We start from the raw sequence: 144,179 nt of genomic DNA, 5'->3' as shown, positions 1-144,179 counted from the left end.
TTCTCAATTTGAGTTTCATATACATATTTTTTTTTTCATATCTCTTAACTCCAATAGTGGTTTCGCTTTTAAATCTCCATTTAACAAAAATAAGGAGAATATCAAATTATAGATAACTAATTTCAATTTTGAATTTTAAAAGTTAATCATTAACAATAAATCAATTTTTAAAACGATTTTTATCTTTGTTTATTAAAATTGTCCATGTTTAAAAAGTTTCAAAATTTACCAAATTGGTAGTTAAAACTTCCCTTTTTTCATTTGGAAGATTATGAGTAATGGCATATTGTATCACGATTCAGCGTTTTCCTTTTTTTTTTTGGCTGGCTAGCATTTCTTTCTTTTTATTTAATAATTTTTAACTATATTCCTATTTTGATTTTATTACATTTTTTATTTTTATTGATAATATATAAAATATTGTAATTATGTTACACCGATTATTTTCATCATCCATTAATGAATTCTTTTTTTGATTAATGAATTTATTATTTTCTAGCTTTTTAAACAATTGTTATAGTTTTAAAATTTATATGAATCTCACTCTCAAATCCTATTCTTACTGCGTTGAATCTTTCTCTCCATAGAATTATTATTCTCGGTGATTTCAAATTTGTTGCTCTTTCTAACAATAAGGTTCATGTCTATATTTTTTTTTCTTTTTTTATATATTTCAAATTCTTTGTCATTTTCTTAAAATTTAATTTTTTTTTATTTGGTCTAATGTGATTTTTTCATTTGGATATTTTTTTTCTTCTTAATTGTGAAATTTGTGATTCTCCTTTCACCTCTTTTTTTTTTTCAATTTCAGGTTATTTCTCCTTAGTTCATCTTCTCTTTTTCAATATTTCGGTTGATTTCAAGTACAAAACACTTCAACTAATTTTATTGTATTTTTTATTTAATTCTTTTTTGTTTGTCTCTTTATGTTCATTTTTCATTGCTATATAATTTTGTTTGAGGTTATTTGATTTGTTGTTTTGGCAATTTTTAGTAATGGATATATGCTTGACAATTTTAGTATTTATAAGATAAGGTTACTTTTTATTTTATTTTCTCCCTCATTTTTATTATCTTTGTATTGTTCTATGTTGTGTGAATATTTATTCACCTTTTATTTTACATGTATATTGTCACTTATACACGAAGCATTAAATCAAATTAGACAAAAGATATTTAATAAAAATTAGAATAAATTTTAATCTTTAAAATTCATTTATTCATGTTTAATTTAATATTAAAAGGGTTTCTAATTCATTTTTCTTATCATGAATTATTTTTGAATTAATTGTAACTAATAGAAATTAATGAAAATTTTGAATTAGGATCAATTCTAAATTTACAACAATAAATATTTTAAAATTGAATTTATGGTATTAATAGTATTAATGATATTAATAATATGATTTTTAATAGGATTTATTTTGACAAATGTTTGATTCTTATTTGTATCATGTAATTTAAATTGTATCATTTGATATTTAGTGCTTACTAAAGAGGCAAATATCATAAGGGGGTTGAATTATGATTTTAGAGGTTTTTAAAAGCCTTTTGAAATTAAACAAAAGTTTTTGTCTAATAAAAACTTTATGAAGAACAAATCATAGATTTTCTAGATCACTATCGATGGAAAACATTTTTGCATAACACAAGATATCTTTCAAAATCTAAAAACAAATTCACACCCTAGGTCAAATAAAGCAAAAGGAAAGCATGTAAATATCAAACTTAGGAAATTATATTGGTTTATCTCTACCAATGAAATTATGTTTAGTTCTTGGCAAAACACCAAGTTCTACTAACTTCTCACAAGTTACAAATATTGTTCACTATCACTTTGGGCTCTACAAATCAAGCTCTACCCTAAGCTTGATGAACACCCAATATTCTTTATCTTACTAGGCCATTGTTAGCTCTAAACAAATTAGAAGAGATTTATTGGTTGAGTTTGCTCACTAATTAAATCTATAGTCATCTTATATACAAATATACAATAAGCACTTAGTATTTTCTCTCAATATATTCAAAGTATTTTGAGAGCTTTTGAATTTTACAGTAAATATACAGAAAATTTTATACGAAAAGAATGAATGAATATTTGCACGTAAGGTTCATGACTCTCTTCTTCAAAATTTCTGGCATTTATAACCTTCATCTTTAAGTGTTAGTTGTCTCACAACAATTGGATTCTTCTCTTGTTCTTTGTTTGATGATAATGATCGTTGAAACATTTAATGTTTGCGTTAAATGCACACCTCTTCTTCATGCAGAGAGTCCACTCCTATTGACATTCATGTTGTGCACTTAAAAAGAAAGTCACTTGTCATTCGTCAGACTAAGTCTGCATAGCAGAACACATCTTTTGATGGAGATCAACACTTTCAGATCTTGAACATTATTTATTCTTCATAGGATTTTGACAGATTTTAGAAGAATTCTTCTGTAAAGAAAATCTGAGACATAGAATATTGAATGAAAATCTTAAATGCTACTCTTAAATTTTGTATTATATTATAACTTATGCTTGCTATCGTCTGAAACTTCAAAAGCATATTCACAAAACATAATATGATGATGCATCAAACACAAATTTTAATTTATTATTTGTATTTATTTATATCTAATTAAAATAATTAGGAGTCATGATTTGTCTTAAGACATAAATATCTTTTTAACTTAACAATCTCTCATTTTTTATGATGTTAAACAAGTGGAAATGTAAAAGTTGAAGGCATATTAGATATATAAGTTAAACATAAGCATAGCCTTATCAAATGCAATAGATAATTTAACATGTAAAACAATTATCATTATAAGACTTTGAGATAAAGCTTGTTCTTTTAACAGAAAAGCATTTTATTTTATTATTAAAGCTTTTCACATTAAGAAGATGTGTTTGAATACAATTAAAAATTAAAGGTAAAATTATCCATGGAAATGTATACACCAAATAAAATGTTTGATTTATTATGTCACACTAAATAATAAATAATTCAACAAAAAACTAGATTTTTTGGATGATTCTTTCTTATATAAAAATCACCCTATACATATATAAACAAACTGTTAACCCCGCACATAGCACGAGTCAAAAACTAATATAAATAATAGTAAAATGATCTTTGTAGAGTTACACTCACTCTCTCTTGCAAGAGCATCTAGGTTCTTTGCTAGTTTTCACACATTTAATATTACTCCTAATTGTATCAATGTTTTGATTTTTAATGAAATATAAATATTTTTATCTGTAAGTATTAATTTGATAAAATTTTAATTTTGTTAGTAGAAAAAATTAAACTTATTATCTTTTTTCTTTTTATTTCTCTTTAACCATCTAACTCTTTTATATCTTCCAAAATAATATAAACATTTTCCAGCAAAAAAAAATACTTTTTATTTTTCTCTGGGCCATCTCGAGCTACCAGCCTACCACCCTATTATCTTTATTTGCATATTTGATTTTTTTAATTGTCTATTTTTTTATATTTTTATATTTTCTCACTATCTCTAAATTGAATATAAATGTTTTTTTAAATATCAATAATTAACAAAACTTTATATAATAATTTAAATCTAAAATATAGTTATACATTTAAGGAATTTTATTATAAATATAATATAATTTTAATATTTAAAAATAGATAAATAAATATTTATCTTATTACATGTTAAAATATCAGTAATAAAATTTATAATATTGGAGTCTACTTTACTCAAAGAGAAATATTGGGAGTTTGGTGTGATAGAAGAAGAGATAAAATAAAAGGAGAAGGTGAGAAATATAGGAAATATTGACTTTATTGGTATTGGGTTGGATATTTGCTGTCTCAGACACAGACAGAGAGAGGGAAACTCTGGATTCCACCTCTTCCCGTCCTTCGTGACGGTCCTCTTCCTTCGACCACTTCAGGTTTTTTCTTTTTCTCTTCCTTCGTTTCAGATCCGATCCGATCTCAATTGCAATCGTGTATGCTTCGATTCCGTTATTATCATTGCAAACTTTGTTGAGCATTCTTGAAATTGTCAGATTTTTTTTAATATAAATAAAATCCCTATTTATCGATTGTGGAATGGTTGTCATTTCACGATTTGGGTTTTGATTCTCTGTTGTAGGATTTTGCAAAGGAGGCTTAGTTTGGTTTTCTTGATGTATTTGGGAATTAGTTAATAATAATTAGGGTTTCGTTTCGAGATTGGTTTGTTTTTATTGTGTTTCTGACCGAGTCTGAAGGTTATTATTTGCGGTTTTCAGCTTCAATGCCATGAACGAAATTTAATGGGCGCTTTGTTTGTTGAGTGAATTGGCGCGTGATGAACCATCTGGTTTATTGCGTTCTGACTTGATTCGAATGGTACTAATCGTTCTTTCCTTTGCCGAGAATGTGATTGGTTTTTATGATATGTTTTAGGGATTCATAGGATTGGATTTTGATGATTCTTTTTTACTTTATTTTGGGATATTAGTTAAAGATTGGAGATCGGTTAGTCTTTGAGGTGGAATCAAACTTGTTATTCTCTGTCCTATGTGAACAATTGTTCGACTTTGAGGCTCTTTGTGGAATTTCGTCTGTAATATGTTTGCTAGGTGAATTGGCGTGTGGTGATGTCTGGAATCTAGCTTTGTGGATTATTATGAATGTGTTTTTAATTATACATTTTACATTCTGTCTGTGCTGTTAATATCAATTTTAAACATGCAAAGTAGTGCATTATGTTCGATCTGCCCATACTATTTAATTTGCATTATACATTCTAGATTATTATTCTAATCTTAGGTTTGCCATATTCTCTTTTTGTAGGGTGATCAGGGTTTGAATCTTAAGGTTCTTGTTATATTTTTTGAGACATGGAAGGAATTTGTTTCTTGTCAAGTTGCTTCCAGAATTGGTTGCTTTCATTCCAAGAAGTACTTGATCGCCGGTTCTTCATCCTTGGAGATTATCTTCTGGTTTCCTTTGCTAATTGCACCTAGTTTTCTGTTCTACTTTAATGATCAGCACATTGTACTTAATGCTTGTTTCTTCTGAGACTAGTGCTGCATCTTTAGGGAATATATACAAGTAAGAACTTATTTGTCTTTGGCTAAAACCTATGAAAGTGTTGTTTCTTAACAAGTTATCCTCTGACAGTGCATTCCTGACTCAACATCAAGTTGAAACATTTGAAAGATCCGCTTCTGGGGTAAGAGATCCTTCAGGGAACACTTGTATATCGCCTACAACTGTTTTAACTTACTAAAGTTTATCTCAACCTCTTTGTTTTACAGGGATGAAGTATATAAATTGATGTGTGAATTTTGGATGCTGCCTGCTTCTCAAGTATTAGATAAGCGATTGCATTGAAACAGTGCAGACAGTACTTATTGACCATCATTGTGTTGTTGCTTCTAATGGATATTGGTGGTGACAAAATATTATTTACCAGAAAATTCTGAAAAATCTATGTAGCTTAGATGAAGTGGATATTATTGAAGTCCTCAAGTCTTGGGTCATGATGAATTTAGCTGAAGATTAATGTTGCTTTGATCAATCATTTTTTGTTGGACCTGGGAATTGTTAGTATGTTCTCCAGGACTTGTTTGATTCTACCACATGCATCCTGCTACCACTACGAAGCTGTGGATCTATTAAATAATAAGGCTATGCTGCCCTTACATCAGAAAGTTTATGTTTCTTATTTTATTGCCATGACAGAGAATTGACGGCAGAATTTGCTGGACAATTTAATATCTGTTGACATTTTCTACACATTTCTTGGCATCGTCTGCTAGAGATAAATGCCATCTATCTTTTGTTTGTTTGCAATTGCTTTTTGAATAAGAGCTGCATTGGGTTCTGTGGGAAAATGGAGAGGTGAGTATTTGTTTCAGAAGCCTGAAATTGCTATACCCCTCTTTTTACTGTTGAATATCCTTAAGGTTTTTCTCCCTTCCCTGAACACAGGTACAAGTTAATTAAGGAAGTAGGTGATGGAACATTTGGGAGTGTTTGGAGAGCCATTAATAAGCAAAGTGGTGAAGTTGTAAGTATGTTTTGGGTCGAATGATACGTGAAGTTGCATTTTGTATTTTCTCTAATTTGTCCTAATATTACAGGTTGCAATCAAGAAAATGAAAAAGAAATATTACTCTTGGGAGGAGTGTGTAAACCTGAGAGAAGTCAAGGTGTTGCATCCTTTTCAGTATTCCTTAGCCTTATTTTTCACATTCTATATGCTTCTGCATATATTTATTCTCTAATTTCTCCTATGGCAGTCATTACGGAAAATGAATCATGCAAATATTGTGAAGCTGAAGGAAGTTATACGAGAATGTGACACTCTGTGCCTTGTTTTTGAGTACATGGTGAGTGTCTGGATTTTGTGGCATATTGGTGGCTTATGTAAAACCTAATACTAACTGTTTTAAGTCAATTTTGGGTAATGCAGGAATACAACCTGTACCAACTTATGAAAAACAGGGAAAAGCTGTTTTCTGAAAATGAAGTTAGAAATTGGTGTTTTCAAGTTTTCCAAGGTTTAGCTTACATGCACCAGCGTGGATACTTTCATCGTGATCTTAAGCCTGGTACTTGTTTATCATTGTGCAATTGTGTTTAGGGTTTATGATGAAATAATCGGGTTTCACTTATATTATATAGCATGGAATGTATATACTATATAATATAATATAATGTTGCTAGAATTTTATTCTCTTATTGATAAAATCTTCCATTTTGTTATCTATTTCAAAACATATATTTTGAATGCAGTTTGCTGTTTAATTGAATTGAATATCATGAGACAAATTCAGATTAGATACCTGGTCTATTGTACATTTCTCTTACTCTGCTGCAAAATTTTGCTGTTTTGACATGAGGTATGCTTTGTTTTGCAGAAAACTTGCTGGTCACCAAAGATGTCATCAAGATTGCTGATTTTGGCCTAGCCAGAGAGATCAGTTCACTACCACCCTATACTGAGTATGTCTCCACACGGTGGTATGTTTTGTCAACTCAATACTTTATTATTGTAAATGTATAATGCACTATGTTATATGTATTTAATTTTTCATGACCTCTGATTAGGTATCGTGCTCCTGAAGTCCTGCTTCAGTCCCATCTATATAGCTCTAAAGTTGGTAAGCATCTGATATTGAATAATTGCCATTTATGGTGACTTATGTTTTCCAAAAGATTGTGGTCTAGAGTCTAGACAATGCATTTCTTGTAGTGATGAATTAATGACAAGTGTTGAGGACTATAAGTTTAACATTTTTTTTCATCTGCAGATATGTGGGCAATGGGTGCTATAATGGCTGAGTTGTTCACTCTCCGTCCTCTATTCCCCGGTTCCAGGTATTAACTTCTCTCTCTAGTCTCCATTTCTCTCCACTTCTGCAACTTCCCATATGACTGTATTTTTAGTTGGATAAAACCAATAAATATTGATTAAGGAATTCACAAATCTTTGATTCCTGGGTTCACTCTTGTTGGAAAGCCACCTTAATAGTGATCACCCTGTAGCAGTTAATAGCGGAAAGTGGTGCGTGGTGGCCCCCGTCCAAAAACGCTATAGCGGGATAGCAGTAGCAGGATGACCGCTGTTTTGATCCCTAAGTACATTTGTTTGCAAGATGTATATGTGTGTGTGCGCTGAAAAAAAAAAAGAAAAACTCGTTAAAATTAAACAATTCATATTAAGATTAATAACCAAGTTTCCCAAAACAGAAAAAGCTGCATAACAACCTCTCACAGTATCACCAAAACAGAAAAATAATCATTGTTTGCATCTCCAAAACTGAATAGGTTCTGTGGGTGAAGCCATGTTACTACTTGCTGAAGTTCAAAAGAACTAAGGAAGCTGGAAGAAAAAGAAGAAAGAAAGGTTGTTGAAGGGCTGTACTTTGTCGTTGGAATAGTGGCTGGAATTGATGCTTGCGGCACACCGGAAAAGGGTTGTGCAGAGGTAGGGTTGGGAGGGTGGCGTTTAAGGTGTTGAAGGGGTGGGGGGGTTCGTTTGGTCAAAGTGGGGTGGGGGTTATAAAGTTCTGTTTCTAGAGAAAGTAAAATGCAATGTTTTACTTATAATTTTTTTAACCAAAAATTAACTTAAACGAAGCTGTTTCAATTGTCTTCTTCCCCCCAACCTTAAAACTTGCAGTAGCAGCTGTGACAGTCGCGAAACACCACGATTTTGTGTGATTCCGATCACGAAAAGCGGCGTGACCACCGTGACATCGAGGTGCGATGCGATGCACCCTTCAGGAGTGGCGACCCGCTATTAACTACTATGGGTCACCCCTAGCTCACCTTAGTTATGGCGGGTAGCTGTAGGCAAAGAGGGGTGTGCTGAAGTCCAACATTGTGGCAGGTAGCCGTGGGCAAAAGCGGGCGCATTGAAGTCCCACTTGGCTAGAGATAGTGCCAAAATACAAAATATAAGTGAGGGATAATCCTCACCCTGAGTTAGCTTTTGGGGTTGAGTTAGGCTCAAATCCACATCTTAGATGGTATCAGAGCCTATCCTTGATCCATTGCTGGGCCTCCTGTGTTTATCATGCTCTAGGTGGGTAGCCTTGAGCGCTAGGGAGAGTGTTGGAAAGTCAACTTAATTGTGGTCACCTTACATTGATAGTGCCAAGATAGAGTATATAAGTGGGGAGCAATCCTTACCTTATAAGCCGGTTTTGTAGGGTTGAGTTAGGCCCTAAACCTACAATTCTAACAACTCTGAATCAGTGTTGTTAAATAGCAGCCATGGTGGAATGGTATGGTGGATTTTTTGCCAACTGCCATAATAAATTTGTGAAGGGAGACTTGCCATGTAGTTGCAATGTCATGTTTATATGGTGAAATTTCAGCCTTCTGCCATCCGCCATTGATAACACTGCTCTGAATAAGTTACAATGTCCATGTATATGATTGAATACTATTTTGCAAATAATTTTGTTGCAAATTGTAGTCACTTTTATTTTGCAAATAAAAGTGGTCTAAAACATCCTGTTTAGTGACTGGGCTGGAAATTAACATGTTCCATTATGGCTGTGTACATGCAGTGAAGCAGATGAGATTTACAAAATATGCAGTGTGCTAGGTAGTCCAACCACTGAATCTTGGGCAGATGGACTCAAACTTGCCAGGGATATCAACTATCAGTTTCCACAGGTTAGCTTTTCTTAATTTGGGTGTTGTTTTTTATGGTCTGCTTTGGGGAGCTAGCTACTAATTATTATGCAAGAAGGTGTGGCATGTGAAGGAATTTAGAATGTTCTATTTTATTTGTTTAAACTTGTGTGGTTGATAATTTCAGAGTCTTATATTTAGTATTTCTAGCCCCTTTTATTGTTTTCCATTGATATTATGTATATTAAGATATAAGATGGGCACTGTCTTCTGTTAAATACTTTCTTTTATTTAAATTCTGCAGCTTGCTGGTGTACATCTCTCTACACTGATCCCATCCAGAAGCGATGATGCAATCAGCCTTGTGACGGTAAGTAGTTTTACTTTTATTACTTTACAGTTTACTCCTGTTCCCCATTTTTCCACTAATAGATTGTTGTGTGTTCATTTTTCCGTTTGAATTCTATTTTTGCAGTCACTTTGTTCATGGGATCCCTGCAAGAGACCAACAGCAGCAGAGGTTCTTCAACATCCTTTTTTTCAGGTTGTCTTTTAACTAATCCATACTTAGGATCAGGTTTTTAAATTTTTCTCTATCATTTAATCACAACTATATTTTGCTTTATACAAGTAGGTTTTTAATGTTTGTGATTTTTAATTTGTTCAGAGTTGCTTTTACATCCCTCCATCCCTTCGCACCAGAGCTGTAACCAGAACTCCACCATCTGGTTTGTAACTTAATTTATTTATATTGTTTTTTTTATAAGAAATGACCTACGGTTCAATTGGAGGTGATCCTAAACTAGTTGTCTTTCTGGTTGCAGCTGGGACCAGGGGATCACTGGATCGGCTGGGCCTCAAGAGATACTCTGGTGCTTTGCCTAATACAAAAATCACCAACAATTTTACTTCCCCAAAAGTACAAGCTTCTATAGCTTCAGGTGATATAGTTGGGTTTCAGCCATCTGTAGGTTAAATACATGCTGCATATTTTTTATTCTGGGATCTGTAGATCTGAGGCATAGTATTCATTTATGGTTAGAAATATCTGTTGGTGTTTAAGCTGGGAAATCTGTAACAGATATTAATACATTGTTTAAATTGCTACTTTATATCTCACTTGAATATAACGGGATATTTTGGATGAAACTTCCTGAGTGTTTTCCCAACACTCAGCTTCTCTTATAAATCAAACTTAGCTTACAAAGGAAGCTTTTTACAGAAAACTCAGAACAGAGCAGAATAGCTTACAAAAAGACAAAAAGAAGAACAGTAGCCTAGTATAATAGGAATATAATAACTTATTTTCTAACAATCTCAATGATGGAAACACAGTAACAACCATCAATAGCCTACGGACCAAACATTTCATAATGTCATATTGTAAATTCCTATAGATGAACTGTCTAAATCTAAATCTTTAATGGTCTTGCCTATGGCTTTTCTTGGTCTCCCTCTATCTCCAATTATCGGACTATTCTATGTTGGATCTACTCCTTAGTCCTTAATGGAGATTTTACCATCTTTTAGTTACACAATAGGTGCTTATCCCAACTTGCTTTCCAATGCTATTCCTAATTATGTCTTGTCTTGTCTTGTGTGTCCACACTCATCTATTTTTTTTTATTTTTTTTTTGGAAGGCAAAAAATATATATATAATATTAATAGGCAAACCAGTACCAGTGGTACCAGAAATAGAAATTACAAGGCACCTAAGTGCTGCCCTCCAAAGTAACAACCCACCCTACTATAACAATAGTATGAAAGCCCAGTCAAACTATCCAAAGGAATTCGATATATTGGAAGACCAATGGTTGAAGCTGATATTGAAATCTTTTTCTTTAGCCTTCAGCCAGGACCAAACTAAGAAGATAGCATGATCCATGACTTTATAGGGATCAAAAGGTTTGATGTGGAGTTATTTATTTTTATTGGTGGGTTTTTACTACCTAGCATTCAGTCCTCTGTTCAATATTGCAAGTCATACTGTGCGGTAAAGATTTTCCTTAAACTTGAGTGATACTTTTGTTACACGACACCTAGATGCATTTCTCCATTTTATTCATTTTCTTGAAATTCTATTCTCCTGTTTCCCAATCATCTGTGATATACCCAAGATATTTGGACTGTGATGTGTGGTATGGTATGTGAACAGAACATGATACTCATTCCTTTCTAAACATTACAGGTGTGCAAAGGAAGCTGGATATGGCAAATGAGGTGAGTCGTTCCAGATTTCTACTTTTTTCCTTACTCTATTTTGCTTACTAACTCACCCTACCCACCCATGGCTTCTTTTTACTTTTTACTCATTTGAGTATCTGTTGCCCTCCCATGCCTTCTTTTTACTCGTTGAATATCTGGTGCCCACCATGCCTTCTTTTTACTCGTTGAATATCTGGTGCTGGCCGTTAAGAAATATTCGAGATCTCACAATTTAAACTCCCCTTTCACTCAATAGAGTGGCTCCTTTTTTGTGTTACTGTACTGGACTGATATGTAGTTCACCCATAAATTATTTTTTTTCTCTAATTTTATTTTGCTAATATTTCTGTTTCTTCTGAAGGATGGAATTAAGAGCAAGAAATCATTGAAGACTACTCAACAATCAAAATATCGATTACCAGGAAAAGGCAGCCCAAGTAAGCAATTTTGTCCAATATTTTTTGGTACTCAAATTTCATAGGATTAAAAAAAAAAAGAACTTAAATATGGGTCCTATAATAACCACTGTCTTTTAAGTCAATCATTAGGCACCATTGCATAAAGTCCGTTATTCATTCATGATAAATGTTTAACTGGTCCCTGAAGCAGCTATGTTTTTACTGTTGAGATGTGTTAGGGGCTTCAATAATCTAGAAATAAGGTTAAAGGTTATGTTTGTTTGGCAGCTTCTATAAACAAGGGGAGGACTGCACGTGGGGTTTCAGAAACAGCTGAGAAGTTGGTCAATATGTCAATCGGTACTCGAAGACTGTCCTTGGGACAAACCCGTCCGCCTCCCATGAAGGCTGGAGTCAATTGGATTTCTGAATCTGGAAACTTGCTCAGGTCCGGACAACAAATTCCAACTGAAAGAACTTTGACAAGAAAAGTTGCCGGGTGAGATGATGATGAGAAGAAGTATTTGCTGACTTTGGACTTTGGGGAATTCTTATATGATCTATATTTTCAGTGTGCTAATACGAAGCTTCTAATGATGAATGATATATGGGTTTGCACCTGCCCTGATGAGTTTGGTGATGATTTTTGTTTCTATTACGGGTTTGATATATTTTTGTGGAACATACGTCAGTTTTACATTTGGCTACACAGTTGTGCGGATGCGTTTGTCTCGTATATAGTAGTTTCATTAATGTGGAGTGCTCAGCAGGTTGTAATGACATAAAGGGAAAAATGACATGTTTTTAATTCTAACTTTGCCACCCTTGCAGACTAAAATGACTAAAGTACTCCCTACTACTATTGTTTAATGTATTCTAAATATGGAATAGTATTTATTAATGTAAATAGTATTTTTTTCAGTTTTTAAATTAAAAGTTAGAATGTTTCAAGTTACAGTTTCTTACTTCCAAATTTCCATTACTAATGTTTCGTATACTATTTCATCTTTCCTCCCACCAATATTTAGAATTTACTTTTTCAATTTATTTTATAACAACCACTAATATTTAGAACTGACTATTTTAAAGTATTTAGAACTGACTAAAAAGATTTTATATACTTTTTCAAAATGTTTTATAACAACCACTAATATTTAGAATTTTAAATGAATATGTGGTTCCTCATACTTTTACAAAATTTATAATTTGGTTCCTGATTTTTTTTTCAATTGGGATCTCGTCTAATTGACACTAATTGGAGTTGTAAATAGTTGTAGACTGATATTTCTTGAGTGTATTGTAAGAATAAACTTGTGGATAAGATTTGTTTAAGTGGTCTAGTAATATATTTGTTTTGACATAATTATTTATTTTTATATTCACGTGTTTAGCTATATCTTAGTTATGGATTGAAAATGATTATCGTTATTGTTATAAGAATCAATTATTATGTAAACTGATTGAAAACGTCGTTATTTTTTGTACATAAATGATAATCAAAGATACATTTATTACTTTCCAAATTTGAAGAAAAAAACTTTCCATTTTTAAATAAATATTAATTTTATCCACACTTGGGTTTTCCATTTTATTGCTTTGTCTTTCCACTTCAATATAAATGCATGTAGATTAATTAAATATTAAAAGACAAATAAGGGTATAATTATCAAAAGAATAATTAATGTAATCTTGAACATTACAAAAGATAGATATAAACAAAAATTCTCCAAAAATTTGATAATTAAAAAGGAATGGAGGGAGTAATTTGCTAGTGATGTATAATTTTGAAGGACTAATTCAGTTAAATGCATAATATTTAGAGACTAAATTGCCTATAATTATATAAGACTAATTTGTCAATAATTGAATCAGACTGATAGAAGGACTAATGTGTCCAACAGAGAAAAATTTTCAAGGACTATTTTATCTCAAAATCTTTCTAGAACTACTTAGTTAGTCCTTATATTTTTTCAAGGATGGAATTGGAAGGACATAATTTTAGTTTTTTAGATCAGTCCAAAAGGTAAACGTGTGGAGCTAAACTCAAAGTTAAGTGTACTACAAGTTGATTATAATTTATGCAATAAAGTTAATTTTTTTTTAAAAGTATTTATGAAAAAGTTTACCCAAACAAAACTAAAGAACTCAGTGTAATCCATTATAACTGCATTCACCATTAGGTCGTAATTATCTCTTGGTAATGGCAAGCAACCCTCTCAATTTCGTGGGGTGGTAGCATAATATCACTTTCTTCACACTTGCCAAAATGGTTCATTAACTCTCTTCTGTAAAAAGCTTAGCTCAATGAGAGCCTAGAATCATGCACTAATGAATAACAGTGCATTTCTTTTAAATTACTTTAATCTCACGTCAAAAAAAGGCAGCCATTTGGTAAGGAGCTACAACACAATTCCACTTGGGAGATAATGATAAAAAAATAAACAAATGGTAATAAATCAATGTAACAGCAACTATGATGACAAAAAAGTATCCCTCAAAACGAAAAGAAAGCAAGACTAGAAAAATTAGGAGGATAAAAAATATATATGTGATGATATGCAATTATAAAGATTAGACCTCCCAATCCAATGGCGACTGATCCTTGGCAAAAATGGAGTGTCACCACAAAACTACTAAATCCCTGATTTGCACACTATCTTGTATGTGACTGTCAATTTAACACCAGAGACCATAACCGATGGTGGGAAAAGTCAAGTTTTCTTTTCTGTATAGGAACTGACTCCACTCCATAATCTGGAGTCATACCATTACATTCTCTAGGAAACAAAATTTTGGGGATTCCACCAGTTTAGGAGATCCACTTTTTGTTAGGAAAATGTGACTTCAAAGTTCAAAGATATTGAGCTTGTATTCTCTCTCTGTTCTCTTCCCACCAAGTTTTTGCATTCACCTCCCCAAATCTTTCCCGGCTGAAAACATTAATAGAGAAAGTGTCAACTCAAAATCTAACATGCATCTAAAGTCTACACAAAAGTCTTTTGTACACCCTTCAAAATGGGTGATGACCCATCTTGAATTTTCCACTTCTTTTTCAAGGAATATAGAGTTGACTAATAAGTTGAATTTTTTTAATGAAATTTGTATGCATTTGTGTGTGAGAACACCAAGATGAGAGGAATAAATCTTGAATATACAACGAAGCTTGTTCAACTTAAGAGTCCTGCTAAGGGCATTGGTTAAAGAAATAAACAGAGTTTTTATTGAAGGATTCCATTGGAAATCAAGAGTGTGTTGTTACACTTCTCAATAATAAAAAAAAAAAATCCTTTATACCTCTGAATTCTTAACATGTAACTTTAAGACATTAGTTAGCATTTTCCTTTACTTAAAATTGTTAAGATTACTTATTTCCATGCTTTCATTTCTTGTGTATATGTCATCATAATAGGATCATTTCCCTGTGAAGGAAAAACAATAAACAAGGAACATGTTTTTGAAGATGCATTGTATAGTACCTGAATCTGACACGTCTAAGCTCTCTTGTTCCATCAGCTAACTGCCTGATTGTAATGTAAACTCCTGGCTCGTCTTGTTCTACCCATTCTGTCTCCATTTCACTGGCATTGCTGATAGAAGGCTCATCTCTAGAAGCAGTGGTATCCCTTGCTGGTTCCATAGATGGCCCTGCATGGTATTGGCCACCACCTCCACCGTGATCCAACGGTTCAGACGGGTAATATCCTCTGCTCCCTGAGGGCTTATAATGACTCCTCGGCGTCCAATCCTTGTTTGAGGCCATGGGGCTTTCCCTTGCAGATGTCAATCTTGAGTAAGAAGAATCTCTTTGCTGTTCAAACAAATTATACAGATTAATCTTGAATACAATAATAGTTTTGTGAAAAATGAATCAAGACTTGCCGTCTTTCTAAATACAATGTGAGGAGTTAAGCTTAACCATGCAATCATACATGAATAATCAAAATTGATTTACTTACAGATAATCAAGACCATTGTATAGTCAAAATTAGTCATTATGAAAGCATGCTCTTACATGATATGATATAATGGATAGGGGACATAATGCTCTTACATGAATGTAGATTATTACCTCATCCTCAGACCTTGAAGGAGTGTTAAGAGCTTGTTTATTAAATCTCTGGACGTTGTAAAGTTCCATGATTCTGTCGTAATTCTCACCCCACCATCTTTGAGCTTGCCATTTATTAAACATCTCTCGGCTTCAAATTCAAATGCTAAGTATTGTCAGTCTTTGCTCCTACAGGATAATTAAGTTCTCAAAAACTAAAAATCCCATATGCTTTGTTTAATATTTATATGAAGGTCTAAGGCACACATTCTTTTCACACCTTCAATTCCACATTTCAGCTAAATCTTTTAATCTGTCAAGTATATTTATTGCCAAGCAAGCATAGCATTTTTGGTATATTAATTATTACTTTGGGGACCATCATAAAGATGTTTTGCTAGAAAACATTTTAACACTAAACTTGTTGTAACTGAAATCAGTGAATTATTATTAGTTGCTATAACTACTATACCTGAAGCGAATTCTCTTAAGATCATTTCCTCCATTAGGAAGAGACACAAAGGTAATGTGAACCCCTGGCTCCACCTGTGCCATCCACTCCTTAGGCTCATCCTCATCCTCTAAGACTACATCACAAACTGATGTTGAGTCACGTGCTCTCGGCGTGCGGTCACCGCCAAATGCCCCAGCAAATCTAGGGTCAGATCTTCCACCAGGGTAGTGAGAGGTTGTGAAGTCCCATGCAGGTGTTGAACTTGAGCTTGCACCTCCAATATAAGGGTATGGAACCCCTTCTGAGATAGTATCAAAATCTGGATATGGCCTATGTTCTTTCTTATAGCTACTGGACCCTGTGCAGGGTTTGCATTGCTTGTATGCACCTGAAAACTTCAGTGCCATATCCTTTATCTGCATATATAGAAAACACAACCCATATCAACAATGCATTAGAGGCTTCAATCATTTAATTTTTCAAGAATAGAAAATATCAAAATAAATAAATGAGCCTTTTCTACTACAAATTATCGATAAAAAAAAAAGGGTAAATGACACTTATTTCAACACTTTCCTATGCTTTATTTTGTACCACTAACCATTACTAAAATTTGGGTTAACGTGAACCATGAATTAACCCAAACTTTAAGGTTTAGTGATACAATAAAAAAAAAGTATTGGGGACATAAATTAAAAAGTGTGAAATACAATAGATTATAATTTATCCAAATAACAATCTTTTTCACTGATTTATATATATTCAAAAGACAACTTCAGCTAAAAACCTTATTGGTAAGTTATTTACACGTGAGACAAGAGAAATCAGAAAACTGTAACGGAAATAGTACAATAAAAATATTTCACGACAACTAGAAATATAGAATTATATCTCAAATGTTATTTCTAAAAGGCATGCTTAAAGGAGTAACGTATATTGGGTCAACACCTAACACAAGTAGCTATTCTTTTACAGTTCATATAACTTCAAAGTTCAAACTGTTTTATTCTTTTGTAAATTGGGATTGTAGAATAACTAATAATATATTCTGTGTCCAAGTGGATTTCAGTCACTTACTGACACAATTAGTACTCTCTAGTGGGGAGTGGATGTAATTTAAAATTCTGTTTTTATATTTTAACAATGTGTTAAGGCTTTCAAAACACCTGAGTGGCATCTTGCTTTATCCACCTACTCAAATTGCTTTGTTGCTTTCCTTTTAATCTTGAATATGATACGATTGTGTAAAAGATGATGCACTATATGGAAAAGAGAAAAGTATAGATGGAGAACTAGTTGTCTACTTTCTAGAAGAAGCAAATACAAATTACAAATTGTCCATGATTAAAAAAACATTTTTTATTGGAATTGGATCAAAGGAAACAAAAGAGGGAGAAAAAGCCATAATAAAAGTTCTAATATAATTTAGAAATAAGCACATTGAACATTGGCAGAGACTATAACAGAAGGGTGTTCGTCAAATGGCACACAAGGAAGGAGACAGATGGAAACCATATGTGCAAGTTTCTGAAGTATAAGTTAAAAGTAAATTTGGATGAAACTGAATGGATGCTAAGTTTTCAGTCTTGGGTCATTTTCAAATAAAAACCTTTACAGCTGGAGTGGTGGAGAGGGTGTTTGGGTTGAGGATACAAGTGGATGACAAAATCCTTAATGTGAAAGACCATTACAGGAATCTTACATATATGCTACCATGAACTATGTTACCACTAATGGAAAGCATTTCCTAATTGAAGAAGATTCTTTTGATTTCTTACCAGTTGTTTTTTGGTTAAAATTTTCACTTAATTTAGAGATAGTTGGTGTGAAGAGTTGAGTGTCCAGCTTATATTGCATTAATAACATTGACTTACAGGGAAGAATAAAGAGCACAAAAATGAAGGTTACTCATACACATAAGCAGACATTAAGAAAGAGAATCATGTCTAGTACTCTAGTGGTCTAAAAGTAAATATTGAGAAATATTTATATCAATATAGTTTTCTTTTTCTTCCATAAAAACAATCAAGAGCCCGGCCACCACTTATTTAGGTTTTTGCTTCTCTTTTTTTTTTTCTGCATTGGTAATAATAGAAAACTTTTGAAAAACATTGTATCGACAAGAATTCAAGGATGGGCCACACTAGGGATAGGATCATAGGAATTTGGCAGACCCTTCTGTGATAGGAATCTTTTCTCATCATCAACTCAAATGCTCAATATGGAACATGTTCTCACTACTGCCATTCTCATTACGCATTTAGCATAATTGACCAAGACATTTGCTTTTCTTTTGAAATAACAATGCAGGGAAACCAAGTTACTCAGATTTTGGATAAAAACGATTAATTAATTAATTTATGGAAGTAACAAGTTAGTTTTTTATATTTAAAATCTCATGCAAAGCTACCTTAAGGTTTTTGATTGGTTAATTATGAACCCATGTTGCACCTCCTAAGGTTAGCAAAATGGCAACACCTCTTGCCCACAAGCTCTTAAATAAACGAATATAAAATAGACCAATAGTATATGCTAGGGAACATAACGCCATCATCCCCAAAAGCAAAAGGAGTCAAAATCAGAACAGAAAAAAACAAAACTGCGTCGTCCAAAACCAAGCGTGTCTTAATAACTTGTTGCCACTCGGTTCAATTTTAATTAAAAAATATCTTCCTATTAAATTAAAAAATAACAAATTATATTAAATTAGCAATTTAATTTCTATATAGTATTATTATATTGTCAACTAATTAGAAACTATGTAGGTATGGCTTGTAAACTTTAACCATTGTTAAAATTAACAAATATATCATAGATGATATATAACATATGATTGAAAAAATTGCATACACTATTTACTCTTAAATAGAAATAGATATTTATTGTAAAGAAAATAGACATTTATCGAAATCATATTAGTGTGTTGGTTGCACGTCTTCAATTTGTGTGTATAGCAGATTTTTCCATGTCAAAATTTTGGGCAAATTTAGAAGTTATGCTTAGTTGTTTCTAAACCAATACAAATTTAATTTGACATGACAAAAAAATTCAAACACACTTCAGCGTATGTTTGAATAAACGTTGGTAAAATTAATTTTGAACCAAATTATTTTTATTTTATATAATTTTTTTAATTCAACACATAAGTTATTTAAAGTAACATCAATAAAGACTTAAGTTTGTTCCAGCAAATCATGTTAATATAAAAGTGCCAATCATGCTAATCAAAATAATAATCAAAGTTTAGTGATTCCAAACGCAGAACCAAACAAGCTCTTAAACATTCATAAATTATATATGTAGGTGTAACTTTTAAGCTTTTAATGTATGTATCATTAAAATCAACAAATTTATCAAAAGGATAATGTATGATTGAAAAAAATGTGTATACTATTTACTCTAAAATAAGAGTGGACATTTATCAAAATCATATTAAGTATTCATAAAATTATACATGATACTTCAATAGTGGTCCCCCATCATATGAGTGTACCCAAAGGGGGGGTGAAGATTTTGTTTGTTTTTCAGTTTTCACCAAGATGGAAAAAGAAGATAGAAAAGCAAAGATTGTGGGTGAATGAAGAGAGAGAGAGAGAGAGAGAGAGATGAAGAACCTGCGTGGTCAGGCTTTTGACGGCTTCTTTTGTACTCGGCGTGCCACTCTCACGAGCTCCTCCTTCTTCATCCTTATCATCCGTCTTCGTACACGCAATGCACGTAAACATCTTTCTTTTTTACTCCTTAATATGTTAAAACTGCACAACAAATCAACCACATTTAAATTAACATCAAATAATTAAACAAAGTTTTAATAATAATTGTTGTTTTAGATGGATTTGGATGGAGTGCCACGTGGAATAGTAATGAAGGACCTAATTGGTACTAACAAGTTTGAGGCAATCACTTTCACTGAATGTAACAGTGCCTATCTGTCTCAAGAAATGCCAATGAAAGCACCAAAAATTGAAAAATCAAGACCCAATTGCACCAACAAGTGAGAATGCAAAAAAAGAAAAAGAAATTGCAAAATACAAAAAGGAAAAGGGAATTTTGCATTTCTTTCGTGGCGGAAACAGAATGGTCGTATGGAGCAAAAGAGAGAAAAAGGAAAAGCGGTCTCTTAAGAGAACGAGGCTCGGGATCAGAGCAAGATCGAAAGCGATCTCAAAATCTCAAAAGAAGGAAGACAAAAATAAAAATTGGGTCAATAATTAAAAGTAGAGAAAGAAGAAAACAAAATCAGCCAAGGAATGCCCAGAGTACTGCACTTACTACTACTATCTGCTTTGTTTTCTTTTTTTGCTGTATACTATCTGCTTTGCTTTACCGCACAGAAATTTGTAAAAAAAAAAAGTGTATTCAAGCCAAAGTTTTTGACACCCAAAAAAATAAAAATATATAAAAAAAAAATTCACACCTGAAAAGAAAAGACTAACAAATAAGTTTGTATGAATTGGATTCAATTTGTTTAACAAACAGAAACGTCTCGTACTTAAACTTTATTGGTATTAGTAAGATGATTATAAAAAAAATGATAAATATAAAATGCAAAAATAAGTACAATTGAGTTATAAAAGAATTAAAAAAAAAAAAGACTGAAATATTCTTGCGATTCTCTCTTTATCTTTTGTGCAAATCACATCAATCCTCGTTCTACGAGGTACACCCGAAAACCAAAAGCGGCTGACTGACCTGAAGATAGAGAGAAAGAAGAAAAAAAACTGTGCTTTAGTTACGGGGTACGTGTTCTTGGGATTTGAAAAGAAAAAAAAACAGAATGAGTTTGAATGAGGAATCAATGTTTGTCGGAGGTGCGAAGAGAGGTAAATGGACAATGAAAGAGAATGAATGAATGAAGGGTATAACCGTAGAATTGGAGAAAACAAAAGGAAAGAGAAGAGAATTGTGCATTGATTGAGTATATAATTATTCCAGCTTTACTGCAAAATGCAGAATTAATTAAATAGAGTCATTACTATTCGAAAACGACTTAGCAAGCAATCTCTCAACCGCTTCTCATTCTTTTGTCTTCATCACAACATCTCTGGCTGATGCTTCAACCTCAACATCATCATCCACAGCCATGCACACGTTCATGTGTCCATGCTTTTTTTTTTTTTCATGACATTAGTTAGTGTGAGTATTATTATTAATTTTATTGATGATTATTTTTTATTAAAAAATTTGATTGATTATTTTTAATAAAATGCTTTCCCTCACAGGACTAAAATTCGAGAGCGATGGAACTCAATTTTACACATACCAACATGTGTGGAAGCTCTTTTCAAACGCGCGTGTGAGTGAGCGCTGTGGTGTGGGATTAATTAAATTAAAAATCCCTTCGTGTTAATACCTATCAACGAAAATAAATGCGGAACGTTTGGGATCTAAAACGCATTTTTAATGCCCGGGATAGCAATGTGCTAGAGATATAGCTAATAATAGTGATAATAATAACCATTAATTTGCCTTAGCACACTGCAAAATATATTAAAAATGAAAGGGATAAAAACTTACCTTATATATATACAAAGGTGGATATTCACTCTTCAGTCTTCACTCTTTTTTTTTTTTTTGCTTGGTTTCCGCTTTAGCTTTCCATTTTTCAACCACCAAACAGAGAAGAAGAAGCAGTGGCAGTGATGATGAGCGATGAATCGGCGATGTTGTATTTTGGCGAAAAAATCGGGCACGAGGATTCGGATTTAGATTTGGTGTCCGAAAATTAGGAAGATCATAGAAGAAGAGGGAAGGCAAAGGCTGAGGTTGTCGTATTTATATGGAGAGGGAGGGGTTGACGGCGTTAGCAAGAGACGTTAGTTTTGACGGAAAATGTTTGGGGAGAGTATGGAAGCCGTTAGTGAGGAATTTTGTTTTTGTCTTTTTACAGCAGAAAAACGATGGTCGAGGGCGTAGAAGACATGAGGGCCCACATGTTCATGCTGATGCAATGCAACAACACACAGAGGTATCTTTAACGTGCGTAGGTAGCATGACACGTGTCGGATTTTGATTGGCTCTGATGTAATTGGAGAGTTGAATGGGTGGGATTTGGTCATGTTGTTTCAATCGCAAAAATTAAAATTTGCTCGTATTGGATGACAGAGTTGGGAACTATCCCATCGGGGCTTAGTCTTAATGATAAGGTCAAAATTGGAATACTAAAGATCATTATTGAGGACTTTTCTCAAATTAAAATTATGAGAGATAAATTGAAATTTGAAAATACTGTTTAAGGTAAACTATTGTCTCTTCTTGGGTCTTAAGAACCCATTTCAATTAATTGAATAGTGTGTCAACTATTATAACTTTTTTATAAAAGTTAATTTGTATTGATAAGAAAATAGAAAAAAAAATGTATAATTTTATAAAATGTGCTCGTTAAACTATTCAAAAACTGGGCTTCTTAAAAAATCCCGATGGTTTTCTCTCTTGAGTGAGGTTTTTTTTTTTGGCTTATTCGTGAGTGTTTTTGAGAGTGCAAGTTAATTTTCCTGCTGAGGGAATTTCTAACTGGAATTCGTAACAAATGTAGACCAACTGCAATGCATGAAGGATTTGTGCACCATCATTGCCTTATTAATTAATCCTTGTTAGATAACTAAGTATATCTTTAATGATTCACTCACTTGTCATATTATTGATTGAGACCATAAATAACATAGTGGTTCTGAAGCACTTCATAATTTCTCAATGAGTATATACAATTGTGGGTTGTGCAACAGAAGATTTTGCAATGGTAGTTGGAATGATGATATGGGTGGGAACGGCTTGGATAAGGGTTGCAATGAGACTACGAGATGACAATTACTATTCAAATTTTTAGCAAAATAATAATAATTTAATTTTATATTATATTATTAATATAATTATAAATTATTAGTATGACTTTGTTAATATACTGACTGTTTGTGTACTACTCTTTTCATTTCTTTTTACGTCATTTATTATGGTTTTTATGTATTTGTCAAAAAAAGATTTTTTTAATGTAGAAATCAAGAAATATAACAAAAAAAATTAATTCTAATAAAATAGTTGTAGAATTTTTATTTTATCTTATTCTTTTATTTCTACTCCACAATGGTGTTGAATATGTGTAAATTAATTAGAATTAGGTGAACAATAAGAGCATAATTGATAAAAGAGTACTTAATGTTATCTTGAAATAATTGATAAAAGAGTACTTAATGTTATCTTGAACTTTCAAGATGACATAAATAAATTTTTTTTTTCATTCTTTCCAAAATCTGACAATTTAAAACATACTAAGGAAATATAATTTATGATTTGATAATGATATAAAATATTTAAGGAAAAAATAATTGTATTAAGAAGGAGGATTCTAAATTTTATACTTAATTATTTTCTAGGAAAACAAATCTCACAGGTAAATCTAAATGATGCTAAGTACGTAATATTCCTAATCATTTTTTCAAAAAAGATCTCATAGGAATTTTTTTTATAGCATCTCGTAATATTGGAGATGTTAACAATACATAAAATATCGGATTCAAATAACTCAGGTAATTTTTTCAGCTTTTAAAAGAAGGAAGATATTGCAAAATATTAGGGTCCTACTCTAATTTTGAATTGAATTTGATAAAAATACATTTAATCAGAAAATGATTACATATTTTTTATTAGAGAATTTACACACTCATTGAATCACAATCCATCATATATGATTTTTGATTAGATGACATTATACAACTATTTTAAACTAAAATATTAAACTATTTTTATTATTTCATGTCTAATTTATATTTTAAATTGAATTTTTTTAAAAGAGAAAAAATAATTTACTTTTAATTTAATTTAAAAGATACGTAGTAATGTGAACTCATCAAAATTTAAAGATGTGTATACTTTTTTTTTTTCTTTTTTCTGTTAGTGTTAATTGTGATTATTGCTATGTAAATCTCAATCCAAGCTGATGTAACTTTTCTAAGATTATGTTTATCAAGATATAACTTATATAGCTTTTTTTATTAGATAAAAAATTTATTTGTCTGTTTTGTAAACAAACTTTTTTTAATAGCTTGTTAATAGTTTATAGTTTTTAGTATTTTTATATGTTATCTAAAGTAACATTTTTTAAAATATTTTTTTATATTTTCTTTTATTTTTATCTTTAAATATTTATACATTTTTCATATTACTTTTTTAAATGAATTATAATTTTATTATTTTTTGTTATTTTATATTTTTTAATTACCGTAACATACAACTAATTTTATTGAACATTTATAATTTAATAAAATAATTTTTTAGTTTCCAACTATTTTTATAAAATATAAAACCTAAAATGAAAAAAAAAAAGCTTAACAATATTAAGGTGGATTAGTCATATGTTACACTTTCATGATTGAAGAGCAAGCCAAGTTAAAGATTTTGATTTGTTCTAATGTACTTTATTGCTTGAGCAAATAATTATATACCCTATTTGGTTACAAATATAAGTAAAAAAATCTAGTATTATTAATCTTAAATATAAGGAAATTTTAATTAATTTTATCTTATATAATAAAGCTATTTCCAAAATTAACCTTCATCTAACTGAAGTTTTGATTTTAATCACTAATGACAACAACGAGATGGAACGAGCATGAGTATTAGCTATCCATTACCTGCCCGCCGGATGAATATGCACATTGTGTCCACCCATGGGTGGGTACTCGTTGAGTGGATGCCTATGGGTTTTTTTTTTTATTTAAATATTTGCGGTATAAGTGAATAAAAAATATTAAAAATTATTTTAAAATAGAATTTAACTATAATTTTTTATATTCTAATAGTTTCTTCAAAAATAATTTAAACTTTAAAGGTCAAAATTAAAATTATTCAAATATTTTACACAATTATACTAATAAAAATTATTCAAATTCTAAACAAAATTTAATTTAAAAATGCTAATTTTTTCACTTATTTCAATAAGTTTTTGGTAAATACTATTAAAATAAATACCTGTTAGTTTTTTTTTTTTTAATTTTTATAATAAATTAATTAATTTTATGACAAATTCTCATACAATAGTAACTTATTGAAAATTACTTAAAGTTGAGCTATCTATCCAAATATATAATTTATAAGAAAAATATTTAATGGTTAATTTAATAAATTACTTAATGCTGATTAAAAGTTTTTAAGGAATATACATCACATGAGTTGATCCCAACTTTATGAATATATGCAATTCAAATTCTTTTACAACCTTATTTCACTCACTTTGTACTTTTTTTTTCTCCCTTTTTCCATCATGTCATTTGCACATATATAAATTTCTTCACTTTTTTTTTCTCCGGTGTATACATCTCCAAAGGGTGAAAAAAAGAGTCTATAATCAACTGTTAATCTACTCTACGTCATGGGTATACGTAACAGATATTCCCATGCCAATCGTGACTAACTTCTGAAAACAGGTAAATAAAAAGAAAGCATCTTACGAGTGGCAAGCAAAAGTGCCTGTAATGTTTGGAGATAGTCTGATGAAAATAAGACGTTTCATTAAAGACATGCTCTTGTGCCTGCTCATTTGCTGAACTAGAATTCTACCAAACTTTGCTTTCTCTGGTCAGTGAATTCTACATGCGTATTCATTCCTAGAAGAATAGAAAAGGCAAAAAAAAAAAAAAGGAAGAAGAAATATTACAAGGTCGATAAGGTTACGTTATGTATGGTCCAATCAATTTGAACGAGAGAAATACAAGTTAGAGCATCTTCAATGCAAGAAATTCATATGAGTTTCTTAATCATCTTTTTATGATCGTGATTCTCGCAGTACTACGTCATTCATAAAAAATTCATATAAAATTTTACTCCAATGTAATAAATCGTAAGAAATCGCAAAAAATTCAAATATTAGAGTTTCTTATATAAAAAACTATTTTTAATAATGAAAGAACTCACTTTGTCATGTCAGCTTCAATGCAAAAAAACTCACAAGAAAATCATTCCTTAACCTAAAAAATCATGGAAATACCTTCCATTGGAGATGCTCTTTGTATTTAGTTGGGCCAATAAATCTTAAATTTGTCCTTAGAAAGATGTTGCACGCGATAGTATTTTTTTATCACATTAATTCTTATAAATCACTGACTTGTCTACCTTTAGAGGGTGAATCACTAATGTTTGTCATATTGATTCTTAAGTATACATTCTTTAAAAGAGATTACTATTAAATTGTAATTTCAAAAAATTAAGTCAAAGTTTTAATGACAAATTTGAAGATGAACAAATTAGTCTGACCATAATTAGTCTAGAAGCAAAGATTAATCTATTCACATCCAAATTTGTCTTTCTGAATTTGGGGTTTACCCAAAAGCAAAATTGGAATAAGAGATAGTTGAAGTAAAATCTTTAAGCCTCGGAAAGAACAAAAATATCGACTTACAACTAGAAAGTTTTTCACAAAGAAGTAAAAGTGCCTTGGTCTTTGGTCAGTGGGTGAATATATGATATATGATATATGATGTATATATGTATGTTCTTGTGCTATAGTATTCTGTTACTATGTTATGTTCTTTCTTTTCTCTGACTAAATGAGCACACAGTCAGAGAGTGTGTAACCCAAATTCAGTAGTATTAGAGTAATTTGTACGGTGACCGGACAGAAGAGCGCTGACTACCGGCTATGACCAGTGACTAAACATAGAGGAAACCTTTTTGGTCAGGACTCCGGACGGTGTGCAACTGGCTATGGCCCGTTGTCAGAATTGGGTGCAAATTTTGGTGTTTTTTTTTTAAAACAAAAAAGTAATTCCCAAGTATTTTTTTTCTAAAACAATGGTGTTCAAATCAAACAGGAATAGTAAAATTCTTTATTCTAATATTTAATATATTTAGATGATGTTCTGGACTAAAACCATAAATCAATGATTAAACTTGAAAAAAAATCACTTAAATTGATTCATATGGTTAAATTTTGGTCCTTTGCCATTGTGAACAAGTGATGTATTGCATGATGTGCTTTAACTTTAACCTACTACAGTTTTCGGTCATTTGCATTATTCCATGGGCTAACCTCTCTTTAAGCAAAGAATGCTTGGAATGGAGGGACAACAAAACCACACTATAAAAACTATAAACAAATCTCTCTCTCTCTCTCTAGACACAATCTTTGCCTTTGTGGCTTATTAGGGTGCTTCTCTCTCTTCTCTTTTAGTATCTGAAAATGGGAATTCCACGTGGCAAAATCTGGGGGGCATGCTTTAGCTAAAGATATGTTCTTACTAGATCTTGTTATGTAAGAAAAGCATAGTCAAGGTCCAAAGCCATTCATTCCTTCCCAACTTGGGTTTTTTCGTTTTCAAGAGTATTCAAAAAATATCCGACACTTTAATTACATCTTTGTTAAAAAAAAATCACATCTCTTTATCTTCAATCTATGTATAAAAGAGAAAACACAAATGTTATCAAAGAAAAGCCTATACTCAGTCCAAGTAAAGAGAAATTTATTCTTCTTGTAATTATTTGGTAAAAAGAATAATTCTTTTTATGATACAATTGCAATTAAATCTTTTTTTTCTGAGATTTTTTTTTTCAATGGATGTCTAAACCCAATATGTGCTATTGCAATTATGCTTTAAGACCCTTCCACGTTTTAGCTTACTAAACATTTTTCTCAATTCCAAATTCCATTTGTCCGGAGGACACATGCCTTTCCAATTTTTATTATTATCATCTATTTTATTTATTTTTACCAACATGTCTTTTAAGTTTGAAAGCCTCACAATCCATACGTTATTAGCGTATTAAATTCAAAAATCACAAGAAAGGTAAAATTAAAAACATGAAAGCATGGCGTAGATTAGACCACTTTTAACGTTAGGAATGTTCTGTTTTTTCTCAAGTGAACAAGCATAAAGCAAATTATAAATGCATATAATAATGTACTTTGAAAAGTGATCATAAAGCTCCCCATTCAGCAATCCTCTCCCAAGGTAGATCTCCATAATCTCAATCCCCAAGTGTTTCTTTCCCTGTTTCCAATGTTTGGGGTTTGATTACTTTGGCTATTAGGTTGTTCTCTTTTGATTTCTTGCTCCAGAATAAAAACCATTATTTACCATGTTAAAAGAAGAGACACAAGTGGGCTGTCTTGTGCAAATACTGTTTAACAAAACTTTTAAACCTATCCGTACCTTATAATTATATATACGTTACGTATGCTTAAGCCCCTAAATTACATATAACATATATAATTTTTTTTCAGAATCAAAAACAAGTATAAGAAAATTATATAATAATTCAAACAACTTGATTAATAAATTGAGTTAAATACCACGATATATTTGACTATTAACTTCTTACTCATTTTCATGCATGATGAGAATTTGAACCCACGGATGTTACCGTGGTTATTCATATAATGTGGTATTATTACCCTTGTGACCCCTTGAAAAGTAACGTTAACAAAGCAAGTCTAGTAGGGGGCTTGCTTGTGCTTAAGGGAACACTCTAATAATTAACGGTTAAATACCTCCAATTAGAATTATCAAATTCGAATCTCATTTGAAGCGGTACAAGAATAAGAATAAAAAGGAAAGATGAATATGATTGAGGTTATGATAGATATGGGACAAAAAAAAAAGGTTTGCATAGATGGGGTGGATCTAGCTTTCAGGAAAAAAAAAAAAAACTGTTTGTTAATTTATCTCATGTGAGGAAGGGTTGGAGAGGAAAGGAAATTAAATCTAAAAACGGATAAAACTGAATATTCAGCTTCATTTGGTTTTGTCATGATGATGGGAATGTTAGGAAAGGGTGAAAATTATAAAAGAAAATGGATCTTATTAAAAGAAAGAAAAATATGTGCCTTAATTGTTCTTTGAACAAAGAGGGAAACATTCGATAAGCTACTTTATTTTTGTTTGTTCCATTGGTTCTCTTTCTTAGAAAAAGATATAAATTGTTCATGTGCCAAACCCTTTAAAGAGAAGAAACGGAATTGGTGCAAAATTGTACGTTACTAGGAAATCGATTTTGCAAAGGCTATGTTCAATTGCCGAATATTTTTTCTATATACTTGTAATTTATGAATATATATTTTTTCTTGGGTGTGCTACTTTAGTAGGGAAGGGGAAAAGGGACATAATGGATCATCTACAACTTAAAAGACAATAGCCAGTCAAAATAGGCATAAAATTGCACGTGTTAATGTATCCTCTATTTACTGATTTAGCTACCAATCCCTTCATAAATTCAAGTTCATACACAAAAGCTAACTTTTAGTGCAATTTGATTAAGATCCTAAATATACGCAGAGGTGAAGTGCAAGACAGAAACGAGAGTGATGAGAGACGTCAGCGTGGTGAGAATTGTAGTTTCGAATTTTCTGGGAGGGTCGGTGTCTGATCATTGCTTCCAGTCTTTGTGTTATATGTTGAGGAATTGGGATGGGAGAGAAAATGGAGTCTTTCTGTTATATGATTTTTCCATTAGGGTGGCACCGCGGCCGGAGGGTGCTAAGAATGATTGTTTGTCTTTTGGTGGGCTTGTTACTGGCATTCCCATTTATTGGAATAACTCGATTGACAACTAGCACAAGCAAAATTAGCAACTAGATAGGAATATGTTACAAACTATGTAATCTTTAAGTTCAAATACTTGATCAATCTGGAAAATATATGTATTATAAATTAAGCAATTCATAATATAAAAAAAAATATGACATATTGATTAATTTGTATTACAAATTGCTCAATCCATAATATATATATAGAGAGAGAGAGAAAGAGGTGATTTGGTTTGTAGTGAAGTCAAGATGAGTGGTTGCGCACAGTTGTGGGCATGGATCTAGGGTGGAGTGGTTGTGGAAGGATCGTATAATCTTGGCTTGCAATGGTTCTGAGGTGAGCAATGGTGATCGGTACAATTACCGGAGGCGATGGGAAAGAGGAAGAAAAAGGGTAAAACGGGTATATTTGAAAATTATGGGATGCACCAAGCAAAAAATGAGGTGTATTAAAGAATTGTCCATATACTAGAAGAGAAAAATTACTTAACATATCCCTTTTTTTTTGCTTGGTGCATACCAAATTTTCTAATTCTCCCATTTTACCATTTCTTCCAAGCAAAAGTTGAGCTTCCTTTCTTTCACCATCTCTTCCATGAACCCTCACCACCCACGACTACCACTACTCACCGCCTCTTCCCTCCCTATTGCGCCGCCACCTCCTTCCCTAGATCCACACATGCCACCCAACTACGACACCATCAACTGTGTGTCGTAGTCACCTCCGCACCAATTAGATCTGCACACGCAATTGTCGCCACCTCCCTCCACCATATGCACAAGCTCCCTGCACCCTAGATTTTTGTATGACTTTACTCGTTCACCTCTACAATATAGTTACGGATTGCTTAATTTGTAATGCATTTCTTTTGTATTTAGATTGTGCAATCTGTAATACAAAAAAATATATTATGAATTGATCAATCTATGATGTATTTGCATTTCAAAATGCTCAATTTGTAACATCATAAATGACAAACATTGATAGCTAACCAAACAACCACTTACCATGGTTGCTTCGACGGGGAGGTTGTGGAGACGGTGGCCCTCTACTATCAACTTAGGTGACACTCCAATGGCCTTTGAGGTGCGTGCGCAAAACAAATTGAAGAGAGACTGGGTGCAGCCGTGCTAGGGTTATTATGGAGGATGGTGGCGAGATTAAGAAAGGAGAATAGAATGAGGTGTCAGTGTGGTGGCATTGGGAACCTCATACTAGAATTAATAAAGGGTAAAAAAGTCCATCCAAGTACTTTATTTTTTCCAATAGGGGTGCATCAAACAAAAAATGAAATGCATTAAGTAATTTTCCTAGGAAAAGTGTTTTGCGATCCAAACTTGACTCAATAGTAGAGTTTTATTTATTTATTTATTCATTCAATAGTGTTATTATAACTTACGTCAAGGGAGGAAAATGGCACAACCTTAATGCATGTTGTGTTATTTATTGGATCATATAAGGAGTGTTACAAGGGAGAGGCTCTTCGATCGATCGCTTCCTGGGAAATTCATCAACATACATATGGTTCATTTACATTAATCTAATTTTTACGTAAGCAATCAATAAAGAAAATCAAGCTAAAGCTGAAGAGGTTTTATTTTGATTTTCTGATCACGTTTTTTTTTAGTTTAATGCATGAACTTTAGGCCTAGAGTCCTAGATCTAAATTGGGAGATATTACTTCCTGCACCCCACAAAAATGTTTAAACGTCAGTGGAAGCACATTGAAGAGAGAGAGAGAGAGAGAGAGAGAGAGATCCAACTACGTTAGAAATGAGAGTGAGTTGCTTGCGAGCGACGAGCACGTTCTAATGAGGGGAATTTACAAATTCTTATTTTTTTTAAAAGAATTTGAAATTTTGTTAGTTTAGATATTCAAAATGTCTCATAAAATTCCTAGAAAATTAAATTTCTTTTAAATAGTCTATCGAAACAAAATATTTTAGTACAAAAAAATTGAATTCTCTAAAAAAGTTTTTCCAAATGATCTTCAATGATCCTACTTACCTAAATTTCTCTGTGAGAACTTATATAAAAAAAATATGAATTGAGTTTCTCTTATTCTTTTATGTGTTTTCTTTTTTAATTTCTTCAAAGTTTGCGGTTATATGTTGATTTTAATTTATGAAATAATCTCAATTTATTTATTTTTTTTCTTATAAAAACTTGTTTAAAAAATTATCCAAACAAATAAAAAACAGAAAGAACAAAAGCCCAATAACAAGTGGAAGCTAGGTCATGATGAAAATTACTTCCTGCACGCTCTTTTTGCTTTCTGCACCCCAACCTTTTGAATATCCCCATAATACCCTTCTGTTATCATATTTCCTTGACCGGAACCTAATGTGTTATAGTCAAGACATTGCCATCCTCTAGCTAAGTAATGACTTACCCCTTAATATTGATCGGATAAAACAATCTACACAATTGATTATGAGCGAATTTTGGGGCATTTCAAGACTCATTTTTTAGTTGATTTTGAGGAATCTCAATTAGGTATTCCCCAAGACATTTGAATGAGGTGTTTTAATATCCCTTGAATTTGGGATTTGGGCCATCATTACGGGATTGTTTTCGACTTGAGTAGTCCAAATTTCTCAACTTTGTTATTTGAAATGTCTACATTTTTCACTTTTGTAACAAACCTTGCATTTTCTAAATTTTTACTCAAAAATGAAATAATATTGTTCTCATCTTCCGAATTAAACAATTTACCAAAAAAAATCTTCCGAATTAAAAGTTGTTGAATCTCTTTGACAACATTATTTTCCCAACTAGAAATTTGTTGGTTTTCTTAAACCATGTTGGTCCTTAGTCTTGTACACTTTTCTCAAGACTAATTCTTGAAATTGTGACCATATAGTCTCACCAGTTGTGCCATTTTTACAATAAATTTTGAGGAATACGAAAACTTATAAGCTAACTTCTCATAATGATTCTAATCAATAAATAAAGTATTTTTTATTTGTGGGGCTTAGAATCACAAGATAGGGATTTAGATTCTTATAACAAGAATTAAAGGGAGTATATCCATACAATTTTAGAAAGAGTAATTAATACAATTAAGAATTAAAAATTTAGAAGTGTTTAAATTTTTCATTTTAAAAAATATATTTATATTTTCTTAAAAGTGACTTAATTGCAAAATTTTAATTTTGGAAGTAATTAACGATTTTTTTAAAAAAAATTAATGCATTCTAAAATAAAAAAACAAAAAAATAAGCATACTTATCTTATTTAGATAACGACAACTTTAAAAAACTAATTAAAAAAATAATATAATTAGAAGAAAAAAGTGATAATTAAAGACAACCAAAACCATAAATGCGTGTGTCCACCTCTTAGCTTGTATCTAACCCAATCAAACTACCCAAGAATTCTAGCCACATATTCCTGATGAATAAATAAATAGTTAACAATGGCAATTTCTTTCCAGCTTTTTTAAGGAATAATACAAAAAAATGGAAAAAAGAGAGAAAAGCTTCATCACTTGCGGTTTATGAAATATATATACATTACGAATTTGGTTTTTGTATTACATATTTCTCATTTCTTTTTGGTTCCGCTAATAATGTTGAATAGTGTGATAGATAAAAGCTTTGTATTTCAAAAACTTTGAAAGTTTTTTCTCAAACATAAGTTTTTTCTCATTTCTCAAACCGAGTAGGTGAGGCTTCGAATAGCGTTGAGGAATTTAATTGACATTAAATATGTTCCAGCAGCATGCCTTTCTTTTCAAATGTCCTTTTACAAAAATATTATTTTTATTGATTTATTATCTGTTTAAAATTTATATAATATTAAATATTATTTTTTATCATCACATTTTTTTAACTATTTATACAATTATTGAAAAATAGAGTTAATAGAATATATATTCAAATAATGATAGGAATCATCATCGATAAAAGATATTAAATATGTATTAAAAATTAATTTAATACATAAATAAATTATATAATTCCTTAGTATTAGTCTAAAAAGTTACTATAAAGAACCAAAGTAACTTCTAATTTTTCTAATTAAAATTGGAAGAAAATTTCATTGCTAAAGAAAAATAATTGAATCCTAACCCTATGTCTGGAATGAGGAAAAAGATAGTGAAAAGAAAAGAAAAAATTTGAAATTTAAAATAAAAAATTAAATTTTTATTTCTATAAGTTAACTTTTTTTTCTTTTCATTTTCTCTTAATAAAAAAAATTGTATCGTTATTCTTATTTTCCTTTTTATTTTTATTTTTTTTCCTTCTTACCAAACAAATCATAAGGCAATAAATTTCTTTAATTTGTTTTCCTTTTCACATAAGTGACTTTGCATATTCACGGTATCTGTGCCCTTAATGGCTATGTGTTAAAGTGCAGCGTCAGAACTGCCTATATGTTAAAGTGCAAGCTCCTGGCACGGGTAATCAGAGTATCTCCCGCTCAAGTTTTTTATATGTTTTTCTCGCAATACCATATCATTCGTAAGAAATTACGACACAATTTTATTTTAATCCAAGAAATTCAAATATTTAAATTACTTTTTATTATAACTTAATTATTATTCCAATAAAATAATTATTTTATTTTTTATTTTTTATGTATACAAATAATAAATATAAATAAATGAAGAAAATATTAAATATAAATAAAAAATAAAAAATTACATAACATTAAAAGGAAATGTGTAACAATAAAAAATACATTTTTACATAATAATATATAATTAAATACAATAACATTGAAATGGAAAACATAATGATGAAAAATAAAAAATATTACATAAAATTAATTGTTATTTTCTTTTCCGAAACATTCCCAAATATGCTAACTAAATCTGTTTGAAGTTGGTGGTATTTTTGTTTGTTATGAAGTTGTGCTCTCCTTTGGAGATATGTTGATCCGATACTAGGATGAGTACCTAAAGATACTTCAAATGTTGAAGTATTATTATCTACACTATTATAATCAATATTATTTTGATATGTGTTACGTTCGTCCTCAACAATCATGTTCTGCAATATGATGCATACATAGATGATATTCTTCATTTTATCAGCATCCCAAAAACGTGTCAAACCACGTATAATTGCAAATCAAGATTCGTCCTCAACAATCATGTTTTGAAGGATGAGTGCGTTATTGGAGTAGTTGGAAAAAAAATCCTCTGCAAGTTGTCGAGAATAATTTTTTTAATCTTGAAATCACTTTATAGAAATATACACCTGCAAAATTAGTAAGTTTGCATAAAGATAAACGTACGCATACAATCAAATTGAATCTTATTCATCTTTAATTGAAAGTGGCTATAAAACTGCGGGGTAGGACTAAAAAAAACATTAGAAAAGATTGTGTCTAGAATTAGAAAAATTAGGAATTAATTATAGATTAAAATGTTTCTTTGAAATATATTAAATTAAAAATAAAACTATCAAATTTATATATAAAAAAAACATCTAGGCTTTAATAATAAAAAATAAAAAAAAATTAATTTAATATAATAAAATAAATCACGTAATATTATATAATTAAAAAAATACATTATTACACGCAATAATAGTAGTGGATCGAAATTCTTGAGTCATCATCACACTTAAGAAATTTGGTTTTTGTGAGAAGCAGCACATGTCTGGTGAAGGAGGGAGTTTAACGTGGAGCAGGATGAGCCACCCTCTTGCGTAGCCAATTTGGCCATCTCTGCCAACTCCCTCACTTTCTCTCTCAGTTTTTTCCCCTTGACTCCTTCCATCACCTCCTTCACCGTCTTCTTCAACCCTTCCCTTTTCACAAACCCTCTCACCGACCCATCACACGTTTCCACCCTCAACCCCACCTTCACCTCCTCCTCCACCATTCTCGCATTCAGAAACTGCTCCGCCATTATTGGCCACCCCACTATCGGAACCCCTGCTGTGACACTCTCCATCACCGAGTTCCACCCACAGTGGCTCAGGAACCCTTCCACACTCTCATGCATCAGTATCTCTCTCTGATCCACCCACTCTCTTATCACTATCCCTCTGTCTTTCACTCTTTCTTCATACCCATCTGGTAGCCCCCACTCCTCCTTCCTTATCACCCACAAGAAACTCACCTTCGATTCCTCCAACCCCTTCGCTATCTCCTCCAGTTGCTCCCTTGAAATCTCTGCTTGTGACCCAAACGCCGCATACAATACAGAACTTTTCTCTTCAAGCCTCTGATCCAGCCACGTCACCCACCTTGGTTTCTCTTTCTCATCACCTCCTTCATACACTTTTCTTGTCCATTCAGCCAAACATAAAGGGCCAACGCACCAGCTTTTGGGAGAACATTCTTTGCTCACATAATCAACAAAGGTAGGCTCAAGTTCATAGAAGCTATTGACCAAAATACCATAACTTTCGCGTGTGGATTCAATGATTTTCATGTTGAAAACAAATCCAGGAGTATTGGGGTCGGGGTTTCTATATTCGAAGTCAAAGTCTACCTTGCAGAGTCTGATCCATGGGAACCGAGTCAACTCGACTAACTCGTGATCGGGCTGGGGCCCACTCAAAATTTTCGAACTCCTGGCCTCCATGCAAAGGCTAGTGCTGTAACAGCTCATGCCGAAGTAGACCAGCCTGGGGATTCTGAACTTCTTGGCCGAGTGAAGGGTCCACCAGAGGAAGCCGTCGGTGACCATGAAGCTGACACGTGGAACTAGGGTTTCGAGGAGTTGCTCGAAGTGGGGCTGCATGGCTGACGTGGCGGTGCTGAACTCGTAGAACAGAGGCAAGCCCATGGAGGGAAGCTTGTCTGTGCTCTCCACTCCGGCGGGGATATTCGTGGCGGTGGGGAATGGAAGCGTGACGATGGAGGCGACGGTGCCGTTTAGAGATTCGGCCATGAATGAGTGGTTGGCAGGGGTTGTGACGACGGTGACCGATATGGAACGACGGAGGAGGATTTGGGCCAAGTGGATAAGGGGTACGGTGTGACCTTTGGACATGAACGGGAAAAGAAGAACGTGGGAACCTGCACCATAGGAAGGAATTGGACCCATTTCTTTAACTTGATGGTTCTTACAAGCTACAACCTTGAAGCCTTTTATAGATTTTTTTTTTAAATTAAATTTTTAGTTTCTTCTAACTTTTTCATATTCTACTTTCTCAAAATTTATTTCATAACTTTTATTTTTTCCTTAATTTTTATTAGTATTTTTAGTTTCTTAAGTTTTTTTTTGGTCTATTTTTAGTTCTTTATTAGTTTTTATTATTCAAAATTAGTTTAAAATATATAAAAAGAAGAGGGACTAAAATGGAAAAAAAAAATAATCTTAAGCCATAAAAATAAATAAATGACAAAAAATATACAAAAAATTAAGAAATTAAAAATGCTAATGAAAAATTAATGTAAGATTAATTTTTTTTCCCAAAAATGGACTAATATTGTTATCCATTAGATGATACTTCAGCCTATTAATAATGTGATTAATTTTGTACAAGCTTTGCAAACTTAATTTTGGTCAAAGTGAGAAAACAGTGTGGATCTAACTATTGGGTCCACAATGACTAATGCTTATGGTTAATAAATAGGAAGGTTAGGTACCTGTTATTGTCACGTTATTAGTTACTCTCTACTATTTGTCCATTGAAAACTCTAAAATTTAGAGAGTGTAATCAGGCAATGGAAGGTTTAGCTTTGAGGTTTCTGTAGTGGCATTGCACATCAACAATTCTCATCTTCTTGATCATGTCTTCAACAAGTAAGTGCCATGAGAGTGTTTTAAACTCATAAATTTGTTCTTGGTAGATTTATTTATTTTACACTACAAGCATGAAGAAAATAAGTTAAATATTTGGTACATTTATTTTTTGAAATCAAATGAATCAAGTAATTGCTTTTATTTTCTGTGAATTCTTTTCTCTCTTAACCCAAAAAATGCAAGAGATTTTCTCTTTCTCTATAAATTCAACAGGTAAGTGTTAGCTAAGTTTATTTAAATGAACCCATCATATAGGATGATCTGTTTTTATTTAAAGTATTAGGTGAGAAAAAATTATGTATCTTTATTAATAATTTTTGAATGTTTTCTAAAAAATCATATAGTCTTTTAAAATCTTAAAAATTTATAATATTCTTTTAAATCTTATGAATTCATATTTTATAAATATGTTAAAATCTAAACTATAAAATCCTAATTATAAAAGTCTTTTAAAAATTCTTAAAAATCATTACATTCTTATAAAGTCTTTTAAAATTTACAGGATTTTTCCACCAAACTAATCTTTTAAAATTCTAATCCAACACACCTTTTAAATACACAGAAAAAGAAAAACATGTGTAAGAAAAAACAATTTAGTATGCCTTAGGTTTGAATTCTCATCAAGAAATCTATATTTATATTAAAAATTTGATGATAATATATTTTACCAAGAGTAACAAATATTTATTATTTATTATTATAGTGAAAAATCAATATTCTAGATTTAATGAAAAAAATAAATCAATGACTAAATATGTATTTATTATTTATTAATTTGATTTTATTTATTTAATTAATTAGAATTAATTTAATTATATTTAATTTGAGAATCAGTCAAAAGAGTGTCACGTTTGTTGACAGACACCATCAGTAACTATGTTTTATATAATATAGGTATACAGACATTTATATAATAATAATAATAATAATAATAATAATAAATTATATAATCATTTATGTAAAATAATAATAATAACAATAAATTAAATAATTAAAAATTTTGTGTTTATTTTCTTTATAGATAATTATCATTATCACAAATGCAAGTTTAAATGTTGTTACTATTTTTAATTTAATAAATCATATATATATATATATATATATATATAAATATAATTGACATAAATTAAAAATATTTTATTTCTTTTTTATTGTAATTTTAAACTTTGAAAAAAAAAAGTGAAACATCCTTTTATCAAAACGTGCTGACACGCATGTTAACAGACACCGTCAACATTTTATATATGTACAGAGAGAAATATTTAAGCAAATAAACCATATCTATCTTCTTTTTTTAAGTAAATAAGTTTGCCCTTAATGCTATTTTTCTTAAAAAATTATTAAATGAGAAGATATATTATTTTTTTAAAGGAGAAAATATAATGTTATGGGTTAGTATAAAAGGATTTTTTTTAAAAAAAAAAATCATACCAGAGTTTCTACTAAAAAGTTTGGTATAAAATGATTTTTTTTTTAAAAATTAAATGAGTTTTGCCATGATCGAGTTTTACATTTTTCAAGTTTTTAATCATTTTTAGTTTTTTTCCTTCATACTAATTTAGGTGTTATTGATTTTAACAGAAAAAAATAAATGCAATTTCATTTTGATTATTGATGATTTTGTTTTTTATTTTTATTGTTTTAATGGAAAAGAAAAATTAATTATACAAAACCTAATTTCACCATTTTGTTACATGTGCAAACATGCACAGTCAATCACTATGTTTTATATAATATATAATATATATTAAATTAAATGAGTTTGCCGTGATTGAGTTTTACATTTCCAAGTTTATAACCATTTTTTATTTTGCCATTGATACTAATTTAGGCGCAATTGATTTTTAAAAAAAATTAAATGCAATTTTATTTTGATTATTAATGATTTTGTTTTTATTTTTTATTGAATTTCATTTTGTTTGTTTTAACGGGAAAGAAAGATTAATTATGCGACACCTAATCTTACCATTGTTTATCACATGTGCAAACATGAACAATAAGTGGTGTTTTATATAATATACTAGCTTAATACCCGCACACTGCATAGTTAAATTTGGAGTAATTTTTTTTAAATTATATACAAATTTAAATTTAAATTTTATTGTTTTTTAATTATTAAAATAATCTAAGATCAATTCAAATATTCACATAACATAATTTATTACAATTTTAAGAATAAATTTATTAAATCTTAATTTAAGTATTTTATTTCATTGTTTCCCAGTATCAATAAAACATTTTTTTTTTGAAAATTTTAAAATTTCAGATAAATATTCATAAATACTTCCAAATAATTAAAATTTATAAATTTTAATTTAATTTTATATTCTGAACTATTCAATTTCAATAAAGTATTTATAATATTTTGAAATGTTTCAAGTTTCAATAAAACATTTATAAAAATTAAAATAATTAAGATTAGTACATTAAAAAACTATCAATTTAATATTCTATTAATGTATGGAATTATGAAACAATATAAATTTAAGAATATTAATTTTTTTTTGAAAACAAATAACATGTATATCCCTTATAAAGTGTTCAGTAAAAAAAAATCCCTTATAAAGTATCAAATATTTATCTACTTTACTTTATATATCGCTTATTCGAATTCAAATCAGTTACAAATATCAATTATAATTTTATAGTAATCTTTTATAATTACCATGTTGTATTAGATTTAATGAAATTTTAAGATTTCAATTCAATTCAATTAAGAAAATCTAATATTAATAAAATTTAAATTAAGATAAGTTTAATCTTTCATAATTATCATGATGTATTACCATATATTTATATTAACGAATCTAATTTCAGTAGATATATTAGAGAATTCAATACTAACATAATTGATGCATGAATGCATTTTTTTTATTCGTATAATGATCATGGGTGCATGTAATTATTTTTTATTTGGTACATAATGCATGTATTATCCATATTAATCTATTTTTTAATTAATGTGAAGAATATCCAATTTATTGGCATTAATATTTTTATAAACAAAATATGATCATGATATAATGTTTAAAATTTAAAGCTGATCACGATATATTAGTCACGTACATAATTTATTTTCTAATCCTAAAATCATATAATAAAATTTTATATTTCTTTTTTTGATAAAATATGACAAAATATTATATTTCATTTTCTGATCATGTACATCAATATATCAACATATAATAATAAAATCATATATTTTATTTTTTAGTCACGTACATCAATTATTAATATAATAATAGGTTAAAATACAATTTTTTGTTGTTCTATTTTCTTAAATATATGATTTTAGTTTTTCTTTTTTTTAATTGAGATATTTTATCTTTTATTTTTCAAAATTTTGTGATTTTAATTTTTATTTTTAATTGAGACATTTCATTTTTACTTTTAAAAAATTTATAATTTTAATTTTTGTAATCAATTTCAAACGTTAATCCATGTATTAGGTAAAGATTGACGGATAATTATTTATTTATTATATACATGAAAAATATTTTTTTTGAAATTATTTAATTATTAGTAAGCTTAATTTATTAAATAAAAATTAAAAAAATACACAATCAATAAGTCTAAAATTAAGGAGACTAAAATATAAATTTTTTAAAAATAAAAAACAGAATGTCTCAATTAAAAAATAAGACTAAAATTATAAATTTTTAAAAAGTAAAACGTATAATTTTAAAAAGTAAAACACAAAATATCTCAATTAAAAAATAAAATAATTAAAATTACAAATTTAAAAAATAAAAATTATATTTTACCCAAAATAAAATTAAGAGTATTAATATAATATTTTTTTTGTTGCCCATATTATTGGTACGAAGTTGTACCCATAAAGAACAATAATAAATATTTGTAAAGTAGGTATTTCTCTAGCAAGATGACTCAAGATAAATATTCTTCTACCATGATAATTTTTTTCATATCTAAAAATGAAATTAATTGGAATCCCTAACCAGTTCATTAGAAGACCGAGAACGATATCGCTTTTGTCAAACTTGGTGTGTTAATGGAGTATTTGATACTTGAGTCCCTAATTTAATTTGCTAGGGAAAGCTACGGTTGGACCAAAATCAACCAGTACCTACTTGAAACCGAGTGAAAAAACCTACTACTCCCACTCCCAGTGACTGAGTGAAAAACCACAACCTAGAAAGAAATGAAGAAAATAGAGCACTCTGAACAAAAAGCAACGGAACCAACCAAAAAGGATTCAAAGGGCAACAAACAAGAAGGCACAGACTCAGAGTCAGAGCAATACCAAAACGAAGAAAATCAACTCCACACGCTTTCGGAACCATCACCATCCTTCTCTCTCCGTTCCCGCAAATCCCCTTCGCCACCACTCCACTCCCTCTCTGACTCCCCCATCTCCGATGCCCACCTCTCCCCTGCGCCGCAGAAGCCGCCGCCCGATTCCTCGCCGGACTCCTCGATCTCCGACGGCCACTTCACGATCGGTGAACAGCGCCTCTCCCCGGCGCCGCCGACCGTGGTGACGGCTCATCGGTTGAAGGTGGAGCCCGCGGTGTTGACCAGGGTCGATCCCGGCGCCGAAGAGGGTTTCGTGAAAGACGTCGAACAAGCCACCGGCAGCGCCGGTAGTCGACGCCTCAGACCGGATATGACCGGTTTGTTGAGGTCGAAAAAAATCGCCACGTGGAGCAAGCTCTTGCTGGGTCTTCGAGTAACCGCTTTTGTTTTCTGCTTGGCGTCTTTCTCGGTGTTGGCCACTGATAAGAAACAGGGCTGGGCTATCGACTCTTTCTATTTATACAAGGAATTCAGGTATTAATATATATATATATTTGTAATAATTAGTTTATTAGTTAATTGTTGGTTTCATGTGGTGTGTGTGATTTTGCAGGTATAGTTTGTCAGTGAATGTTATTGGGTTTGTGCATTCCGCGTTGCAGATATGTGATCTTGGGCGGTACTTTGCAACGGGAAAGCACTTGGTGGAGCACCAGCTAAGGGGTTATTTCACTTTCGCGCTGGATCAGGTAAAGCAAGTTCTATGTTCTCTCTGACTTTGAAGGCATTGATTGAGGGTTTTTGTCTATTAATTATTGTTATACGACCGAAAGAAGCCTCGCTTGGCTTTAAACGAAATTTGTAGTTGATTGGGGCTGGTGTAATTTGTGGTCAACAATAATCATATGAGAAACCTCAAAGGAAAGACTATAGTCGAGTCTTGCTGGGTTTGGTTCCAATTTTTTGTGAAAACCATCTTCAGCCAAAAAGAAGGCTAAAATATCTTTTTGATTTCTTAAATTTGGGTCAAGAAAAAGTCCACTTTCGGTTCCTAATTTCTGATCATTTTAGTTCCGAATAAGGGTTGGAAGTGGGTTATTTTTTAATCATGGGATTGAGAAAATCACTTCCAAATTTGAGGAACAAAAGCAAACTTAATCCAAATTTGAAGGACAAAAAGATACTTAAACCTCTGAAATTTTAAGATCTGCACTTGGAAAGTGAAACACTTGAGAAAATCACTTTTAAATTTGAGGAACAAAAACAGACTTAACCATGTTTAAACTTCTTAAATTTTTTAAGATCTGCACTTGGAAAGTGAAACACCTTTCGGACACCTTTTTACTCGCTTCCCCCTGTTTGGGTTTTCCCGTTTGCTTTTTTAAAGTTGGTTCTAAGTTCCAAAGTTTTCTGTAAAGCCTAACTTTATAATAGTATGGTAGGGAAATGTTTTGAACAATAAAATGGAACAACAAAAAGTTGTGTCCTTTGATTTTGGGGTATGCTTTTAAAATGTATTTATATTGAAAAAGATAAAAAGTGATATTTATATACGGTGTTAATTTTCTTGTGTTCAAATAAAGAAACTCTATTTGAATGCTTATTCCATAGTCTTGAGGATTAATTTATAAAGTTTAATGGTCTCACACTAACCGTGTAAATTACTATTGATATGACTTTTAAAGTAATTATCATAAAAGTCAATAATTTTATCATATATAATGGGTTGTGATTGGATAATGGTGTAAAATCATAAGTGTATAATCTTTTTTCTCTAATTTTTAAGTATGGGTTAATCATTTTACTACTTGAGGTTTAGAAACTCTGTTAATCCTGACTTTACAAAACGTCATTTAATTTATTTTATTACAGAAGAATTTTAAAATTTCCAGAACTAAAATGTTGGACATAAGATTGGTAGAGTGGTGGTCGTGGTGACCAGTGCTCTGCTATTTAAATTATCAGTAATTACTAATTAGTAGTAATTAGTATTTTTTTTTCTGTTAAATCATGTATTTGCTTGGTTATTTGTAATCGTTTTAATGGGTGAAATATTGTATTTCCCAACAGGCAAGGAACATTTATCACATTTGTTGATTTGATATTGCCCCACTTTTATATCCTAGATATAAATATAAACGAAAGGAACTTTTTTGTCTAAAAATGTGAATTTTTTGAATGCCTAAATAATTTTAAATGGTCAATTTAAGAAGTCATCTCTGTAATTTTGAAATACATCGGCAAATATTTCTATTATATAATCGCCATATTATTACATATCAGTAGATTATCATTCATTACTTGTATTCGTTTTTACAGTTAATTACTTGTATTTTACATGCATGTTTTTTTCGCTTCTGTATTGGATACTTTGGTGCTTAGATGCTGAAAAGAGGGCAGGGATATGGGAACAGTAACTTAAATTATGAGCCTCTCACAACAACAAAAATGGCTTCAAAGTTTACTCGACACCTCTGTCATAAATCTTTTAGCACGTTATTTCAACTGTTACATGTTTCAATACGTCTTCTGTCATTATATAAAGAGTATTTCTTTGAAAGATAACCAAATACTTAAAATCACCTGGGTGGTATTACCATGAAGACTTCTGATTTATGGACACCTGAAAAGTCCAAACTCCTAATTGGCATTTACCATTTTTTCTGTGTCTCTCACTTTTATCATATCACATAGGGGTGACAAATGGATGAATCTTATCAATCATAATCTATATATCCTTGGATCGGATTAAAATAATCTATTTTGGTGCATGAAAAACTATTTAATGGATCTGATCCATTTGATAAGAAAATCCATCTGATCCATCTGATAAGAAAATCCATCTGATCCATCCATTAACTCTTTTTTCATGGATCGATATTATTCATCCAATCCATAAAAATATTTTAAAACTTAATTATTTTTAGTTTGAAAATAATATATTTTAAAAAATTCACAATATTTTCTAAAATAATAATAGTCCCAACAGATGTCGACTGAAGTTGTGTTTTGCTAACCTTGATCGAGTTTAATTTTTAGGCAACATCAATTGAGTTTTTTTGGCTGATGTCAGTTAAGGTTTTTTGTTGGTGTTAGTCGAAACTATTTTTTTGCAAGTGTTGGCTAGGGTTATTTGGTTGAGGTCAACTGAGACTATTTTTTAACCAACATCAGTCATGGCTAATTTTTGATTGATGTCAGCTAGGTTTTTTGTGTTGACATTGGTTGGACTATTTTTTTGCTAGCGTTGACTAGGTTTTTTTTTTGTTAAGGTCAACTAAGGCTATTTTTTGGTCGATGTTAGTTAGAATTTTTGACAGACTTGGCTGATGAGTATTTTTGACATACATCGACCATGATTATTTTGGCCGATATCAGCCAAGACTTTTTTTAGCTAGAAAATAGCCACGACCAAAGTTGGCTGAAGATCCTAACCGACGTTGTCCTAAAAATAGCATCAGTCAATGTCGACTGAAAGACATCATCAGCCGACGTCGGCCGAAAAAACTTAGGACGTTATTAGCCAAAAACTAATCTCAACCAAAGTTGTTCAAAAAAAATCCTGGTCCACATTATCTGAAAAATACCATTGGCTGACATCTGATGAAAAACACCATCAGCCAATGTGTGTCCCAAAATATCTTTAGTCGATGTCGGCTAAAAATACCCTCGACCGATGTCAGCAAAAAAAAATTACCTGCCAACATCGACTTAATAACTTAGGCCAATGTCTACCAAAAATTAGTTTCAACTATCGACAACAAAAAAAAATGGTCAACGTTGGTAAAAAATTGCCCATAAATTATTTTATTATTAAGTTGGATCAATTTTGATATATTAAGTATTAATTAAAGGATCCATTGAATTTTGAAAATTAGTGGATGAATCATTAACTATCCATAAAATTAAATTGATGAATTTAGATTCATCCATTTATTTAATTCTTTTGTAATGGATGGATTTATTGTGGATGGATAAATGGATTCATTTTGATTCATTTGCCACCCTATCACATATTAATTAGATCTTTATTCAACCATAAAAGGATGTCCCAGATTATGCTCCCCATTTACTCCAAACTCGCTCTAATTGAGTTAAAAATCCTCGATTATAAACTGACATTAATGTTGTTGTTCCCCTTAGGTATCTTAAAAGCTATGTTCTATAGTTACATTGCTTGCATACTAACTAGTTGCTGATCTTGAGGTTTTCAATTGCAGATCTTGACATACCTTCTAATGTCAGCATCATCATCGGCTGCCACTAGAGCTTATGATTGGGTTTCCAATTGGGGTGAGGACAAGTTCCCCTACATGGCAAATGCATCTGTGGCTTTGTCCTTGGTTGCTTTTGTGGCCTTTGCCTTAGCCTCTCTTGTCTCTGGTTCTATTGTTGTAAGGTTCACATAATTTATACATGTACTATGTATGAGGTGTGCAAACTCTTATCTGAGATACTGGATTAAGCTTTATCCTTTCTCGATTGAAAATCGTCCCATATTTTCAGAAGGCAGACTCACTTTGTACAGAAGGGAAACTCACTTTATTTCTCTGTCAACTTTAATTTGTATAGATGCAGGTGGATTTACAGCTTGCTGAACTGGCTTGTATATGAACTTTTGCATTATTGAGATGGTATTAAGCTTACTTTTTTATCTGATGGGTTAGGACTTAAGACTAGAGTGCGATTAACGTACACCACATTTTGGGGTGTGTTGGTCAATAAAGGAAAGAGAGAGAAATCAAGAAAAAAGAAAAGAAAGTCACAAATAATTATGAAATAAAAAGAGAAATAGGAAAAAAAGTATAGTAAAAATGAGATGGAAATAAGGAAAATAAATTTAGGAGTATAATTATCATTAAAAATAGCATTTGTCCTCTTGATAAATCATTAGTTTTATTATTAAAGGAATAGTGTGTTCAGACTTCTACTCATACTGACAACAACTTTAATGAGGCATACATGTGAGATTATATGCTCTGACCTGCCATCCATATTTTAATTAAATGTTTTTTTAACATTAGTCAAAAGTATAACATTTTACTCTATTAAATATTTGAATTATATATGTTCATCTTGTTTTACTGCTGTCCATTGATTTATTGAGATATAAACAGATCGTCATTTTGATTCCATCGTATTTCATTCCTAACAATTTATTGATATATCTTTATTTTTAACAATTTGAAGTACCATGAGGTTCTTTTAGAACCAAACCACTAATTATGTAAGAGGAATTTTTGAGATTTCTACATCTTCAATTTGGTCATCTTATTTTGTAGCTTTTTTTCTAGAATTTTTTTATCTTTGGAACCAATGAGTCTACCACGATTCAAGCATGTTAATGACTTGTGCAATATTATCTAACATGAACACAAAATTTTATTGGAGCATTAACAATTTGTTTATATATATAAATATATATATATATATATATATATATATATATATATATATATATAATTTTGTCATTTTTTGACTAAACTTTGTAAATGAATCAAGAAAAGATGATAATTAATTTCAACTACCATTTCTTTCAAACAACTTATTCTCTCCAAATGATGTTGGACAACTAATTTAAAATGACAATCAACAAATTGAAATAAATCTTTATAAATGGATATTCTTTTTCAACTTATATTCTCAACCTTCTTTCAGGACTCATCTTTGTGTGTACACAACACATCTACAAATTCTCAAATGAAAAATATAAGGTCACCAAAACAATTTCAAAGGGGAAAGCTAATTATAACTTGTTGTCATGATGTGAATCAATAATCATTATAAACATAAGAAGTAAACTCACAAACGTAATTGTTGGAGTTAGCCTTAGTGGTCAGTACATTTTAGACTAACTATATTTGTATTATGATTTTGATTTATATATTTTATATACATGAGGAATGTCAATTACTATGTTATTAGTTTTATAGCGTAATAGTATCCTTAGAATAAGCTATTTGATTGATGGAAAATCAAGTGGGACTAGGTTGTGAGATTCATTGAACAATGAAATGTTATTCTAAAAGTATATGTAGTCAAGTATTTTTGTTGACTAGAGTAGCAATAATGCATTGAGACTATTGTGTGAGTAGATTGATGACCACGTCTCATATGATGAATATGATATATCAAGTCGGCACACAAACATAAATATTAGGAGTAATATTTATACTATTTGTTATCCTTGTTATGAGAAATTTCTAGGTTTAGAAACTTATTTAAATTTTTTATGAACACCATTTTTATAAGAAAGAATGATGAATTAATTATGAATAAATCTTAAAAGTATAAAAGATCAATATTCTCATCAAAAGGTTTAATTTCGGTGAAAGTAGTCTTCAATATTATATTATGTACGTGAAGAACATAAAGTGATCAGATAGAAAGTTAGAGTTTAAATTCAAATTCAAAATGAACTTTATAAAAGTTTGGCAAAGAAGATCACATGAAGACAATTAAACCATTAGATCTATGTAGTTAGAAATCTATTGTACACATGTCAAAATCCTATAATTTGACCATTAGTATTCGAAGTCTATAAATAAAGACCTTCGACAATCATTTTTCGTTGGATTAAATCACTATCACTCAACCCATGAGATAGGGAAGTTAAGATGATAGAAGGAGAAGATAGATATCATACAAATTGTTAAGTTTATTGTGAATAACAAAAATTACAATGAAGGGGTTCAAAGCACTCTCTAGCTCTCTGAACCCATAATACCAAACTCCTTATAAAGGAGAGAACAACTAACTGTCTAATTGAAAATGATTACAAAATAAAAATAAAAGACAATTACAGTTATAACATACCATATGTTAATGAAACACCAGACTAGATGCTCTCTTCTACGTGACTGGATGTTCCACCAAATTATAGAAGACCAATATAAAAGACAAGAGTATTGTGCAAGATGACCAATATAGTCTTCCACCCTATCTCTATTGTCCATCGTCCAACAATCAACATAAACAAAATAGACTTAGGTGTCTTCATAAAAAATGTAGCCTTATATGTTAGCTAACAAATGATGTTGCTTTAACTTAATTTGGACTTCTAGAACTATATATATAGAACAATTAGTGAGCGAAGGTCAAGCAGTCAAGGTTGTGCAATCAATTCATGTTCTTCCTAATTTTAGGCATGGTATACAATTTAACTCACTTTCAAGGTAAAAATAGAAGTTTGTTGATTTGTCTTATCTTTCAAACAAGATAAGAATTAACTTGATTGAGTTAGTATAACTCCATATATAACTTTTACATCGTATAGAGGTCATAGGACGTAAAAGGAAATAAAGGAGGTAGTACCCCCAAAAACTTAAGAAATGATATACAAACTATAGGTGTTGATAGACAATTTCTATAATATGAAAATGATATAGAATTTGGACAAATTGAATATGTACTACTTAGTTAAGTATGCTTAAGGATGGTTGTGATTGAGTTATATTTAGGAATGTTGTTCCTTGTGATTACGAATATGTTTTTATGTATATTGAAATGAGTGACAAGTGATGCATGATGCTTATAAGATGTGGATGAAGAGATGTCATGGTACATGACTAGAATTTGAAATGTTTAGAGAACTTAGTCCATGTGGGATAGGATTCTCCATGTGATGTGATTAGTGAAACCATATGCATCTTATGTGATCACGCATCATAAATGTGCATATGCTTTTAAGATAGAAGATGTGGTCGAACTTAACTTGGGAGGATATGAATGAGTTGAAGTATGACTATTTTCTTGGAGGTATCCAATTTGGAATCCTCGTGTAACTTGTGTTGATCCCATGGGTTGAAGTATCCTTGCAAGATTGGGTAACTCTGACAAGCTGCTAGCAGTCGTTTCAATGAGAGTGTAGTAATGGGATCTTGTGGGTCCATTACTACATGTTCTTCTGAGCTTCTTTTGTAATGTTTTTTTACTGGTTCCACATGCATATGACAATAGAAGGAAAAAACATCGCATTGCATACATGTATTATTGTGAGTGTGTTTGATTGGTGTGGTATTGTGATGTATGGAGTCAGATCTGCACTGTGTTGATTCTTGTGTGTAATGAGAATGATTTCTATAAAAGATTAATGATGTTTTGTTTATGTGAAAGGCTATCATTGTGACTTGTAATGTGATTTGATTTGTTACCAAGGTTAATGGCAAGCCAAGAGTTATATATAAAATAGTACTATGTGAGTCCTAATCGGGGCAAGTATAGATGTGAGAAGGTGTGTTAATAATTAAGCATAAAACGATGTAAGATGAACATTAAAGATATCTTAGAATATTAGTAAGCTTAGATTTAATTTTTGTATACAACCCTAAGTATAAATGAAAGAAGGAAAGAATCTAAATTAGGAATATTTAGTTAACTGGATAGAATTGTGGTAGAAAAGTGTTAACGGTGAAAGTGAAGTCCTATAATAATAGTGAAAGTAAATTAGTATAATCAGGCAAGATAACTGAAAAGTCAATGAAAATTATTAATGATAGAAAGGTGTAGATTCGATCTAGGCATGATGATCATATTATAAGCTCAATAAGAATAAAGTCCTCAAAGATAAACAAATGGGATGTTTAGGTAAAAGAATAAGTCTAATCTATCCGTAAAACTCATAGATAGAATATTCATTTATGTCTCACCCCTTTAAATTCCATCCATAAGATCCATAGAACACTCATAAAACATTATGTTTCACCTTTTAAGTTTCATTCTTTCTAGAAAACAAGTGATGGCACATGTTGTTGGAGCATAAAGCCTAGCCAAGTCACCATTGAAAATGTAGTTTAGTTATTTTATATTTTGTATTTTTCTTATATGATATATGATGCAAATGTTATAAGAAATAAGTTGTATTTATTTTACATATGAAATCAAGTTGTAAAGTTTATGTTTGCTTCCACATGAGATCATTGTATAAATATTTTTTTAATTTTCATATTCTAGAATCATAAACATAATTACAGTAATATCCTTAGGGTGTTAGAGAGTCCATTTTCATAATCCGCATCAAACAACTTTTCTTTCCACCTCGCCGCCACACGCCACTGTGAAGCAATTTTCGACCACCACCAAAGACCTCTTCACCGACTTAAGAAACAACTTCTTTCTCCCTCTCCTGCCAACCCTTCCTTCTACTTCTCTTTCGCTCACTCGCTAATTGATGGTTGTTGTGGTGTCGCGTTGCTTAGAGGTTAGAATCAACAGTGTAGGTGGAGGCAAGCAGCAGCTAGCAGACAAGAAGACCGATTTGTAAATTTCAAAACTATTTTGTTGTAAATAAATCTGGCCCATCAACTGGTTTCCATTAACAGATATGACTCATTGAATAAATAATAGATATATCTCACAGTATAGAATGGTGGCGCACCCATAAGATTATTCACCGTAGAAGTAACTGTAAATAAGAATAAGATTGCAACACATCCAATTTTGACCCTTCAAATGATTTTATTACTATACATTAATTTTATACACTTTTTAATATAAAATATACCTTTAAATAAAAAATCATACTTAAACTTAAAAAGACTTATCATGAATAACAAGTTCTTCTTAAGAATATAAAAATATAAAATAAGTCAAATGAGACTTAAGTATAGTTCGATCTAATTATTATATGTTTACATGAAAAATAAATCCTATCAAGAATAAAAAAAATTATTATATTTTTCAAAATTTTAACTTCTTATAAACTTATTTTTCATATATTTTTTTTCTTCGAATATTAGTTGAGTTATATAATTTTTAAAATTGTGTCAAAATTATATGTTTCAGAAAGTAATATTTTAAGAGATAAAACAAATTAAAATGAATATTTTAAAAAGCTAACAAGACAAACATATTTTAATAAAACAACCTTAAAATAACTTTATTTAACTACTACTTCAACATACTATCAATATCGCAGTTTGATTTACCCTACCACAAAAGAAAAAAGGAAAAAGAAATAATCATTAAAGTATTCAGTACTCTTTTGACTAAGTTAAATTAAAATAATCACTTTCTTCAATGGAAACTACAGTACGAAATTATTATTTCCAAGCAACGAATAATGATGTTAAACGTGTTCTAATAATTGCACGGGCTCAATAATTCTAATATTTGTATCCCCAAAACCACTTTACTCTCTCGTTCACTCTGCATCTGACTCCTATAGTTTCCTCTGCTAATTCCATATCCCCGTTTTCCTTCACTCTTGAACCCCGATTCATTTCCACCAGCACAAGAAGCATGGCTGCAATATCAATACCTTCTCACATGAAAGCTTGGACATACTCTGAGTATGGAAAATCCAAGGAAGTTCTCAAGTTTAATCAGAGTGTGGCTTTGCCTGAGGTGAAGGAAGACCAGGTCCTCATCAAGGTCGCTGCTGCTTCCCTTAACCCCATTGATCATAAGAGAATGGAAGGCTATTTCAAGAACAGCGACTCCCCTTTACCTGTAAGTAAGACAATTTCATTGCTTACCCTCTATTTGTCTTTTGCTTCATTTACTTGTTAGTTTTTTTAACATTAAAATTGGCATCTCGATCGCTATTTCTAATATGATCCGTTCTCCTTAACTGGCAGTATTTTATTATAAGATAATCTAAGTAGTAGGTTTTGGTAAAAGTATTTTTATTTTTTATTTTTGTTTTTAAATGTTTGTCTCACTTAAAACCTTTTATTTATAAGATAATAATAATTTTCGTTGAGAACTTAACTATAGCCACATCTAATTGAAGTCTTTCCCCTCAATTACCTTATTTTAAGGGATTTGATTCTAATTCTACATGGACCATCGCCTTGTTGATGTTGAAAGAAATAGGTTTCGTGAAACTAATATTTTTTAAAAATAACTGTCTCACTTCAAATTTGATTATGAGCTAGTAAAGATAGATTTGGAGCTCAAATAACTTTGTAGTCAAATTGAAGACATTTCATCCCAAAATTGATTTTGGAGCTAAAATCTCATTTGACACAATTCTCAAATGCACAACCATACACCTTAAAAATAGGTAAACTCACATTTACTCTTCAAAAAATGGGTTTGAAGACTTACAAAATTACAACCAAAAACATAAGCTTGAGTTTTAACATTACGTGTTTCTTATGTAATTTGTTTTGCTTAGTTGTCACTTCTCATGCTTGATCAGATTAAGAACATAAATTTTAGTGGGAAGAAACTAGAAATTTAGATAAAATCTTTCATAAAAAAAAGGGATTTTTTTATGGGTTATTATGTCCCAAATTAGTTCTTCTATTCACATTTATTTATTATATTATACTATAATTTTGTGTGTTTGGTGCATGTGAAGACTGCTCCGGGTTATGATGTTGCTGGAGTGGTGGTTAAAGTGGGAAGTGAAGTGAAGAAATTTAAGGTTGGGGATGAAGTTTATGGTGATATCAATGTGAAAGCTTTGGAATATCCAAAGGTGATTGGTTCTTTGGCTGAGTACACTGCTGCAGAAGAGAGGCTATTGGCTCACAAGCCACAGAATCTGAGCTTTGCTGAGGCTGCTAGCCTTCCTTTAACACTTGAGACTGCTTATGAAGGCCTTGAACGAACCGGGTTTTCTGCTGGGAAATCTATCCTTGTGCTTGGAGGTGCTGGTGGAGTTGGAACCCATGTTATTCAGGTATGAGTATGATCTACTACAATGTTATTGATTCATAAACAATATGCTTTTTCAGTTTTATTAAGATGTCCTTGTAGTGATAGTAAGTTGATCTTTTTTCTTCTCTGTTGGATTATGATTGATTCATTAAGTTCATTACAGATGAACTAAGCTTACTAAACATTATATATATATATATATATATATATATATATATATATATATATAGGGATCCACTTATTTTCTTTAGATCTAATGATAAAGATTAGTTACTTATTACAACCATTAGATTTCTAGAAAATGAATGGTAAGGATGAGGAGTAACTTCTTAAGAGTTACTCTTGGAGTAAGTGGATCCTTATATATTCACAATAAACTTTCCATACATTTGTTTTGCTTGAATAGACACTCCCTGATGCTGTTTGTAGTGCTTAAAAGAGTCACATTATCTCAGCAACCTGGTTTGAATTCAATCAACATTCAAAGCACCTCATGAGTGCTTCCTTTTCACATATTGTTCTATTTGGGCGAGGATCTCAATCAGTGGGGTTTGTGGAGGATACTACTGATGTACGCAATCTTAGCCTGCAAGTGAAGAGGATTTTTCAATGATTTGAATCTTCTAGCAATTTTACCATTGTGTTCACCTTAATATGTTGTTATACTTATTTTATTGTTTACATTTTCTGTGAACACCTCTCTTTATGGATTCAATAACTTAAAATCATTGTAGATTGAATACAGATTGCAGAAAACAGTAACTTTCTTCCTTCAGTCTCAAAACTCCCATATCAATATTCATATCAAGTGTTTATAATTAATAATGCCTTGTTGGCACAGCTTGCCAAGCATGTTTATGGAGCATCCAAGGTAGCAGCTACTGCTAGCACTAGGAAACTGGAACTATTAAGGAATTTGGGAGCTGACTGGCCTATTGATTATACAAAGGAGAATTTTGAAGACCTGTCTGAAAAGTTTGATGTGGTGTATGATACAGTAGGTCAGATTTTCAGCACATTCTTCTATATGAATTTTGAGGTTGGTCAAGTATCTTGTAGAATACTAACATGTTTTTCTAAAATCAAACACAGGGCAAACTGAACAGGCATTCAAGGTTTTGAAAGAAGGAGGAAAAGTTGTGACAATAGTACCACCTGGATTTCATCCAGCTATCCTTTTCATACTCTCTACTGATGGGGCGATCTTAGAGAAACTAAACCCCTATTTTGAGAGTGGTAAGCTGAAGCCAATACTTGACCCGAAGAGCCCGTTTCCATTTTCTCAGACTGTTGAAGCGTTTGCCCATCTGGAAACAAACAGAGCAACTGGAAAAATAGTTGTCTATCCCATTCCATGAACATGCATAAGCTCCACTACAATCTACATGCTTCTGTCTGTGATTTAAGGTTTGTGTTAAAAGAGTGAGGCACATTAGTACATGTTCTCCATAGCCTAAAGCTACCCACTTACTCTTCAAGAGTGTGTAGTGGAATAACTAAGTTTTACAAGCGTGCCTGCAACTGTGGCTTTAACATAGTGTGGTTTGTAATTTGTTTTTGGTGTGCATACTGTGGTTTGTAGTTTTGGCTAATGAAATAATCACATGGTTTTTTTTTAACTAGTTTGGTCTCAATAAGTCTGTTTGATATACCTTGGTCGTGTTCATGGCCCATCCTAACTAAAGACTGCTCTAACTTAAGGATTTATGGGTTGTGATGGGTGGTCTTGTTGGGACGGGTGTTGCATTGATTACTCAATTTTTTCATGTTAAACTTCACATAATTTTATAATAGGATTCAGTGTCGTTTTGGTTTTAGTGTGGATTTGGACTAAAGTGAAATCTGAATTATTAAATTTGAGTTGGATTAAATTAGTTTATAAACCTTTTTCAACTATAAACTGAGTTGAACAAACTTGATTAATGTAATGACTCGTTGTTAAATAACACTATTTAACAGCACAAGACAAAAATATTATTACTAAAGAAGGCACTTAAGCATAAGATGTGCCAAGTGCGGTCACAAAGTAACATGCGTTCTGCATAATTACCTAACAAAGCACATGTGCATACACATGCACCCCCTAATGCCCAATCCAACGTGATTACTGTCACTAAATTACGCGTACAATCCTTCAAGCTGCTAAAAGACACCTACCAGTATGATTCGTCTCAAAGTTTGAATCACATGCCATTCCCCCTTTACCAAGCACTTGCAATTCCAATCTACTAAAACGATAAAACCCACCTAGCCTCCACGAATAGTATGTTATTTCTTAGTTAGGCTTGCTTGAAGAGAAACAACGTTCTAAGTTTGGAGTGTTGATAAATGTTAAATTTATCGAATTTTTATATACATTTTGTGACGTTTATTTGACATTTTAGTTAATTTTAAATCTTGTTTTGAATCAAATTAGTTTTAAATTCAGTTTTTACTTTGTTTTAGGTAGAATTTTATATTTTAGTTGTTTTTAATGATTTTTTTATAATTTTTCAGCAAAAATCAGTCATTCTGGGTAGATTTATCGAATTTATAAGAGAGACTCTATCCAAATTTATTAGGAGCATTGAGAAACTTAACAAAATGTTAAGATACAATAAATTCCCAACTGAAAAATCTGGACATGGATATGAAAGAAAAATATATGTTCATGATGATAAAACTACATTATGTTATTTCTGTAGAAATGTTGGACATATGACATCCAAGTGTAGACATCTACCAAAAATTGGATCATCTAATGCTTTCATAACTAATAAGAAAGGACCCAAGAAAATTTGGGTACTTAAAAAGAAAATAATTCCTGTTGCAATGCAACCACAACAAAGACACACCAATTATGCTAGCTAGATAGTGGTTGCTTAGGACACATGACAGGAGAAAAGTATATGTTCTGATGCCTGACCCCTATGCATGGTGGAATAATCACTTTCAGAAGAAATCAGAAAGGAAAGATAACATGAGTGGGAAAGATAAGTATTGATTCCTATCCTCCAATTGATAATATATTTTTTTTGTTAAAGGGCTTAAACACAATTTGTTAGTATAAGAAGGGTGTATCGTCCAACATAAAAGTGAGACCCAACTTTTCACTACTAAGAGTAAAAGTAATCTTTATAAGATTAATCTTAGTGAACTGTCAAATCAAAATGTAACATGTTAGGGTTTTATTTCACGTTAAATTCAACTTATAGGTCAAGTGTAACACAATCATGATATAGTAACTGAACTATCATCCAAATCGTCTCCCAAGGGATAAAAGAGGAATTTCATGTAATTATTTAACTAAGAACTAGGTTTTTATATTTTTGTTTTGTGATTGTCACTAAATAAATGACATAAAATAAATTGCAATAAAAATTAATTAAAACTTCTTAAAACCCATTTAAATAAAATCTTTTCAAAAGGGTAAAAGGTTCACATTCACTTCATTGTTACCAGATAAACTTGCCAGAAACTTTTTTTTTCTCAAAACATCATGTAATTAAACAAAACTCATGCCCCAATGTCACATTCTATCAGAGCATTATATCCCGATGTTCTTCAGCACAAGGTACCTTAAAGCAATTTACCTAGTCATCTGCTCCCACGAACACAAAGTTCGAGATCATCACAGGGTCCAAACACAAATAACACACGGGAAGTGAGTTATCATATTCCTAACTAATTGAGAGAAACAAGACAACATGTAGGTATAAATATCATATAAATAAAATAAAACTTAAACATAGCTCACGTTATTTCACCACTTTGTCGCCCAACATCACATCACAACACAACATGTCTCATTCATTTTCACAACATTCATATACTCAATGATCAAAACACAATATCACCAAGTCAATCAATATCGATCAATACACAAGCGTTATGCAACATATACACTAAGACTCAATCTTATATGCAATGTGGTACCATGTCAGTGAAAAACCTTATCGGACGCCTAGGAGTATATGACAAGACAAACCACCACTAGTAAGTCAGGTCACTCTCCCTAGGTAAAATCATAGGGAGACTAGTCAGGGTCACGCTCTTTTGCGAGAATGCTCTAACCATGTGGGATCGGTACAGACTCAAAGGAGCACTCAAACCGGGTGTATTTACCCCCAAGGCCTACACTCCGAAGAGTCCGTTAGGGTCTCTTCCTCCTGATTCAGGTCCAACCCAGAAAACATTTTAGCACACAGACTCTATCTATGAACTGTACAAAACACACAACTCCTCAATTGTTCTCAAAATATTTTTATCTCATCGCACTTGTGATTAAACTCGTTGGGTCCCCATCATAGTACTTGTCACCCTTAAAGGGTCTTAACATTAACTCGTCGCCCTTAAAGGATCTTATAGTCGTGTGATTGTACAATTCATAACTCATAACTCAATGCACACAACATTTCAATGCACATATATATTACAAGTTAATACATACTCAATCTATCACATACACTCAGTCTTAATCACAATGGTATAATCCCAATTTAACATGTTATCACACCTTATGAATCATATACACTTTACCTATGAACTGTGAAATACACACAACTCCTCAATTGTTCTCAAAATAATTTTATCTCGTCGTGCTTGTGATTAAACTCGTTAGGTCCCTACAGTGGATCCCATCATAATACTCATCGCGCAAAAACTCGTCGCCCTTAAGGGTCTTACAATTGTGTGATTTCACAGTTCATAGCTCACAACTCAATGCACACATCTCAATACACATGTATTTCTTTATTCATCACAGGTTCAATTTATCACATACTCACAATTTGAAGCACAATTTCATAATCTCAATATAACAATTTATACAAAAGTTTTATCACAACATAGGGAGTAAAACCCCTCAAATAATTTCACACATTTATATCAAAATCAATTAATCAAAATCATATGTATAAAAAAATGAAAACACCAAGAGCACTCAATTTTATCAACCAATTCGCATCAGGACATCAATATTGAATTTATAATCATAAAGGAAAAATTATAATTCAATAAACATCTCAAAATAAACTTCATTTAATCCTCTAAGGATCTCTACACATGTTCATTATAACCCTAATTGCGATAAACTCATCCCTTACCTCTAAGCGGGCTCACATGTGTATTGTGACATCGATAACGGCATCTCTAGTGATTTCTTGAGATTCCTCAAGCTTTTCCTCTGATTGTTTTGATAGAGTTTTCAAGCGTTAGAGAGAAGAAGGGATTGAAGCCTTTATTCCATTGTCTATGTGTGATGAGTATTTCTACCTCCACAGACATTATTTTCAAATCCCAATGGTGAAGATGTGCGGAACTGAATCGCGAACCACGTATCAAAATTTCACGAAAATCCAATGGGTAACGAATCCGGATCGTAGTTTTACTGAGACAGTTTTGAGTTTCTGCGGGAAAAGAAAAAGCTACAATGCAAAGGGTATTTCTCTCAGTTCCGACATGTTTTCATAATTCCCAATGGTGATAATGTTTGAAAATGAGTTCTGAACCTGGTGCTCAAATTTCACGACAATCCAACTGTGAATGAGTCCGAGATCGTCATTTTTCTGAGACAAGTTTGGTGGTATGCGGGAAAAGAGAGGGTTTTGGAAGGAAGAGAAGAAAAAACGAAATTGAGAGGAAGAGAAGGCGTAGAAAGTATTGTTAGTATGAAAACTGACCTAAGATGCCTCTATTTATCACTAGGGTACTCACAACCTATTATTTACTTTATTTTTTTGTTTATTATTTTATAAACAAATACTCTATTTTATTTTTTATCAAATATCTTTCTTTTTTTTCTCTCCTTCAAACCATTATTGTCTTCTTATTTATTTAATTATAAAAATCTCGTCATTTTCTAAAACTCTATTTCTTTTTTTTTTAACTAAAAAACCTTTTTAATTTATTTACAAAAAAAATGGGATGTTACAATAAACATATAAATTATAACTTATTTCTTGTAACATTCACATCATACAACATGTAAGAAAATACACATAAATATTAAATAACTAAGATGCATTTTCTATGACAAGACTCCATTCTCCAATAATGTGTTATAACCTGTTTCTTGAAAAGAAGGAAACTGAAAAGGGGTGAGGCATAATGTCTTAGTGAGTGCTCTAAGGGTCTTAAAAATGGGTTAGAGTCATTTACCCAAACCTCCCTTACACTTATCTCTCATAGCTTTATTCTTACTGGATTTATAGTAGATTCATCATGCCTAGATTGGATCTATACCTTTCAATCATTAATAATTTTCATTGACTTCTCACTTATCTTGCATAGTTATACCAACTTACTTTCATTAACATTTAATACTTAGCGTCGTATACCAAAATCAAATATAAGGTTACTAGTATTCCAAGATATCCCTAACATTCACCTTGCACATTTTATCCTTAATTATCAACACACATTTCACATATATACTTGCCCTGACTAAAACTGAATAGTACTATTATGCATCTCTTTCATGCCTTTAACCTTGATAGCAAATCAAATCGCATTACAATAAATAGTTTTTCACATAAATAATATCACAACCTTGTATATAAATCACTCTCACTTCACACAAGAATCAACGTAGTGCACTCATGACTCACATAAAAAAATGACACAAACCAAACACTCAGAATAATACATGTAAAACATATTGTGAAAGAAGTTTAGAAGGACATGTAGTAATAGACCCACAAGATCCCATTACTACACTTTCACTGTGACAAGACTACTGGCAACACGTCAAGGTTATCCAATCTTACAAGGATATTCCAATCCATGAGATCAACATGAGTCACATGAAGATTCAAAACTAGATACCCCAAAGGGAAAAGTCATATTTCAACTCATTCATGTTCTCCTCAGTTAAGCTCGACCATATCTCTTGTCTTAAAAGCATATGCACATTTAGGATGCACATTATTTCACTTATCACATCACATGGAGAATCCTATCCCACATGGACTAGGTTCTGAAAACTTTTCAAATTTTACTCATGTACCATGACATCTCTTCATCCACATCTCATCCACATAAGCATCATGCATCACATGTCGCACTCATTTCAATATGCATAAAATCATGTTCATAGTCAAAAGGAACAACCATCCCAAACATAATTCAACTACAATCATCCTTAAGCATACTTGACTAAGTAGTACACAATTCAATCCATCCAAATTCTATAACATTTTCATATTATAGAAACTATCTATTAACACCTATAGTACATATATCACTTCTTAAGTTTTTTAGGTTCTACCTCCTTTATTTCCTTTATGCTCCTATGACCTTTGTACAATGTAAATTCTTTATCAAGAGTTATACTAACTCAATCAAGTTTATTCTTATCTTATTTGAAATATAAGACAATTATCTATAACTTTTATGTTGACCTTAAGATCTAGTTTAATAGTCTAGTATGGCTAAAATTAGGAATAACACAAATTGATTGCACAATTTTGACAACTAGACCTTTCCTCACTAATTGTTTTATATATAGAGTTCCATATCGAAGTCCAAATTAGGTGAAACCAAAGCCATTTGTTAGCTAATGTATAGAGCCTTATTTCTTATCTTCTGAGGACACTTAAGCCTAGTTCGATCATCTTTGTAACCCATTTTTCACATTACAATCACATCCAATTAAAATATAAATGTGAAATGTAAAAACAAACACTAACAACTAAAGAGTGCAATAACTTAAGGATAGGAAAAAACACTCACCAAGAAAGCCTAGAGACAAACTCTGACTAACCCGCATAAAGTTGGTGACATCGCCCACCACAATCCACACAACTCTTACAAAGGCTAAAACATGGGTGTGATTTAAAACACGACCTCACGCCAAGTTTGAAAACACTAAGTAGAACCTAAAAATATTAACTCTGAGGGACTCCACGCTTAACACTAAGCCCACTCTGCTTTTCAGTGCTCCCAAGGCTTGGTGATTTTCTCTATATATAAGCAAAGAAAGAGATTTATGAGATTATTTTGTCCAATGTAGGTTTTACAGTATTTTTTGTGATCAAATGGTCTATTTCGAAGTTGATTTTCTCTACAATGGAAATCATTTTGATTTTTAAGATGTAAAGATGAACAATAATGATAACCCCCTTATGGTCCTGTGGAGGGATGATATTGTAAATTTATATTGTGTTTTATTCTATATGACAGACATAACCCTATTTGTTCTAACAACGAAAACAACTGCTCTAAAGAAAATAATGTCATGTGTCACTAAGTTGACCAAATTTGTACCAAAAATTAACGGAAGGACCAATTAAGCATACCAAAGAAACTTTATATATATATATCGAAGAATCTTTTTAAACACAATACCAATCTTTAACTTAAAATGCGAATAAGTGACCAATAATATTCCACATTAGTCAATTTTATTTTGTCGGAGCTTTGCCACAGCAAATCGGATTGCAGACTTAAACTAGACAAAATTCATTCCAAATTGAACCTGATCGAATCAGATCGGAAAATGCCACGGATCTGATCCAATCCGACCTGTGACCACCCCTATTGTTTGGATAAACAACCGAAAATAAGAAACTATGAAGAAATCATAGTGGTCGAGAATGCAATATTGGAATGGAAGGAAAGAAAGGACAAATCACTGATTTACAGAATTAATAATAGTACTGAAAGAAACCTCCCAACTATAACTCAACATTACATAAATGCTATGGTGCCTTGTCATTTTTCATAAACTCAAATTAAAACACCTATCCGTAATCCATTATAGCAAATTACTTAGGCCAACATTTGGTATGTAGCCAGTACTACATGTGAATTCCTACTATGAATTATTCAATACGAATAACCGAACGAGGGGAAAGAGACGCAAGTTTAGCAGTGCAATAATCATGACTATCTCATTTATTTCAATAGTTGAATGCCAAGACATACCCCAGCGTGTGATTACTCTTTGCAACGTGCCCTCAAAACTGTGACCAAATTTTGAATGGTCACAGGTAACATGTACAACAACTGCAACTCTATGTACATTGTGATATTTTGCATGCAACTATTTGGGACCTAATCTGATAGGACAGATAGAGAAAGCAATACAACGAGCTGCTTTCGCCAGCATAAACCGCTCTTTTTCATTCAAAGGCCTTTCAATCACTTTGACAATGTTGGCGTCCTAGAACAACAAAGATCAAGCAGTGATTAAATGATAAAACTTGCTGTAAGAAACACAAGACAAGAGAATTCTAGCAAATCACAATCAAGTAGGAAGTACAGATTGCTCTCACAAATCACAATAAGTATTAGCAGTAATAAGTAAAAGCAGAAAGCAAATTTTCAAAGTTGCAAATGATATTTTATTTAGGTCAGCTACGCTGCAGTGCTTAAATAATTGCACAATTAAAAGAAAATAATAGCTTTACAGGAAAACAAATCATATGAGACTATAAGTAGATAAATTAAATGAAGAAAAAAAAAACAAATATTGATTTGAAACGTACTTTCTGCTGGTGCTGAACAGAAGGCCGAACGCTGGCAGTTTCACCGATCACAATTATGTTGTTAACATTTCCCTTGTCATCCCTTTCTGCTGGTGAAGCAGTTGAATGCTTCCATTGTCCATTAACAATGAACTTGTAGTAATACCTGATGGCAAAGAATGATATGTGCAACAAAATCATTAATCATGCGAAATGTAGGAAACCATGTTAGGTCATCTGGTATTGTTTTGGGAGGGAGGTGAAGGGGGGTGATGGTGGAATCAGTTTTATGCTTCTGAAACAAAAATCAAATGACAAAAAAAATTATAAAATAAATGGCACTGGTTAGAATATTAGAAAATATCTTGTAACAACTTTTAGCCAATTAGGTCATCAAGTTGAGAAAAGAAAAGGCATATATACTAAATCCCCAGAAAAAATTACGGTAAAAGTAGCACACATACTTTCCTTGTGGAAGTTTAACTTCTACTTCATGTCTTGATCCACCTTGGTGCTTTGCCTTCAGCGGCTCTTTCCAATTTCCAGTAAAGTCTCCTACCAAAGTTACATCCTCTCCCTGAAACAAAAAAACCAAAAGGAGTGATATTCACCAGCCCATCCAAACCCATATTTATGGGCTTCACCTAGTTCTGAATTTTTTACTAAAATCTCTTTTAAGGAAGTTTTCCCACTGTTTAACAGTCGACCACAAATAAATAAGCACAAATAAGCATAAAAAACTTGAAACTATGATCAATCTGAATAATAAAAGGCAAGTTTAATCTCTTGATCCTCTTTAACAATCAAGAGATAAAATACACAGAAGTCACATTGAAAGCTACATATGACAAGTTTGTGCCCACATGACATGACCATTCCACACAAATGAGAATATAAAACATAAGAAATATGACTGGTTTCTTACCTCATGACCATTCCACACAAACGTGACAGCATGTGTGGGAGGTCCATCGTGTCTGCCATTTTCAACCATAGCTATAAGATCCCATGTTGCCCATGCAATTGCCGGCCTGCAGTTACATCTCTATGAAATGCTTTTTCTAAGTGAGGAAGTAAAGAATGCAAAAGGACCCAGAAGGAAAAGGATCAAAATAGGGAAACAAAGGAACAGTAGGAGCATAACCACAAATGACATAAAACAGAAACCAAATAAACAATTGCTGTTTAATTGTAGGTTCTCTCTTAATTTTGACATTCCTTTAACACATTGAGTTAGTTGGTGGGTTAGTTATTATCCTAGCCTATATATACCTAACTGTAACACAAAGTTCAGTGGCAAATATCATTTTTCATTTCTTCTTCCTCGAGTTTCCTTTCTCAAAATATCTTCTTTTCTCTTCTATCATTCTGTTAGAACTCTATTATGGTATCCAGAGCTTGGTAAGATCATCAATGGCGAAACAATAGAATGTGATCCTCTCTTCTTCTGCCTTTCCCAACATGATCGCACATAAACTTGATGTTTCAACCTTTCTTCTCTGGCGTCAACAAGTTGAGCCAGTTATCAAGTCTCATCGTCTTCAGCGATTTGTTGCAAATCCACAAATTCCGCTACGTTTTCTTTCTGAGGAAGATTGAAAATTCTGTGTATGAAGCTTGGGAGCAACAAGATCAGGTGCTTCTTACATTGCTTCAATCGACACTTTCAACGTCGATCTTGTTTCGTGTGTTAGGATGTGCTTACTCCGATGAAGTTTGGGAGCGGATTCACGATTACTTCCACAAGCAAACACGAGCCACAGCACGCCAACCACGAACTCAGCTACATGCTACAAGTCTCGGAGGCAAGTTGATGTGTGAGTTTTTATCGCAGATCGAATGGATTTCTGATTCCCTTGCCTCTGTCAAAAGTCCGATTATGCTTCAGAAGCATATTGACTCGATTGCTTAAGGCCTCTTGTCTGATTATAACTCGATCATTGCAATTATCGAAAGAAAATTTGAACCTATGCCTATCGTGCAAGTTGATGCTCTTCTTTAGCTCATGAAACTCGTTTTCAAATAATCTCTCTCTGAATCTCCCTCGATAAACTACACACAAGCACAAATGGTGCCAAACAAGTCATTTTTTGCAACCAAAAACTGAAAGTTTTTCCCTAGCTAGATGTCAAAAAATGTCTTCCTTCATGGTGACCTCAACAAAGAAGTTTACATCAAACTTCCTATTGGTATGCCCTCACCATTACCTAATATTGTTTGCAAGCTAAAACGTTCTTTGTATGGATTAAAACAGGCACCAAGAGTGTGGTTTGAAAAGTTTAGCACAACACTACTTGGTTTTTCCTTCATCCAAAGTAGCTATGATCCATCTCTCTTTCTACAAAGGACCTCAAAAGGAATTGTGATCCTCCTTGTTTATGTGGACGATATTATTGTCACTGGCTCAAATCAAGAGGCTATCACTACAATCAAACGATTGTTGCATAAAACTTTCCACATGAAAAGATCTTGGACAGCTCACTTATTTTTTGGGATTAGAAGTACAATTCCAACAAAAAGGCATCTTTGTCACTCAGCACAAATATACTCAAGATCTAATTCAGCTAGCCAGTCTCACCATTGCAACCACGATTGACACTCCCATGGATGTTAATGTCAAGTTAAGACGGGATGAAGGTGAACTCCTACAAGACCAAACTTTACATAGAAAGTTGGTTGGAAGTCTCATCTACCTTATCATCACAAGACCTGATATCTCTTTTGTGGTCCACACAGTCAGAAAATTCATGCAAAATCCTAGACACTTGCATCTTACAGCAATACAACAAATCATTAAATATTTAATGGTCATTCCTAGCCGTGGTCTCTTCATTCCTACAAGTGCAACAATACAACTTCAAGCATACAATGATGCTGATTGGGCTGGATGTCCCAACACAAGGAAGTCTACTACTGGTTGGTGTATTTTTTAGGAGATGCCCCTATCTCCTAGAAATGCAAGAAACATGAATCGGTCTCTAAATCCTCTACTGAAGTAGAATATCGGTCCATGTCTTCCGCATGCTCCGAGATTTTTGGTTACAAGGCCTTCTTTCAAAACTTGGTTATTCACAAGCAACACCAACTCCATTGTATGTTGATAATATAAGTACCATACAGATTGTAGCAAATCCTGTATACCTTGAAAGAACAAAGTACATAGAGGTCGATTGTCATTTAATCAGGGAAGCCTATGACCACAGAATTATCACTCTGCCTCATGTCTCAACATCTATTCAACTAGCCGACATCCTCACCAAATCTTTGACACGTCAACAGCATAATTTCCAAGTCAGCAAATTGATACTTGTAGATTCACCATCATCAATTTGAGGGGGGATGCCAATAGAATTGATAGGCAGATTATTAAGCATTATTTGCGCAGATTTGTTGGCCCTTTAAACCAGCATATCTTGCATGATTGTATAGCTGTAACTGTGTAATTATATCCTTAATTAGTTAGTCCAGCTGTAGGTTACCATACATGGTTTTTTAGCAAACTTCAAGGCTAGAAATCAAATTATATCATATTATTTAAATGAGAATTCTCCATAGGAGAACACACAATTTTCATCCCAATTTCTTTAGTTTAACAATGTGATCCTTCACTCTTCATCTACAAGACTGAATCTCACACAGTTTACTACCTACTTGTCTATGTGGATGACATAATAATCACTGGTAGCTCTACTTCTCTCATCCAACATCTCACTTCTTGACTTAACTCTAAGTTTTCTATCAAACAGCTTGACTTGCTGACCTACTTTCATGGAATTGAAGTGAAAACTCAATCTGACAAGTCTATACTGCTTACTCAGTGTAAACATATCAGGGATTTGTTGCAGAAAACCAATATGGCAGAGGCTAAATCTATTTCATCTCCTATGGCTTCCAGTTGCAAGCTCACCAAAATAGGTTCAGATCTTTTTTCTGATCCTACTATGTGCATGTCTGTGGTAGGTGCTCTCCAAAATTTAACTATCACTAAACCTGAGATAGGATATTCAGTTAACAAAGTTTGCCAATTTGTGGCCAATCCCTTAGATTCTCACTAGATTGCAGCCCAGAGAATCTTAAGCTACTTGAAAGGAACTGTTTTACATGGTCTTCATCTCAGACCTGCTGTCCTGGGTCAGCGCTACACTCTTAGAGCCCTCTGTGATGCAGACTGGGCATCTGATATTGATGACAGAAGATCAACATCAGGTGCAGCAATCTACTTTGGCCCTAATCTCATATCTTGGTGGTCCCGCAAGCAGCAGGTTGTTGCCAAGTCCAGCACAGAAGCAGAATATCGAAGCTTAGCTCAGACTACTGCAGAAATCTCTTGGATTCAGACACTGTTGACTGAACTCAAAGTTCCCCTTCTGCACTCCCATTGTCTTCTGTGATAACTACAGTGCAGTTGTCATTGCCCACAACCCAGTTCTTCATGCAAGAACAAAGCATATGAAAATTGATGTTTTTTTTGTTCGGGAGAAGGTTTTGACCAAGCAGCTCATTGTTCATCATGTTCCTGCTCTTGATGAATGGCAGATGCACTCACCAAGCCACTCTATCCACCAAGATTTATTTTTCCAAGAGCCAAACTCAATGTGCTTGAGGCTTCATCAAAGTCTCAACCACCTTGAGTTTGAGGGGGGGTATTAGAGCATTGTACAGAGCGTTGCAGTCTTCAACTACACTCTTAGTTAAGTGAGTTAGTTTACTGCATCGAGTTAGTTAGTGGGTTAGTTATTGACAGCTGTCATAACTAACTATCCTAGCCTATATATACCAAACTGCAACACAAAGTTCAGTGGCTAATATCATTTTTCATTTCTTCTTCCTCAAGTTTCCTTTCTCAAAATATCTTTTATCCTTCTGTTAGAACTCTATTAGTGTATAATTTGGTGAATTTATATTAAATTAAAAAATAAACCAAACCAAACTATTATATATATTAAACAAAATTTATTTTTTAATTTAAAAAGCATAACAATTTACCTACATTTATCTCATAGCATACTCAATTTGTTAAAAATACAACCCTCAAATAATTCACAACCTTTATTATCTTCCCAAATAATCCATAGTTTATCATGTTTTATTCTCCTTCCACAATTCACAAACTAAGAATGACTGTCTGAAACAGACCATTAAGAAATCAGGAAGATATTTTGAGATACCTCAACCAGAAATTCACTAACATTAGAAGAAAACACATCTATGATCTAACTATATAAGTAGGGAGCAATCCTTACCTTATAAGTCAGTTTTGTAGGGTTGAGTTAGGTCCAAAGCCACATCAATTGATTTCTCTCCCTACAGGGAAGAAGCCTATTGGTTGCAAGTGGATTTATAATGAATCCTGATGGGTTTATGGCTCATTGAAAGGCTCGCCTCATTGCCAAGGGGTATGCTCAAACTTATGGAGTTGATTATACTGATACTTTTTCCCTTGTTGCTAAGCTTTCCTCCTTTCGTATTCTTATCTCTCTTGCTGCTACACATCATTGGCCTTTGTTTCAATTGGATGTGAAGACTACTTTCTCGCATGGTGACTTACATGAGGAGGTGTATATGGAGCAACCAACCTGTTTGTTGCTCAGGGGGAGTTTGGCAAGGTGTGTCGCTTAAGGAAGTCATTATATGGCTTGAAGCAATCACCTAGATCTTGGTTTGGGAGATTTAGTGACATGGTCCTTGCATTTGGACTGAAGCGGAGTCAGAGTGATCATACAGTGTTTTATAAGAATACTAACCTTGGCAGCATCTTACTTGTGGTGTATGTTGATGATATTGTGATTACAAGAAATAATAGTAAAGGCATTGACGACTTGAAGAGTTTTCTTCAATCTCAATTTCAGACTAAGGACTTGGGGGCTTTGAAGTACTTGGGTATTGAGGTTATGTACTTGATGAAAGGGATCGTCCTATCACAAAGGAAGTATATTTTTGACTTGCTGAATGAGACTGGTTTGATGGGAGCCAAACCATGTGAGACCCCTATGGAGCCAGGGGTCAAGTTGACCTCAGATGGAGTTCCCTTCTCTGATCCATAGAGATACAGACGACTAGTGGGGAAGCTAAATTATCTGTGTCACCAAGCCGGATATTGCCTTCCCAGTAAGTGTTAGTCAATTCATGAGGTTCTCGACTGACATTCATTGGGAAGCACTTATCTGTTTTGTTAAGTACTTGAAGAAAGCTCCAGGAAAGGGGATTGTGTATCAAGATCATGGGCACATGCAGGTGGAGGCATTCTCTGATGCAGATTGGGTTATGTCTCTTATGAACCATAAATCTACCACGGGCTACTTTGTATTTTTGGGAGGTAATTTGATCTCTTGGAAAAGTAAGAAGCAGGATGTGGTGGCAAGATCTAATGCAGAGGCAAAATACAGGACTATGGCCCAAACCACTTGTGAGTTGATATGGGTGAGACAAATTTTGGAGATAGAATTTTCGAATACCTATCCTATGAAATTGTGGTGTGACAATGAAGCTGCCATGCATATTGCATCAAATCCAATCTATCGTAAAAGAACAAAACATGTTGAGGTAGATTGTCACTTCATCCGAGAGAAAGTGCAACAAAACCTTATATCTACCTCTGATGTCAAGGCAGGCGACCAACTAGCAGTTCTGCTTACAAAAGCTTTGAATGGGGTCCGTAGTGATTTTATTTGTAACAAGCTAGGCATGATTAACATCTATGCTCTAGCTTGAGGGGGAATGTTAGAGTTGTTTATGTTAGAGTTGTTTAGAATAAAAGGGTTTTAGTACGTATACGGGCTTGGCCCAAGTGCTTGTATATGCTTAACCTAGTATTATAAATATGAGGGTAGCTACACATTGTAGAGTATTAATAACCATTTACCTATATGCCTCTCCTTCTCCCTTATCTCTTTCAGTCTTTCTACATGGTATTAGCGTCTATCCTAGATGGGTCCCTATGTTTGTCATACTCTATGCAGGTAGCCTAGACCGTGAGGTGGGATGTTGGAAAAGTCACCTAAATTGTGGTCACCCCTAGATAGAGAGAATGTGTTGAAAGTCCCACATGACGGATAGCCATAGGCAAAAGGAGACATTTTAAATCTCATATCAACTAAAGATAGTGACGAGATCAACTATATAAGTGGAGGGGAAATCCTTATCTTATAAGTCGGTTTTGTAGGGCTGAGTTAAGTCCAAACTCACTTTCTAACATATAGTTACCCTTTTTTGTTTAGCAATTGCATATAAAAATAAATTCTTTTACATGAATATTTAGCACGCTCTCATGCCCTCTTTAACAGAATCAATTGAAAAGTAAACATATGATGCAAAAGTGTTTGAAGTTAGGCAAGATGAACCTGTCAGGTCTGCATGTGTGCATCCCAGTGACCCAAGTATATGCTGCATGAAGGGAAACATCCGTCATCCAATGTAGGTATGCAATCACACAAGCAGGAGCCCGATCAAATCCAGAAGTGCAAGTAACAAAAACACGAAGATTCTTCCTTAGCAGCCGTAATAAAAGCCCCACACAAAATGGGAGTTTTTTCCTCATATCATAAGAATCTCCCTCCCTGTAAATACAAGTAAGAAATCAAAGTCTGAGAGGAAGCAAAATTAGAGTATTCAAAAGTTTGAATGCCATTTCCAAATGAAAATATGCTAAATAATATTCATTTTTTGGAAATTCACATCATCAAGTAACAATCGCAAAGGGGTAATGAGTGACCAATGAAGAAAAAATATAAAAAAAAATTAAAAAATGGAACATAAAGGTAAGACAAGTTGAGCAGGCAGAACAAAATGAGGAACTGTGTGAAAGTGGTTTGTTTAAAAGAATACTTGGGTTTGAGACTAGAGAGACTTGTGAAAGAATGCTTAGAAAGTGAGAATTAGGAATATCCTTGTATCTTTCAATTGTTGTAGTGGAAACCTTGGCTATGCATCAAGAACAAGATGTAACTCTAACTTGTAGAGTGAACCAATATAAATTCCATGCATTGATCTTCTTCTCCCTTACATCATTTTATCTGTTTTTCTGATCAGAGAGATTGAATTATGAAGATTTTCTGCAAAAAAAAATCTTGAAAAATTCTTTCCACCGTAATGTCTTAGTCCTAAACAACATTCTTTCGTCCTAAGACTAGCCTTTCTTTGCATAATCTTTTACAGGTTTTATAATATAAAATCATTTGATCTGTTAAATTGTTTTAAAGACAACAAAACACAATTCATCCCCACTTCTCATGTTTTGTATTTTTCTTCTTCAAAAAGTAATGATATCCCGAAAGAAGTACAAATAATCATCACTACATGAATTCTAAAAAATTTAAATAAAAAATTGGCATGCTGTGGACCCTATATTACCGTATCGGATAGTTGATCGTGAGAATATTTTTCCTTTGAAAAGATTCATTGATTGATTTTGCATTGATTCCCCAATTTTCAGCTTCAGTTCCACTTTGGAAGTTCAGAACAGCAGTAACTCCCTGTAGCAGAAATTTTCCAACTATAATGACAGAGGGATGTAATGCTTGATATGGAAAGAAAACTTCATATAGAAGTTATTACAGTAAAAAAACAATTTTGGGGGAATTAAGAACAAAGAAAACAAATATTTTAACTGCTATCACTCACTGTTAGCTTAGGAGATGCAATAATCAGTTACTAACCAGAAAGAACTATGATTGATTTACAGAATCCAAAATTTTCATGCCACTACGTGTCTTTGACTCAAAATACTCGGTTGACCACTTTCTGCATTTCAACAATGTCTTGGATTTATAAGCAGGATGCAGTAAACTAAAGCTATTTTCCCTAGCACACTGCTGTAATGAACTACATTGCAAATATTGGTTGATAGCTATAACATTATTTAGTCAACAGAGAGAAAACAAAACTAAGTTTTCCTTTTGACACATTCAAGTTTTGCAACCAAAGCTTGTATTTGTATTAAGTAATTCATCTGCACATTGATTGTCAAGGCATAAAATTGGGATTAAGGAAGGCTTTCATGGAATTAATGCAACAATGTCACGATGTCCTTACCTCAACTTTTGACAAGGTTTCTACATCATCTTCTGTTTGTATACAGGATCCCACATATATTTGCTCTGTAATCTAGGAATTTATGAGATATCAATATTTATAAATATTGTAGAAAGTATGCTTTTAAACAAATAATTGTAAGCAAGTAAATTCACATTGCAATACCTTACTATAGCGCATACCAAGAGAGTGATTATAGTACATCTCATCTTTGGAACGATCCAGAGCCTGAATATATTCCTCAAGCGGAAAACTTCCATGAGCCCAATCCCCATCTCCACACACTTCTTCAGTAAAAACACAAGCAAGTTGTGTTGTGTGTTCAGTAACAATGTTTCTCTCACCATGGGTGATGGTATGTTGATTTTGATTGCCCAATAACTTGCTTCCATTTGGTTTAAGAAATTTTGAGTTGAACATCAAAAATCCGGCATTCCCACAGCTCTCACTAGATGATTGTAAATTTGATGCCAATAGGGTCTTGTTCCATGTGGCAATAGGAACTCGACCTCTATTGAACACTATTTCAAGATCATTCATCTTGTGCAGTAGTTGAATGGGAAAAGGAGATGTTGGCCTCTCAAGAACCAAGCTAAAAGAACTTGTTTGCTCCTTTAGCACCTTCCTGAGGAAACCAAAAGACTGAAAAAATAAAAACAACACACTGATGAACAGAATAGATTGTGATGATCAACAAAATAGTAACTTCGCATCTTTCAAAGGTATCTTACAACTGTGGACCTATTTCCAGTAGACAAACATGATACAGAACCAATAATACCATAGTGAGATAGAATTAACAATTTTTTCTTTCAAATTTAAAGAAAAACAAAGTCAAGCAGAAGTCGAAACTAAAGCATCCATGATATAATGCTAATCTTTTATCGTTTCTCATTTATCTTTGCTACTAATCATCACTAATCACTTATAGGTGTCACAAACCGCTTCCACAAGCTTGGGTTATCAAGTGAATTCTCACAAATGGTCATATCAAGAATGCTATAGTAAATGATCTGGGACCACATTTTGGCTGCAACATCAATGAAAAAACCTTAAATATGTTTTAAGGTACCTGATAAATGACCGAATTTTGTTCTTGGTTCCTAATAAAAAAAATTTGTTAATTTAAGTCTCCGATATATTAAAACTTTTAACTTTTGTTTTGAGTGGATGTCATCGGTTAAGTGAAGACACGGTTGATAATATTATAAGGTGACATGTCTTCACTAAACTGGCTTAAGGGACTCCGTACAAAAGGTTCAATACATTGAAGATTCAAAATAACAAAAAAATTTAGAAGGGACCCAAAACAAAATTCGGTCATTTATTAGGGAATTTAAAAATATTTAAGCCTAATTGTAATTATCTAAATTTTAAAAATGAAAATTAAGCATTCCCCAAATCCAAACACGTCTCTAGAGAAAAATCAGGACTGAGACATACTGTGTATCTCCAACGTCTTTAATCTCAATAAGAGTGTTCTGAGACGAATCGCCAGCTTTCTTCAATGTGTCGCCCACCATAATTATCCTGGACCTCTCCGCATTTCCCTTCAATCACAAAAAAAATAAACAAATAAATAAAAATACTCAAAACAAATTTTAAAAAAAAACGACGAGGGAATGATGCATGGAGGGGTACCCCTTTGGTGAGAGAGTGGACGATGATTCTGCCATCAGAAGTTAGCGCGAATCGGATGCCGAGGGGTTTCTCCAGAGTGACGAGGTACTCGCTGAGGTTCATTTTGAACGCGGAGTTTCCAGACACTGCGAAAACCCTAAGGCTGAGGGTTCCGACGTTGGAGCGAAGAAGGTGCTGCTTGTTGTTGTTTCTGTTGTGGTGGTAGAGGAGGCGAGAGGAGGAGCAACAAGCGTTGCTGTTGGAGCTGCTCAGAAACAGCGATGGTGGAGGGTGGGTGCCGAATTGGAGTGGAAGCATGGTTGTGGCTATGGAGGAGGAGGAGAAGAAGAAGATTATTGAATTGAAGGTAAGGTTGTTGGTTTATGGCTATGGAAGCAGAGCATGTGAATTGTGAAGTGTTCTTCTTTCTTGGTCTTGTTAAAGAAAGAAAGAATCTTGAAAGGTTTGCGGAAGAGAGGGCACGGGGTGAGGGTAAGAAAATGCAAGGTGCACGTGGCGATTGCGTAGGATCCGCTTTCTGAACTTTACATGCCACGAGGGAACCAAAGTAGGCGACTTAGGGTGAGCGTAAGTTGTGTAAAGGTGGTGCTGCGAAAGTTAAGTGGGCCGTTGGATATGATATGTTATTTTTTGAGGGATGTGAGTTTATTATGGTTTGAAAGTATGCCAACATAGTTTCCAAGGTGCCACTTTCCCAATTCTTGAGCCCTAAATTTTGAAGAGGGTGTTGTGTGTGCTTGACAGCTCCGGTGAAGGGTTTTTTGATTTTGTGGCTTTGTAAGTCAGTTAGGAATGTTTTGTGTAGGGCTGGTAGACTTCGAAAGGTGGTGTTGTGCAAAGGTTGGGATGGTGGGTTTTTGATCGATGTGATTGTTAGGCTTGTGAGGCTTTTTAAGTTGAATCAGGTGAACGGTTTTGTTTTGTAGTTTTAAGCGAGAACATATTTTTTAAGTTGATATGCGATTATATAGTATTCTCATGGAATATTTATTTAATTATCTATTTATTTTCTTCAATGCTAAAAAATGGTTGGAGATGCAAACAAATGTGAAGTTGGAAGTGAATAAGTTGGAGGAAATGATGATGTTGATACCAATGAGGAGATATATGAAAGTTGATATGGAAGTTGCTATGAAGATAATTATGATGAAAATGATTTTCTTGATGATTCAAAATATTGCGGAGACTATGATGATGTTGTTGATGATGAGGAAGTTGAATTTGAAGTTTAAGATGAAGATAAAATTGATATTGAAGTAGGAGAAGGAGGTTTTGCTAAAAATATTGGAGATGATGACCACCTTAATGACTCTATTGTAGACATATCGAAGTTTGACATGGTAAATTTGAGCATTGATGATATTTGAAGGTTAGATTTTTCTTGACTTGGAACTTGGTTATTTATTTTATTATTGGTTTGCTAGAATGAGGGGGGTCTTCTATTTGTAAAAATCATGTGGTGCAAAACAAGAAAGGTGAATTGTTGTAACAAACTTTTGTCTCTTTCTGATCTAGTTTTAGACAAAGTAATGCTAAGAATCCAAATAAAAGAAAGCACAAATCGAAGAACCAAACCAAGTGTGGTTGAGATGCAATGTGTCGTATTCATGTGAATACACACAATGGTTGGTGGTATGTGTTGAAGATAAAATTTGACCACAATCATGCAGTGTTGAATATAAATTTTGCTGCCTTGTTACCTACTCATCGCTAAATGATTGCAACAAATTTATTGCATATTAAATTTTTTGAAAAGGTCAGCATTAGACCTCAAAAACATGTATGTAGCGTTTGCAAATTTGGCTAGAGGATTTGAAAAGGTCAGATTTCTGATAAAAAGATATTTACAATTAGTCAAGGAGACAAAGGCGAAAGTAATCATCCAACGTGAGTAGGGCTTCGAAGTTTTTTTGGTAATTGGGTTTAAAAGAGGGCTCACTTCATGTGTCATACACAATTGATGAAGAAATCAGGTTGCAACATCTGTTTTAGGTTGATAGGGAGAGTTAGATGAATTATCAATTGTTTGGAAATGTCTTGGCCTTTAATGCAACGTATAAGAAAAACAAATATTGTTGTCAAGTGGTCATTTTTTCCAATGTCAACCATCATAATCAAGCTATCATTTTTTGGTGTTAACCTTGTAACCAATGAGACTAAGCAAACTTTGAAGTTCCTAAAACACATTAGAAGGAGGTTGAATAGTAAAAAGGATAAAAAGTTGGTCTTTTGAAAACTATTAAAAGTTTTTCTCAAATAAATATCATTAGACGAAAGGTTTCGTTCAAGGGGTTCAAAATTACTTTGTGCTTAGAAAACTAGTTCACAAAACTTAGATATGATAGTTTAGAAGTGACTTAAAGGAAATAACTAGTTATATAGAAATAGTAATGAAAACACAAAGGTTTTATACTGGTTTATCCCAACTCTTGGGCTACGTCTAGTTCTCCTTCAAACCTTGAAGGGTTCCACTAATCAAATCTTTGATTACAATCAAGTATTCTCTATGATACTTTTGGTTACAATGAGTATTCTTTAGGTCATTCCTGACACTACCTTTAATCTCTCCCTAAGATTAAGACTCAAGTATTCTTTGTCACTAAGTCACTCATGCCTTTCACAAAAAAACAATATATGTTTGCAAGAAAATGTATTCTAATCACTCAAAGCGTGTTTACATAGTAAGCTCGAATGCAATGAAACTCGCTAACTTGGCAGAGCTAAGATTCACTTAATTCACTTAAGTTTCTTTCGTCCAATGGATTGACAACATTATAGCACTTGCTCGTTTTGTCTTAGAATGTTCTCTTGTGATTCAACAAACTTAACATGAACATCTTTAAGCTTTATATAGACTTCAACACTTTGATCTGTGCAGAGAGAGAATTTATCAGTGTCGTCTAGTGCTTAGAGCTGAATTTCAGCGTACAAATCGAAAGAACATCAACAACATAAGATAAAAAGAATTTAAGAATGTCAAGACAAGATAATATGAATCTTCCATTTTGTTCACTATGGCACAAGTTTTTTACTGGGCCTATGAACTACTTTCTTGTGATTGTTTTCATTCTTTAGGATCAAATAAATGTTTCATTATTTTTGTACTGTGAGCTAAGTGCAAAAACATTTATCTTCTTAGGACTGGACACAAAAGTAGTATCGTCTAGTGATTGATACTTTGTCTATCATCTAGAGCCTTCTTTTCATGTTTTTCTACTTGTATCTCATAGAAATAAATAAATTAGTAGCTTAAGAATGAGAGATTAGTACATAAAATTTATACTTTGTTAGCATCAAAACCTTAGGGATTTAATTGTTTAGTACAATCTAATGTAACTTGGACGTAGTCAGACTCAATAATCTCTCCATTTTTTATGATGACAAAGAGTATAAATTTTGATACTCAAAAGATAAGATAAGGAGATTAAGATTAGAGTATCAAAGCAATTTAGGATGTAATATTATACACCTCTTGCTCTTTCTTTGTGTATATGAGGAATATACCTTTGACAATCAACAAACTTGTTAATATTCAGAGTATAAAGATATCTTTCGAAAACATAATCAAAGCAAATATTTCATAATTAAAGCAACTATGTTATCATAATGAATGAGCACAATATGTGAGGATAAATGAGACTCTTCTTGAGTTCACTACCTTGGAGAATAGGTATAAATTAGAGCATGCATAATAACATAGCATATATGTGTATGAAAATGTAAAACATGAAGACACACATATATGACCACCAGAACACTTGTTTTATTAAAAGATGTATGATTACAAGTGTGTTAAAAATCAAAATTCCTATTCTACTTTCTCCCCTTTTGGCATTATCAAAAGACATGGGTTCGAAGAGAAAAAGGAAATAAGTATGGATGTCATGGTCAACCCTCAGTGGATGGAGGTGGAGGATTTGATGGTGGTGACTTAGGTGGTGAAAGTGCAGGCGCAGGATTGGCAATCGAGGAAAGCAAAGGAATTGGAGGTGGAGGTGGCAGAGGTGGTTGGACGGTGGAAGGCAACCTCTGTTGCATAAGCATATTCATGTTGAAAAGGAAAAAGTCATTGAAGGACTTGAGCGAAGCCTCTAATGTGTTTTTGATCAACAAGGAACCTTTTTTCCATGGTTTCTTCTAGGCTGGTCTGTTGAAGACTTAACATTTCTTAAATCCTTTCTTCAGATACACCTGTTGGAGCATGGACATTCAAAAGAGTGATTTCTCTTGAAGTATTAGAAGTGTTAATAGTTGTGAGTGCATCGTCACGTATTGGCTTAGAAGTGACTTCAACTAGCAGAGGTTCAATAACATTGACTTATGGTCCAAGATGAGCATGTAGGTTGTTGAACAACTTTTCAAATTCGAGTTTTTCCTGCTGGTTCTTGGCTTCTACATCTCCATGAGCTACCGGTTAAGCTTGTCCTGTTTTTGTTTGAGTTCAACGGTCATTCCTTGTCCTGGAACCCAAGGATTCTAGTCAGGAGAAAGGAGATGTTCTTTGAGTTTAGGATGATGTGCCCAAGCAGTGACAATGGCTCTTCACATTGCAACTTCAGGGTGTTGGTGCAAGTTGAAAATGAAAGGAGTGCAAATAGGAGGGATGTCATGAATGATGCATTGGTAAAAATCGTTATCCTTCTCTTGCCTCGAGAAGCACATCTATCATTCATTGAATCTGTAGATCTTTGTTGGACAAAAGATTTGCACCATACACATGTGATTGGATGTGTCTTCCTTGTCATACTCTGAGGTGGACACAAGACGTGAGTTTTCACACATGTCTTTGAAGTAAAAGAGCATGCCATCATTCTGATCAAACTCAATGTTTGGTTTTAGAGTCACAATCTTCATTGTTGCATCCCTAATAAAATACCTGCTTCAATTGTAGGGAATTGGAGGCAAGGCAATGTTGTCTTTGGGACTAGGGTGAGGCATTGGTTTGGTGTGAGGAGACACTTTTCCTTTCTTTTTCCTAAGGTCCAATGGAGGAAACCTTGGAGCAACTCTATCCGGCATGAACTTGATGGTTGTGGTTTGGCAAATATGGATACCTGGAGGGTAGCTTGGCCACTAGTCAGTCAAACCAAACTGCATCATTATCATCCCAACATTAAAAATGTCATCCTTAGTCAAGGGAAAGACTTGATGGTCATATACTAAAGGAACGAACTGGGACATTGAAGTGAAGATTTGGATGTACTTTGGAAGCAAGAACGGTAGCAAAAAATCATCAAAAGATGGGTCAATTTGTTGAGCATCAATCTTTCTACACCACCCAATGATATCTTTATCATATCTCAACACTCCTCTACAGGCACTGGATGAAATCTTTTAAACACTTTTGCGCAAGGCCATTGGGATGTAGGCTTGGTTATTTTAGGGTGAAGATGCTTCCAAGTTGGTGGAGGAAGGACCTTAATCCTTGTAGATTGATCCAAAGCAGCAAAAGATGGTGCAACTTCATCATCATTATGCATGGATGGAGGGCAATTGACAATCTCCTCCTTAACATCCAGGGGTAATTGCGTCCAGTCTATGGAAGGTTGGAATTCCACGTCCAATCTCCTTTGAATGTTGTAAGCATTCTCATAGAGAAAGGCCACAAGAAATTGTAAACTTGTTATGTCATCTGTAATGAGGTTTAGGTCGATGACAAGGTGGATGGGTGATAGAGGTGCTTGGTGTTGAATGTCACCGTCCATATCAGCATTGGACTTGGTTCTTTTCTTCTTCTTGAGGTGAATAACCTCAATCCTTCTTAAGCTTCTTTCAAATTGTTGGACAATGGAGGTTTGTTCTCCTACAGGAGGAATCTCTACAAGTGGAGAATTAGTGGCAGCAACAGTAGAGGATTGCTTGCCTACTGGATGTTTGGTCCTTTAAGCACCTCATTTCTCTCGCTTATTGATGCGAGTTTGAGTTTGAGAAGGTGGAACCAATGGAGTTGGTTTGACCTTATTCATTTGAAGCTTAGTGGTCTCATCCAAAGGAGGTGTAACTTTCCTTTTTCTGAACACTAACCTATCTTCATCATCATCAGTCTCACTCAACTCCCTTAAGCAATCTGTAGTGGATTATGGTTGTTGCTTCTTAGGTGTTGCCCTTCTGGTCACATGGGCCATAACACCCATTGCCTTTGGAGCAACCAAAGTGGAAGGTAGATGTTGTGGTGCAGGAGCAGCTTTGGACAATGGTGTGTCCATCTTCTTTTTGGTTCTCTTCTGAGCTTGAGAAGCAGTTGTGTCCACTACTTCTTCATCAGCAGCTTTCTATAGTGCGTCCAACTAGCCATTACGCCCAGTGTTGAGTCCAAACTTCTAATGAAATTAAGAAAGAATGGAATCATCCATCCAGAGAGTTTGTTGGAAGGATCCATCATCAAACAATATCATCTTTGAAATATTTTCTCGGCTAAAATCCTATTATTTGGGTAAAAATACCCCATCAAAATATAAATATTCATTCATCAAGATCGATGTCATTATCCAAGTATAGTATTTTTATCTTTACTTAATTATCTTTATTTAATACCAAACACTTCTCTTAGTTATACTTAGCCTATAAGTTAAATCTAACGAGAAATAAAACCCTCACAATAAGATACACTTGGTCATGTTCCCATAACTCTCCCACCACTCTCCCACCGCTGATTGTTTATGTTGTGATCTTTCATAGCCATTCCTTATGGCATCCTTTCTACCCTTGTCCCCAGCCTCTTCCATTTGATACAATATTCTTAGTAATAGGTGCCAGATCTTTCCGGTTAAACTTAGGCAAGTTAACCCTTACCTTCTCATTACCAAAAACTATTTGATCCAACATGTACTACAATTCTTTCTCATCCAGGACACCCCAAAATCGGCCAAAGCCAAAGCTCCAGCCTTCCTTGTTTCTCCTAGGTGCAGTAAAGACTTCTTTTACCTTTCCCCACCTGGAAAATACCAAACACGAGTCTTGTGCTTCATAATTCTCTGGAAAATGTGAGAAGTAATAATTTGTGTAATCATTACTGCTCCTCCCTTTTCGCCTATGCACAATCTTCAATTCCCCCCCTTATACATCTTCATTATGTATATTGTTTTCTGTTCTGCCTACCACAACTCCCTCCCCTTGAGTAAAAAGTATTTGCTTTCTTGACCCACCTAGGTGACAACCCTATTTCAACAGACACTTAGACTTCTATTTTCTATGTTACACGCTCCATATGGCAGTAAACCACTTCACATGAATCATGATTAGCTACGATGTTAAATACATTTTACTAAGTTCAACACAGTTAACTCAGACGAAAAATTTAAAAAGAATCAAAGAAAAGCCAAATTTAATCTAATCTAACATCTCCAAACTCATTTTCTTGAGTATTTTTTTTTAACTAGAAAGGAAATTCATTTAGCAAAGTCCTCAGAATGAAGGGAATGCCTTGCCCAAACGATTAGTGCAGAACCCAACCAAGCCAGGCTTATAGGGCAAAAACGACTTTTTCTTATCAACCATTCTCAATTCTCTGTTTCTAAGATACAAAGCCTCGTGCGGCGACACCGCCACCTTCTTCTCGCCGGCGAAACCATTCCCCTTCGATTTTCCGGCGACCTCAATGCTCCACCGCTCGTTCACATTTTTCTTCTCCGGCGCCGGCGTCAGGATCATCAACGACTCCTTCCCCTCGCTGTTGCTCCGGCGAAGCAAATCCAGAAGCTTCCATTTCTTCAACGACGACGACGATCCCGTCGAATTGCTCTTCTTGCACTTTCTCGGCGAAGCCTGAGGCGAATTCGACCTCCACAAGCAGTACGTCCCCGCCGGAACAACCTCCAACTCATCCGCCTCCGACGACGACTCCGACGACGGCGACAGTGACGGATCGTGCTCACCCCTTCGAAGCTCCTCGCCGGTTATCGGAAACCGGAGCACCGCCGCGTCGGAATCGAGACCGCCGGAGACACTGTTCCGGCGGTCCCTCGCAACGTCGCTGTTGAAGAGAGGGAAAACGGCGTCGTCGTTGGAGAACTCGAAGGCTTCGTCTCGAAACGCGGCGAACTCGAAGTCAGGGTCGTCATTTTGAGAGGCCGAAAACGACGCGTCGTCCTTTTGAATCCTGCTTTGAGCGATACCTGGGAGTTCATCGGTGGAGTAGCAGTTGAAGCTTGGACACGTCAACGATTCTAAATACTCTTTTTCTTGTTCTTCTTTCTGCATTTTTTTTCATTCAATTTCGAGCACAACCTAAAAATGTTAGTTTTTTTTTAAGTGTTTTTCGATGATCTTTGGGCGTGGACTTGATGTGTACTTATAGGGAGGAAGAGGAACGTGGAAAACAGCTAGCTGAAGTCAAGGAGGTTACCAAGGCATTACAATAATGGATTTCAAGAATAATACTCCATTTCAAGCAAGTTTATATTTTAAAATACGTAAGGAATGATGTAATTGATGTTACCTACTTACCTACGCAAAAAGTGTATTGTGATTTGTGATTATAAATAATAATTATTTTTTCAATAATTAAAAATAAATATTTTCAATTTAAATACTATAATTTAATATATAAGAATATGATGAATGGATTTAACTCATATAATAATAATAATACATAAATACTTAAGATATAGTGTCATTTCACCATTCAGCACACGTGTGAATTTTAAGCAACTTACGTGACTTCAAATTTAAATTCATAAACAAAATTAATTTTTATTGTCTTTATATTTTTTTCAACTAAATAAAAAGATAAATTTCAATGTTTGACTTTCGTTCCTTTATAACATACAAATTTTTCTTTTTTGTGTGTAAATAAATCTTCCTTTGATTTGACGCTTAATTTAGTTTTCGCATTTCCACTTTTGTTTATGTAATTAGATTAGATTAGATTTTTTTATTGCATGTCTTGATTCACACGTTTTTTGCTTTATGTTTGCGTATGTAACTGCGTACTCCTCAAGTAAATTTTGTTATTTTTGTCCTTTCATTAATTTTTGTTGATATACTTTCTTCTCATTTTTGTCACTTTTGACACACGAGCAAGATTGTGTGAGGAAAAGAAGGGAGAAATAAATATTGTTTGCGTGTGGACATGATGTTCTTTTATTTGGCCCGTCCTTATTCGGTGTTGTTGTCATCCACATAAATGGGCATAATTATGAAAATTGCGTTTTGCTTTTTTCTTTTGGGTTACAACTTACATTTTACTTTGTTACTCGGAAAGAAGACAAACAATGATGGGTTAAAAATTTCAGCCTTCATAAATTTTTTTTTGCTTAATTATTGTTTTAAATTTTAAATTTGAGGTACATTTTTTTAGTCCCTGAATTTTAAAAAATATTTTTTAATCCTTGACAATTGACATAATAAATTAATACTTGGTAATAATTTTTAAGTATTTTGTGGCAAAAAATTTAACATTTTGTGACAATTTTTAAATGTAAATTCAAGTGAAAAAATAATAAAAATTAATTTAAGATTATTAAAAATTATCATAAAATATCAATTTATTATATCAAGGATTAAAAAATGTAAATTTCAAAATTTTAGGAATTAAAAAAATATTTTTAAATTTTAAGTATAAAAAATATATATACGCCAAATTTAGACACTAAAACAAAACAGTATTTAAATCTTTTTTTTTTCCGTCAAATGAAAGCCCCCTCCCTTAAGAGAAGTGGGATATAAATTATTAGGTTTTATCGTGTATGTGTAACACCACACAAGATCTAGCATTTGCATTATTGTTTTTAGGTTCGATGATTAAGGCAAGTACAAAATTTTAAGCGTTGGTCACAATTAAGATTAAACTAAAATTTATCATAGAAATAATTAATATGTCTGCCATACACCCAACAAATAAAAATATGGCATGCCCTTTTAAAGATACATAGTCATCACGCTAGGTAGGTTCTATTGCATTAATATATCCTCATATGAAAAGGAATCTTGTTATTTCCCGTGATTGAAGATTTTTATTCACACGCACTACATCAAAATTTGAAGCTTTACGTGGTATGTTTGTACGAAAGTCTAATATCCAAACAAGTTGTTTTTTTTTACCAATTGCAGTATCTTAATTATGAAGGTAGATGAGCAGCTAAATTAGCTTGGTAATTTCATGCAGTGGATGCCCAACTTGTTGCCAGTATAGAGCTGTTTTGAGCTATTATTGAGTTGATACAAATTTTGTATTTTAGGGTTAATGAATTTGGCCAGCTTCGTCTGCATTCTTTATGTATGTTATATTATGCTCCTACTTAGCTCTTAATAAAATATATAAATTAATTTCCATTAATTTACCATTTTGATATAGGCTCTCTACATCTTCTAATTGTGGGTATGATGAATAAGGTGCGTTGGTTCAAAATAATTGTGAAGATGAGAAATACTAGTAAAAGTCCAATTCCATTATAAAACTAACACCACATAATATATTAATATGTGTGTTGTCAACAAAAAAAAAAAGTGTGTATAAGTGCTTTTATAGTAGTTTAAGACTTTTTTTTTATAATAGTTTAAAACTTACAAATTGGTTCATCCTCTCTAGAGTTTTTCTCTCTTATTCTATATTAGGTTTCCTAGGGAAGTGTGTAGGAGTTGGTAACCTCAAGGTGATGCCTCTTGACTTAGCTCGGGTCCTTATCATTTTCGTCATGGATAAGGGTAAAGCTTAAGCTTTTTTCGATGGTGAAGATATGGTAGTGGCTCTGCCCTCAACAAAGGATGGTAGTGGAGAATCAAAAACAAAGGAGACTTGTGTTAGTTGGACCAAGAATCTAGAAAATGGAAGAGTTGAATAGATTCCACAACTTTTGAAAATTTTTGGATGAAATTAATTCAAAACCAAATACCCTTTTCAACAATCAAGGTTTTCTTCAAAATATTTTATCAAGCGATAATCTTTTTTAAGAAAAATAATCATTTTTTGTTCAAAAAGAGAGTTTTAATAGCACATCCAATTACAAGATCAAATACCAACACAATAAAATTTCAAGAATAAATCAATAATAAGATATGAGATAAAGAGAATCAAGACAAAAGTTTAGAATAATTCGTGGATCTCATTTTTAGCATTAACAAACTGGAGAACCTATTTGAGAGTTTCAGACAAATAATAAGGAAAAAGGAAATTAGAAAAAAAAAGATAGAAAGAACAACGTCACAATCTTAAAAGATTGATAAGTTGAGGATGATTCGTCACAAAAAAAAAAATTCATTGATAAGAACCCAAGGTTTCACACAAAAACCAAGAGATGCATTCTCTTAATTGTGTTTAATGAAATTTCATTAAAAAAAAACTCCAACAAAATGTTTAAGGATTCTATTTATAGCTCCTACTAATAATCTTAAATTAGGACCAAGACCCAATAACTAATCTAATAATTAAAATACTTGAAAATAAAAATAAAAGGTTGTGGTTCTAAAAGTTAGCTAAGATTTATGAGCTTCATCTTTTCTTTTCTTTTTTTCTCAATGAGAGAATTTAATCTTTCGTCAAGCTCTTTTTGAGATCTCTTATTCCTTGCTCAAGTGATTGGTCCATCCATGTTGGGTACACTCAAGTCAAACTCTTCCTCCTTGGATAGTCCTCTATCATTTCCTCCTTCTTAGGAATCACCCTCGAATTATTCTCAAAGGTACCTACATATCAAAAAGTCAAGTCAATAACATCAAAAGTGTTGTTCACACCATAGTCTAGTGGTAAATCAATTTTATATGTATTATAGTTTATGCACTCTAAAACTGGAAAATGGTCATCTCCCCTTTCTTGAAGTTTATATTTTCTTTTGGAAAAAAACCTATTCTTCCTCAAGTGAATCCAAACCCAATCACCCGGTTTGAAAATATTTTTTTCCTCCCCGTATTGGCATATCTAGCATATAGTTCAACCTTTTTTCTCAATTTGTGCTTTCACCTTCTCATGCAAACTGTTATCAAAATTGGATTTAGAAAGCTAATCCCTATTCATCATAGCAAAACTGTTAGGCAAAGGTAACAAATCAAGATGGGACAATGGACTAGAATCGTAAACTATCTCAAAAGGAGAATATGAAGTAGTAGAGTTTACTATCCTATTATAAGAAAATTCAGCATCGGGTAGATATTCCTCCCAAGTTTTCAAATTCTTACCTACTAAGCACCTTAGAAGCTAAGATAGAGTTCGATTTACCAGGATGACGAGCATAGCACATGGGCTCAAACTTTTTCGCATCCATCCTTTTTCCATCAAGCTCTCCACTAGTCTTTGGGTCTTTTTAGTCTCTTCTGGATTACTTCTATATGCTGACCTATTTGGTATGAAAACTCCAAACATGACATCAATTTGGTGCTCTATCCCTCTCAAAAGAGGCAACCCATGAGGGGTGTCTTTGGGGAAGACATTCTCAAACTTCTTCAACAATTCTTCCACACCTAAAGGCAAAAAACTAGCAATAGAAGACAAACAATAATCACGAGACATTAGTAAATACATAGGTTACCTAGCTAGCATCACTCTTTTCACTTCTTTTTCTCTCATGAACAAGCTCTGCATTTTTCTCTCCTCTTGATTTTCATCTTTTTTTACAATTTCACTTTTTTATCCTCACTTTTTTCTTTCTCTTCTCTCTTTTCATGTTTCTCTCTCTTTTTATCAGTTTTTCTTTTCTCTTCTTTTCTCTCTTGTTCTTTTTTCACTCTCATTTTTATTTAATCCTCACAAACCTCACTTGGAGACAAAGGTGTGAGGGAAACCTTTTTTTCCTTTATGTACAAATGAAATTTTGTTTGTGACACCATTATGGACAACATCCCTATCATACTACCAAGGCCTGTCAAGTAAGAGATGGCTAGCCTCCATAGGGACAACATCAAATAGTATCTCATCAACATATTTTCCAATGGAGAAGCATATCAAAACTTGCCTATGTACAACTAGCTCTACATTCTCACTCAACCATTGTAGTTTGTAAGGCCTAGGGTGAGGGAAAGTTTTCAAAGCAAGCTTTTCAATCAATCTTTGGCTAGCTACATTAGTGCAATTACCCCTATCAATAATCAAAGAGCATATTTTCCCCATGACCATGCACCTAGAATGAAAAATGTTCTCCCTTTAAGTTTCATCTCTATCCTTACACACATTACCCATTAACCTCCTAACCATAAAAAGATCACCTTCCAGGGGTTGTACATCACATTCATTTTCACTCTCACTAGAAGAACTAGACCAGCTAGAAGAAGATAAACTAATGATATCCCCATTACCCAACACAACCATAGTCCTTTTGCTAGGACATTGGGAGGCATTATGACCCTTTCCCAAACACTTAAAACATTTAATAGAACTTACTTTTGAAGAAGTAGGAGTAGGGTTAGAACCACACCATACTACGAGAGAGGTTCCCTCTTTTACCATTTTTAATATCCCTGATTTTTTACTTCTTAACGACTTTCACACTACAACACTTCACATAGTGGCGCTTCACTCAACATCCTTTTTAGTTAAAATCGTCCATCGGTTAGAACCCTCCATAAGTAGCCCTTTTCGAGAACTCGACAATCATCTTCACATACTTCTAAGATCAATGACTAATCCTACAAACCAACACAAAAATTTTCAGTATGTTTTATCCTCACTCACATTTTTTAGGAAACTTCCAAGAATGTCACCCTTCCCATAATTGGTCAAAGTCAAGAATGCTTAACTATGGAGTTATTAAGTGATGGGTTACCAAAAAGTATATGCATCTTGTTGGTATAGGAAGTACAAATTAACTTATTTAAGTCATCCTCAATGATATAGTCTCATACTTGCACAACCTCTAGATCTCTCTCATTTTGGTGTGATTATATCAAGGTGTTATAGTGCCCACCTTGTTATCTCTTTTTTTTCATCGAAGAATAGTAAGATAATTCTTGCTTGTTGCATAAAGTTTGTACCTTTATCTAGGAAGAAGAAGATTTATGATGTATTTTCCTTGTTTTTTGTTTTTTTAGGGTATTTCAAGAGGAAAATGCATATATTTTTTTTATTAAAGATTGTACCTTTAAAGTTTGTAAATTTTCCCCCTCATATGCTCCTTGTTTTTTCCCTTTTCAAGTTCTATGTTGCAAAAGATTGACTTTTGTTTCATTTACCTTCACTCAGTGGTGGAACTTACTTGTTTCCATTGTTTTAGGTTTAGTGTGTGCTAAAAATTCAAGCATGATGAGTGTTTTTTAAACTTATCAACTTGAGATTTTTATATAGATGCACTAGTGAAGGATAACATTTGGATGTTGGCTATGGTCCTAAAGAGTGACAAGGTGCTTCAGGTACTGATATACTCGTTTTTCCTCATGTTTTGTTGATGACGTTCATTGATGTTTAGGCCACCGAGCTTAAGGTTTTTTCTATCTCCTTAAGGTCTTTCTTACATTAGATTAATTTGACGACTTTGGTTCAACAAAATAGATAGTTGTTTTTGCTGCTTAACTTTATGAATATGGTTGTTTTCTTTTTTATCATTTATTCATGATGCATATTTATAGGTATTTTTGTGGAATAACAATGTTTATGGGGATAAATTAGCCATGGCTTGTATAAATTGGAGAAATCCACAAGTTGGTCTCAATTGCCAAGGCTAGCAAACGGAACTTCATAGATGCTCAAGACTAAGTTGATTGATTTCCTAATCTCATGTAACAAATTGTAAATATACCATTCATTCAATATAATTAACTTTTATTGAACTTTCAATTCTTATTATTAATAATAAAATTATGCCCTTATTATTAAAACCTAGATCTAACTTGACTTTGGGCCATTTTAGTTGAAACTTTCAATAACTCAGATGGTCGTAAATTAAGATATCCAAAAATTCCTGGACACTTAAAATTGTGTAAAAATGTGTAAATAAAATCGAATGATATGAAACCCAAAAATTTAAATTTTCCAAATTTTGAGAAAAAAAACTAGAAAAGAAAGTTAACAAAGTTAAAAATTTAATTTTGCTAATTTTGGTCCAACCTGCATAAACCTACCCGAAAAAACTGCATTTCTTTAATCCAAACCTATTTTATCCAAAGAAACAATTGGTCGGATGCGGGTCAAAATATATATGGTTTGGTTTGTTATGAATTGGGTTTTTTAAGCCCGAATCCAATCAAACCTGTTTGTTGCTTAGCCCTACACTTCTTGTGCGAGAATCTTTTTTTTTTATCTCAACTATGTGATCTTCTCTCTCATTCTTCCCTCTTATCTAAATGTTAGTGGGTCTCTTTTATAGCCCAAGAATAACTTGATCTCTAAATAACCAATTAATTTCACTCCCACATCTCCTTGGTTTTAGGTTTGTGGCTTCTTGACCACTTTAGTAACCACTTTATTTTAATTGAAATATCTTTTTAATGATCAAATCTTCTCTATCACATCCTTTCTTATGTTGTTTTTCTTTTTTCTTTTCCTTTTAAAAAAATATTAAAATATATTTTAAAAAGAAAAAATAAAATAAATGCATCCGAAGAAAATTGGTTATTCAAAGTTATCCTTCTTTACTAATTTCTTATAAAATAATCTAAATAATTTTTCAGATTATTATTGTAAGAAATGAGTAAAGAAGAGAATCGATTATTATTGTAAGAAATGAGTAAAGAAGAGAATCAATTTGATGAACAAATTTTTAGCTAGATTGTTGATGTCGAGTCAGTTTTATGCTTAGGGTGAGTGCTAGGTCAACATTGGGATTGAATATAGGTTTGGAGCTTTGAATGCAGTATCGGTCAGGTTCTGGACTTCAAAGGTAGGTGTCAGGCAGGCTCCATTTAACACCAAAATCTGTTTTCTGACAGTAACTAAATTAAATATTAGTGTTTACTAAAAAAATTATTTTGTCTTGCTTAAAAAAATGTTTTTAGGCTTAGTTGTGAAAATATAAGTATTTTGAAAATAAAGACATTTTGTAAAACTGTGGTGTTTTATAAAAAAAATGAGTATTAGCTTTATGAAGTTTTATAAAAAAAATGGGTTGATTAAGAAAGGCATAAACAATTTATTAAGGTTAAATAGTTTTTTTATAAAAGTCTAGTTTCTCCCTCATACGATCATATACGCTTCTCATGTTGCTTATTTTCTTGGAAATCATCGTCATCGTAGAGTCTTTAGAGAGAGTCTCATCAGAACAGTGAATCGGAGTCGAAATAGTATTTCTTTTCTATGTTTTCTTCTTTTTAAATAAGAGGGGGTGAGTTCTCTTTTTTTCTTCTCCTGTATTTAAATTCAATTTTTATGCGAATATTTATTGTTGTTATTGATATCAAATTTCAATTCACGAACCTTTTTTAATTAAAAAATTTGTTATGTTAATTTGAGTGTATTATCTACTGTCATAAACGTTTGTGATTCTGACTTATTGTATATTAACATAATTTTTTTTTATTGAAATGGCGTTGGTGTTATCACGATCCCTTTTCCTGAGTTGTGGCACATTCCTAATTGGTTATTGTGCATTCATCACCGTTTTTAAATTTGCCACTCAATTGTTATACCTTTTATATTCAATTACTAATTTTCTGTTACGTGGTGCCATTGTTCATATATTTGTTTTGTCAATTTTATATATATATATATATATATATATATATATATATATATATATATATATATATATTGTGTGATGTAAATTAAGTGATTTAAGTCTATGTGAAACATGGATCACAAAGGTTATAATAGTGTGAAAATGTCATGAATGTCCTGTATGACTTTATTTTTAAGGGTGATTCGGTTTGAAATCTTCCTATGACTTATTTTGATCCATGAGTTGTAGTATCCTTGTAAGACAGAATAACCCTAATGCAATGTTGACATTCTTATCTCAGTGAGAGTGTGTTGTTGAGTTTCTCATAGTGTGAAAATTTGACAATTGCATGTTCTAAAAAAAATTTTAAAGTGTTTTATTGGTACCATATGCATATAGAATTTTAAGTAAAACCTATTTCATAATGCATGTATGTCTATGAAAATATAAATGATTGTGTAACTATGGTACAAATGTTTGTTAGTGTGATGATACATTATTTTTAATTATTTAAAATACTTATTTTGTTATATGTGATAAGATGTATCTCACTCTTTTATCTTTCTTTGTTGTTTATGTTTCACATTGAAGTAAGCTTAAGATGAAGTTTCACATTGATTAAAAGTGAAAAAGTTGAGTACCATATAAGTGAAGTGAAGATCACCCATAAACATGAATCTTAAGATTCCTTATATGGTTTAGACTCATACCTTAAGATGGAGATTTTTGGTATACAAGTGTAAGATGAAATCTCACATTAAATAAAAATGAAAACATTGAGTATCGTATAAATGAAAGATTATGATAAATATATTTATTTTCTCTTTGAATTTATATTTTAAATTGTAATAATTTAATTATGTATTTTAAATGACATTTGGAGAGTCAATATGTTAAAATTCGTAATATCTATATATGCATTGTCCATGTAAGGATTAATGCCTCATGTTTTTTTTAGACTTATAACATGACCAACAACTAAGAAGGCTATGAAAGGAAAGATTTAAGGCTCAAAAAGGGTTTGAAGGTCACTTGAACAATGATCTTAAGGACAATGCATCAAATCACCCAAAATTCTTTTCCTTTTTTTTCTCTCATTTCTTATTCTCGTTTGTTCACATTTTAGTGTTGTTTTAATTAAACCATATGCATAAAACGACGCTAGCTGGTCCTTAATTAAAGAAACATTTGATTATGACTATCCTACCTAAAAAAGTTAGTTCCGTAGGCCGAGCATAATTTCTTAACCCACTTGAGCAATTAAACGGGTTACCAAAACAAGTTATTTTATTCAAATTTTTCATCTATAATTGTGCAGTATAATCTAAAGATCCGATAACAAAAGACAAGAGTCCATTACTTTAAGAACTTACACTAAACATCACCCTGTCTGCAGAGACTCAAGCCATGCCAACTGAAAAACATAAGGACTCGGATAATCAAGAAAATAAATAATCCTTGAAAAAATTTAGTTAATCATCTGTTCTCCTAAAGCATCAAAGAAATAAGGCTGCAAGAGTGTCACAAAACAAAAGAAACACACCAAATTTAGCTTCAAGGGAACGACATGTCAAAGATAAGACGCGATTGTAATATAATAAAGCTTAAAAATTAACTTAACAATACAAACTGTATTTCATGATATTCAAAAGGGTCCAAAAATAATGATTACATACATTTACATACCCAACTATACAACTCATCACTATTTAAAAAAATACAATTTTACAGTACATCGTGAAAAGATCTGGATTTAGTCTGTTTTTTTTTTATAAAAAAAAGGAAAATTCAAGTGACCAGGATTCACAACGGGCTTTTATTATTGACGTGATTTTTTTAAAATTGAACGAGCACAGGCTGGCCATAAGGACTGTACTCCCCAGAAAATCGACGCAATCTACGGCCTCGAGGCCCAGGATCTCTTCCTCTGCTTCCAGGTCATGAGCATCCGCGTCAACGTCCCCAGCACAGGCCTCATCCATCATCTACATCGACGTCGGCGTCACCTCTCCCTGTTGAAAACACCGAACGAATGCTTCGCCGTAAGCTGTTGAGAATTCGGGTTGGGGACCCAAAATCTCAAAAGGTTTTTGAAAAAAAATTGAAAACACGGTAAAAATTTGGATCCCCAACCCAAATTTACATTATGCACAATAAAGTTGTATGTTTTTTAAAATTAGGTGAGTTACATTTGGGTATATAATTTTATTTTTGTATGTTTCTTGAAAAAAAAAATCCAAAAATTATGATAGAAAAAAATCTACTCTTGTAAAAAAGAATTTAGCTGCTTCTTTGTTCTCCCAAAGCAACAATGAAAAGGTTGCAAGAGTGATAAGAAAAAAGCAACACAAATAATTTCGCTTCAAGGGAACGAGTCAAATGGGAACTGAAAATCCACATAGACCAGATAGTGAAGCATTCTATACACATATCATAAGCCTCAATTACATAATCATAAAAGTGAAACCATGCCAAAAATAATATATCAAAAATTGAAAAAGAAGCCTCAGAGATCTTGGTGGAAGAGACTCATCAAATGGGCGATTGCCATCAAGAGTAGCAAATATTTTCTAGCATCACCGGCCATTGTTAACATTAAAAAACTATTTTAAAACATATCTACACAGCAGATGAAACTTAAAACACTAAGAATCTACAAAACAAAGAGCATGAACATGATGTTGTCAGTAGTAGCTGGTTGTGTAATCATATACAAATAATATCAGTGGGAATCCGTCTGATTTCACATCATTCAACATCATATATTCAATACCCATATATTTATCTAGAAAACCTAGATCAAATTATAGCATTATAAAAATATATAATAAATAATTTAATAAAAAATTAAAAGAATTTTATCTATCTTGTCACCGAAAAACCCTATCAAGAAAAAGGATACTCGGAGCTAAAGATAGACAACACGTACACATATCATTATACACATACATGTTAAAAATAAATTTCATATGGCCTAACGATAGATTCTTTGACATACCAATTAGATGTGCAAAGAATTGCAATATTAGGCTAGGAATAAATCGTTATTCGAATAGAATTTAAATTAAATCAAAGAAATTGAAATAACGAATGTAAGGAATCGGAACCCTGGTAGTGTAGGACTCAGAGAGTTGCTTTCTGTGCTCAAAGATGAAACCTTTAATGAAAGATCCATCTCATACAAGAGGTGTCAGAATATACAAAGCTCTTCATCTTCGGCCTACAAAAACCTATGAGATGAACGATAAAAAAAACTCATAATTTTGGAAGAAGATGCTGAAGGAAGAGAAGAAAATTGCAGAAGGAGCGATTTGGAGAAACAGAAGGCGTTGATAGGGTTTGGCTATGTAGCGTAAGGATTGACACATTTATAGGCCTGTTGCTAGGGTTAGGGTTTCCGTTTGTTTTCTTGGTTTACTAACGTTGTTGGGCTTTTATGGGCCGGGTCGAGAATGTTCACTCGTTTGAGTCCTTATATGTTAGCCATTCATTTATTTAACATACGATTTGAATAAATTTGTGAATACTTTTATAAATGGTTTGATTATTTAAAAATGTATGAAAACTGTGAAAAATAAATTTTAAAAAATAATTAACATTATTTTATTGATAATAAGGAAGAGCAATATGCTCTTAGTGTCCATGGCTAAAGGAAATAAGTGTTCAAGGAGTTTCCCATCCGACGACAAATTGCAGTTCCAAACTCTTGAGCAAAGGTCAACTGAAGAAAGGGTCTACGCACCTGGTGCAACCATGCTAAATTAATGGGTGTTGTCTTGGGCACCAGTATTTTTGCTCAGATACCTAACAATACAGGTGAAAAGGATTAAAATGTCCTTCACCTTTTCTTTAAGTATGAATTGACAATCAATTCGTATGATTTTTTTTTTTTTACTCATATGGATTGATGATCCATATAAGTCATATGGATTTCATATGGATCAAAAATCCATTTTTAAAAAAAAAAACAAAATTCATACGGATTATTGATCCGTATGAGTCATATGGATTAGACATCAAAGAGTTTTCATGCCTCTTACAAGGTAAAGAAGATTGTGAATGAAAAAGAAAAAAAAAAGTAGATGTCGAAATGATAATTAAGTGAAAGTAAGTTTTATCATTTTTTTTTCTATTCCTTATTATTTGAACTTGAAGAAAACTTATCTTTAATTGTTTTCTTCCAAGCAGTTGAAGAAAATCCTGCATAACCAAAGTAATACCTGGGAAAAACCTATTACCTCTGAAGGTGGTAGTATTTCACAATCTAAGGCTAAGTTTGTTTTAAGTTTGAGCTATGAAGCTTGAAAAGCAAGTCACGTAATTTAACTAATTTTGATTAATAAAAAAATATGTATCTAATACTTCGACATTATTCTTTTTATTTTTGACAATTTTATGAGTCATGATTATCCCACCATAATTATGAAATTGACAACGACAAGGCTTCTTTGCAACTTCAGGTCCTCCTTTTAGCCTCGATCCTCTTGGTCGACCTTTTGTTTTAGATATTGTGAGATTTTCAACATCACCCTCATTGTCATTTGAAACACTTCTAACTCAATTGAATGCTCTTGAACTTCAAACATGTCTTTCATCAACTCAACATTTCTTCCGATTTCTTCAGTAGCAACTTTAACTCGATCTTTTGTCTTTAAGCATTCAACTTCTAGAGATTGAATCTCAATAGAGGATTTAATGTTGCAATTAATTAAATGACTAGATTTTGGGATTAATAAAATTTCTCGTCTTCATCGATAAGGAACATATTTTGTCGGAAGAAAAAAGTAATCATTCTTCAATAGCTCATGAATAACATGTCTACACAATATACATGAGAATTCAAATTATTTACAAGAGCATTGAATTGATTTTTTTTTCTTCTATCCAACTTACGGAGCAACCTCCATCATGTTTGGTATGGTGCCGCACTATGTAAGAGTCATTACTACCTTTACTTGATGCATATTTTATAGATGACTCAATCTCATGTTGGAGCAACTCAAAGGCACAAGGTGTGAGTATAGGTGCAACATGTTCCTCCATCAAAAAACCTATTCTAATTGGAGGATTATGTTACTTTTGTCGCATATGTGCCTCTTCTCTTGCTTGATTTCTAATATTGATAGCAACACCAACCTATGCAAAAATTTATTAATTATAACAAACTTATAAGCTAAATGGTTCAAAAAAACATGCTCATAATAAGACCAAATTGTGTCCACACAAAGATCAAATTGTGCCACCATCATTTTTCATTGTTGTTCAAAATCATTTGCACATTCCAAATTGTATAACCTATGAAACTCGTATTTGAAGTCATTATATGTTGAACCCAAATGAAAAGAAAACCAAGTTGATAACTTTGCCACAATATGCCATATGTTAAATGCATGTTTTGTGTTTGGCAATTCTATCAAAATAGCTTATTTAAGAGCAAGATCTTGATTGGTGAAAATTATTTGTGGATATTTTCCTTTCACAATACATAAAACTCTAAAAAGAAATAAATCATGACAATCTCAAATTAGAATTAAAATAATAATAAAAACTTTAAATAATAGAAATTTACCTTTAGAGTCCATGTAAAGAAAGGAATTTTCTCATCTTGCAGTAGAACACAATCAAAGAAAATTGAATTTTCATGATTATCAACTCCAACCCTAGTGCAAGAGGCATGTTATAACAATTTATTCTATATGTGGTATCAAAGACAGCCACATCTCCAAAAGTTTTATATGCTCAAATTGAATCACCAAATACCCAAATAATATGCTCCAAATTGCTATTTTCATCTATTTAGAAATCATATTAGAATGCATCATCTTTGTCTTTTAAACTCTTTCATAATTTGAGAGAAAACATCATTCTCTTTATCAATACCACTTTGAGATTGAATAAAATCTCTAATATCTTTTTCTAAAAATGATAGATGTTGCATCTATTCCTTTCTCCAACTCAAGCACTCTTATTATGAGACTTACAACAACCACCTTTTGACAACAATAATTTACGATTTAGATCACCAATATGGATGTTCAATAAGCAGGAAGAAACCAAACCTTTTTTCATCCAACAACTCATGGTTATGAGAATTATTAAAACCCGTAACTATCCATTTTTCCTCAATGTCACTTTTTCTTTTAGCAATCAATATTCTTGCACTACAATTACATCTTGAAGTTTTTTGGTTCTTTTGTCTTTCCAACTCAATAACTTTGCATTGTTTAACATTGTAGTATGATGACAAATAAATTCTCTTCTATAAAAACACAATGGACTCTCCTCACTATCGCTCTTACTACATTTGTAGACGTTATGACGTATAATTGAAAAACCACTTTTATTTGCAAATGAAAAGTAAAATTCATAAGCATCTTCATCACTGTTAAATATTTTCCCTTCAGAAGGAACGCCCATATCAAGGATATTTTAGTGCCCGTCACCAACATTATTCCTTTCTTCAAATGTCAGAGAATGAATAGGTTTGCAAAATGATTTACCAAATAGAACACCTAAAATGATACTACCTGAGATAGGGTGCATGAAAGACAAAATACGTTTAAAAAAAATAGATATAACAAATAAAGAAAAAATCTATCAGCATTCGTATATGCACAAGAAAGAGAAAATATTTCACATTACATTCACATTGCTTTCTTATTACTATTTGTGACACCAACTCATCCACCTAGGCATATTTCGTCTCTATAAATTTGGGTCTACTGCTATAGGTACGTTATCCCTACTGAAGCATATCTATTATGTCATTTTGATTATATTAAAATGTAATAGCTTAAGAAAAAAGCAATTCCTGGAACAAATATATAGATGTTAGATTGAACAAATATAGAGAAAAATAAAAAAACCTAAAATGTCAACTAGATGTGACAGAGTGGGAGAGAGATTGGCATTTTTTTTTCTCTTAAAAGAATTTAACTCAAATTATTGTAATATCCCTAAAGAGAGTTTATTAGAATAAAAAAGATAGTAAACTTTTGTGTACTATTTTTCTTAGTGTAGCCTAAACCCACACACACACATATTACATTAAAATATTTTTATTTGTAACTTAAAACAACTCCATTTAATGAAATCTTTTCCGACGTGTACCATAAAAAAATGAATATATAATAAAAGAGTAACTCTTTCCACTAAATCAATTCTTTTAGTAGATATTGTATAATTTAATCACTGAATTTATCTACTTTGACAAATTAGTAAAAAAATCTAAAGACTAATATTATTTATATTAATCATTTGTCATCTCACATTAATTAACAATTAAACATATAAGTGAAAAAATATATATCCTTGTAACTGAACTACATAGCAAGATCAAAGATCTTTTCACTTCCATATCCAAACAGCCAATCAGAATTAATTTATGGGGGCAATGAGATCTGGTATTTTAAACAAACCATCTCCTGGTAGCTGCATGCATTAATTTATGTGCTCAACACCTCCAAATCTCGGTATCGCTACCCTAGACATTCCAGCATCATGGATCATGAAAATTCCAAGTCTTTTTGCCAACACAGTCCATAATGTACTGTGGACAAAACCTGATAGATGGCATTTTCTAGTAGAGTTGAGCACAACATATATGTTTTACAAAGCACAGGATTTTGCTGGTGTTGAACTCCCCTGGATGTCAATTTTACAAAATTACTTCCATATCTCTTATTCCATTCATAACCACAAAGCTACATGAGAGAATCATGATCGATGACCAAATAGGGGGGAAAACTTTATTTCTACAAAAAAGGTTCCACCGTCTCTTTTCCTATTAATCATCATTAAGAGTCGCAGCTGCACCAGAATAAAAGTATTTCACACATTATAGAAATGAAAACATTATACCTTTGATCCTTAAAGCTGTTTGTTCACCACTATCAAAAGGACAAAAGATCTAAAAGGATGTTGGTGTCTATACAGCCTATGCATACAACAAGTCACATATCCTACACAACAAACCGATGAGTAATTTTACCTCTTAAAGCTAGGCTCAGAAATGAGACAAATAAATTGATCCTCAAATAAAGACAGTCCCGCTAAATGGAAATGACATATCATAAACCTACCCTGATTACTAGCTAAACAATTGCTAGTATTCCATACGTTATTTAGGAAGAAGATTCAACCATTTTGTTCACATCCTCCAAAAGGCGTTTCATCTCACTCTCTAATTTTGCCTTGATATCAGGTAATTTAGCATCAGATGCTTCTAGCATTGAGGTCAGACACTGAAGTTTCTGCTTTATGTAGTTCAATTTGGATGCTTCAGTACCTGGTGACAATGAAGCAGATGGCTTGGCTGGAGTCTTGTCTTTCTTCTTTGTTGAAGAAGCTTTAGGCTTGGATTTTTCAGACTTGGAACCAGCAGAAAGATACTCGAGTCTGAAAGAGGCTCCGGAAGAGTCAAAGGGGTTCAGGTTCTGTGAATGGCTTAAGGCCTTTTCAGCATTGGAGGCTTTCAGGAAGAAGACACGAGCAGTGTAATCACTAGCGAACATAGCCGTTTCTGATTCATTTAGAGCTCCAAACTTACCATACAGTGTGATAAGATCCGATTTTGAAGGCAGAGAGGATCCTGGCTCAAATGAGACAAAAAGGGCAGCACCTGAAGCATTTTTATCAGTCCCCTTCTTGCCAATCTTAGCTGCAGCAGATAGCTTCTCTTTAGGCAAACCTAAAGCTGTCTCTTTCTTTATTCTTCTCTTCTTTGGCTCTGAATCATTAATAGCTGATATATGATCAGATTGTATTTGATCTTTCCTCAAAATCCCAAGATCAGATTCTGGCTTCTTTCTCTTCTTGCTAGGTTTATGCTTCTTGTATATTTTATAGTAGGATCCTTGGCGAAATAACGAGCTTCTGTAGATAAAAATAAAATCCACAATTCTTTCAAGAGAATTGGTATTCGATGGAGTTTGTGGATTAATAGCTGCATAACGGACTTCAGACAGAACTTCCCCAAGTGGAACCTGGATTTTCGTTGTATCAATAGTCTTGTTCTCATCATATTCTGGTGTTCGGTAATTTGAGCTATCAGGAAGGTCCTGTTCTTTGACAAGTTCCTTCGAAACATTCTCCTGAAATGCCTCATCATTCAACTTCAAAGGTACAGGGGACTTGAGAAGTTGATCAGAAGCTCTGGTCAGTGGCTCTGATTCCTGATCTTTGCCAGAAACTTTAGGGGATTCTGTTTCTATCTCTCCTTTCCTCTGCTCTCTGGCTGGAATAGTAAAAGGAGGGGACAAGTACTTGCTTTTCTTCTTTTCTCTTGACAAAGAACCCTTCTCATTTTTTCCTTTGAACTTCCCTTCTAGATCAGTTTCCTTTTTGCTCCCACTACTAGACTTTCCAATACCAAAAGCTTTTTTCTTCTTTTTCAACTGCGCCAATGTTCCATTGTCACCGTCCTCTTTGCCCCAACAACCACCATCATTTTCAGCACCTGCCACATTTCTATCAGTATTTGAGAACAACGCTTTTCTCATCTGCACAGATTTAGATGCCATTGTATCCTCACTGCCTTTCCTCTTCTTTCTTACAGTCACTTTTTCAGTTGCATCTCCTTCCTGATTTTTGGTATTGACATCTTTGTCCTCTCCCATAATTTCAGCAATGCTTTTCTGCTTAATCCTATGATTCAATCTATTTCCTGAAATCCCATGTGAATGACTCAATTCACCAGATTTTGGGCTCATTGGCATGGTAGAGTAGTCCTCTTCAAATGGCCCATGTGCAGGTGCTTCCACTGCACACTCACTGCTGCCTACATTCACTGTTTTATCCCTTAAACTATCTTCAAGTCCAGGAACTGGCTGGGGCACCTCATACATAGGTAATCTATAACCTCCTCTTGATAGATAAAAAGCTGAAAGCTGAGCCTTCAATATTTCCAGCTCCAGAATATTAGCAATGGAAATAATTTCGGCAATTTGTTTCACTCGAGAAAGGAATTCTGCTGGATCAATCAGAACATCAGAAAGTTTCTCTATACCGTTTTCAGGTATAAGAATTCCCTCCTTGACTCCAGAATTGGCAGCTAACGGCCGAACAAATTCAGAGCTAGTTTTATCCGCAGCACATGAAGAACTCATCTTCAAATTCAAAAGCCTTCCAACCTCACTTACAGCTTTCTGTACAGCATTAACAAAAGCCCGGGAGCTACTCTGCTTCATCATATCCTCAAAGTTCTCCTCAAATGGCTTCAATTGTGAAGGATGGCACCAAGCAAAGGTTCCATCCCCAAAGTAAGCAACAAGTAGTCTACTCTTTTGTCTCAGCTTCAAAGCAAAATCAGAAGCATCGGAAGGGTCATAAACCCTGCCAGGCCACCAGGGATGACTCTTAATTTTACCCCAAACAAAATCACCAACCAAGAACCCACCACATCCTTCATCACCCAAATCTTCCATTTCCACATCCTTGTTTTCACTTGTATCAGCAATTGGAACATCTGCAGTCACGGTTTTCCCATTTCGATCATCCTCGCCCTCAATTTTCTTCCCATCTCTTTCTCCTCCTTCCACTCCAACCTCAAAAGAACCACCCTCAGAGTTCACCTTCCCAGCACTCTCACTCGCACCACCATACAAAAACATTAAGTTCCTACCACTCTCTCTCATTTTCAACAAAGAGGAGACCCCATTCATCTCCGAATCTGCCAAACCTTGACAATCATCCTCCATTTCTCTCCCCTCAAAACCCTTCTCATCCGAAACCTTGGTCTCAGAGACCCTGCTCTTCCCCACTTCGACAACCCCACCATCACCAGAACCTTGGTTCCCATGGCCAGAGAAACCAACCCCGTTTTCTGAAGCCCCATTTTTCAGAGCACACAGAGCTTCCCTGAGCTCATTGTTGTCATTCTCTGGAGAAGGCGATGAACACCCAGATGGGTCCTTTGATCCAGCCTCCAATGTACCCATCACACAAAGAAAATTCCTTTTCTCGAGAAAATCAACCTAGGCTGCAAGAAAACAGCAAGAAAATTAACACATCCTAGGGTTTTTGTTTAGGTTCCATGAATGAATGGAAGTAAGTAAAAAGAAAAGAAAAAAAAAAGAAAAAAGAAAATCAGAATATGGGGATTTAAAATATTAACCATTAATTAAAAAATTGACACTGATATAATAAAATTTTATATGTGTGCAAAAAGGAATCAATTATCAGTGGAAATAATTCTAAAAGAGGAAATCGATGCAGCAATACCTGGGAGAACCAAAAAAACTAGGGTTCCAAAGAAGCTTACTTTGTGTTCTTTGAAGCAACCCTAAATCAAAAAAACCATTGACTTGAGAATCTGATCGGATTGACGTTCAAGAAGAAGAATATGATTTTAGGATAACACGTAAATATTAGTATTTTTTTATACTAATTTTATTAATATTATTTAGTATTGTTGTTAATAAAAACCGAAGATGCAATCACAGTCAGAGTCACAGAGAGGGAGTTATAAAGCAATTTCTCGAACGTGAAGTTGCATATGTCGCGAGATAACAACAACGCTTCTTTCATTTCCTCTTCATGATATTTTCATTATTATTTTGTTTTCAAGCGGTGGAAAAAAGTGAAACTGGATCCGCAATCTACTTGATTTTTCTGTTTTTCCTATGCTGTCACTTCGAAACAAACACCTTTTCATGATTTTTTAAGTTTGAATCACGATTAAATGTTAACTATTATGTCATATCGTTTTGAATAAATAATAGAGAAGTTAGATCCCCTCTCCCATATTTTACATTTTGAATTTTTTTTACCATGCTCTCAACAATACCCACTTACTCGAGTAAGATACTTTGCCTATTAGCTTTCCTTTTCCCCGCATTTCTCAGCTTTTCTTTCATAGTATTTTTTTTTCTTGCTTAACAAGTTTTTTTTGGGTTAAATATCGTATTTTTTTATTTTGTCCTTATATTTTTTTAATTCTTAAACACTCTAAATAATATTTTTGTTTACTATTCAAAGTATTTATTTATTATTTAAAGTATTATCTAAAGCGTCTTAACAACGAAAAAAATAAACATATTTTATAAAAATTAAAATGAAGAAAATAAATTTAACTTTTTATTTAAGTCAAGACATAGATTTTATAGCAAAATAGATGAAAGATGGGATACATCACATGTGCTGAGGTCCAACTAATGGGAAACCTCTTCTACCAGTGCATTTCAAAAGAAACATAAAATGATAAATATGCAACAACATGAACAATTCTATTGCATTCTCTCTTACAAAATATGAGCAAAAAGAGATTACAGGTGATTAATAAAACAAAGAATTACATGTGCACAATATAGAAACAAACATAAAACAAAAGTCATGCCTAGACTATATGCTTTAAGCTATGAGACTAACTTATCTTAAGATTCTAAGGGGATCCTAAAGGATAACTATGGGTTAGATATCATCCACATGTGCTGCTTCCATAGCCTTCAACCTTTCTAAGATAGACTCAAAGCACTCCTTAAGCTTGGCATAGTCCTTTTTATGCACTCTCATGAGGTCATCAATCTTTTCTAGCATCATCTGTTCAAAGGGGCTTATGGGCTTCTCTTCTGCTTCTTCTTGTTATGTTTGACCTTCTTTCCTCTTCTCAATCCATCCAACTCTAGCTTCTTAGACTTGATGTACTCCATTTGCTTTAAGACTTTGGTCTTCACTTCAAACTCTACCTTGCACATTGAAAGAAACTTCCAAAGGATGTTTCTTAGTTGGATTAGCACCAATGTTTGTCTCTTGACCTTCATTAGAGGCTAGAGGTAAAATGACACATTTTTTCTTTGACTTCTCTATTTTCAATGATGCTTCATTGTCTAACTTTTTCAACTCAACAAGCTTTGAAGGAGTTATGTTTGGACAAACTCGAACTCCCGCTCCTAAGATTTTTAGCAAGTGCGCCTTTACTCTTGTGTAAGATCCATTGAATGGAATTTCACAAATGTTGCGCTTGATCTCATAATTTCCATCGCCAAAATCTTTCTTGTTTTTGAAACATATTTCCATAGAGGTCTAGTTTCATCCTCTTGTTCTATGGCTTGATTGGTAGCACCAGTACAATTCATCTATACAATAAAACCAAAGCAAATAGATACCATAAGAAATAATAATATACAATGAAACATTCATAAAAGTATTTATAACAATTATAACAAAAATCTATAATAATATACAATGAAACAAATATATTATAAACAAATGTAACTATAATCTATAATAATATAACATAGCAAGATAACTACAATATAGAGCTTGTAACTACAATATAATTTATAATAATATAATATGACTATTCAGCCTTACTCAATATTATAAACGAATGTAACTAGTGCTCTCAAAAATCCCAACTCACTTCTATCACATGAGAAGAATCCCAACCCCCAAATCACACAAAAAAATGGGAACGAATAAGGAACCTATAACGTGAAAACAGGGGAAACATCACAAAAAATAGGGGAACAAAGTGAAAAATCAAACCTTAATCTAGTGTGAGTGGGATGAATCAATGACGGCCCCTATGCGAGTCTAACGATGTGTTTTGGTGCGACAACAACAATGACATAGTCTGGTGAGAAGTTGTGAGTTGTGACGAAGTAGACATTGTTTGGTTCAGGTTTGAGTAGCACCATCGACAAGGTTGTATCGTGCGATGACGACATCGATAAATAGAGGTTGGTTCGAGTTCAAACGGCGTTGGACGATGTCGTGCAAAGGGGGAAACCAAAAATGTGAAAGAGAAGAGACTTGAGAAGGCCAATGGTTTGTTTTTTTTTTCTTTTGTCTTCTCTTTGCTATTTGTTAATTTGATTTTAAAAATAAAAAAATAGAAGTGTTTGATTTGTGTTCAGCCCAAAAAAAAGGATTAAAAGGGGCACTTTTTTGCCGCGTCAAAGCCATGTTCTCGTCGTGTCCGTGTCGGAAGCGCATTATACACCTTAACACACCAACTCCATAGTTGTGTTTGTGCTTCATAGGCCAACATTGACTTGGTAGGACAAAAAATACTAGGTAATATAAAGCTTGGGGGTAAATCTTGATGTGTCATAGCTAAAAGTGACCATGACAAAATACTTGTAACTTTGAGAAGTTAGTGGAATTTGGTGGTTTGTCAAGAACTAGACATAGTCTCGTAGCAGAGACGAACCAACATAATTTGATGTGTCTGATACATGCTTATTTCTCTTTTGTTTTAAACTAACCTAGGGTTTGAATTTGTATTTTTTTAGAAACCCTTTTATTTTATAAAATCTGATTTTATCGTCTGAATGTGTTTTTGTGAAAAATCTGTTATTGGTCTTACAAAAAATTTCTTCAGACTATAACTTTGTTCTTGTGTAAACTGACTTTAAAATTTTCTAAAATCACAATTCAACTCCCTTTTTGTGATATTTGCCTTTACAACCTTGTATATCTTGAGAAAAAAGACTAAGTGTTTAGATTGAATATTCGTCTGTGAGACGATTAAGAACTAGTCAATGAGTAAATCAACCTCAAATCTTTTGATTTGTTTAGAACTAGTAGTGGTTTGGTAGGACAAAGAATTATGAGTTGTTTTCAAGGTTGGTGATATGCTTGATTTGTAGAACCAGAAGTGACAATGATAAATACATGTAACTATGTGAAGTTAGTGAAACTTGGTAGTTTATTAAGAACTGAATGTAATCTATGTGAGTGAGACGAACCAATGTAAATCTTTGTGTTGTTTTATCTCTTTACTCTGTTTGTGTTTAAATCGACCTAGGATTTGAATTTGATTTTGCTTTAAAACACGATATGTTTTGCAAAATATGTTTCTATCATCTATGTTTGTTGTCGCAAAAATTTGTTATCTATTTTCAAAGTTTCTTTTAGACGATAACTTTATTTTTACAAAACAATTTAGAAAATTTTTAAAATCTTAACTGAACTTTCTTTTTTGTGATATTGTGATATTTGTGGTTACATTTACATTTACTTGGTAAGGATATGAATGGAAATGAAAGTTCCAAGAAAATGGCAAAAGGGGTTGTTATTGACACCCCTCAATTTTGCTCCTAGCATTCCCTAACCTTGGGAAATTACCCTTTGTTCCCTACCTTCCCCTTGAACACCCTTACCCTTTGCTTCTTCCCAAACCTCTCAAGTTTTCTTACTCCCTAGCTCCCCTACCTTACCCTTTACTTCTTCCCATACCTCTCAAGTTTATGGTGTAGCAGGGATGTGCAGGGTCAGCCCTAAGGCTTGATTACAAGGGCGATTGCCCATGCCCATCATTGGAAGGGGCCCAAAAAATCTCAGCTCTAATATTTAAAAATAAAAATTCAATTTGAAGGTTTCACGCTTGCTTTCTCAACTTCGTGCCTTCTCGACTTCTCTTATTCAATATCTAACTGACTAACTCCAAATTCCAAATTTTTAATTGATTAAACATTCAATTTCCAATTCACCAAAAAATAAAAACCATTCAATTTCCACCCATACATAAAAAATACTTCCATTATTTTCTAAATTTGCGGCAACTGATAAAATTTCTTTATTTATAAAATACATAGTAAATGCAAAGTTTAGATAAGCATAAACCTACGTTGAGGTATTTGTATTTTTTATAAATTAAATTAAAGATAAAATAGGGTGGGACTTGTGTGATGTGATAGGAATAATTTAATATGATTTCGCTAAAAAAACATTAGCTAATCTAGCTATACTGTTTAAAAAATTTGGGTGTTGTTAGTCTATTAAATAAAATTATAAGGTTAATTTTCATTTCATTAACAAAAATGGATAAATAATTCATCATTCAAAAAAATATTAACAGAAAGTGTGGCGGCCATTATAGTAAAAATCACAAGTAAAAATTATTTAAGAGATAATAATTATTTTAGTTCCTTGATATATAATTTGTCATAATTTAGTTGCTGAAAGAATGAAAATTTTGATTTAATTTTTGAATATATGAAAAGTGAAATAATTACGTTTTGTTGCTCACCTTAATGATAAATTGGTCCTTAAATTTTATAACTTAATATAAAATTGATCATTGGACATTATAATTTAATGACCAAATAATTTCATAAAACTTAACAATACAACATAATTGTCTAACTTTTGACACATTAAAAAATTAAATAAGATTTTTGGTTCTTTGAGGGACTAAATTGCAACCAATTTACACATTCAGAGGTCAAAATGATCTTTTATCCATTAATTAATTAAGGATTCAACGATTAACCTATATAATGGGTTTGTCTCTATTGTTTTGCCTAGGACCCATAAAATGTGTCAGGATTGGGCCTAGGGGTGTTTGTAGACTTTGGTCCAAATGATATTGAACTTGATTTCCTTAAATAAGGTATCATGTTTGAATTTTGTGGATGGAAAAGAGTCTAGTGAAGATTAATCATCAACAAAAATGATAGATACTCCACACCAATGTTATGAGTATATAAAAAAGAGTATTTATAGGACTATGTTAAAGAGTGTGATGCTACTAGCACTCCTCTTATTGTAAATAACGATGTGTAGGGGGTGCCATTAGAAATTGTGGTGCCAATAGCCATGACAAAAGTAATGGCAGCATGGGTTAATAGCAATCTATCACTAGGCCCATTTTTTTTTTCTTATCCTCTCTTACCTCTAGACCAACGTTTCGAGCAAGAGAAACCACGTTCACCCTCTACCCTATTCAGCAGGGTTCAAGCACTGTTCACATTGTATCTCATCCTCAAATTTGCTCCAGTCTGAAGCAGTAGAAAAAGAAAAAGGAACAATTTGAAACTGATAAATTATATGTCCTGCTTCTATTTTCTGGACTAGGATTGGAATTTGAATCCATAACTTCCCAATTCCGGATATGTTTGTTTGCAGAGCTCTAGACATAAGACGGAGTAAAATCCAGGGCATCCTTTGGCTAGCACAACATACAAAAGGTTATTAATAAGACTAAAAACACGATATTTTATGAATATGTAGGAATATTAGATAATACATGGACTCTTACTACAGGAATATCTTCCAAAAGATGGCCATTTATATTTTGCTTTTGTATTTGGTACAACATCCCGGATGAACAATAGAACTGAAGAATGGTCATTCAGCAAATTGGATAGGACACAATTACATGTCAAAATATCCTAGTCCTAGGCTTATCAATGTTACAGCTTGCAGATCTGTCTAAAATCCGTTGACACCCTTAACCATGAATTGGTAATCTTAAAAGTTTCACCATCTGCGGCGCTTTTTTCCGTAAAAATATGCAAATGCAGCTATTGATGCAGCAATAATAACCCCGGCTGTGGCATGCCAAGCATATAGTGGTTTTTCCAAAAGTAGGTCCGAGGCCCTAACCTCGACTGGGGGTGGCACCACCGGTTTCTGGCTAACTGTAACTGCAAAACTCAAACCCTGTCTCTCCAGTTCAGTCAAGTCTTCAATTGCTGGCCTTAACCTAGTAGCCTTGGCTATGGCTTCATATTCTTCTTTAGTTCCACCTTCAAGGAAAGCCCCAACAAGGTGACCCTTGCTTACCCAGTATGCCCCAAATGCACTACCTGACATATCTCCATAATAGACAACTTCCCCAACATTATCCCCATAAAATTGCCAAGACAGTGTGAAGACTCTGGAGTAGAAAAAAGGAATGTAATCAAATTCTCCCGTTTTGTTTGGTTCCATTATGGAAGAAACAACATGTATTGCAGATTTCCGTGCTGAATCAACATGCTCAAGTCTTCGTGTTTCCCCAAATGCTTTGACTGGAAATGCTGCAACATCTCCAATGGCATAGACTGAGCTGTTGCTTGACTGCAACATCCCATTTACTTTGATTCCACCTTTCTCCAAAGTAAGTTGGCCTTCAAACAAACCTGTATTTGGACGTATTCCAATTCCCACCACAACCATGTCCACAGATAGCGTGGTTCCATCTCTAAGATTAACAGCTGTAACCTGTAAAAAGAGCCAGTCAGTTATAGGTTGAAATGATCACAGGCATGATGCAACCCGAGTCAAATTGGTGTGATTATTTCTAATCATTTTCTTCTAGGATATGGATATGGTTGGTTGTCATGAATCCCATCAACAAGGAAAATTTCACTTCCAACTAATAAACAAGATGCCACTTTCTCAGTTTTGGCGCAATCAAACCCCTCATATTTTTTTCCTTTACAGAGGCTTTTTCTCCAAAAACAACAACAAAGGCCTTTTCCTACTAGGTGTGTCAGCTACATGTATCATACAATGCGTTATCTATCAAAAACCAAATATTTGAATTTTACATTTAGGTTAAAGTGTTTTCAACGGTTTTTCTAAGAGTTTCCTTGGTCTTCCTCTATCTTTGTTTATTGAGTGATCAACAAAATTGGCTATTAGAAATTATTAGGGCAATTGGGCATCTATTAGTCTTGTCCCCATATGACCAAACCATCTCAAGTGAGAAAATTAAGAAAAAAATATAAAGTACCTTCCCATTGGAGTCAAAATCAAATGATGACAGCACAGTTCCCTTAATGAAGTTTACTCCTCTTGATTTATAATATTCTTCATAGTAGTTTGCAATCTTTGAGGTAAATAAACGAGCCACTGTAAAATAAACAAAACATGGAGAATATCTAAAAGCTTTTTAAGTTGTTTTCATTCATTAGAGCTACAAGTTGAACTTTTTTCAGAATAACTCACGCAAATAAACATACTCATTATGCAAAAATTGTGAGTTAACGGAAGTTTTAAAAACAGTACTTACTGCAATGTTCCTCAGGGAAGACCATTGTTACATTTATTTTATTGATCACTAAAGACGCTGCACACTCCATGCCTATGTATCCACCACCAATGACAACAGCATTACCTCCAGGACAAGACTGCATAACATCTACAAGCCTATTTGCATCTGCTATATGTCTTAAATAACATACATTTTCTGCATCTGATCCACTCACCCCAAATTCTTCCAGCTTCAAAGCCTACAATTGACATTGCATGTGTTAAATATACTGTAAAGAAAGCAAAGGGGGGTAGGTATGCTATCCTCAAATTCTTCCATCATTAGTATGTATTTAGTATTTTAGAAAGAAGATAAGTTGGTTCTTAGGTAAAATATAATGTTTCCTAAGAAGTAATGGTTTTCACATCTCTTTTAAAGATAGTGATATTGCATTACAAAATTTAAAAACCAAAAAAATAAAATAAAAAAATACTAGAAATACAAAGGAAATAGCCACAACTTCTTTCATTTGTTTTTTCTTTTCAAAACCATGGCATGCATGCCCTTTGAAGAGACAAACTGATTATTTTAAGTAGGGAAATTCTGTCTGAGAGATTTGTTTTAGTACCCGAGCACCAGTAGCAACAATCAGAATCTTGTAACTTATGGTCTCTCCAGTTGTTGTTAATAGTGTCTTACGTTTCACATCAGTGGATTTAACTCCGGTTCCAAGAACTAATTCAATCCCTGAAAATAAAATAATAATTGTAAAATAATCAGATATTCAGGATACGAAACTCTTAAAATAACATCATGGAAACATCAAACCGAAATGAATGATAACTTCTTTTCAGCAACCAGCATCATTAACTGATGAAAAGTTTTGGAAATTTAAAACAGAAAATTACTTTCTAGCAGCACACATGAATGCTAATTACCAATGGAAATGAACAAGTCATCATGCAGTGCATTTAAATCAGTTCTTTCTTACTTTGACCTCCAATACTTCGTCTAAATATTGGGGAGCAACAAATTCAAATGATTTATCCTATATATTGATAGTGCTGCCACCTGAAATCATCCCTCCTAAAAAAGAAAAAAAAATGATTTCCATACGTGATGTTCAGAGGTGAATTTTAGATTCTGTCAATAAATGCCAGAAGTATGTTACCCTGTAATAACACTAAATTGTGCCTGGACTCAACACCCCACTGAATGCAAGTGGAGGTGATCAAACAAAGCAATAATTTAAAGAAGGTCAGAGGCCATATTACATGCCTTAATGCATTAACTTCCACCAATGAACATAGCTAGCCAGAGTATTAACTTAGCTAATTTTATTTAGCAATTCTTTGTTGCTCAATAACTCAAAAAACTTACCCCAAAACTAAGTAAAATTTATCTTAATAGAATTTTCACTCAGAAAATGTTGATTCAGTTAGATTGCTAGATCTAGATGGAATCAACTACTGAACTAGACCTTTGCAGTATGAAATCAATACTACGCAGGAAACAATAAATAACAGCCAAAGAAATCATTCACTGCATTTCATCTCAAAGGGGAAAAAGAGAAGTAGCCTCAATAAATAAATTACAACATAAAAAATAAGCATCGAGATGTAAAAACAATATAATTACCATGCTCTTTATACCATTTTGGAGTTAGCCTCTCCTCATTTGCACCAACACAGGTATGAAAGGATGGAAGCCGGGCAGCAGCTGCATGTTGAAAATTTGTTTCAGCAACAACTCATTAAATAAACTTTGCAAACAAGGAAAAAGCTAAAATATGGAAGAAAGGAAACATAAAAATAAGTAGACCCATCTATCTACAATATTTGAACCACAAGGAAATGAAATACTCCTAATGCAAGTATTATACTGTGTACCCAGTTCAATCTGTTAGGGACTGAGATTTCAAAATGGAAAGAGTATATATATTATATATTGTAAACAGAAATATTACAAGGAAAAGTATTCCCTAGTAATCCCAGAGCCTGGCTCCTCTAGAGAATGCAAAGAACTTCTAAGCGTCTTATTTAAGAAAATAACAGAGTGCCAAAATCTCCCTCACATACTCCCATCTCTACCTCCCTATAAGGATCCTCAAACGGGAAATATCCCTTCCTACTAGCTGACTAACTGAGAATTCATCCCCCTAAGTTAAGACTTTTTCAAATGTAAAAGTTTCAGTCATATAATAATCAAAGAGGGAGGAAGTAATCAGATTGTTTAATGTAAAGGAAACAAAACATGTTGCAAAGGAAAAAAATTAATTGACACAAAGAAGAGTTCAAATATGTCCAAGAGGGCCATTTTTTATTTACACCAACCGGCATTGCACAAGATACTTCTGATCGAAACTCAACTCAAAATAACCAGTTAATAACATGTCGCGAGGAGAGTCTATACCTTCTGGAAGCAAAAATCCTTTGCTCAATGCAGGCCTTTCATAAGGAGCAACCTGAGATAAAAACATTAGAGAATATTTACGTACTCGTGACCACATAAAGAATCAAAAGAACCACCATTCTGGCTTTGACCAAAACTTAATTTTGACATCAGTGATTGAAATTGAAAGAGACAAAGTCATCAATACACAAGAGCGATAATCCAACTTCAATGAAAAATTAAATATAGAAGGAACTCAAAACCAACATTGGAAAGCCAAAATCAAAGACTCCAACAAAACTCAATAGTGCAAAACAAGTTTACAAAGCCAGACACAATAAAGCTTAATATTGAAAAAAAAAAAAAAAGAAAAAGAAAAGGGAAATAATAATTCATACTGGTTCATCGGAAATAATACAGAGTTCACCATGAGAGACTCCTTTCTTGACGAATTCAAGAGCAGCATAGCCAGCAGCCACGCCTCCTCCAAGAATCACATACACAAAGGCTCTCCCCATTTTCCCAGTTTCACATCCACACAACACAACACAACAAAACAAAACAACACCTTATTCTCTCTTATTTATCTTCTTCAATTTTAAAAATCGAGGGCGCACAATTTTTTGGGAGCGCTTTCTTTCAAGACACTCCCACAATATCTGAAGATCACGAACGGGACCCACAACCACGACGACGGAGATAGCTGCTGCTGCTGCATTTACCCTTATACCCCCCAATCAGACCACCTCTACAGCATTTACCCTTATCCAACTCAACTTATCAATATCAAATAAGGAAGTGATATTGACACCTATTCAATTGCTAATGACCCCTATTACTTTTTCAAAATGGGGTGAAAAACCATTTTTCCCTGCACCTGCTCCACTTTGGTTTATAACTGAATCATAATTTTGTTATGCTAAAAACACACGGAATTATAATTTCATTGTATATTTTAGTATTTTATACATATTTCATATACAACAACAAAATATATTTTTGTTGTAATATGAAAATCACATACAAAATCTGCAAGGTGTATTTTTATTTCAAATTTTATATGTGGAATCATGATTTGATTGAATATCTTATATGTACTTCCTATACAACAATTGAAATACTCGTTGTATGACTGTTTCATATAAAATCTACAAAAAAGATGTTTTCATTGTAGTAGCACAGAGATTCATACAAAATATATAACAGAAACACGATTTCACTTACAAAATACTTAATGTTTTTGTTATAGATTTTGTTTACACCAACTACATTATAACAAAAATATATTTTCATTATAAATTTGATACATAATTATACAATAGACCCATGATTTCATGAGAGACATTTTGAAAAAAAAAAAATCACCCACGTTGGTGGGGCCATTATATCTCCGTATCAAACACCATTGTTTCTTAAATTCACAAAACCAATTTTTCATATTTTTAAATATAAATTATTTTTTTTGTTAAAGAATATAAAATTGATTTACACACACATGTTAAGTACGTTCAAGAATTTAACATTACATCTACAATCTACTAAAATTAATTAATTATATATAACTTTAAGACAAAAAGATACTATCATCTTAATTCATTATGATGCGTTGTAATTTTGCAATGACTTGTGATTTTAATTCAATTCATGAATAAATAATTCATATATGTTTTTTTCACCAAGAAAATAATTCATATTTATTCTTATTAAAATTTAGTTTACTTAAAAGACAAGCTTTAATTTGGTTAATTTGATTAATGATGTCAGAAAGTACACTCAATGTACATGTAATAAATACTTTTTTTTCATTTTATAATTATTTTTAGAATATGCCATGTGTGTTTTTTTTATTCTTTTATAATCAAAATTATATTAATACTCGTGTCCTGCTCATTTGCAATTACTACAAAGTTACCCCTCTCTCTAAGAGAGCTTATGAACTCATAAACTTTTTCGTATGTTATGGGATCATGAAGAATTTCACTGCTGCTGTTGAGTTTAATTTATATTTTTCTATTTTAATATATATATATATATATATATATATATATATATTTAATCATTTTTATATAAAATTCACTCAACCACAAACTTAAAATTATCATTTTTTATGATTAAGATATGTTTTATTTTAATATTAAGTGTTGATTTCTGTAAATAAAAAATAAAATAAATTTTAATGATTGATTAATTTAATTAATATAATTGTATACTTATTTTTAATTATAAATGAAATTTTTTTATGAGAATAAAAAATTCCTTTTGACTAAAAGAAATATCACAAAAATTCTTAATATATTTCAATTTTTTAGTGTTATTAATTAACTTAAATTCAATATATAATTGTATTATTAATTAGAATGTTTGAATTATGAATAATTAATGTTATAAAAAGTTATGATCCCTTAAATAATAACCTTCATGTCTTATAAATTTAATTATTTTGAATTAGATTATATAATTGTATTATTATCAATTAAACCATGATTAAGTATTATAATTAAATATTTCGTATAATAACCTTAATAAATAATTACCTCAATTATCATAATTTAAATCAAAATATATTTTAACGTTCAATTAATTTAATTTCAATTACTTTAATTAATATAATTGTGTATTTTCATGATATAAAAATAGAAAAAAAATTCTATGAGAAGATTTTTTATATGCATTTACTAAAAATAATGGGGTTTCTTAATTTAAATTTAAATTTGCTACAAATTGGAATGATAAAAATTTATATCAGTGTTATTAATTAATTTAAATCAATATATATATTATTATCAGTTAGGTTAGAATGTTTAAATTATGCTTAATTATCATAATTAAATATTTTCTACTATTATGCATTATTTATATTTTTGCAAGATGATATTTATAGGATACATTTTCCTGGTAAAATTTTGATTTTATGCAAAACATGATACTATGAATTGATGCATCCAACTACGAATTGAATTATTATGGGATTCATCGTGATAGACATTTGATTCTACGCCAAACATTTAAAATTCTCTCTCTCTCTCTCTCTCTCTCTCTCTCTCTCTCTCTCTCTCTCTCTCTCTCTCTCTCTCTCTCTCTCTCTCTCTCTCTCTCTCTCTCTCTCTCTCTCTCTCTCTCTCTCTCTCTCTCTCTCTATATATATATATATATATATATATATATATATATATATTATAAAAAAGAAATCAATATTCATTAATCTAGCATGATTTAAGTTGGTATATCTATCCTAAAAAAAAGTTGGTATATCAATCATTAACTAATTTCGTAAAAAAATAAATCAATATTCATTACTATTATTTGTATTCATATAAAAAATATTATTTGTGCCACAAATACATATCTCTTCATGAAATGAAACCTAATCTGATCAATTATAAATACCTATGCATACTTGGGTGTTTTCATTTTCATTTCATTGTTTCCTTCTAAATTAGTTAATTGCTTTTTTTTACAGTGAATTAATTAATTGCTAAAACCTATTAATTTTTTATTTCAGTTTCTATGGAGCTATGAAGGAATAAGTACAAGTAAAAAAACACATATTCATCTATCTTTATCTATCTTTTTTAAAATTTTCTTGCAAATGTGTTTTGCCTAATATCTAGAATTGAATTCGATCAATTCAACAATAAAATGTTAGTATGTGTGGTTGTTTATCATTTTCATTTTTTCTTCAAGAAATGGCCAAATATTAATATCTTCTTATATTCTTTTTATTCAATTTCCATGGAGAAATGTTTTGGATCAACAAGTCATTTTTTCAACTCCAAATAAGATATTCTTCTACATCAAGTTCATGACTAGTTCATAGTTTTAATCCATTACTAACTCCAAGTAAGAATTATTTCATTTTATAAATTTTTCTTGCAGAAACATACTAACATTCAAACATCACAACTATAACATATTTATGGATCAAATAGCATGACTAAACATTACTTTAAAAACAAAACAACAACATAAAATATTAGATCATCATGCAATATATTATATATATAAAAACCACAAACATGAAGAGGACCTTGGGCCAAGATCCATCTTAACCCCTCCATAGAACAACATCAAAGCATAAAAGCATTAACCTCACTCCTCCTATACCTCATGCGATGATCAAAGGGCTAGGTGGTGGTTGTTGTTAGAGTTTGTGGTCTTAGTTCCTTTGTCCCACATCGCCTAGTTTGTAAAAACTTGTGTTGCATTAATGTTATATATAGAGACACTTTGTAAGCTTTTATATGTGTAACTAATAAAAGTTCTTTTAGTGTAGCCGTGGACATAGACACATACATTGTGTGCTAAACCACGTTAAACTTTGTGTTTTCTCTCTTCTCCTTATTCCTTTCTCTTCTTATTGCTCCATACTAATAGTTGTTGCTTCATCTCTCCTCTTCCACGAGCTCACCAAGGGGAAGACTAGCCTCCAATCTTCTTATCCTCTTGCTTTGAGTCATATACTGTGACCTCCAACCTTGCTTCTGTTACTGCTTCTCTTCTCATTGTCGTCTCACTCGTCGTTGGTATCCTTTTTTTTTAAATGTCGATCGTGCAACACCACCATTGTCCTTATAGTGTTGCAACCCCCTTGGCCCAGCCATCACCGTGTCATCGCAACACCACCCCTACACCTCTAGATGCACCACCACACGTCCTCACCACTATTGTATCCTAACACCTCTTATCTACATCAATTAAGACCCATTGACCCAAATCTTCACCACCATCATCAAATCTCAGTACTTTCTCCACTTTTTGTCTTATGATGAAGAAGTTGCTTTTGCTTATGATGAGGCTTTGTTTGGTTTGTTGTGTGTAATGTATATGTATCAACATTTTCATGTATGGCTGAACAATGGTGTCAATAGAAATGTAACTCCAATTTATTGAATATACACAAATCAACTTTTCCATTATTGTAATATAGGGGTGTAAAAAAATGTAACAGGCACACGATTCTATATATATTCAATAAAATGGAATCATGTTTTTATTGCCTTTTTTCACACCTCTTGTAAATCATGAAGATTTTGTTGATGTCAAGAAGAATTTGCTTGAGAAAGGGGGAGAATGTGAATCATGCATATCTTGATGATGTCGAAATGAAATCACTTAATTGTCATCATCAAAAAGGGGGAGAATGTGAATGTATACATACATGATTTTGATGATGCCAAAGAAGAAACAAACAAGGCCGCTTCAAAAGGATAAACATTTGCTTCAAGATTAATTCAAGAATGTTTCAACAAACAAAGTCTTGTTTCAAGATTCACTAAAGATCAAGCCTTGCCTCAAAACAAAGGGTTTCAAAGTCATGCAAGGCTCTGGTAATCGATTACACTTCCTGGTAATCGATTACTAGAAGGGAAGAATGAAAAAGAGCTGTTGAAAAGGATTTTGTATTTGAATTTTGAACATATAATCGATTACCATATGTTTGTAATCGATTACTAGCAACAGAACTTTGGAAATTCAAATTCAAAAGTCATAACCCTTCAAATTATAAATGTGTAATCGATTACACAAACATTGTAATCGAATACCAATGGAGAATTTTCAAAAAATTTGTCAGCAGTCACATCTTTTGATTGGATTTGTGAACGACCATCAAAGGCCTATAAATAGGTGACTTGGGCATGAATTTTGAAGAGAGAGTTTTGCTTGTTCAAAATGTCTTATCCTCTCAAAAGGAAATTAGAGAGATTTCAAGAGAACTTCATTGTCAAATGCTCTCTCAAAAGAAACTCTTGGACAAACACTTGCAAATCCATTAAGAGTTCATCCATGAACTTCAATTGTAATATTCTTCTCTTCAAGAGAGAATTCTTCTTTCTTTATTCTTATACAAAGAGATTGTTTAAGGGACCGAGGGTCTCTTAAGTTGTAAGGACACGGAATTTGCCGAACCAATATAAAACTGTGTTTGCATTCTCTCTTCCCTTATCTCATTTATTTTGTTGCAATCAATTTTGTCTTGCATGTTTAAAGAACATTATTAAATTGATTGTTTCTTCTTCTGCATTCGAAGCCTATCTCCCTTAAATTATTGAGACCGCTGGTCCAACACCTCTTTATTACAACATTAGAAACATGATTTTGCAATAATTTTTGTCACACCCAAACTACAAAGCAAGTATGATTCTATTGGACATGAATGATAGAATCGTACGGTTGAATTGCTTTTTCTCACACCTCCAACATTGCAATAGAAGTATGCTTCTGATGTACAATGTACAACGGTATTATACACTCGTGGGAACGACATGTTTGGAAATCCAAAAAAGACACCTAGGTGGGTCATGCCAATAGTAATTCGATTATTGTCAATAGCAATTCCCTCAATTTCAGGTTTAATTGGGTAGCAGACATGTGACAACCAATTTGGGTACCGTTTGCACCCGCTAGATTTGCTAACTGGACCCAAAATAACACCAGGTCATTCTTCCAAGCTTTCCCCTGGTTATGCTAAATGCAACTTCACTTTGCAGTTTTTTGTTTTCTACATTCTAGGCCCAACTTTTACCACTTTATGTCCCTTCCCTTGGCCCAATTCTTACAACGGTATATTATATATATATATATATATATATATATATATATATATATATATATATATATGTATGTATATATATTCCTATTTAATAATTTGAAACATGTCAGATAATTATAAAAATAAATTAAGCATCTTAATTTTAATTAAATAAATCACACAATTTAATAAGTCTTACAATTTAATTAAACATACAAGATGAATTCAATTACTAATTAAATCATGTCATGAACAATAAAAAAATATAATGAAATAAATCATTTAAGAAATTATTCACAATTTCTTGTGGACTTAAATTCATTCGTACCAAACAATTTTATTTTAAAAAATATTTAATTTCTCAAAATTCATCAAATAACACAAATTATTCTAAGGTGAAAATCGGGTTGTCTCACCTTAAACGGTTATATCCTTTGTTAATCAAAGTTATCTTTCAAGTAACAATAGATTTGCTTGCATGTCAATCACATAACACACTCTTCAAACTTTTGTTACTTTGGACAACTTATTAAAAATTATTTGAGTTTAGAAAAGTGTGTAAGAGAATGTGTTCCTAACATTTATTTTGAGTTTATCTTATGCCATAGTACATATTGCTTACGAGAACATAATATTATCTTTCTAAAATAACTGAAATAGTTAATTAAGATTTTTTCCCTCTAAGTATAGTTAGAAATTTATATGTAGAAGTTCATATGTTTTTTGTTACTAAAACGGCTATACATCAATTCCCTTTTTATTTGGAAGTATTCAATGCATTTAAAAATTTTTGAACTTCATTTTACTCATCCCAGGAGACATGTCAAATTCATGGCATCACAATTAAATTAAATGGAATGATAATTTTTATTTGTATAATAATTTTTTTAATATGTTTTCAGTTTATTTCAATAATTTATTCTTTTAGTTTCTCTCTTTCTTTTCTATCATATTATTCATAAACATCCCTTACTTTTGTCTTTCATCTTATATATTTTTTATTCAATCATAACTACATTTGAAATTAAATGTCTTTTTTCTTTAAATATCTATTACTTCATTGTATAAAAGGAAAAATAAAACATGTTCGTTCATGTCATTGGTTTTTATTTTCACACCTCGTGAAAAATGTCAAGTAATATAGAGTAAAAAAATATTATTTTCAGCAAATGTAGAGAGAGGTATAAAAGAAATGACATGAAATAACGAAGTTAGAAAAAGAAAAACATCATAAAGAAGAGAACTGAAAAGGAAGGGTATGGTTCCATCGAAATAGCTAGAAGTATTGAGTAGTGGGTAACTTTAGTGAGACTCATTCATAGCGGGGATGAGAGGACAGATACTAGGAAAAGTATAAAAAAGGAGTGAAAATTACTAGTACAGATGTATAACGCAACGGGTGATCTAATAAAAACAAGAAGAAAAAAATATAAATAAATAGAAAGTATAAAAAACATTCAAGAAAGAGTGAATTGTTAAAACTAACAAAGTGACGAGAAGCATCATTAAGTAAGGAATAATATTTTGTAGAAACTTCAATGTCTATCCACGTCCGCAAAGAGAAAGAAATAAGAAAAAAAAACTACGATAAATAATATGACAATAAAGAGATAGAAAAAAGAAAAGAAAAGAAAAGAAAAGAAAAAAGAGGTACCATAAATGTCAGCAATGTTATAGTGTATGTATCGTTGCATATTCTGAATTGCAACTGGGTCCTGTGTTCAATTTGGTCACGTTTTGTTCAAGTGGCCGACCCACCACGTGAATCTTCCTTATCATCACACCACGTGCGAGTTTTTCTTTCGGGTGTTGAAATTGATTTCTGCACATAAAACATGTGACTGAATAGAACGAGTGGTTCATAGATGCTACAAGTTCCTTTTCCCATCGCGTAGACACCAAGTTAAAGCCTACAAGCAATTGTCCTTGTTTCCTTAATAGGACATGACATAGTCCCAGGACTAGTCTCTTAGTCATCCTCTCAGCCCTCTTTGTCAGAATAAGTGTTGGAAGCTAAACTAATGTTGAAGTTTGGTACGCCGTGAATGCATGCTCTTACTCTACTGTCCTCACTGACCTAACTTGGTGCTCACAACATGACAAATTCTTTCAGTTACAATATTAACTCATAGCTTAAGGTATTTCAACAATATATATGCCATGATGTAAGCTTTCACTGTCTATGATAAATTAACGAGAACAACTGGTGTGAGCTATAGGCTATAAATAGCTACTAATTATTAGGGATGCATTAATTAGGTAGCAGTTGATTGATTTATGAAATGATTGATGATGATCCATGATTATGGTAGTGTTGATCGATGTTTTGTTAATCACAAAGGATATATAATTAAATGCGCGCAGTAATGGGGTGAATTTATGAGGCACATGTGAAAACACCAAATGCAACATAGACAAGAGTTAGGCTTGCGTCGGTCTTAAAAACGTTGCATGGCTATGCACAACAAATGGGTAATAAGGAAAAAGGAAATTGAATTGTTAACATAGCTATGGTTGCTATTCTGTGACCACGCGTCAATTTCTTGTGGCTTTAGTTAGGTTATATATATATATATATATATATATATATATATATATATATATATGTGTATGTGTGTGTATGCATGTATGGAGATTTTTCTTTTCCCAAATGTAAATGTAAATGCAAGTTCATGCCCTTGCATGCCTTGCTGTCTTTCCGTTTATATGAAGATGAGTTTGACACTACTATCTGACCCATCCCAAAAAATCCTACGCGCTGTTACGTAATCTACAGGGGCTAACAACATTGTTGTGTTCATATTTTAAAGTTTAATGGGAATGAGAAGAAAAACAATTTACCAACATGGTGAATATGTATGATGTTCATAGCCACCTGTTTACAGATGGTTCTTATTCGATCTTTTTATTCTCTGAAATCCCTTTATCCAATAAGTAAAAGTACTAATTGTATAGGGAATAAATTTTTGTTCAAATTAGTGTATATATAATCATTGGGTTGAGTATTTGAGCGCGTGAGACAAAGACAAAATTTATGGTATCCACTTACGTTTAAGCAAACATCTTGGAGATAATTAATAATAGACTTCCTATAATAAGTGACTGGAATTATATTTAAGAGTTTTGAAACTATGTGGTTCTTAACCATATCTTTTACAATGCACATAGCATCTCATTTGAAATATATATATATATGCTAATAATGGTACGCAAAACCAAACATATCCAACTACTTATATAAACAAACCTAATAATAATATGTTTTAAGCCAGAGACATTCCAGTGTTTTATGGAACTTATACAAGAATTTAGGTTTATCTTGATATATCAATATTTAATCCCCGTTCAGTAACTGCATTGACCAGATATCCTCCATGCTCCAATAGTTAATGCTGTTGTTGTTGTCATTGGTACAACAACTGGATTGATCAGGATTAATTGTGGGGAACTGAATTGAAGAAAATGGCTCTAACATTCCTTGATAAAAGGGTGGAGAATAGGTCTCCATGGGTTCAGCCATGGTAGAAACATGGCTAGTGCTAGCTTGGTGATCATTTATCTCAGAGTTATTGCTGATTTGTTGCTGAAAGTTCTCAGCTTGCTTGATGTGCTTCTGGATCCTGGTCCTCCAATAGTTCTTGATCTCATTATCTGTCCTACCAGGTAGATGCTTGGCAATTTTGGACCACCTGCATTGGTGAATATGCTGTAACGAAATTTTTGGGAAAACCTAAACTTTTAAAATGGATGAGTAAATATTAACAAAGAAAATGCCTTGCACTTTAATTAATTACATCATACAGTTGGATAAGATTTTTTTAAAAATAAAATATTGCTTTTCATAAATTTTCCTTATGAAAAATAAAAATCATATTAATGGAAGTATACACAAAGTTATCAAACTCAAAAATTTCATAAACTCGACTCATAAATTTAACTCGTAGACTCGTAACAATCCACTTCATATCAAAATAATAACAAAATATTTATAAATAACATATCAATTAAATATTTCAATAACATAACAAAATAGTAAATCATAAATTTCTTAATATTTAAATAACTAATTAGAGCATTCCTATTAAGGGTTTGATGTTGTTAAAAAATAAGGATTTGATGTTATTAGAGGTAAATTTTCTTTTATTTGGGAACATCACATCAAATAAAGGTATGTTGAACACTAAACAGATAAAAAAAAATCTAAAATGACTTGTGTTTTAATCTAATTTTTTAAATTTGATGACTTGTCGATTCGGATTAAACTTAAGAGATTATCGAATTTATTTAGAGTCTATCGAATCTACTAAAAAGAGAATTTACACTGAGTTAATCCATAAAAAATAAGTAAACTTGTAAATTAATAAAAGTTAATTAATTAATTATGAAAGTTTGATAATCATAGATATAGTATAGTTCTATTGATGAGAGTAACCATGGATACACTTATAATGTTCATTGGGTTGTTCAAATGTTTGGTGGAAAAGAGGGTACACGAGTGTGCATGAGTGGTAGTAAGCTAAACTAAAGCATTTGTTTAATTTCTTGAAAAAGAAAGTATTAAGTTGAAATTTAATCAAAAACTGCCTAAAAATGACTGCCACGTTTTTTTATTGATTAACTAAAAAGTGGCAACACCTATATTAAATACGGTTATGTGTCTGATGGAGGTCATGTTCATTGGCTGAGAATCAATGTGACGCTATGTTGGACTCATCAACTTATAAAACGATTAGTGTTGAGGTACGTAAGATGCTAAATTTCCTTTGGGGCATGAAGATAATGCCCTTTGCTTTGTAGCAGGGGTTCCTCTAAGACCAGAAAATCAGATTTCTCAAAGTATGCCTCAGGTAAAGAGAGTATGGTTCATTTAAAACATTCCGTATTCTCTTTTCCATCCATATCCGTTCATACGTATATATACATGCATACAAATTTTTTAGCAAATTTTAAACATGTCACCTTCATTTCTTGTAGTAACAATTTTCCTCATAAACTTGTTTGACTATCCGTCTCTGTATATTTCAAGAAAGTTATATTTCAACATATTCGTGCCTCATAAAAAGCTAGTCATTTTTATACATAATAAATTTAATATTTGCAAAATTAGTTTGAATTAAATATATTCTTTGTCTTTTATTACTAGTGGATGATTTGCTTTATTGGCTGAGAGGGATGCGAAAGGTACATGCAAGGGTGGTGCTAACTGGTTTATATATGCACTATGCATGTAAGTGTATCTTCAGTTTATATATGCACTATGTAAATCTATCTTCAAAGAGAAGCTCTAAAATTTACAAGGACATCTGCCCTCGTTAAGAAGAGCTAAAAGTGTATGTTTTGGGTCTATTTTCACTCAAACTCTCTTTCATCCGAACTAGAAAGCTGTAAAGATATGCCCACTTCCCCGAGTTCAACCTTAAGTGGAAGGTCCTCATATCCAACTTATCAAAAAGTTACTCGAGCACCTAAAGTATAAGTGAATTTTTTCCGTATATATATATATACCATGCTAGTATAACGAGGAAAAACCCTATAATTATATAAAACAGCCTTATGTTGAGAAACAACCTTTCTAATACCATCTATTTCTTGTTTAATGTAATCTTTTTACCCATAGTTTTAATCATCCGGCCTCCATTTTACTCAGTCACCTGTTCACACATCCTTTATTTCAATAGTTTATTGCTTTCTCTCTCTTTTATTAAAGCATGGGCCATTTTTTTATTATTCTTCCTCTGCCTTGTGCAAAGCACAGGAATTGCTCTGGTTTTTACTATTTACAATCATATTTCCCTTCCTTTGGTCAGCGATTTCATTTTCCTTTTCTTATTTTAATGTATTTTATTATTATGAACTATTTTTCTATCTTAGGTAACAAACCCATAGGGTAAAGTATTAAATACATCATCTTAAATAATTTTAATTATTTTAAAAAGTAAGCATAAAATAACGTGTTTCTAAAAAACTTATTTTGTTTTCTTATCTAGTGTATATGATAAAAAAAAGTCATATTATGATTTATTTTCTTTTGAAATAAAAACTACAGAATAATGATCCATACAGCCAAACCTCCAAAATTTTAGATAAATAATAAATTCTTAGAAGTTAATTAGGATTCATGGTACAATTTGTTTATGAATAAAAATTAAAATATTGCATTAATCAAATTTATGAAAAATTTAGAAAGGAGCACATAATTCAAATCAAGAGGAAAAATTCATTTATTCATGTGGTTCTTGTTAGATCTAAAGGCCCAGGACCTCTCTTTCGCCTGCCATATGTATGAATATATGTAAGTAAGAGAGAGAGAGGGCGACCAAGGATTATTGCAACAGTAAGGATAGATGTATAATATGTATGTACCCTTTAAAGGAAAACAGTCCAATTCATCCATATGGATAGAATCGGACACAATCAATCCTTTTAGTGGTTATAAAAATTCAATTATAGATTTTCTCCAAGACATATTTGTGGCCATATGTCCTACAAATCCCCATGTGTTGAAATCTTTCTCTTGGCTAGAATTCTCTCCCCCGAAAACACTCACGATCCCCCCTCAAATAGTCTTCCAAGAATATTGTACTCATGTGCCTCCTAGTGCGAATGAATGCCTCCAAAACCAAATACTACAACTTAAAAGAGAGCAAAGAACTTCTTTGGTGGTTCAAAAACTAAAGAAAGGGTTGACGAACAATTTTATTTATTTTTTATTTTCTGGCTAAGAATATCATTATTTATGTGAAATACAAAATCTTTGTTTCCTTATCAAATTTTCATCATATTTATTATGTAGAAAAATATGTAAATAAAAAATTAAAAAATACCTGTTTCCCCACTTTGCGTGAAGCTCCATGATCAAAAGTTGTTCCTCGGGTGTAATATTCCCTCTTCTAACATCAGGACGGAGGTAGTTTAGCCACCTTAGCCGGCAACTCTTTCCGGTACGTTTGAGACCTGTTAAAGCATGCATGATGATGAATCATTAATTCTCTCACACCCCTAGGGTTTAAGTTTGAACGAAAAAGTTAAAAAGAAGAAGAAGAGAATACACAAAAAATAAAAAATAAAAAAAGTTGAAGAACGAAAAATATGTTTACCAGCAGCTTTGGCCAAAGAATTCCAAACACCTTCCCCATGATTTGCAATATAGTTGATCAAGATCAAGTCTTCTTCCATCGTCCAAGGTCCTTTTCTCACTTCAGGATCTTGAGACGTGTTGCACAGTTGTTTTTTATCCATTGTTTTGTGTGTGTGATAGAGAGAAGGTTGGGTGGGGAAGAGGGGAGAGAGAGAGATACTGATATCTTAATAATGGGGGTTGGCGGGTTTAAATAGAGGCAAGATAAGTTATTAGTTAGTTTTGATGAAAATTTTCTATTAGGGATAACAAGATTTTACGTACCTAACTTTGTTTATCATGTAAACACATGCATGCATGATGTTTTCGGTTTCCTTTGGCAAAACTAAAACTTAAGAAAATAGTGTCACTACGTACGTACTCTTAAGTCACGCACAAGCACAAGGGCATATCAGGTGTCTACATACATTTTTTCAAAAGTGAGGAGAGAAGGAGGCTATTTTAGAATTATCTCAAGCCTTGTGTTATAAAATGGTTATGCGGAGGGCAAAATTCAAATATTTACTGTAGTTTAGAGTTGTATAATGCAAATTAAATAACATAATACGTATTTATTAAGTTGTCAAGTTGTGTTTCGTCATAATTTAAGCTGATTATTACTTCACCCTTGTTACGAACAAAAAGTTGGGCCTGCCCCAGCTGTACATCACCTTGTTACGAAAAATAAAGTGGGCCTTCGAATTGTAGTTGCTATTCTCATTCGAAATTACTATTTTCACCACTCATGTGAGTGACTTTTTACCAAATTCAAAAAATACCCTTCTCACATAAATATGATTTTGTTGTACATTCTATTATAATGTATGGGGTGGAAAACAAATATATGGAATAGAAGTGGGATTCCGTTGCACACATGTACAATGAAATCATATTTTCATTGTATATATTTTTTCACCCCATATATTGCAACTAAAGTATGTTTTTGTTGTATGTGTGCAACAAAATTACATTTTTGTTGCTTATATTTGTTTCTCGCCATATGAATCACAACGAAACATGATTTTGTTATGCACTTGTATAACAAAATTATGTTTTTTGTTGTATCGTTTGACAGGTAGCCTGTGGTTTTGTTAAAACACAACACCTAAACCATAATACAACAATAAAGGCCAAAATGTGTAGCAACTAACAAGCTTTGTATTCAATATTAGAGGACTAAAATCAATATACATAACATAAAAATATAAAGCAATATCAATAATTAATATAAGAGTAATTAACTAAAATGAATCCATAATAATGTCTATAACATATTGGGATCCTTTAGTTTAATGAAATGGTATTGAGTTGAATTCTTGTATTCGTTGCAGGTATGGTCTTTGAATGAATGAGCTTCAACAATGCATTATCTTCTCCATTGTGGTGCAATAGGAGGTGAAGTAACAAATATTACACTATAAGGGAGGTTGAATATTGTATTAAGTAAATCTTAAGCAATTTTCAAAGATAGAAAGTTTCACAAAGCAAATTTATCATAGGTTTGAAAAGAATGCTCTTAAGAGGAGCATCCACACTAAAATAAACAGGTTTTCACAAAGACGGTTTTTATAAAATCTTGTGTGTCCAGAGATAAGATTGAAGCAACTAAATATAATCAAGTTGTAATAGAAGCCAGAGCAAAAACATAATATTTGTACTGGTTCACTCAACTTGAGCTACGTTCAGTTCTCCTTCACAGAATTATAAAAGGTTCCAATAATCACAACTGATTATAAACGAGTTTTTACTCTGTTACTCCTAACTATAAGACTTATTCTCTAGCCACTTCTGACTTACCCTCAATCTCCCCCTAAGATTAAGAACACCCAAGTATTCTTTGATAACTAAGTCACTACTAGCTTTCTAAATAACAATTTGATTCAATAAAATGTTCAAATATCTCAAAGAGGATATAGAATTAAGTTTGAATATAACAAACACCTTTGCTAAGCAAAGGATAAACTTTGTAGGTTTTGAAGATTTGAGCGTCCAATACTTTTTGACCAACTTTTAGTACTCTTCGTTGTCCATTGCTTCAATTCTTTCATTTAAAGATTGAACCTATTTTCTTGCTCGTGTTGATTCTTAAGGTAGCTTTTATAGGCTTCAGGAAAAATATTCGTGTTGGATCTGTGCCTTCCTGAAATATTTTTTATATCAACAACTTGTCTTTTTCTGCTATGTGGAAGCTTGTTTAGGAGAGAGAGAGAGGAGACAAAGGTGCAATGCTTTTATGACCCTCTGCTCCATTACTCGTATGATTGATTCTATCATTGGTGACATTCCAATTGTCTTTGCCTTTTTACACTTGAAATTCAAATGTTAGAATAATTTTACAACATATATCAAGAGGGAAAATTCAAATATTAGAATGTTTTACTAAGCGAATCATCCTCGAGATGCTTTCATGTGCAAGCGAAATAGTTTAGACATTAACTAATGGAATAGAAATCATTTGTGTAAGTTAGTTATGTTCTTTTGGACATATAAAAACACTCACTACATAAGTATTGATTTTCACAAACCATTGGACGCAAAGTAAAGATAGTTAATAAAACAAGTTCCAATAGCCTTTGGACGATAACTTGTAGAAGCATAAGGATAGAGATTTTTACCATTTGAGTTTATATTAAGTATGTCTTGTTTCATCTCACATAAAACCATTAGTCCATCAATAATTTATATCTTTGTTATCATTAAAACTACGAGTATTTTGGATTATCCAGATATATCATATTGGATTGTCCAGATATAACAATCTCTCCCTTTTTATGATGACAACCCACACACACACATGAAAATGTTAGAAATCCCCCTAAGTCCAACAACTTTTACGCATGTTCAAGAAAAAAGATATATAAGAACAAAGCATACATGCATACATATATATAAAGAGAAAACAGATGAAACATAATATATGATCAAAACAACACCATTGATGTATATATGGTTCCACATAGAGTACTTTTACATATATAAGAATTCTAATCTTATCCCCTTTTTGTCATCAACAAAAAAATGAAGGGTTCAAAGAAAGATAGATGATTTAGACATCATTGTCACTCTTGTGGTGGTTGCTGTGGTGAATAAGGTTGGACAATATCAGGTTGATCAACATGTACAAGAAGAAAGGGTTGTTGGATGGTACTGGGTTGGAAGTATTGGTTTGCGATAGGTCCTAGCAGATTTGTCATGGACTACTAGATTTATTAGGCTAAAAGGTGAGACAATGCACAAATTGTTGGGCAATTGTAGCTTCTAGGGCTTACGGATGTTGTTGGGCTTCTTCTCTTTGTTGCTTAATAAAGGCCCTCATGTCATCTTATAGTTTTTCATCATATTTCTGAAGAGCTTGAGTTAGCATATCTTGACTGACACCTTATGGCTCAACATAGTGAATAAGAGCAATGTCCCCTGGACTTGTAGAACTGCTAGTTACCATAATATAGGTAGTGAGAGCTTTGGAAAGATCTTTAGAAGAGGATGCCATTGGTTGTTCTTGAATAGACTCGTCCAGTTTGGACGCATCCTAAGGGATCTCTGCTTCAAATACATCATCAAGTCTGAATCCAATTGCCTTATGTGTATATGTTTGATTGTTCACCTGATTGGAAAAGTGTTCAAAATTTGCTTACACTTCATCGTGCATGTCTAATGCAACTAGAACTTTATTGATCTTTGCGTTGATGGTGTCTAGTTAAGCTTGTTTGAGTGTAGTTTCTTGTTGTGCTTCAGACATAATAGACAAGTAAACCTAGTCTAATTGTAGAAATAAACATTAAGTATTAATTTATCGTATCCACAGAGACTATGTGCAACATAAAGGGAATCAAAAAAACAATTTTTAAACGCATTCACTATAGCGGGTTATCAATTAAATGTGGCAAATGTGTTAAGTTTCAGTTTTTAGAGAAAAAAAAGGTTTCACTATAGCGAGGAGGCGTCAATTCACTATGGCAAAACTAAACTATTTTTGGTTTTTGAAAGAAGACTTTGGAGTGAAAATATGCTCAAACAAAGAAAAGTGTTGTTGAGATGAAATCTATAGAGTTCTTCATATGAAACTTGTTCCTAATCAATCTCCTAGTTCAATGCAATGAAGATCCAAACTACAATGACTAATCCTAATTCCTTAGTGATTAATCCTTGAGTTCCAAGCCAAATCCCTAATTACTTAGGTGATTTAGACCTAAAAACTCAGAGCTAGATCACTGAATCTCTACCAATGAAAGTATTTGAACCATTCTTGGCATCAAAGACTTACACAATTTCAATTCAAATCTAGGATTTGAAGTTGTTTCACACAATCCAAATCCCTAAAAGCTAGGTTGATCACTCTTAACATGCATTTAAGCATAGAACTAAAATAGAAACACATTAACTACGAGAATTGATTAGAAAAACATAGATTACATACTCAAATTCTACTTCAATCACTCAACAACTGTGAAATTTAGCTCATTTGGATCATGAAGGATCCAAATAGAACCTCAAGAGACTAACAATGGAGAAAAAAAAAGGGAAGAGAGAAGATAAAGAGAGAGAGTTCAAGATTCTATTTATGAGAATTAAAAAATGAACCAAAAGTCTACACAAAGGATATTACAAACTCTTTAAATATAACTTAGAAAGTGAAAATATTTTAGGTTTGGGTAAGGCTTTTAAAAATAGAGCTAGCGTCTTTTCAATTTTGAAAGATGTTTTAGATGCTTGGTAATTGACTGCCCAAAGTGGCAATCAATTACATGTTTAGACAAAAAGGTAGTCTGTCTTACTGTACTCAAGATAATCGATTGCCAAATGTGGTAATTGATTGTAGGTTTACCAAAAAGGAATGGTGATAACTGCTAATTATGAGTATATTTTGAAGGTTAAGTTATAGAGAAATTTGTAATTTTTTTCTTCTAATTTTTGCTTTTTGAGCAAATAATTGTTGAATTAACATCATTTAAGTTTTTGTGCAAATAATATTAAAAGTGATGGATTTATGTAGCTTAGTGAGTAAAATAAAGCCCAGAAAAAATATGAATAATTAAGGAAAACAAACTAATTAAGGAAATAAGACTAATTGAGGAAAGCAAGCTAATTAAGGAAAAAAAGACTAATTGAGGAAAACATGACTAATTAAGGAAAGCAAAATAATTAAGGAAAGAAGGACCAATTAAGGAAATCAGATTAATTCAGCAGCCCGTTAATCTGCACCTATAAAAGAAGAAGAAAGAAGAAGAAAAAGACACACAAAAATTCCAAGAGAATATAATTCCTTATAGAAGGCAAAGATTAGAAGAAGGAGAAGCAAGTAATGAGAGTCATTCCTTCCTTCCATTTCCTTTCTTATCTTTTCCTCCTTTATTAAATATTTTCCTCTTACAATTATAAAGTCTCCATGATAATGAGAGGCTAAACCCCTTTGTCGGGAACTTGACAACCAACTACTCTTGATGTAACTTCTCTTCCTATCTATTTAATAACATTATATTTGTATTATCCTTTCTTGTGTTTTATATTATTGCTTGTGGTTTGATCACCCATTTGCATGGTAAGTTTTAGGAGTAGCGTTGGAAAATTTTATTTTCTAATAAAACTGAGAAATGGTATCTAAATAAAGCCATCACTAGGGATAGGTTGATATTTTTTTAGCTTGTTATACATCTTTATTCTTAATGTAATTTACTATTTTAGCTCTGCAAAGGGATTTACAATTTCACGAGGGAACCAAAGTTAGAGTATATTAGTAGATGTAGGTGTAAATTGGAATAATTATAAATAGAGAAAAATCATTAACATTACATCAATGAGTAACTCTGGTAGGTTAAGTTCCCAACATTCTCATCTTCTGAATTTTCTTCTACAATAATATTGGATTTTCTCATCTTCTATGTCCTTAATTAATTCATGTTTAATTCTTTTCTTGTTTGATTTAATTTTCTGTCAATTTAAATTACTATTTTTCTACAACTTTTTCAAATCTTTTTCTTAATCAAATATTCATCTATCTAAGTATAAACAAAGTCTCTGTGAATACAATACTCAGATTTTCGTTTTAACTTTACTACTTGAGACGCATTGGTGCTCTTGCCAATCCATCAACAAATGGATATCAGTCTCAGCTAGAAATAATCAGTTATAGGAATAGAGAATCAATTATCATGCAAGCTTAAACAAATTTTTTGCAGAAATAAACATGCTAAAAGGTTTTTATGAATGCTAAATGTTTAAGAACTCAAACCATATGTACAAACAAGCAAACAAACACACAAAAGAAAATGCATATATACATGAATGACAACTTCCAAGTTGGCTCAAGTGAGATTAGACTAACTTAGGATGCCAAGATCATTACGAAGGTGGAAAAACCTATCTCTTGGTAGAGGTTTAGAAAAGATATCAGCTAGTTGTGAGTTTGTATCAACAAACTCCATGTCATAATCACTCTTGTGAATATGATCTCTAATGAAATGATGCCTAATCTCTATATGCTTTGTCGTAGAATGCATGATAGGATTTTTGGTGAGACTAATGAAATTAATGTTATCGCATCTAAAAGGAATGTGTTCTAAATGCAATCCAAAGTCAAAAAGTAGTTGTTTAAGACACAATATTTGTGCACTACAACTCCTCGTAGTAATGTACTCAACCTCAACCAAAGATAAGACAACACATGTTTGCTTCTTGCTATTCCAAGATATTAGGCCATTTCCTAATAAATGACAAGTGCCACTACTTCCTATCTAGTTTGCATGCTAGCAAAATCCAAATTTGAGTATTCCACTAGAGAGATCTCAACACCTTAAGGGTACCATAAGCCAACATCTAAGGTTCCTCTAAGATACTTCATGATCTTCTTAACTGTTGAGAAATGTGACTCTTTAGGACATGATTGATAGCGAGCACCGATGCAAAGACTAAACAAAATGTCAGGTCTACTAGTAGTCAAATAGAGTAAGGAACAAATAATACCTCTATACTTTGCTTGGTCAATGGGCTTCCCTTTATCATCTGCATTAAGGTAGTAATTTATAGCCTTAAGAGTTGCAACCTCCTTGCTTTTATCCATATCAAACTTCTTGAGAAGTTCCTTACAATACTTGGTTTGATAGAGAAAAGTTCCATGGTTCATTTTCTTCACTCGTAGACCAAGGAAATAGTTTAACTCCCCCATCATTAAAATTTCACACTCCCCCTGCATCTTATGCACAAATTCTTCACAAAGAGATTTATTAGTAGAACCAAATATGATGTCATTAACATAAATTTGCACATGCAAGATGCCATGAGAGGTTTTCTTAATGGAAAATGTCTTATCAACTTGTCCTCTTTAAAATTTTGAAAAGCACTCTTCACATCCATTTGGTACAATTTAAAATTCATAATACAAGAAAATGCAAGCAAAACCTCACAACTTCTAATATAGCTATTGGAGCATAGGTTTCACCAAAGTCTATACCCTTTTGTTGGTTATAGTCCTTGGCTACTAGCTTTGCTTTATTCATAGTTATGAAGCCATGTTCATCTAGTTTATCTTTTAAAACCCATTTAGTACCTATAATGTTTGTTTTACTAAACTTCACTCCTTTTAAACTGATTAAGTTCATCATGCATGGCCATAACCCAATGTTCATCAACAAGCACTTCTTCAATAGTTGAAGGCTTTACCATAGACACAAATGCATAAAATTCACAAAATAGATTTAGTGTATGTCAAGTAGAAACTCCCTTTTCAGTATCACCTATGATGTTGTCAATAGAAAGGTCCTTAGGTGCTTTCCACTCCTTAGGAAGACTGTTGTGTTGTAGTGAGTGTCCTTCAAGAAGGTTAATGTTCACTACCTTTTTGCTTATAGGAAAGGATTCTCTAGGACTTCTTACATCATTATCACCACCACCATCATCATAAAGAGGTACAATATTACCTACACCAAGAATTCTCCCTTTGTTGTTATCTCCATAGGTCACAAAACCTTATTATTTAGCCTTTAGAGACAAAAATTTTGATTTGTTTCCTGTCATATGTCTTAAGTATCCATTTTCAAGATACCAAAAATTACCAATGTCAACCAAAAAATTGCCTCATCTGACAATCGATTGAAAAAATCATAGCCAACGCCAGTCAAAAAATAGTCCCAAAAATCATCGCTGGTCGACATTAGCAAAAAAGTAGCCTCAGTTGACGTCGACTTAAAAAACCCTAGTCGACGCTAGCAAAAAATAGTCCCGACCAATGCTGTAAAAAAAACCTAGTAAACAGTGACAAAAAAAATAGCCCTGGACGATGTCGGCAAAAAATTAACCTCAACTGCATCAACCAAAAAAACCTTAGTTGATGCAACAAAAAAAAGTCCATGCTTATATCAACAATAAAACCTACCCGACGTTGGTCAAAAAATAGTTATGGTTGACATTGACTGAAAAACCCTAACTGATGTCTGCCAAAAAAATCACCGACAAACATTGAGCAAAAAAGCCTAGCTGACCATGACCAAAAAATATTCCTGGTGGACATTGGCTGAAAAATAGCCCAAGCCGACATTGGCCAAAAAATATCATCAGTCGACATTGATTGAAAAATAGTCTCGATCAATGTTGCAAAAAATTAGTCTTAATTGAGGTTAGCCAAAACATTAAGTTTTAAATTTTTAAACTACAAATAATTAAGTTTAAATGTTTTGTTTGTGGATGGATTAGATATCCATGAAATTAGTGTTAAATGATGTGAAAAAAAAAAAAAGTGTCTTAACCCTTTATTCATAAACAAATCAATAAACCACCAAGACAATTACTTTGTTTATCTAAGTATATTAAGATCATTTTCTATGCATCATTAGTCAAAGTTATTATTATTTTTTTCAAATTATCAAAATTTATAAATTAAAAAATATTTAATATATAAATATTTTTAATTTTATTTATATCATGTTATATGTTTTTATTTTGAATAGTCTACATATTTGTATTTTTATTTTAGCAATTTATAATTAAATTTCACAAATTAATATGTAAATTATTTACATATTTTTTTTAAATTGATTTGAATAATCATATTATTTTTACTCTAATTATTTACGTAAAATTATTCTTAGATAAGGTAATAAAATACTTATTTTGTTTAATTAACTATATTAATATTATTTTTTACGTATCATTATTCAAAGGTTATTATTTTTAAAATTATTAAAATTAAAAAATTAATAACATTTAATATACATAAATAAGTAGAGAACAAAATAATCTATATATTAAAATCAATTTAAAAAAATTATGTAAATAATTTAGATCTTAATTTATGAAATTAACTATAAATTGGTTAAACAAAAATATGTATAATATTAAAAATAAAAACATATAAATGGTATAAAATAAAATTTAAAAAATTATATATTAAATTTTAATAATTTTTAAAAAAGTTAATAACTCTTGATTAATAATTCATAAAAAATAATATTAATGTAATTAACTATATAAAATTAGTGTGTTAGTAATTTATTATTTTGTTTATAAATAAAGTATCATGAGTCGGACTACATAAACTCCAAAATTGTTTATTCCCTAAAATATTTAGCCTAAAAACCATCCAATAGCAAAAGAAAAGGAAATAAAATAGAAAAATATTAAAAAAAGAAGAATAAATAGTTATTTTTGTCCCTAGATGTGTAGAGCGCTAAGAAATTCATCTGGAACAATAAAAATTCAAATTTTAGTCTCCGAAAGTGAAAAAAATGTGATAAATCTATTCATCTATTAACTTTCGTCTACCACTATTGATGGAAGAGTTTACGTGACACATTCAGGGACAAATTTATCAGCACTCCTAGGGACGAAAATGACTATTTACCCAAAATATAATTTAATCTCTATCTTCTCTCCTTTGCAACCATAAGATTTCAATAAACACTTTAAAAAAAAAATAAGAAAATAAGTATAAGTTAGAAAAAACATAATAATAAACATAATATTGATTAATAATCATCATATTTTTTGTAAGGATTAACTTAATGATTGACAAATGATGATAAAATCATGTTAGGTCTCATTTTTTTTTGTAAGGATTAACTTAATGATTGTATATGTTTGTTTGAGTCTCATAAAAATTTTAGAATAATAAACATATTATATTTATTAATCTATATTATGCTTATTATTATGTTTGTTCTAATTTATATTTTTTTTAAATGTTTTATTCTAATGATATGCTTGCTCCGATTAAAAAAGAAAAAAAATGAAGATTAAATTATATTTTGGATAAATAATCATTTATGTATTTAAACGAATAGAGGCTTGACAAATTCGATTTATCCCTCTGCATGCTCTTTCATTAACGGTGACCGTTAACCCTCTACTTATTTTGTTGGAAAAAATCCAAGTAGCACATCCATGAGGGACAACCCTTACCCTTAGCTAACTTGTGATCAAAAGTGGAAAAAGGAAACACCATGCCTATGCAGTACGACCACATCTTTTGCTGGGGAAATCCTCGTCCTCGAAATTCTTGCGAGTTCGGGGAAGGCGTAGAAGACCCAACAGTTTGTCGCGACGTCGAAGATGTTCGCAGCGCTGAAAGCGAGGTCGATCGCGGCTGAGGCAATGTAACGGTAATGGAGAAAATGGGTCAGTTGTTGACGCGGTGAAAAAATGGAAATGTTTGGATCTGGATCTTGTGGGTTGGTGAAAAATGTTGGGGTGCGTTTTTGTCTTTATGATTGATGTCAGAAGCTTCTTGAAAGGTGAGTTTTGCTGTGGACACAGTGAATAGGAAATACGTCGAACACTTGGTGGGCAAGTGGATTGGGAGAGGAGCAACACATCTGTTGTATGCAAAGATACAACCAAACATACGGGAGGCATTTATGCCAATCTCAGATTTTATTCACAAGCAATTAGCAAATGTGGGGTTTCGTTAGTATTATTGTGCTTGTTCATTTTTTTCCTCAGCATGAGTCCTTGTTCTCGCTTCTGTATAAATACGGCATGCAGATTCATTTTATTTATATGGATCCTTTGTTTGGTTTGACGGATGGCACGCAAATTATGCTTTATGTAATGATACTTTTTGGATTGTTATTATAATTTTGTATATTCAGAAGAAAAAAGCTTTTGTATTGGTTTAATCTGGGACGTTTAGATTATGAATTGGGGAGGTGCTGATCATAATTAATTAATTATAATGAGAAGCAATTTTTTGCTGCTTAAATCGTTCAATATCTTCTAAATCAGTTAGTCAAGCATTGAGTATCACAATAGTTAAAAACATCAACATGTGTCACTTACCATCGTCAAATCTATAATCTTATAGGTATATTTGAGGAAGGAGATAATTTTTTCTTCAAAGATCTTTTATCCTCCTAATAAGTCTTTTGTCGTGTTAAATTTTTATCAATATAAAAAATCGATCATTTTTTAGAAGAAATGAAGATTGACAAAGTTAAAAGATTTAGAAAAAAATAAAAATAAAAATTGAAATGTTGGTTGAAAATCTTGTTTTATTTGCCTTAAGCGTTATGTGATCTCATGAACCTCACATTAATTTATATGAATATGAGGATGTTACATGTTTTAATTCGTATTACAATGGTACAAACTAATATTTATAGACAATAATTTTTAACTACTCATAACTTCCAAACCATCTTCACTATTAATAACTTGTATCAATCTCCATGTTGATGACTTTTGTTTATAATCTCCATTGTAAATATTTTCTACGATTTTGATGTTTTATAAATCATGATTTCTTGTCATCATATAATTAGTCGAAAAAATATATTTTGATACTTAGTCAAAATAATCTATTAATAGACTATTTTTTAATATTTTATCAAATATCATTTTTCACAATCGAATAATAGTGATGTTAATAGAAGTCCCAATATTTATTTTTTAAAATGAAGTATAAAAAAATAAATATTAAAATCTTTTTTCGAGTAGAATTAATCCAACACTAGTATTAGAATTTTTTTTCCAACTACATGAACAAATCGAAAACAATTGTTGAATATTTATTTTATTTCGAATATCAATACAAACATATATTCTTTGCAATTAGGGGTGTGTTTAATTAAAATTTTAAAGGATTTTAAAATATTTATTTTCAAAAAAATCTTTAAATATTCAATCAAAATTTTTAAATAATAAAAAATGAGTCTTATTATATTCAATCAACATTATTATGATTTTTTAAAGAAATTCACTGAAATGCATTGATATTTAATTAAGATTTTTTTACTGTGATTACGTGAGTTTACGAGGCACATGTCATCGAAGACGTCACTGCATGATGCAGTCATGGACAAGAGTTAGGTTCCCGTCACAAGGAAAAAAAAGAGGGTGAATATAATTGTTAACAAACATTACTAAGGTGGCTATTATGTGACCATTTGTCAATTTGTTGTGGCTTTAGTTAGGTCATAATATATATGTATATGGGGAATAAATGCTAGTTCATGACAACACATGCTTGGTTGTCTTCCCGTTTATATGAAGGTGATTTCTGACACCACTATCTGACTATCCCAACACGTTGTTACACAATTTACCTTGCCCAACTATTAAGATTTTAAAGTTCAACGAAATTTTTTTATCAACATGAGAAAGTTTTAATCAACAGTTGTGTATATTTAGTATTTAACATGTTTAATTAACCATCTGTATTAGCAGATGCATGTTTGGTCTACACGTAAAAGCACATAATTTTTTATCCTATGAAATACCCTTATTCAATAAGTTAATTATATCTATCATCATTAGGTTGAGCTTGAGATAAAGACAAAAATTATGAAATCTTACGTTAAAACAAATCAGTGATTGAGAAAATAGGACTTGCTATAACAAGTCAACATACCATCACATCACATTTGATATAATTTTGGGCAGATATAGTTTAATTAAGAGCCCATAACATACGAAACTTAACTAAGTTCTTAAAATATTGATGGTACGCATAACACAGAAGTCCAAACATCCAACTACTTGCATAAACAAACCTAACATGTATTAAGCCAGAGACTACAGCTTAATTTTATGGAACTTAGACACTTAGGTTTATACATATTATATAATTATGTTTAATTATAGGTTTAATTCCCGTTTAGTAATTGGCTAATTGCATTGACCAGATATCCTCCATGCTCCAATAGTTGTTGGTGTTGTTGTTGCTACTGTCATTGGTACAACAACTCGAATGATCAGGATTTGTGGGGAACTGAATTGAAAATGGATCTAACGTTCCTTGATAACTGGGTGGAGAATAGGTTTCTATGGGTTGAGCCATGGTGGACACTTGGCTAGTGCAAGCTTGGTGATGATCATTTATCTCAGAATTATGCTGTTGCTGAAAGTTGGAAGCTTGCTTGAGGTGCTTCTGGATCCTTGTCCTCTAGTAGTTCTTGATCTCATTATCAGTCCTTCCAGTTAGATGCTTGGAAATTTTGGACCACCTGCATTGGGGAATTGGTGAATAATTTTGTAACAGACAGTGACAGATATCTGAATAGTACTGGTTTTGTTTTGATTGTAAGAAATTTTGAAAGCTAAACTGAAATGAGAGTAAATTTCAGATAGGATAATGACAATTGAACACTTTTTTTTTTTTAAATACATAACATTAATCGTTATATCTTTTTTCTTCACATCATACTACTTATATTATTTTATTTTTTCTCTTTTTTTTCCTCTCGCACTAGCAGTCCTTTAACATTTTAGGTGTCTCAATATTATTTTCCTTTCAGATATTTTTACCCTGGATAGGATTATCAATGCACTTTCTAATACTCATTTTGACGTACTTTTTATTATTAGTTAAAATTTACCATAGTTAATTAAAAAAAATGTTTTCTTTTAATTTATAACAAAAGGGAATGAGTAATTAGTGTCAAGCTAAAAAAAAAAAAATTGTTTAAGGATTGTATGATAAGCAGACACCTAATGTGCTTTATATAAATTTTTTTTTTGGAGAAGTATTACTCTGTTGATCATAAACAGAAAGCCATTAGAATGTGACTTGGTCATTGAAATGCGTGGAGGCAGAGAGTATGTGTACTCGAGGGTGCGTGAGAAAAAGTAACCTACTAAAGTATGTGTAATTTCAAGAAAAAGAAGGTATTAATTAGTTGAAGTCTAATTAAAAGCTACTTATTGTTGTTGACACATTTCATTTTGATTAGTAAAAAAGTGGCAACTCCTATATTAAATAGGGTTGTGTATCTGAAGGAGGCCATGTTCCATGGCTGAGAATCAATGTGACATTACGTTTGACTCACTTATAAAAGACCAATGTTGAGGTACCCACAATGCTGAATTTCCTTTGGCGTATGGAATTAATACCTTTGCATTGTAGCATGGGCTTCAACTACATACAGGATCAGAAATTCAGATTTCTCACAGTGCATGCCTCGGGTAGAGTATGGTTCAATAATCTCCTCTTCTCTTTACCATGTACTCCTTTTCATTTGGTTATCTAAAAACGGTTCCATCTTCGAACATAATATCACCCCCCTTTTTTATTGTAATTTGCCTCTTAAAAACTTGTTTGACTATACATCTTTGTTTCTTTCATGAAAAGGCACATGTGTCAAATGCCTGTCTGATTCCTTTTCCTAATTACTAGTCATAAAAGCTAGTTATGTTATATATATGTAACAAATTTGAGAAATTAGAATTAGAATTTTAAAATTCTCTTTATGTATTTCTTTGTTAGGGGATGGCTTGTACTATTGGCTGAGACAGAAAAAATGGACAGTGAGAATGGTACAGATGATGCAGCTAGATAGTTTATATATGCACCATATATATATTTTTGCTTATCCTCAAGGAAAGGCTTTTTTCTTTGGAATTAAGGGGAAGCTTTTTAATTTACAAGGACATATATGCCCTTGTCAAGAAGAGGCAGTTTGTATGGTTTGGGTCCATTTCCACCTAAACTGTAACAGAAATTTAACTTTCATACGAACTATAAAGATGTAAAGATGCACTCAATTTCCATGATCAGCCAAAAATGGAAGGCCCCCTTATCTAACTTGGTTCTCATTCACAAGGTCCCTTATACAGATACCCAGTTGTAAAATAAACTCCTTTAGGAAAATAAAACGACTTTAGATATACTAAATACTGATACAACCTTCCTAATTGGATTTTTTTTGCCTTCCAATAAAGATTGGATTTTTTTTCTTGCTTAAGAATTTCTACATTTTTTTACAGCAATTTCCACACTTTATATTATCCTTGATTTTTCATTTTAATTAATCCTATTTTTTCACACTAAAATTCTTACAACCTCCCTATACCTCTTAATTTCTTTTTTATGTTCTCATCATATATATGTCATTCATCACATGTATTGATTTTATCGATACCTTTTCTTTTATCTCTCTTTTTTTCTATATCTCAATTTTTAGAACTACCTTATATACCTATCCTTTTAGTTTTTTCATATTATTTTATTCATATTCACATCTATCACTTTTGTCCTTCTCTTATCTTTCTCCTCTTGTCTCGTTTATTACACTAGTTTTATATTCTTAATTCTATTTCTATCTCACTTTAATTTTAATAAGAGTGCATAGTCTCCCTAAAATTGTGTCTCACTATCACATTAGTCTCTAAAATTAACAACTCAAATAAGTTCCTAAAATTTTTTAGGATTTTATTTAAATCTCTAAAAGTAACCCACCCTATTTTCTTCATTTTGGTACCTAGTTCAGAAACTATAATAATAATAATAATAATAATAATAATAATAATAATAATAATAATATATGTTAAGGGAACAAAAAAAAATTAATTTTAGGAACCTAAATGAAATCCTATACTTCTTTATCTACCTCTTGTATTCTTATGGTATCATTCATTGCATCTATCAGTTTTGTCTTTTTTTTTCTCTTCCTTTCTCAAGCTGTGTACACTTTCTAGAGGTGTATTTCTTTTTTGTTTTCTTCTACATGTCCCATTTTTTACCATTAAAGAGAGTTGTAAGCTTGTATTTGTTTGTGATGAAAGAAAATAAATGAAAAGAAGTAAAATATAGTAAAAATGTTTGGTTGAAGTGAAATATAATAAAAAAGAGAAAAAATATTTGAATGAATGATTTGGTAGGTAAGGAAAAAAGAAAACTAGCATATTAACAAAAATACATTTTTACCCATGTTTACATAGTTATTTTTTGGGGCCCTCTCTCATCAGCCTTCATGGTCACCAAGCAACAAAGAATGATTTTGTAAAAAATAAAAATAAAAAATCTCTCTCTCTCTCTCTCTCACATTTGCAATGAAACTTTGTCATGTGCTCCCATGTATATTCTGGAACTTTCACCCACCCCTCTTCCATATCAACCAAACTATTCAATTTGTTTTTATATTTCATCTATTTTTCTACCGTTTCACTTTCATTCCTCAACATTTTATATAAACCAAACCGGCAATAAGGGTGGGATATAAGAAAATATAATATGATCTTCTCGAAAACAAGAAAATATAATACGAGAATTTTTTTTTATCATTCATACTGATTCAAATATGAAATGATTGTTTTTTCGTTAGGAAGATAACTCTAATTTCTTTTTTTTTTTGTTATTTTGAATAAGCAAAATAATTACTAAAACAATAGCAGAACAAAGCACAGACAGTGCTGGCCCGGTCCATATGAATTACGAGTATAAAAACCATACAGATACAAGCCCGGAACTTTACCAAAAAAAAACGGCGTACAAGCCCGTAAAACACCAAAAACTACCCCATACACTAATTTCTTGTTGTTTACAATCGTATTTCTATCGCTTCAGATCCGCAGTTTCATTTTCCTTCTCTAAAATTTTGAGTTCTTGATAGATCTAAGTACCTCCCTTCCATTGGCCCCATATATAATATATGGGAGATCCACGGAAAAATTAACTACCCATGTTTTTATCTTTGTTATTATATCATATTAACACAGGAAGCGATACAGGGAAGGATTAATTAATTAATGCAACATTAAGCAACTAAGCATATATAGATAAATAATATGTCCTTTTTAAAACAAAATTTTCTCTTCAACCCTACAAGAAAATATTCAGAATTAAAATCCTATCAATTTTCCAATATTCCTAATAAATCTAACCAAGAACAATATTTTTAAAAGATTAAAAGATAAGGATTGAATACACCTTAAATGTGTAAATCTTTGATCTTTGATATTTTTTCACAAGTTAATTAATTCATGATTGTAAAATGGGTGATTCTTTGATCAACTTCAATCTTTAGATTAATTGCAGTGATATTCTTTTTTTGAGAACTCTCTTGAAAATGTTTTTATCTTAAACTGAATGAATCAATAGTCTTTTAAAAAGAAAACACGTAGAGTATTTACAAATTTTGACAATTGACACAAATCTATTCAATTATAAAAATAGGTAATCGATTAATTCATCAAAATATCCTTTGTTCTGCTATTCCAGTAATTGATTAATCGATTATCAGAAAAGGGTAATCGATTATAGATTCACACAGAGAGTTTCTCTTGGTTTCCAAGAGCTGGATAATAGATTATCTTATAGGGTAATCAATTATTCTAAGTTGCAGAACGTTTCTTCTTTTGAAACTGGCTTGGGCAGTCGATTACCAAATGAGACAATCGATTAATTCGATGCTGCTAGCCAAATTTTAAGTAGAGGTGAGTTCTTAAGAAACTTAGAGATAAAGAAATCTTCATCTACTTCATAACTAGTCAAACAGTAAGCATGAAAAAGATTAAAGCTATATTACACACATGCTTAGTCTAAAACATTCAATACAAATGTCTCTACTATTAAAGCATGTTAGGCATTGCAAAATTATTAAACCAAAACAAAAACTAGGGGCTTCAAGCTTTGTTCTAACAATAAGGACACCATTGTCTGTTATTTTTGTGGTAAGATTGGACACATGATATCCAACTGTAGAGGTTGACCTAAGAAGGGTACAACAATACCTTTATGGCGAACACAAAAGGACCTAAAAAGATTTGGGTACAAAAAAAAAGATTATTCATGTTGTAGATGTCCTCGATAGTAGGAAGCATATGCTTATCATGATACTTGGACAGTGGTTGCTAATGGCACATGATAGGAGAAAGGTGTATGTTCCAATGCCTAACTCCCTATCATGGTGGAATAGTTACTTTGAGAGGGAATAAAAAAGGAAGAATAATAGGAGTGGGTAAGATAGATACTCACCTCTACCCTTTTATTGATAATGTATTGTTTGTTGAAGGTCTTAAGCATAATCTACTAAGCATAAGTCAATTATGTGATTGTGGATATGGTGTCTTCTTTAACAAAGATAAGTGTGTCGTTATATGTAAAGATGGATCCTCCCTATTCTCTGCCAAGAGAAAATGCAACCTCTACAAGATTAGACTAGGAGAACTTTTAGATCAAAAGGTGTCATGCTTACTGTCTGATAAAGAAAATCATTGGCTATGACATAAAAAACTTGGGCATGCAAGTCGGAGATTAAACTCCAAACTACAAAAAAATAACCTTGTAAGAGGTCTACCATGTATGTGTTGATGGATTGATAAGTGTATCAATTCGTCCCAAGTAGTAAAGTTAAAACGGAAGTCCGAGTGTCAAATCCACAAGGATTTTGTTTGTACTTAGATAGATGAATATTTTATTAATAAAAAAAGTTAAAGAAAATTTATTTGAAAAGGGTATGAGAAAAATAGTAAATTAAATTGGCAGAAAATTAAAACAACAAGAATTGAAATTAATTAATTAAAGACATAAAAGAGAAGAAAAACCAATTATTATAGAAGTTAAATTCAGAAGATGAGAATGTTGGGAGCATAGTCTACCAGAGCTGCTCCAATTTACACATGCATCTACTAATATACTCTGACTTTGGTTCCCTCGCATGAAAAAGCCTAATTTATCTATTTTTTCTCCCAAATCCTTTTGCAGAGCTAAAATAGTAAATTGCATTAAGAATAAAGATGTATAACAGACTAAACAAAAATAAACCTATCCCTAGTAATGACTTTATTTAGATACCCTTTCCCAGTTCAATTAGAAATTAATGTTTCCCAACGTTATCCCTAAAACTTATCATGCAAATGGGTGATCAAACCACAAGCAATAATATTAAGCACAAGAAAGGATAATGCAAATGTAATGTTATATATTAAATAGATAGGAAGATAAATTACATTTAAGAGTAGTTGGCTACCAAGTTTTCAACAAAGGGAGTTTAGTCTCTTATAGTCATAGGAGGTTTTACAATTGCAAGAGAGAAATATTTAGTGAAGGGAAATAAGATAAGAAAATGGGATGGAAGGAAGGAATGACTCATAATGATTACTTCTCTTTCTTCTAGCCTTTGCATTCTATAAGGAATTGTATTTTCTTAGAATTTCTCTGTGTTTTTTCCTTCTTCTCTCTTCTTCTTTTATAGGTGTAGATTAACTTTAGCTAAGTGAGCTTCTCACGCTAAGTCCACCTTTACTTTCCTGAATAAACCTGCTTTCCTTAATTAGCCATACTTTTCTTAATTAGTTTACTTTCCTTAATTAGCCTGCTTTCCTTAA

General features: G+C 32.3%; 9 protein-coding genes, 2 long non-coding RNA genes, 3 other non-coding genes and 1 pseudogene across 18 annotated transcripts; 4 read left to right on the top strand and 11 right to left on the bottom strand.

Annotated features, from left to right (window-relative positions):
- The first annotated feature begins 3,777 nt into the window (after positions 1–3,777).
- On the top strand, positions 3,778–12,561 carry LOC114389174 (cyclin-dependent kinase F-4-like). 2 transcript variants are annotated; one of them, XM_028349792.1, is made up of 20 exons: positions 3,782–3,910; positions 4,253–4,352; positions 4,800–5,060; positions 5,130–5,181; positions 5,267–5,852; positions 5,943–6,021; positions 6,095–6,163; positions 6,254–6,343; positions 6,427–6,565; positions 6,875–6,977; positions 7,065–7,117; positions 7,268–7,334; positions 9,035–9,143; positions 9,406–9,471; positions 9,577–9,645; positions 9,769–9,829; positions 9,926–10,042; positions 11,291–11,322; positions 11,669–11,744; positions 11,994–12,208. In XM_028349792.1, the coding sequence occupies exons 5-20, from the start codon at positions 5,845–5,847 to the stop codon at positions 12,206–12,208; spliced, it is 1,353 nt and encodes a 450-aa protein (XP_028205593.1). In that variant the 5' UTR covers positions 3,782–3,910; positions 4,253–4,352; positions 4,800–5,060; positions 5,130–5,181; positions 5,267–5,844. The 2 variants fall into 2 exon arrangements, with proteins under 2 accessions (XP_028205592.1, XP_028205593.1); XM_028349791.1 differs by lacking the exon at positions 4,253–4,352 and having other exon boundaries at positions 3,778–3,910; positions 11,994–12,561.
- A 1,669-nt stretch (positions 12,562–14,230) lies between these two features.
- LOC114390229 (protein BREVIS RADIX-like) lies at positions 14,231–21,951 on the bottom strand. Its single transcript, XM_028350934.1, has 6 exons — positions 21,725–21,951; positions 19,822–19,962; positions 16,226–16,623; positions 15,775–15,904; positions 15,182–15,513; positions 14,231–14,635 (listed from the first exon to the last, which is right to left on the bottom strand). The coding sequence occupies exons 2-6, from the start codon at positions 19,930–19,932 to the stop codon at positions 14,557–14,559; spliced, it is 1,050 nt and encodes a 349-aa protein (XP_028206735.1). The 5' UTR covers positions 19,933–19,962; positions 21,725–21,951; the 3' UTR covers positions 14,231–14,556.
- Positions 21,952–35,194: 13,243 nt separating this feature from the next.
- On the bottom strand, positions 35,195–36,754 carry LOC114391067 (UDP-glycosyltransferase 90A1-like). Its single transcript, XM_028352063.1, has one exon. It carries the CDS (start codon positions 36,728–36,730, stop codon positions 35,297–35,299), a length of 1,434 nt encoding a protein of 477 aa, XP_028207864.1. The 5' UTR covers positions 36,731–36,754; the 3' UTR covers positions 35,195–35,296.
- Positions 36,755–41,380: 4,626 nt separating this feature from the next.
- LOC114390820 (CASP-like protein 4A1) lies at positions 41,381–46,348 on the top strand. The gene is made up of 3 exons (XM_028351710.1): positions 41,381–42,223; positions 42,303–42,438; positions 45,910–46,348. Exons 1-3 carry the CDS (start codon positions 41,595–41,597, stop codon positions 46,096–46,098), a joined length of 954 nt encoding a protein of 317 aa, XP_028207511.1. The 5' UTR covers positions 41,381–41,594; the 3' UTR covers positions 46,099–46,348.
- A 5,445-nt stretch (positions 46,349–51,793) lies between these two features.
- LOC114390622 (2-methylene-furan-3-one reductase-like) lies at positions 51,794–54,991 on the top strand. Its single transcript, XM_028351423.1, has 4 exons — positions 51,794–52,138; positions 52,995–53,318; positions 54,138–54,297; positions 54,389–54,991. Exons 1-4 carry the CDS (start codon positions 51,929–51,931, stop codon positions 54,652–54,654), a joined length of 960 nt encoding a protein of 319 aa, XP_028207224.1. The 5' UTR covers positions 51,794–51,928; the 3' UTR covers positions 54,655–54,991.
- A 6,942-nt stretch (positions 54,992–61,933) lies between these two features.
- Positions 61,934–74,040, bottom strand: LOC114390961 (phosphoglucan phosphatase LSF1, chloroplastic-like). Its single transcript, XM_028351915.1, has 10 exons — positions 73,414–74,040; positions 73,216–73,322; positions 71,938–72,397; positions 71,773–71,844; positions 71,092–71,213; positions 70,083–70,298; positions 63,668–63,773; positions 63,207–63,319; positions 62,764–62,908; positions 61,934–62,438 (listed from the first exon to the last, which is right to left on the bottom strand). The coding sequence occupies exons 1-10, from the start codon at positions 73,708–73,710 to the stop codon at positions 62,319–62,321; spliced, it is 1,758 nt and encodes a 585-aa protein (XP_028207716.1). The 5' UTR covers positions 73,711–74,040; the 3' UTR covers positions 61,934–62,318.
- Positions 74,041–80,526: 6,486 nt separating this feature from the next.
- Positions 80,527–81,691, bottom strand: LOC114389486 (annotated as a pseudogene).
- Positions 81,692–91,497: 9,806 nt separating this feature from the next.
- LOC114391149 lies at positions 91,498–93,287 on the bottom strand. The gene is made up of 2 exons (XR_003662066.1): positions 93,035–93,287; positions 91,498–91,939 (listed from the first exon to the last, which is right to left on the bottom strand). It is a non-coding gene; the product is annotated as an uncharacterized LOC114391149 (long non-coding RNA).
- LOC114391351 lies at positions 92,430–92,512 on the bottom strand. Its single transcript, XR_003662141.1, has one exon. It is a non-coding gene; the product is annotated as a small nucleolar RNA SNORD24 (small nucleolar RNA).
- LOC114391298 lies at positions 92,607–92,685 on the bottom strand. Its single transcript, XR_003662100.1, has one exon. It is a non-coding gene; the product is annotated as a small nucleolar RNA R12 (small nucleolar RNA).
- Positions 93,048–93,147, bottom strand: LOC114391302. Its single transcript, XR_003662103.1, has one exon. It is a non-coding gene; the product is annotated as a small nucleolar RNA snoR1 (small nucleolar RNA).
- A 4,295-nt stretch (positions 93,288–97,582) lies between the features above and the next one.
- Positions 97,583–101,318, bottom strand: LOC114389668. Of its 4 annotated transcripts, none has more exons than XM_028350397.1 (2): positions 101,148–101,318; positions 97,583–100,905 (listed from the first exon to the last, which is right to left on the bottom strand). In XM_028350397.1, the coding sequence occupies exon 2, from the start codon at positions 100,862–100,864 to the stop codon at positions 98,051–98,053; it is 2,814 nt and encodes a 937-aa protein (XP_028206198.1). In that variant the 5' UTR covers positions 100,865–100,905; positions 101,148–101,318; the 3' UTR covers positions 97,583–98,050. The 4 variants fall into 4 exon arrangements, with proteins under 4 accessions (XP_028206198.1, XP_028206200.1, XP_028206199.1 ...); XM_028350399.1 differs by having other exon boundaries at positions 97,583–100,900; XM_028350398.1 differs by having other exon boundaries at positions 101,188–101,317.
- A 5,530-nt stretch (positions 101,319–106,848) lies between these two features.
- On the bottom strand, positions 106,849–111,671 carry LOC114390772 (monodehydroascorbate reductase 4, peroxisomal). Its single transcript, XM_028351650.1, has 7 exons — positions 111,402–111,671; positions 111,025–111,076; positions 110,251–110,331; positions 109,241–109,359; positions 108,652–108,871; positions 108,373–108,491; positions 106,849–107,858 (listed from the first exon to the last, which is right to left on the bottom strand). Exons 1-7 carry the CDS (start codon positions 111,519–111,521, stop codon positions 107,133–107,135), a joined length of 1,437 nt encoding a protein of 478 aa, XP_028207451.1. The 5' UTR covers positions 111,522–111,671; the 3' UTR covers positions 106,849–107,132.
- Positions 111,672–120,624: 8,953 nt separating this feature from the next.
- On the bottom strand, positions 120,625–124,855 carry LOC114390319 (myb-related protein 305-like). The gene is made up of 3 exons (XM_028351021.1): positions 124,630–124,855; positions 124,357–124,486; positions 120,625–121,221 (listed from the first exon to the last, which is right to left on the bottom strand). The coding sequence occupies exons 1-3, from the start codon at positions 124,769–124,771 to the stop codon at positions 120,867–120,869; spliced, it is 627 nt and encodes a 208-aa protein (XP_028206822.1). The 5' UTR covers positions 124,772–124,855; the 3' UTR covers positions 120,625–120,866.
- Positions 124,856–138,848: 13,993 nt separating this feature from the next.
- Positions 138,849–139,746, top strand: LOC114389352. The gene is made up of 2 exons (XR_003661753.1): positions 138,849–139,042; positions 139,339–139,746. It is a non-coding gene; the product is annotated as an uncharacterized LOC114389352 (long non-coding RNA).
- The last annotated feature ends 4,433 nt before the right edge of the window (positions 139,747–144,179 follow it).

This window comes from Glycine soja, chromosome 16 (assembly GCF_004193775.1).
Source record: "Glycine soja cultivar W05 chromosome 16, ASM419377v2, whole genome shotgun sequence".
Taxonomy (NCBI): domain Eukaryota; kingdom Viridiplantae; phylum Streptophyta; class Magnoliopsida; order Fabales; family Fabaceae; genus Glycine; species Glycine soja.
The sequence above is the reverse complement of the archived record's forward strand: the minus strand, read 5'-3'. Positions and strand labels throughout refer to the sequence as shown.

Excerpts from the sequence above, each read along its gene's own strand:
- LOC114391067 (XM_028352063.1), bottom strand. The coding sequence starts at position 36,730 with ATGGGTCCAATTCCTTCCTATGGTGCAGGTTCCCACGTTCTTCTTTTC.
- LOC114390229 (XM_028350934.1), bottom strand. The coding sequence starts at position 19,932 with ATGTTTACGTGCATTGCGTGTACGAAGACGGATGATAAGGATGAAGAA. Across the intron at positions 15,514-15,774 it reads CTTCAAGGTCTGAGGATGAG|CAAAGAGATTCTTCTTACTC; the intron begins GTAATAATCTAC and ends TTGTTTGAACAG. Across the intron at positions 14,636-15,181 it reads CTTAGACGTGTCAGATTCAG|CCGGGAAAGATTTGGGGAGG; the intron begins GTACTATACAAT and ends TAATGTTTTCAG.
- LOC114390820 (XM_028351710.1), top strand. The coding sequence starts at position 41,595 with ATGAAGAAAATAGAGCACTCTGAACAAAAAGCAACGGAACCAACCAAA. Across the intron at positions 42,224-42,302 it reads TATTTATACAAGGAATTCAG|GTATAGTTTGTCAGTGAATG; the intron begins GTATTAATATAT and ends GTGATTTTGCAG. Across the intron at positions 42,439-45,909 it reads TCACTTTCGCGCTGGATCAG|ATCTTGACATACCTTCTAAT; the intron begins GTAAAGCAAGTT and ends TTTCAATTGCAG.
- LOC114390319 (XM_028351021.1), bottom strand. The coding sequence starts at position 124,771 with ATGGATAAAAAACAACTGTGCAACACGTCTCAAGATCCTGAAGTGAGA. Across the intron at positions 124,487-124,629 it reads TTCTTTGGCCAAAGCTGCTG|GTCTCAAACGTACCGGAAAG; the intron begins GTAAACATATTT and ends ATGCTTTAACAG. Across the intron at positions 121,222-124,356 it reads CACGCAAAGTGGGGAAACAG|GTGGTCCAAAATTGCCAAGC; the intron begins GTATTTTTTAAT and ends TCACCAATGCAG.
- LOC114389668 (XM_028350397.1), bottom strand. The coding sequence starts at position 100,864 with ATGGGTACATTGGAGGCTGGATCAAAGGACCCATCTGGGTGTTCATCG.
- LOC114390622 (XM_028351423.1), top strand. The coding sequence starts at position 51,929 with ATGGCTGCAATATCAATACCTTCTCACATGAAAGCTTGGACATACTCT. Across the intron at positions 52,139-52,994 it reads ACAGCGACTCCCCTTTACCT|ACTGCTCCGGGTTATGATGT; the intron begins GTAAGTAAGACA and ends GTGCATGTGAAG. Across the intron at positions 54,298-54,388 it reads TGTGGTGTATGATACAGTAG|GGCAAACTGAACAGGCATTC; the intron begins GTCAGATTTTCA and ends AATCAAACACAG.
- LOC114389174 (XM_028349791.1), top strand. Across the intron at positions 6,566-6,874 it reads TCATCGTGATCTTAAGCCTG|AAAACTTGCTGGTCACCAAA; the intron begins GTACTTGTTTAT and ends TTTGTTTTGCAG. Across the intron at positions 7,118-7,267 it reads TCTATATAGCTCTAAAGTTG|ATATGTGGGCAATGGGTGCT; the intron begins GTAAGCATCTGA and ends TTTCATCTGCAG.
- LOC114390961 (XM_028351915.1), bottom strand. The coding sequence starts at position 73,710 with ATGCTTCCACTCCAATTCGGCACCCACCCTCCACCATCGCTGTTTCTG. Across the intron at positions 70,299-71,091 it reads ACGATCAACTATCCGATACG|GGAGGGAGATTCTTATGATA; the intron begins GTAATATAGGGT and ends TTGTATTTACAG. Across the intron at positions 62,909-63,206 it reads GTTAAACTTCCACAAGGAAA|GTATTACTACAAGTTCATTG; the intron begins GTATGTGTGCTA and ends CTTTGCCATCAG.
- LOC114390772 (XM_028351650.1), bottom strand. The coding sequence starts at position 111,521 with ATGGGGAGAGCCTTTGTGTATGTGATTCTTGGAGGAGGCGTGGCTGCT. Across the intron at positions 110,332-111,024 it reads AGGATTTTTGCTTCCAGAAG|CTGCTGCCCGGCTTCCATCC; the intron begins GTATAGACTCTC and ends TTCAACATGCAG. Across the intron at positions 108,492-108,651 it reads CTTCCCTGAGGAACATTGCA|TGGCTCGTTTATTTACCTCA; the intron begins GTAAGTACTGTT and ends TTTATTTTACAG.